This window comes from Eurosta solidaginis, chromosome 4, assembly GCF_040869045.1.
Source record: "Eurosta solidaginis isolate ZX-2024a chromosome 4, ASM4086904v1, whole genome shotgun sequence".
Lineage (NCBI taxonomy): Eukaryota > Metazoa > Arthropoda > Insecta > Diptera > Tephritidae > Eurosta > Eurosta solidaginis.
Window position 1 is genome coordinate 22,159,833 of NC_090322.1, and position 101,750 is coordinate 22,261,582.

The 101,750-nt window shown below is 39.0% G+C and overlaps 1 protein-coding gene across 1 annotated transcript; it reads right to left on the bottom strand.

The window, feature by feature from the left end:
- Positions 1-2,183: 2,183 nt before the first annotated feature.
- On the bottom strand, positions 2,184-89,943 carry LOC137248427 (uncharacterized). Its single transcript, XM_067779365.1, has 19 exons — positions 89,019-89,943; positions 85,128-85,447; positions 84,958-85,060; positions 84,024-84,257; positions 83,594-83,949; positions 83,431-83,530; positions 81,581-81,730; positions 81,210-81,518; positions 79,784-79,921; positions 79,371-79,706; positions 48,486-48,651; positions 47,665-48,400; positions 45,479-47,118; positions 44,834-45,066; positions 29,833-30,426; positions 25,259-25,492; positions 24,874-25,182; positions 2,748-2,888; positions 2,184-2,667 (listed from the first exon to the last, which is right to left on the bottom strand). The coding sequence occupies exons 1-19, from the start codon at positions 89,885-89,887 to the stop codon at positions 2,310-2,312; spliced, it is 7,326 nt and encodes a 2,441-aa protein (XP_067635466.1). The 5' UTR covers positions 89,888-89,943; the 3' UTR covers positions 2,184-2,309.
- Positions 89,944-101,750: the final 11,807 nt, after the last annotated feature.

Here is a 101,750-nt window from a genome sequence, read left to right on the forward strand (position 1 = left end):
GGGACTGCATGTTTCTGTCGGTCATAAAACACTTTGTGATTTTTGTCACTAGGAGAGCTCAAAGAATTTGTATGTATGCCTTCAAGACAATTGGCATTGCTTGCGAGTTGTGGAGCCGTTGCGATGACCGAAAAGTTACATAAATGAATTAAAAACTAAATTTAAGAATAGAACTAAATTGTTTTATATTAAGTTTACTTGCCACTGGCTCAATTTATGTGTAAGTATACCGATAGATATTGAGAGTTTGTGAAGAAATATATCGACGTGCCAAACTAAAAAGTAAAAAAAAAAATTTAAATTAAATTATATGTATAATTCGTACCCCTGGGTGATTAGGGTCTCAAATATATGGGCCGAAACGTCGACCCGGGTACCCCTAGAATGTGTTTATGCAATATGGATATCAAATGAAAGCTGTTGATGAGTGCTTTAGTACAGGGTAGTTTTCATACCTATTGGTGACTAGGGTCTCGAGATATAGGCCAACACGTTGACCCGGATACCCCTACCATGTGTGTGTAATATGGATATCAAATGATAGCTGTTGCTGAGAGATTTAAAGTAATTTTCATTGTGATATTCGATTTAGTCGCATCGCGAAACTGATAAATATGCATGTGACCGAAATAAAGACATTAATTAATAATTTCCACATACCTATTTACATACGACCTATTCGATTTGCCTAAAATTTGGTATATAAATTTGCCTACATAGGTATTTAGAATCCATGTATCCGGGAAGTATACCAGAGACGGACTGTGACTGGGATTAGGACTAGGACTGGGAGTGACACTCGGAGTGGGACTGGGAATCGGAACGGGACTGGAACAAAATAAATACCCTCTGGGACTGGCAATAAGGGATGAAGAAGAGTGAGAAAACTGGAGAAAAGAGAAAGGAGATTGAGAAAGAGATAGAGTGAGACGAAGATAGAGATAGATGAAGCGAAAAAGACGGAGGCAGGAGTGAATTAAGAAAAAGTGAAGAGGGGGTGGGGCAGAGTTAGACGGAAAAGGCTTATTAAAATGTATATAGACAGACCAAATTTAGGACAGAACATTGTCTGCCGGGTATGCTAGTTCAAAATAAATTTGATTTCTGAAGAAGTGTTTTGTGTTAAATAATTCCTCTGTGTTCAAACAGTACCACATTTACGTTACTAACAACACTGTTAACTAATTTCACGAGCCTAATTAAATGTAATCTAGATTCCGTTAATACACAGTTGAAAACTTTAAGACCTTTCATTTTTAACCTGAGGCCTGGACTAGACGCAGTAAGTGATTGTCTTGAAATGTGATATTTTCTTCCATCACATTATATGAAAAAAAGTGAAATTTCAAAACTCACACTTCTGAATATGGGCCTTGGGTATGGAAATTTCAACGTTTATGGGAATAAAGGCAAATTCAAAACGTTACAGTTATCTATCGCCTTAACATCTGTTTGGAGGAAAAAGCTCCATAAAATTATTTGATTGTGAAATAAATTTATTTAGCCTTAGTAACTACAAAACGTATCGAATTTAGCAGGACCCTTTTCAAAAACAAAAACATTTCAACAGCAATATATCGGTTAAGGCGAATCCATATCAGGTGGTGGCAGTTCAACCAATTCTCCGTGCAGAAGAATGTCAAGTCAAAAGGATATCTTAATTGATTTCGATTAACTGACATATTCAAGTACAAGGCGCTGTATGGAAAATAATAAAGAAGCAATCAGCTGTTGGGATAACAACACCTGGTACTGAATTCGCCTTGATATCGGTTGAGAAACATTTTTCAGACTACAAGGAGAAATTGTTAATAGCATATTTTACACAATTTCTAAATGTATCTGTCCATCGGATAGAAAATTGTCGATTTCCTTTGAAATCAGATCATTGACATTTGTATCGTATAAAGGCTGTACCTTACCACGAAAATAGGATTTCCTGTGATTCCAATTAAAACTTACAAAAATAAAAAACAGGGACACCATTCATCGTTTTAATATACATACAAGGAGGATTTCGAGATAGCAGAATTGCTCCCGGTATCGAGATCGGGATTACCGTGCCTTGATGTCGTAGTGAGGAGGAAAGGGTACCGAGTTGCTTGTGCTCCAGCACTTGCTTTATGATGGTTTTCTTTTAGGCTGTCCGGAATATTTCTTTCAATCGAATTTTTCTTTTTTTTTTATTTGTTTCTCTAGTAATTGAATCATGTAATGCACCTTATGTATGTGTGTACATGTATTAAAATAGCAGGATATCTAAAATTTTACATTACAAAGATGATAACTCCGTTGTGATGGCACGTTTCTCACTCTAAAGCTCCCATTCTCAATTGTTGGTGCGACTCTTCTGTGAACGTTTGTTGAGTTACCATTCTAGACAATGCTACTATTTTAGCCTCCTCTTCCCTCAATGCTTTCATATTTCGCTCACGTGTCTCTGGATCATCGTCTTTATGCGTCGCTGAGTGTAAACGCCGTTTCGAAGCTGAAGGGAAAGCTAAAGGGCAAAACTCACATCTGTGTATATTAACACCCAGATGAGTACGCAAATGCGACAGCACTTCACCTTTTGCAGGAAAGGCGGCAGTGCAGTATTTGCAGTTAAATGGTTTCTCACCAGTATGAATGCGCATATGACGCTGTAGGTGCGGGGCTTGTGTAAAACTATTAAATAATACCAGAATGAAAATATCAATAAATTTAGATACGTAAACGCATTAGATGAGATTTTTGTAATAACTTACCGCAATTCACAAAATTTACATTTATGCGGCCTTTCACCACGATGAATAAATTCATGTAGTGTTAAACTCGATGTAACTCTAAAACTTTTCCGACAAACATCACACTCGTATCCTTTGATGCTACCATTATATATTTTGTGCCTGCATTAATTAAAAATTAAATATATTTTATTGATTTTAGAGAGAATGACAAAGTTTACAAAGTATGTACTACTTTTTATATAGGAACGGCCCATGATAAAAATATTACCAGGTAAAAACATTTACTCTTCTTGGCGGCCATAATGGTTTTTTTGATTTTTAAGGAAATTTTAAAATCACTCTTAAACTTTGTGCAAATGCCAAACCAAAGAAAACACAAAAAAAAATTGTTGGTATGACATTCTTAACTTTGTTCATACCAGAAATAAGTGAGAAAATATTTCGAAAAGTTTTGAAATCCGTTTTTATGTATATAGTAAAAAATGAGTTGCCAATATAGTGGATGCCTCAACACGCCTTGCATGAGATATGCCGATATGGGTATCAAACGAAAGGTATTTCACTCCGCATTACAATAGGTACATTTTTGAGTAGGGTTGCCATTTATGGTTGCCACCTACTGGAAATTAAAAAAAAATTGCATATGCCGATATGGATATCCAACGAAAGGTATTTCACTCCGAATTACAATAGGGACATTTTTGAGTGGGGTTGCCATTTAGGGCTGCCACCTATTCGAAATTAAAAAAAAAATTGCATGAGATATGCCGATATGGGTATCGAACGAAAGGTATTTCACTCCGCATTACAATAGGGACATTTTTGAGTAGGGTTACCATTTAGGGTTGGGGTAGTTAGACGAAATAGTACTCTACTTACTCATATTCTATTAAATCTTTAAAGGAGAACATTAAAGTCAAAAATCTTCGCAAAAAAATCTTACACATGATTCGACTTAATTTTCTAAATTTCATACACGCTAATAAAATTGAAATGCAATATCAAGGCACCGTGGCAAATTCTAGCAAAATATATTTAAATGCATATTACTATTAGTAAAAATATATAATATATGTGCATATAAAAAAAGTAGAGTTTGATTAATGATGAAACAAAGTAAGTTATGCGGTATACTCGAAGATTGCCGAGCAAAGCTTGGTCGCCCAGGTACTAAGTATTTAATGCAATTTGAAAACGTTTTTTGCATTTTAAAGTATAGATTGATGTGATGCGTATTTTTAATGTAATGTAGTGAAAAATCATAAACTGGTTGTTTACACAGCTATAAATAAATAAAATAATTTAAAAAAAATTTATGCTAAACGGTTTGATTGAAAACGATACCAACATGAAGTGAAAATAATACTAAAAGCAAGAAACTAATTAGGTAGGTCCTAGGTACTAGTCATCACACTCCCCATCAATCAAGGGCGTTGATCAGACAATTAAATAAAAGCGTTGGACGCGTCAAATTTCTATTGATTGTCATATATAAGACCAACTGAACCTTAATAAGGTTATGCTACGCCTCACATTTTTAGAAATTTTTCTAAGCGGGGTCGACCCTCGGCAGTGTTTGGCAAGCACTCCGAGTGTATTTCTGCCATGAAAAGGTCTCAGTGAAAACTTATCTGCCTTGCAGATGCCGTTCGGAGTCGGCATTAAACAAGTAGGTCCCGTCCCGCCAATTTGTAGCAAAATTAAAAGAGCACGACGCAAATTGGATATGAGCCAAATCGGACCATAAATACGATTTTTTTTTGAATATCACGATCCTTGCCCCACCTATCGGAGTTTTTTTCTTATTATTGCATTGTCATCGGGTTCTGAAATATATTCTTTGAATATAACTTTGAAGCTTGTAGGTTATCAGGAAGTTACTTAAATTTCAATTACAAAATACGTGCCGGCCGGCCTATCAAGTCAAGCTAAATAAAACCGCTTAAAAAAGCGTTGGACGCGTCAAATATTGATAGTCATAAGTAAGACCAACTGAAGCTTAATCAGGTAATGCCACGCCACACATTTTTAGAAATTTCACGCGCCCAACGCTTTTATTTAATTGTCTGATCAACGCCCTGGATTGATGGGGAGTGCGATGACTAGTACCTAAGACCTACCTATATATTTTTAAGCTTTTAGTATTATTATTACTTAATGTAAGTATTGTTTTCAATAAAACCGTTTAACTTAAACATTTTTTTTAATAAATTTTATTTTCAAGTTTTTAGTCTTAATTGCCTATTATTTCTCATTCTTTTAGTTCATTTAGTGACTCATTTTTACAAGGACTTTTTGCTGAAAATTTGTTACAATCTAAGTCGTCGAACTCCAAACTACTTAAACAGTTGCGGAAACAGTGAAAAAATAACCATCAACTACCAAAATGTTCGCGGCCTTAGATCGAAATTAAGTACCTTTTTCTGAATAGTTTTATTTTTACTTCGCACGTTATAGCTTTTACTGAATCCTGGTTAAAAGGGGATAATTTTAACTCTGAACTTTTCTCAAGCAAATATGTTGTTTATCGGCGTGATCGTGAAGCTCGTGCAGGTGGTGTTCTTATTGCCGTTGACTCCACGCTTCCATCTGAGTTGCTGCTGTTGGACATCGCAACTGACATTGAATTCGTAGCAGTGAAGTTTGCTTTACATAATTTCAGTTTGTTTATGTGCTGTACGTATATACCACCACGATCGGATATACACGTTTATACCTGTCATAGCACTGCTTTTGTAGTTTGTACTCGCAATTACGTGACAAAGACCGCCTAGTAGTCTTTGGGGATTTCAATTTATCTTCAGTAAAGTGGATCAATACCATTGACTCAAATTTCATGACGCCTACCACTCAACATGAGTTTTTAATTAGCCTTCTTGATACATCTGTTCTACAGATGAATTATATATTAATTCCAAAAGCAAAATATTAGACCCAGTGTCTGCAGATGACTCTACGGGTATTACACTAAACCGAACTACCCCATTATCACTGCCTAAGACCATCTACATCCTACGCTTGAGATAGTACTGGATGTTGTTCAACCTACATATGTTGTTTGATGTTTCTAAATCGAATTCCCGACCCCGTTCGAGATGTTTTTCTAAGACGAATTTTATTGAGCTGAATAAACCGATTGCTGCCCATGACTGGTCGAATCTTTACGCGTGTAGAGATGTGGAAACAGCGACCTCCTTGTTTTAGAGCTATCTTGATGGTTTCTTTAAAAGCTGGGTTCCCCTTTGTTGTTCTAGTATTAGGGTAAACCACCTTGGTTCTCAAGGCAACTACTTAGACTTGATAATATTAAGTCTAGATTATATAAGCGTTTCAAGAGATCTGTCCAGTCCGATGTTTATCCATATAGCATGGAAAGTTCTAATAGTATTTAAAACCCATTTATTGATAAAGATTTTTGCAATGGGACAAAAGAAAATACCTTACTTCTTAACCTCTTCTAATTAAGAAGCGAATGTTGGAGACCACCCCTATTGATTTTTCATTCATCCTTCTTCATTTGGTTGATACGTCTTTAACCCTTAAATATGCTGAAACTTCACTTTATAAGAGATCAGCAATCTACAGTGTCCACGCTACTGCAGAAAAAAATGATCTTGGGGGTATTCGTTGGCTTGTTTTGGCTCTTTTCCTCGCGGCTGGAAGATAAATTTGTTAATTGGCGCTTAACCATTTAGGAGATGCTGGTCGTTGCATAACAAGTCACTCCAACTAATCCTGTTTCGGGATAACTGACGCCAACAGGGGGCACCAAGAGAGATCAAAGTCTTCCCCCACCTGATTCTCCGAACTCAGTGGAGATTTTCCCATAACTTGCCCACGCCAGCAAAAGCGCTGTAGCTCTTCGCAGCTTAGCTAAACAGCATCGTTCAGTTGGAGTATGATAGTTCGTGGAGGCTGAATTTACCGGCTGAACGGTCAAAGTCTGCCGCCGTGGTGTAGAGCTAGTGTGTTGGCCTATCCATTAAAAATATTTAAGAAAATTTTTATAAATGGTATTGTCCCTCGGCATTACCTTGGCACCAAAAGCTCGTCTTAGCAGATAAAGTTTCGGGTCGGCATAAAACATGTATTGAGGTGGGCCAGTTCGTAGAAAAATGAATACACGATACTTAGCCTTCAAATTGGATGGAAAGCTAGACCTCAATCTCCTCGGATATATATCACACCAAATAGTTATTATTAGTAGGTATGTATCTCTTACGTACACCTTGGCACAACAATTTGTTGAAGAAAATTCCTCAGAAAAGGATCGTGGTCTGATGCTTCTTTTTGCGGCAAACCACAATAAAATTCTGAATTGTAAATTCTGGAATGCGGTTGACCGTTGAGATTTCTTTCCCACCAAAAAAAAAGTTATTTTCAGCAATAAAAAATTCGGGTTTAGATAAAATATCATAATATTAATATTAGAACGCAAAAATATATGGTAATTTTATTCGACAGCATGACACTAGTAATACGCATTCGAACATACCGAGAGAGGTGTCAAAAGACTCATATTGACCTCGACAACAATAATCCGAAGGCGGAAAATAAAAATTTTAGATCATTCAAAAGATATTAACGAAACCCCGAAAAATTACCCCGAGGGTGGAATCCATAGTGTTTTTGCGCACAACACCTTTCTGTATTGGCCGCGCTTATAAGAAATTACCCTAGGTGGTTCCAACACCCGTTTGGAGACCAAAACTATATCCGCGCAAAACACTAATGTTGACAATTTTTTGTTTGTGGGTACCACAAAATCATCAAAATTACAACAATGGAGCCGGTCTCAAGTTATAAAGTAACACCAAAAATGTGCACTTATTTTTATATATATAGAATGGAAGTGTTTTATTCAACAGTTTAGCGATACGAACGTAAGCAGAAGGTTGCAAATAGGCGGAATTTCACTAAATTCGTTACAATATATTTTATTGATTTTAGAGAATAATTACAAAGTATGTACTACTTTTTATGTAGGAATGGCCGGCAATTAAAATTTTTTTTTTCTTTTTTTTAAGTTTGAATACAAAAAAAAACTTATAATCCTATCTGTAAAAACGTGGAGAAGGTGCAGAAAAATGGAAATTGAAAACTCATGAACCAATCACTTTAATTTTTGTTGTTGTTTTTGATGCGGGATCTGTTACTTGGTTCATGATGAAAAGTTATATGAAAGTATCAAAGAGAGTCCCAATTTAAATTTTGTTGAAATTTCTTGATTTAACTTTACGGTCTTCTCAACTATTCTGATCGGTTGTTTAAGAATAATCCCCAGTCAGCTATGTTCTTATGTTCTTGTTGTCGTTGTAGCAATTAAGACAATCGCCAAAGGTTTTAGGGAGTGATGTATATTGGAACGATTTTCCGTCATCCCTTGTCAAATTTGGTTTTGAGACAAACCGGTTTCGGCGTTGTGCCATCATCAGTGTCGATTTTCGTTCTGATCTGTTGTTGTCATTTGTCCTGTATTTATAGTTCGTAGGTATATGAGCAGGTATTGTCAAATTGATGCTTGTGTATATTTAGTTATGTGTATGTGCTGTGTGTTCGTTCAGAACCGAGGGTGGTTTACTAATCGATTTGTGTGGCTGACTGGGGTAGGTAGAAATCTGTGATTTTAGTCGTTTGAATTCTTTGTCGGTTTTTTGTTTTGGTGTGTTAATTGTTTTGTGTTTATTTGTTGTTGTGTGTTTGTCTGTTGTACCTGTGTGATTAAGTTGTTTCCTGTAAACAAGTTTTAAAGGCTCGAATATTGTGTCAGAAATTGTGTTTATCTGTTCGTTTATTATTCTACCGTCGAATGTTTTCTGTTTGTAGATTTCCATGTTTTCGAGTACGTTGAGACGTCGGCCCTTTTCTTGTATGTGAAGAACCTTAACTGTTTTATTGATGTTTGCTGGGGAACATTCATTCTCGACCATGTGATTCGCGAAGTTAGACTCGGGTATAATGTTTAGATTCCGTATTTTTTTGTTGTAATCTCTAATATGTTCTCTGAACCTCGTTCTTATTTGCCGTCCTGTTTGTCCTATGTAACTATGCTGGCATCCGCAGGTAAGCTTGTATATGCCGTGGCTGCTAAACGGATCCTCTGAGTTAATGTTAGTTCTTAGTTTTCGCCCTAGATTGTTCGATGTTTTGAATGCTGTGTTAATGTATTTTTTAAAGAAGTTTGCCAATTTATATGTTGCTTTTCCAGTATATGTCATAGTCGTCCAGCTATTATTTTCCTTTTCATTATTTCTTTTTGGTTCTCCATTTGTCATTCTGAGCTTATCTACTAGTGCTTTTTTATATCCGTTGTTTGCAGCGATATTATATATGACCTCAAGTTCTCTCTTATATGCCTCTTGTGTAAGAGGTGTTCTTTCAAGTCTATGTACCAAGTGCCTTAATGCTGCATTTTTATGATGTTGAGGGTGATTTGAGGTATTGTGTATTATTGTGTCGGTGGCCGTTGACTTTCTATATATGTCATATTTAAATCTTTTGGCTTCTTTATCAATATTTATCGTGAGGTCTAGATAGTTGATTCCTCCGTCTTTTTCGGTTTTCATTGTAAATTTTATATTGCCGTGCTGTTTGTTGAGGTACTCCAGTACGAGCTCTTCGTTATTAGTAGTTAAAACGCATATTATGTCATCCACGTATCTAGCATAAAATGACACGCCTAATTTGGACTTCAGCTCCTGTATGTACTTAAAACATTTACTCTTATTGGCGGCCATAATGGTTTTTTGATTTTTAATAAAATTTTAAAATCACTCTTAAACTTTGTGCAAATGCCAAACCAAAGAAAACAAAAAAAAAAAAAAATTGTTGGTATGACATTCTTAACTTTTTTAATGCCAGAAATAAGTGAGAAAATATTTCGAAAAGTTTTGAAATCCGTTTTTATGTATATGGCAAAAAATGAGTTGCCAATATAGTGGATGCCTCAACACGTCTTGCATGAGATATGCCGATATGGGTATCAAACGAAAGGTATTTCACTCCGCATTACAATAGGGACATTTTTGAGTAGGGTTGCCATTTATGGTTGCCACCTACTGGAAATTAAAAAAAAATTGCATATGCCGATATGGGTATCAAACGAAAGGTATTTCACTCCGCATCACAATAGGGATATTTTTGAGTAGGGTTGCCATTTAGGGTTGCCATCTATTCAAAATTAAAAAAAAATTGGATGAGATATGCCGATATGGGTATCCAATGAAAGGTATTTCACCCCGCATTACAATAGGGTCATTTTTGAGTAGGGTTGCCATTGGTTGCCACCTATTCGAAATTAAAAAAAAATTGCATGAGATATGCCGATATGGGTATCGAACGAAAGGCATTTCACTCCGAATTACAATAGGGACATTTTTGAGTAGGGTTACCATTTAGGGTTGGGGTAGTTAGACGAAATAGTACTCTACTTACTCATATTCTATTAAAGCTTTAAAGGAGAACATTAAAGTCAAAAATCTTCGTAAAAAAATCTTACACATGATTCGACTTAATTTTCTAAATTTCATATACGCTAATAAAATTGAAATGCAATATCAAGGCACCGTGGCAAATTCTAGCAAAATATATTTAAATGCATATGTTTGGCAAATATGAAATGAATAATTGCTATTTCTCACATATTACGGCATACTCGAAGATTGCCGAGCAAAACTCGGTCGCCAAGGTACTAAGTATTTAATGCAATAATTTGTTCAGAACGCTCCGATTTGAAAACGTTTTTGGCATTTTAAAGTATAGATTGATGTGATGCACATTTTTAATGTAATGTAGTGAAAAATCATAAACTGGTTGTTTACACAGCTATAAATAAATAAAATAATTTAAAAAAAATTTATGCTAAACGGTTTTATTTAAAACGATACCTACATGAAGTGAAAATAATATTAAAAGCAAGAAAATAATTAGGTAGGTCCTAGGTACTAGTCATCACACTCCACATCAATCTAGGGCGTTAATCAGACAATTAAATAAAAGCGTTGGGCGCGTCAAATTTCTATTGATTGTCATATATAAGACCAACTGAACCTTAATACGGTTATGCTACGCCTCACATTTTTAGAAATTTTTCTAAGCGGGGTCGACCCTCGGCAGTGTTTGGCAAGCACTCCGAGTGTATTTCTGCCATGAAAAGGTTTCAGTGAAAACTCATCTGCCTTGCAGATGCCGTTCGGAGTCGGCATTAAACAAGTAGGTCCCGTCCCGCCAATTTGTAAGAAAAATTAAAAGAGCACGACGCAAATTGGAAGAGAAGCGCGGCCTTAAATCTCTTCGGAGGTTATCGCGCCTTTCATTTATTTTTTTTTATTTATTTATAAGTATTGTTTTCAATAAAACCGTTTAACTTACAATTTTTTTTTAATTATTTTATTGATTATCATATCCGAAACACAACCAAGAATATGTATTTTGTATGGAAAATTTCGTTCAATAAGGGCTTTAATATTAGAAAACTCGACTAATTAACTCATTAATGCTCTGTGTGAAATTGGTATTCAACTTTTTTTGTCTTTCAGGTAAACCTTCGAACAAGAAACTCAAATCAGTTGTGTACTAACGGCTTAGAGCTTAAACTATTATTAAATGACACCAAAAAGGTAAAAATCTTATTTTATAAGTATTTATGTATATAGATATACAATATTCAAACATTCATAACTCAGTTTCAAGTCCTCGAACTCCAAAGTATTTTGATGTCACTTATACCGGACTGTATGTAATATTTGTTCCAAATATGAGCCAAATCGGACCACAGATACGAGTATTTTTATACTCAGTTGAGCAGAGCTCGCAGAGTATATTAACTTTGATTGGATAACGGTTGGTTGTACAGGTATAAAGGAATCGAGATAGATATAGACTTCCATATATCAAAATCATCAGTATCGAAAAAAAAATTCGATTGAGCCATGTCCGTCCGTCCGTCTGTCCGTTAACACGATAACTTGAGTAAATTTTGAGGTATCTTGATGAAATTTGGTATGTAGGTTCCTGGGCACTCATCTCAGATCGCTATTTAAAATGAACGATATCGGACAATAACCACGCCCACTTTTTCGATATAGAAATATGAATTAAGCGATGAAACTTGGTAGGTGAGTTGAACTTATGATGCAGAATAGAAAACTAGTAAAATTTTGGACGATGGGCGTGGCACCGCCCACTTTTAAAAGAAGGTAATTTAGAAGTTTTGCAAGCCGTAATTTGGCAGTCGTTGAAGATATCATGATGAAATTTGGAAGGAACGTTACTCTTATTACTATATGTCTGCTTAATTAAAATTAGCAAAATCGGAGAACGACCACGCCCACTTTTTAAAAAATTTTTGTTTTAATTTCAAATTTTAAAAGAAAAGTTAATATCTTTACAGTATAGAAGTAAATTATGTTAACATTCAACTCCAGTAATGATATGGTGCAACAAAATACAAAAATAAAAGAAAATTTCAAAATGGGCGTGGCTCCGCCCTTTTTCATTTAATTTGTCTAGGATACTTTTAATGCCATAAGTCCAACAAAAATTTACCAATCCTTGTGAAATTTGGTAGAGGCTTAGGTTCTAGGACGATAACTGTTTTCTGTGAAAAAGGGCGAAATCGGTTGAAGCCACGCCCAGTTTTTATACACAGTCGACCGTCTGTCCTTCCGCTCGGCCGTTAACACGATAACTTGAGCAAAAATCGATATATCTTTACTAAACTCAGTTCACGTACTTACCTGAACTCACTTTGTATTGATGTAAAAATGGCCGAAATCCGACTATGACCACGCCCACTTTTTCGATATCGAAAATTACGAAAAATGAAAAAAATGCCATAATTATATACCAAATACGAAAAAAGGGATGAAACATGGTAATTGTATTGGTCTATTGACGCAAAATATAACTTTAGAAAAAACTTGGTAAAATGGGTGTGACACCTACCATATTAAGTAGAAGAAAATGAAAGTTTTGCAGGGCGAAATCGAAAGCCCTTGGAATCTTGGAAGGAATACTGTTCGTGGTATTACATATATAAATAAATTAGCGGTACCCGACAGATGATGTTCTGGATCACCCTGGTCCACATTTTGGTCGATATCTCGAAAACGCCTTCACATATACAACTCTGGGCCACTCCGTTTTAAAACCCTCATTAATACCTTTAATTTGATACCCATATCGTACAAACACATTCTAGAGTCACCCCTGGTCCACGTTTATGGGGATATCTCGAAAAGGCGTCCACATATAGAACTAAGGCCCACTCCTTTTTAAAATACTCATTAACACCTTTCATTTTTTTTTTTTTTTTCTTTATTGATGGCGTATTTTAAAAAATAATACAATGTTTTCTCGAAAAAAATACATTTTGTATGAGAAGATAGCTTAACATGTATGCATATTTGCTTCCTACGCTGTCAACTGCGTTAAGTACACTAGTTTACATTTAATTTATTTTAGTACTTACTAACAAGTGTGTTGTGCCAACTTAAATATACTGGCGCCGAATTATTTTAACATACTTATTTACTGTGTTTTTTTTTTTTTTATAAAAAACATATAAGAAAAAATTACATATATTTGTATTTTACAGGCTAAAGTTATAATCTAGTAACAAGAGGCTTTTAACTTGCCTCTTGAAATGCAAATAATTGGAACATGTTTTAACGTTGTCGGGCAATTTATTAATTTTTGATACCCATATCGTACAAAAAAATTCTAGAGTTACCCCTGGCCCACCTTTATGGCGATATTTCGAAAAGGCGTCCACCTATAGAACTAAGGCCCACGCCCTTTTAAAATACTCATTAACACCTTTCATCTGATACCCATATCGTACAAACAAATTCTAGAGTCACTCCGGGTCCACCTTTATGGCGTTATTTCGAAAAGGCGTCCACCTATAGAACTAAGGCTCACGCCCTTTTAAAATACTCATTAACACCTTTCATTTGATACCCATATAGTACAAACAAATTCTAGAGTAACCCCTGGTCCACGTTTATGGCGATATCTCGAAAAGGCGTCCACATATAGAACTAAGGCCCACTCCTTTTTAAAATACTCATTAACACTTTTCATTTGATAACCATATCGTACAAACAAATTCTAGAGTCACCCCTGGTCCACGTTTATGGCGATATTCCGAAAAGGCTTCCACCTATAGAACTAAGGCCCACTCCCTTTTAAAACACTTATTAACACCTTTCGTTTGATACCCATATTGTACAAACGCATTCTAGAGTCAACCCTGGTCCACTTTTATAACGATATTCCGAAAAGGCGTTCACCTATAGAACTAAGGCCCACTCCCTTTTAAAATACTCATTAACATGTGATACCCATATAGTACAAACAAATTCTAGAGTCACCCCTGGTCCACGTTTATAGCGATATCTCGAAAAGGCGTCCACACATAGAACTAAGGCCCACTCCTTTTTAAAATACTCATTAACACCTTTCATTTGATACCCATATCGTACAAACAAATTCTAGAGCCGCCCTGGTCCACTATGGCGATATTTCGAAAAGGCGTCCACCTATAGAACTAAGGCCCACGCCCTTTTAAAATACTCATTAAACCTTTCATTTGATACACATATCGTACAAACAAATTCTAGAGTCACCCCTGGTCCACGTTTATGGCGATATCTCGAAAAGGCATCCACCTATAGAACTAAGGCCCACGCCCTTTTAAAATACTCATTAACACCTTTCATTTGATACCCATATAGTACAAACAAATTCTAGAGTCACCCCTGGTCCACGTTTATGGCGATATCTCGAAAAGGCGTCCACATATAGAACTAAGGCCCACTCCTTTTTAAAATACTCATTAACACCTTTCATTTGATACCCACATCGTACAAACAAATTCTAGAGTAATCCCTGGTCCACCTTTATGGCGATATTTCGAAAAGGCGTCCACCTATAGAACTAATGCCCACGCCCTTTTAAAATACTCATTAACACCTTTCATTTGATACCCATATCGTACAAACAAATTCTAGAGTCACCCCTGGTCCACCTTTATGGCGATATCTCGAAAAGGCGTCCACCTATAGAACTAAGGCCCACGCCCTTTTAAAATACGCATTAACACCTTTCATTTGATACCCATATTGTACAAACGCATTCTTGAGTCACCCCTGGTCCACTTTTATAACGATATTCCGAAAAGGCGTCCACCTGTAGAACTAAGGCCTACTACCTTTTAAAACACTTATTAACACCTTTCGTTTGATACCCATATTGTACAAACGCATTCTAGAGTCAACCCTGGTCCACTTTTATAACGATATTCCGAAAAGGCGTCCACCTATAGAACTAAGGCCCACTCCCTTTCAAAATACTCATTAACACCTTTCATTTGATACCCATATAGTACAAACAAATTCTAGAGTCACCCCTGGTCCACCTTTATGGCGATATCTTGAAAAGGCGTCCACATATAGAACTAAGGCCCACGCCCTCTTAAAATACTCATTAACACCTTTCGTTTGATACTCATATCGTACAAACAAATTCTAAAGTCACCCCTGGTCCATCTTTATGGCGATATCTGGAAACTGCGTCCATCTATAGAACTTAGGCCCACGCCTTTTTAAAATACTCATTAATACCTTTCATTTGATACCCATATCGTACAAAATAAATTCTAGAGTCACCCCTGGTCCACCTTTATGACGATATCTCGAAAAGGCGTCCACCTATAGATCTTAGGCCCACTCCCTTTTAAAATTATCATTAACACATTTCATTTGATACCCATATCGTACAAACAAATTCTAGAGTCACCCCTGGTCCATCTTTATGGCGATATCTGGGACCTGCGTCCATCTATAGAACTTAGGCCCACGCCCTTTTAAAATACTCATCAATACCTTTCATTTGATACCCATATCGTACAAAATAAATTCTAGTCACCCCTGGTCCATCTTTATGGCGATATCTCGAAAAGGCGTCCATCTATAGATCTTAGGCCCACTCCCTTTTAAAATTATCATTAACACATTTAATTTGATACCCATATCGTACAAACAAATTCTAGAGTCAGGCCTGGTCCACCTTTATGGCGATATCCTTAAATGGCGTCCATCTATAGAACTATGGCCCACTTCCTCTTAAAATACTCTTTAATAACTTCCATTTGATACACATGTCATACAAACACATTCCAGGGTTACCCTAGGTTCTTTTTACAACATGGCGATTTTCCCTTACTTTGTCTCCACAGCTCTCAACTGAGTATGTAATGTTCGGTTACACCTGAACTTAGCCTTCCTTACTTGTTAATATCTCGATCCTTGCCGCACCTAGCGGGATTTTTTTTTACAAAGCGATTTCTATTTCTGTATGTAATATGTGTTCCAAATATGAGCCAAATCGGACCATAAATACGATTTTTTTTTGAATATCTCGATCCTTGCCCCACCTATCGGAGATTTTTTTCTTATTATTGCATTGTCATCGGGTTCTGAACTATATTCAAAGTTTCAAGCTTGTAGCTAATCGGGAAGTTACTTAAATTTCAATTACAAAATTCGTGCCGGCCAGCCAACCGGCCGGCCTGTCAAGTTAAGCTATATAACACCGCTTGAAAAAAGCGATTTAAACTCCCTTGGTGTGACCAATTGGCGCCGGATGGCGGAGCGAAGGAGCGACTGGCGCGCCTTGTTGGACGGCCATAACCGTTTAGACGGTTAAGCGCCAATTAAGTAAGTAAGTAAAAAAAAGCGTTGAAGCTTAATCAGATAATGCCACGCCACACATTTTTAGAAATTTCACGCGCCCAACGCTTTTATTTAATTATCTGATCAACGCCCTAGATTGATGGGGAGTACGATGACTAGTACCTAGGTTAGGTTCAAGTGGCTGCCGTCCACATTGGAGCGGCACACTTAGGCCTTTATAGGCCCATTGTGAAACCACACAGATTTGTTCCTACTCTCCTAATCAAACCACTCCGTTGAGTTTATGAAGCTAACTAAGCGTCGTGTATTGACCTCGCCTATATCAGTCAGATCTACGAGAAACATCTTGCCCATAAAACGTTGCCTAGCGCTGGACATTCACAGAGTAGATGCCTAACAGTTTCAGGTTCTTCTTCGTTGCCGCAGCTTCTACAATAATCATTAAATGGAGCGCCAATCCTTTCCGCATGCGGTCCAATACAAACATGACCCGTAAGAAGACCTACAACCAAGGAAATATCCCTCTTACCGAGGGTGAGAACTTCTCGCGATCTCTTCTCATTCCATTCCGGCCATGTGAGTTTTGCCGTGTGGCATCTATCATGATGTTTCCACCTGGCTCCCGATTCCATCAGTAGAGCCTCCTTTATCTTGAGCTTGCAGGTGGAGAGCGGCATGCCCAACCTCTTCCAGGATGGCGAAGTTTCTTGCAAGCTCATCCGCCATCTCATTACCTGGTATGCCCTTATGTCCCGGAACCCATACTAGATGCAGAGTAAACTGTTCAGCCATCACGTTAAGTGATCTGCGACAGCCTACTACAGTTTCAGAATTATCTGTGACAGAGTCAAGGGCTTTCAGTGCTGCCTGACTGTCTGAGAAAATATGAATGTGTTTCTGAGAGACTGCTTTCTCCCTAAGGCAGTCCACAGCGTCTTGTATGGGCGCAAGCTCGGCCTGAAATACGCTACAGTGATCCGGAAGGCGAAACGATCTTTGTATCACCAATCGTTCCGAATAGACACCCCCTCCGACCCTGTTATCCAGTTTAGATCCATCTGTGTAGATCTGAACGCTGTTAGTGGGCCAATCAGATTCATTCGCCCACTGTTCCGTCTCAGGGATTAATATCTCGCATCCCTTGTTAAAGTTGGTATGTGGTTTGCAGAAATCTGTCCATTCTGGTATGCAGAATCTGTCGAGAATTTCAGTATGTTTGCAGTGCGACCATGTGGTCAGTTTCCTCAGCCTGATAGCTGCACATGCTGCATATTTAATGCCTACTATATCTATGGGTAGTAGATCTCTCTATGCACGATGTAATTTCGTGCAATGCCGTTTCGGCTGATTTACCCTTCATATAGGCGTGTTGTGCTTCAGAGAGTTGGACATTCACTGCCTCCCTGATATGTGTTTCCATCTCCATCACCTTTAGTTGAAACGAAGATAGACTGATGGGTCTGAAGTCCTTAGGCTTCGCGTGGCATGCCTTGCCTGCCTTGGGAATAAATACCACTTTAGATATTTTCCATATACTTGGGATGTGGTTTAGTGCCACGACACCTCCTATTATAGCATATAGCCAGCGAGTGCTGCATTCCAGTGACTGTTGTGACAGTTGTATAGGTGTAACTCCGTCTGGCCCTGGAGTTCTGAATGGTTCAAAAGATTGGATGACCCAAGATATTGTAACGAATTTGCTTGGAAATCCTCTTATTTGCAATCCTCTGCTAAGTTCGAATCACTAAACTGTTGAATAAATAACTCCAATTTGTAATAATGCAAAATGGCCTTTATTAAAGTACTTCACAATAACAAACTGTGCAACGAATAGCTTGCTTAATAACCACACTGATTGATAGCTCAATGAAACTCTACTATTCAAAATAACACTGCTATTGCTCGCTAGATATCGTCTTAATCAAACTGCTTGACAACTCAAATCAAACTGAATTACTTCTTACTCGCTTGCCCCGCTTTTATAGTTTACGCTGCATACTTCTAGGCTCTTCGATTTCCAGAACTTACTAGTTGTTTCGGCTACAAAATCGCCAGCCACAACTACGTGCACAAATTATTGCTCTCTCTTGTGACAACTCAGATAAGATATATGCATGTGTTTGTGCATTGCCGCTCCGCTGCTCGTATACGTACATATGTGTAGACGCAATTATTTATTCGTTTATGTAGATACATAAAACATTGGCGGCCACCGTGGTGTGATGGTAGCGTGCTCCGCCTATCACACCGTATGCCTCGGGTTCAACTCCCGGGCAAAGCAACATCAAAATTTTAGAAATAAGGTTTTTCAATTAGAAGAAAATTTTTCTAAGCGGGGTCGCCCCTCGGCAGTGTTTGGCAAGCGCTCCGGGTGTATTTCTGCCATGAAAAGCTCTCAGTGAAAACTCATCTGCCTTGCAGATGCTGTTCGGAGTCGGCATAAAACATGTAGGTCCCGTCCGGCCAATTTGTAGGGAAAAACAAGAGGAGCACGACGCAAATTGGAAGAGAAGCTCGGCCTTAGATCTCTTCGGAGGTTATCGCGCCTTACATTTATTTTTTTTTTTTTTAGATACATAAAGATTGAATTATTGATGTGAATGTTTGTAGTTTACAGTCTCTCGCGCGCACATAGGCATATAAGTAAATGCATCTGTGTGTGACATCTCTCTGGGCTGCCTTATATATGTGTATACTTGATTTAATTATTAACGTAAATACTGCTTGGCATGGCCTTATCATCGCCTTAGTGATGGGATAATTTAGTGATGCTAATATCCGTGACAATATCTTCTCTCTTGTAATTAGGTTGTGCAGTATAGGTTGTACTGTTGCTTGTGTCAAGCTTTGTGTATCCCCTGGTTCGTTCCTAGCTGCACCTGGAAAGTGTGTATCCAGCAGTAGATCCAGCGTTTCCTCCCCAGTTTCGGTCCACGAACCATCAGGCCTTTGCAAGCATCCTGGGGCCGTATTAGCCGATCTGGAAAGTACTTTCCTGAGTCTACTCCCTTCAGACACTGTTTCCATGTGGCTACAGAAATCCCGCCAGGAGGATCTTTTGGCTTTCCTTAGCTCAAACTTATAATTTCTAAGATGTTCTTTATATACTCCCAATGCTGCTCATCGCCAGAGGCTTTAGCTGCATTGAAAGAGGTCCTACTTAACCTGCGAAGGTTTTCTATTTGTGAATTCCACCATGGTGGCTTCTTTTTACCCCTTTGATATCTCTTGGGACAGACTTTATCTAGTGCCTTGCGGCATCCCGCCGTGAAGTTATTTACCAGTCTTTCCAGTTCTGGTATGCTACCTGGTGTTTCGGGTACGCTCTCAAGTGGCAATATCTTAACTAGTTCCCTATTGTATTCTTGCCAATTTGTATTTTTAATATTTCTGATGGCAGCGCTCCGCTTTTTCACCAAGCCTAAGTCGAATTGGATGTAACGATGGTCAGAGAATGAGTGGTCCTTAAGGACCCTCCAGTCTCTGACCAACTCTTCCGCATCTTCTGAGACTAAGGTGACATCGAGAACTTCCCTTCTTGTTTTTGTAATAAAGGTTGGTTCAGTTCCCCTATTACTTATGGTTAGTCTAGAGTTTAGGATGAAATCAAGAAGTAACTCACCCCTTTCGTTTTCGTCATTACTCCCCCAGGTGGAGTGGTGCGCGTTTACATCTCCTCAAAGTATTAGAGCACCTGATGTAGCTTCCACCAGCTTCCTGACGGTCGATGTCGGCACCGTCTTCTCATGGGCTAGATAAATTGATGATAGCCTGATTTGACCCATACTCAGGGTCAGGCTGATCGTTGTTGTGCCTTCATCACTAAATTGAGGAAGAAACAAAACATTAAGCTTGGTACTAACAAGTATACACGATCTTGGCTTTCCCGAGGTGCAACAACTTACCAGTGTGTAGCCGGTGGACTTGAGTCCGCAAATGTTTTGTCCTACCACCCATAGCTCCTGGATGAGGTCAATATCAGCTGCTCCTTTAGATGTCAGTCGGAGCAGCAGTGCAGCGGAAGCTGCTTTACTATGGTGCAGGTTTATCTGGAGGACCCGCACCAACATCGCACACTTTCTCTCCCTCCTTGAGCGTAGAGTTAGCCGCATCCTCCATCATCAGCTCCTCCTCCGTATAATGCAGGTGTAACCCGCCTATCCCCATGGGTGAGGTAGACACGAGGCGTAGCCGTCCCGCGTATCCGGCTCTCCCCCATCTGCCTTCGTAACCCCGTCCTCGTCGCTACATTCTTCTTCTTCTGGCTCCAACTCGGCTGCCATGTTCCTAGCGGCGTTGACGTCGTTACTGTAGACCCTTACAGTCACGGTGTCTAAACCATAATTTATCTCGCCTCAAGTTTCCCTCAATACTGTCAGCGATTCTTCATTCAGTAGGAGGACAGCCTGACGTGTGGCTCTGTCCCCCTTTTCCACGTTGACAACTCTCCAGTTGGCGGCTGGCAGCGTCGGGTTGAGGATCCTTATCATACTGAGTATCCTCTCTGGTTCAGCTGGTTTTGCCGGTACCCCCACCCTTGCTCGTGGCCGTGACGGTATGTCTTTGAGACTAGTACCTAAGACCTACCTATATATTTTCAAGCTTTTAGTATTATTAGTACTTAATGTAAGTATTGTTTTCAATAAAACCGTTTAACTTAAACATTTTTTTTTAATAATTTTATTTTCAAGTTTTTAGTCTTAATTGCCTATTATTTCTCATTCTTTTAGTTCATTTAGTGACTCATTTTTACAAGGACTCTTTGCTGACAATTTGTTACAATCTAAGTCCTCGAACTCCAAAGTATTTTGATGTCGCTTATACCGGACTGTATGTAATATTTGTTTCAAATATTAGCCAAATCGGACCACAGATACAATCTTTTTGAATACCTCGATCCTTGCGCCACCTAGCGACGATTTTTTTTCATAGGTCGCTTGCTATTCCCGTATGTATTATGTGTTCCAAATATGAGCCAAATTTGACCACAAATACGATGTATTTTTTGAAAACTTTCGATCCATGTGCCACCTACCGGAGGTTTTTTGTTTATTTTGCATTGCCATCGGGTTCTGAACTATATTCCAAGTTTCAAGCTTGTAGCTTATCGGGAAGTTACTTAAACAGTTGCGGAAACAGTGAAAAAATAACCATCAACTACCAAAATGTTCGCGGCCTTAGATCGAAATTAAGTACCTTTTTTCTGAATAGTTTTGTTTTTACTTCGCAAGTTATAGCTTTTACTGAATCCTGGTTAAAAGGGGATAATTTTAACTCTGAACCTTTCTCAAGCAAATATGTTGTTTATCGGCGTGATCGTGAAGCTCGTGCAGGTGGTGTTCTTATTGCCGTTGACTCGACGCTTCCATCTGAGTAGCTGCTGTTGGACATCGCAACTGACATTGAATTCGTAGAAGTGAAGTTTGCTTTACATAATTTAAGTTTGTTTATGTGCTGTACGTATATACCACCACGATCGGATATACACGTTCATACCTGTCATAGCACTGCTATTTGTAGTTTGTACTCGCAATTGCGTGACAAAGACCGCCTAGTAGTCCTTGGGGATTTCAATTTATCTTCAGTAAATTGGATCAATACCATTGACTCAAATTTCATGACGCCTACCACTCAACATGAGTTTTTAATTAGCCTTCTTGATACATCTCTTCTACAGATGAATTATATATTAAATTCCAAAAGCAAAATATTAGACCTAGTGTCTGCAGATGACTCTACGGGTATTACACTAAACCGACCTACCCCATTGTCACTGCCTGAAGACCCTCTACATCCTACGCTTGAGATAGTACTGGATGTTGTTCAACCTATGTTGCTTGATGTTTCTAAATCGAATTCCCGACCCCGTTCGAGATGTTTTTCTAAGACGAATTTTATTGAGCTGGATAAACTGATTGATGCCCATGAGTGGTCGAATCTTTACGTGTGTAGAGATGTAGCAACAGCGACCTCCTTGTTTTATAGCTTTCTTGATGGTTTTTTTAAAAGCTGGGTTCCCCTTTGTTCTTCTAGTATTAGGGTAAACCACCTTGGTTCTTAAGGCAATTACTTAGACTTGATAATATTAAGTCTAGATTATATAAGCGTTTCAAGAGATCTGTCCAGTCCGATGTTTATCCGTATAGCTTGGAAAGTTCTAATAGTATTTAAAACCCATTTATTGATAAAGATTTTTGCAATGGGACAAAAGAAAAGACCTTACTTCTTAACCTCTTCTAATTAAGAAGCGAATGTTGGAGATCACCCCTATTGATTTTTCATTCATCCTTCTTCATTTGGTTGATATGTCTTTAACCCTTAAATATGCTGAAACTTCACTTTATAAGAGATCAGCAATCTCAAGTGTCCACGCTACTGCAGAAAAAAATGATCTTGAGGGTATTCTTTGGTTTGTTTTGGCTCGGCTGGAAGATAAATTTGTTAATTGGCACTTAACCATTTAGGAGATGCTGGTCGTTGCATAACAAGTCACTCCAGCTAATCCTGTTTCGGGATAACTGACGCCAACAGGGGGCACCAAAAGAGATCAAAGTCTTCCCCCACCTGCTTCTCCGAACTCAGTGGAGATTTTCCCATAACTTGCCCACGCCAGCAAAAGCGCTGTAGCTCTTCGCAGCTTAGCTAAACATCATCGTTCAGTTGGAGTATGATAGTTCGTGGAGGCTGAATTTACCGGCTGAACGGTCAAAGTCTGCCGCCGTGGTGTAGAGCTAGTGTGTTGGCCTATCCATTAAAAATATTTAAGACAATTTTTATAAATGGTATCGATTGTCCCTCGGCATTACCTTGGCACTAAAAGCTCGTCCGTCTTAGCAGATACAGTTTCGGATCGGCATAAAACATGTATTGAGGTGAGCCAGTTCGTAGAAAAATGAATACACGATACGTAGCCTTCAAATTGAATAGAAAGCTAGACCTCAATCTCCTCGGATATACATCACACCAAATTGTTATTATTAGTAGGTATGTATGTATCTCTTACGTACCCCTTGGCACAACAATTTGTTGAAGAAAATTCCTCAGAAAAGGATCGTGGCCTGATGCTTCTTTTTGCGGGAAACCACAATAAAATTCTGAATTGAAAATTCTGAAATGCGGTTGACCATTGAGATTTCTTTCCCACCAAAACAAAGTTATTTTCACCAATAAAAAATTGGTCTTAGATAAAATATCATAATATTAATGTTAGAACGCAAAAATATATGGTTATTTTATTCGAGAGCATGACACTGGTAATACGCATTCAAACATGCCGAGAGAGGTGTCTAAAGACTCATATTGACCTCGACAACAATAATCCGAAGGCGGAAAATAAAAATTTTAGATCGTTCAAAAGATATTAACGAAAAACCGAAAAATGACCCCAGGGTGTTCCATCCGCGCTTTTAAGAAATTACCCTGGGTGGGTCCAACACCCGTTTGGAGACCAAAACTATATCCGCGCAAAACACTAATGTTGACAATTTTTTGTTTGTGGGTACCCAAAATCATCAAAATTACAACAACCACATGAAAATGTTTAATTTCTTTTTTGCAAAAATTGGTTACCTCCACTTTCAGATTCGCGATCCTGGATCAAAAACGCGTCTTTTGATACCCCTCTTGATATTTTTGGACGTGTATTAAGAATGTCATGCTGTCGAATAGAATTACCAAATATATAACAGTTGGTTATATTTTTGTTATGAAAACAAAACGAAAATAAAAATGTGAGAGCAGTGAGAATTTTAAAATTTTTTAAACGTCATTTCGAATCTCACCGGTTTTACCTTGTAATATTTGCATCATGGAACGGCCGGCAATTAAAAATTGTTTTTTTTTTTTTTAAGTTTGAATACAAAAAAAAAACAAACTTAAAATCCTATCCATGGATTTGAACCATGATCCTATCTGTAAAAACGAGATAAAAAAGGTGTAGTAAAAATGGAAATTGAAAACTCATGAACCAATCACTTTAGTTTTTGTTTTTGTCTTTAATGCGGGATCTATAACTTGGTTCATGATGAAAACTTATGTGAAAGTTTTAAAGGGAGTCCCATTTTTAATGGAAAAATTTTAATTTTGTTGAAATTTTTTTGATTTCATTTCACCGTCTTCTCGACTATTTGATAGGTTGTTTAAGAATAATTCCCAGTCAGTTATGTTCTTGTTTTTGTTGTCGTTGTAGCAATTAAGACAATCGCCGAAGGTTTTGGGGAGTGTTATCTGTGTTGATAGTCCTTTGCCGGATAAAGATCCGGTACCTTCCGATAACAAGTACCATTAACGTGCTAGCCCAACCATCCCGGGAACAATTTTATATGACCACATTGAACCTTCTAGGTCTTCCCGCCCCCACCCCCTGTTTCCACGAGGAATTTATTTCACTAATGAGCTCTACTAATAAACATTATGACTACAATACTTATGAATACAATGTTACTTGCTCTGCAGTTTCCATATCCAGTTGTTGCGTTTTTAATTTAGTCTCTTTCTCTATTAAGGCTTTCATGTTTCGCTCACGCGTCTCGGGATCGTCGTCGATATGTGCAGCTGAGTGTAAACGTCGCACTGAAGCTGTAGCAAAAGCTAGGGGACAAAACTCACATATATAAATATTATCACCCATATGAATACGTAAATGGTTCAGCATTCCAGTTCGTGTAGCAAATACGTGCCCGCAGTATTTGCATTTAAATGGTTTCTCGCCGGTATGTGTACGTAAATGAGTTTTAAGATATGACTTGCGATAAAAGCTATTCAAAACAGAAAAAGAAAAAGTTGCAATCAATTTAGATATAACGTTAAGATGAGGTTTTTATAATAACTTACCGCTTTTCACAAATGTCACATTTATGCGGCTTTTCGCCAGAGTGAATTCGTTTATGTTGTCTTAATTCCGCTTTTCTAACAATTTTACCACATATATCGCACGGTTGTCTTTTGATCCCTACATGAATTTGTTGATGTCTAGACATACCATACTTATAAAGAAATCTCAACGGACATTGTGGGCACTTGTAAGGCTTATCTTCGGACAGATTGAGATGCTGCATTTCTAGGTTTCTGTGTATTATTGCAACAAAACAAATGGTTATTTAAAAGAGCATATTTATATACAGCAGAGTTTATATAAATAGCAGTAGACTTCTTGAAGTGGAATAGCTAGGCAAAGGTTAGGTTGAACTCCGGTCCATGAGGAATGAGTCCATAGTGTTACCTGCAGTTTGTTTAATGACCAAACTAAAACAAAAGCCAAGGCCTATGTTATAAAATAACTCCGCCCCCCTTGGCAAATAATATAAGCAGTGCTGCTCAACATTTTTTATATGGAAGTGCGAATCACAATACATGTACAAAATTGTATGTGCACTGAAACTTTTTTTGTATTTAAAAAAATATATTTAAAAAATTTTAATTGTTTGAGGTCGGAAAAAGTTGAATATTTGGTTTCATGTTACAAAATATTTGCTTAAAATATTACATCAATAGTTAAATATATATGTATGTATATCACCAACATACAAGAGCCAATAAATTTAATTCTGAAAGTAGCAAAAAATTACATTGACCTCTAGGCTCAAGTTTTTTGGAAACATATTCTATATACATATATGTGATTGGCCTATAAAAAGGTGGCTTATGACACAAAAAAAATTACTACTACTAAAAAACTGAAGAAATGCATTGTTTATCTTTAACACCTGTTTCTCGCAATTTCTTTTTTGAGTCATAAGCCACCTTTTCATAGGCCGGGTCACATATCGTCGGAATTTGGGTTTCAATAATCATACTAAAAGTGAATGTAGAGATTCCCGCGATTGTTGCATTGGAAATTGAATTTGAAAACTTTTGAAATGCTTACATGTTCAAATTTACATACATATATCAGCAACAGAGATCACTGAGGTGCTGAAATACCATTTGAATTTAATAAAATGTTTAACAAGTAAATGCTAGATATGGTTACTTTACGGTTCCCCCCACTATACCGAATTGAAACAAAGTCACAGAAACTATCCCGTAAGGAGAGTCTCTAGTTCAAAATGAGTGTATTTCAACTGCATTCTGAACCATTAATAGTCCGCCATCTATCTCTTTTACGTGTTTTCACATGGCAAATTTAACATGGCAAGGTCCTAGGCGGTGGAAATTGTCTCCGCTGCTTTAACTTTTCACTAGTTCCTAATTATATGCAAATTTCGTTTTGGTACTTTTTCGATAGTTACGTACTGGTGGAATAGTGTTGAGAAAGAGGCATACTCATATGTAGCCGCAGCTCGTTAAAGCTGGTAGCTGTTTTATTGTCGATTTTATAACTGAAAATCTAGCTATTAACGAACTAATACTTATTTGGCACTCTAGGTCTAGTTCTGAACCAGAATTTTGTATCACTAGTTACTGACTTCCCTTGAGGGCAATTAACTAATATCATATGAAGTTAGAATAGGCTCCTCTTGTTTTGGTACAGTTTTGCTTACATTCTTTGGTCATATGCCCCATATATTTCAGCTCCGCGGTCAATTATCTATTTTAATTTTATTTATGAATCAATTTTGATTACAAATTTTTTTCAGTGCTATAATGTTTTTGAATAATTTTTAGTTGTCAATTTGTTAGTGTAATTTTTTTATCATACACAAGTCTCTGAGTTTCATTCGGGAGTGCTTTTTCTTGGCACTTTCATAAGATATTCAAGCATTTTCATATGATTTGAAATTATATGTGAGAGCATATGGGAGTGCTATGCAATTTTTTTTTTTTTTATTCAAAGTGTGAATTCGAATCTGTGCCTATGACTCAGGGCAAAACAAAAACAAAGTGCTACAAGTGTATAGGGGTTGAGCAGCTCTGAAGATAAGCTTGCTAAGATCTAAGCCACTTGTTGCTTCTGATCTGACAGCCCTACCACTTCCAAAAGCTGAAATCTTAGCCTGGCAAGCGCAGGACACGTGTTCAATCGGTTCTGCCTCCAACCCGCACTTCCTACATCTGCTATCTCCACCAAGCGTAATTTAAAGGCATGTGACGCCGGAAGGTAGTGTCTAGTCAGAATACCCGTCATGAGTCTACAGTCCACTCTTTTTAATGATAGGAGCACCTTTGTTAGTCTAAGGTTGTAAGACCTACACATAATCTTTGACACTTAATGGGCCCACGCCTTTCCCGCTTGGTCGTTCATATGAATCTCTCGCCCAATCTAATTTGGGCGTTTACGAAGCAAGCTTCAAGGGATGCGTCCATTTTAGCTAGTTCATCCGCCTTTTGTTGTTGTTGTTGTTGGAGCGATAAGGTTACTCCGCTTTTTCAATCCCATCTATTCCCATATGCACTGGGACCCAATATGTATGTATTCTTCTCCCTGTCCCGTTTCTTTCCAGGGATTTCTTACCACTCCAAAACACCTTTAGATGCTGTGCCATGCGAGATAATTGATTTTCCAGGATTACAATTACGGGAGTCATAATCATAAGTAATCAACATGTAATCGTAATCTCAACTTCCCCAGCTGTGACAAAAGATTTTTTAGGTATAATGTATCCTTTTGGCTAGTACCAGGAGTTCGTAATCGTATAAATGTGGTATTACAATTACAGTAATCGTAATTGAAATGAAATCGTAATCTCCCCAGCTCTGTTTTTAATATATAACTCGGTTTTTTTTTAGTTAAATTTTGCTAATTTGTTTTTCAAACTCCTTTAAGAATTTAGAATGAAATTTTTGAATAACTCGTTGAATTGATACGTTGTATTTGAAAATTTTTAAAACCAAATGCATTCAGGGTGCAGCAGTTTACATAAAACAATTGATTGACGTTAATTTGTGTCTCACTTATTACGCGAACAAAATCACAGAATTACATTTCGAAGGTTAGAATCAGTAAACATAAATTGGCTTCGCGAAATTATCGAATTTTCGTATTTTGTGTAATTCACAACATTGTCGTATTCATGTACAAATTTAAGATTAGAGTTCTTTCTATGGTTTCCAATATAAAATTTGATTAAAGCATAGCACATACGGCAAATAGACACGTTCAAACTACGAATAAAGCCTGCGAATATGAAATAAGGCAACGAGCATTACTTCCATTTTTCAGGCGTGAATTCGGTGGACATTATTTCTCCTGTGATGAAGTGAATGGCTGGATGTCCACAAGTACGGAAAATGCAAACAGATATGTATTGATGTCAACGAGATGACTAACGGTTTGTAACAATATCATAATAAAAATATAATACAAAAACCGGGATTGACGGCATACGGTCCCAATATCCAGCTTTGAGTAGAAAGAGGTGTATGGTGTAGAAAGAGAGAGAATAAATATAATAAGAGACGTTAGTTCGATTTTTATTTGTAATGTACCTGATTGGCGGGTATTAAAAAATTACCTTCTACACATTTTTAAGAAGTTTATATTAATATATATTGTGAATTTTGGAAAGAGGATGAATTGTTTAGTTAATATGATCCCTTAAACCATCAAAAATACCTCATGAAAATGTGTAGAAGCAATTTAGAATTACCCCTCAAATGGGACATTACAAATAAGTTTCACTAAAAGTATGAATCTGTTATAATATTTATTCTCTCTGGTAGAAATATATAACGGAAGAGGTTTTGCAGGAATAATGCTTACAAAATCAGGCATGATACATTTCCCTAATGATATAAAAAATAAGTATTCGACTTTTTTGGCTTACCCTGGAAACGTGTGGAATAACATGAAATACTTGCAGAATTATAATCAAACCAGGAAAACGTTGTTCTGACTTTCGCTATCTATCCACCTCTTTCTCTGTCTTACACTTTTTTTCCTCTGTTTGTGTTTTTCCAGTTTACCTTAATCGGCCTACTCAATTTGCCTATGGCTTTTATACTTCAATTAATCTTCTCACTTTCCCTACTCTTATCTTAGCCTCACTATTACTCTGAATCGTATCCTAATGTTATTCCTTTCTTACTCTTTCTGTTAACACCTTATTCCTACTTGTTCTCAAACCATTACGTTTTATCTTACTTGCACCTTCACTGTCCTTCCTCTCGTTCCTAATGTGAAGATGTATTGAGTTTGATATTGCTTTACGAATGTAATGGTAAAAAAAAAAGTAGCGCAATCATACAAAACATTTCACACCCTACTACACTAAAATTCATGGCCGGATTATGAGGGTCAATCAAATTTTTATTGTTGTACTATTGACTACACCTGTCGGTTTTTATTGCATCATGGGCGTGTGGAAGTTACCAGGTTTTTACCTTAGTTTCACACACTATTTTGGATTGAAAAGATGTTATGTATTGGTGACAGTTATGGAGGGACCATCTATCCATTAAGGGCGATATATGTACATACATAAACAAATGCATGAATAAGTTGGCGTTATTATACAAATCTTACTTACGCTCTAGGTATTTGCTGTTCATCGAAATCAATAGCCAATTCCTCGTTTTTCGCAGATATTGTTGAATGCAAAGTGCCCACCTCGCTATATTCACTGTTGGTTTCGTCCTCAATGGGCTCGTTTTTGATAAAATAGCCTAGCACGTCTTGAGAATTTTTGCCAGAGATTGTTGAATGCATCGTGGCACCATCACTATCTTCAACGTTGGGATCAAATTCTTCACTGGGGTCGTTTTTGATAAACTCCATTAAATGATCTTCTGAATTTTTACAGATTTTCCTAGAGATTGCTAAATGCATGCTATTTTCAATGTTGGTTTCGGCATCAATGGGCTCGTTTTTGATAAAACAGTCTAGCCCGTCTTGAGAATTTTCGCCAGAGATTGTTGAATGCTCCGTGGCACCATCACCTTCTTCAATGTTGGGTTCAACATCTTCATTGGGGTCGTTTTTGATAAACTCAATTAAATAGTCTTCCGAATTTTTAAAGATGCTATTTTCAATGTTGGGTTTAACATATTCAATGGGTTCGTTCTTCGTTCTTTTAAATCCCTTTGTGAATTTATAAAGTTTCTCCCAGAGATTGTTGAATACACTGTATCACCACCACTATTGTCAATGTTAGGCTCATCTTTAATGAGTTCGTATTTGATAAACTGGCTTAGTAGGCCTTTCGAATAGTCACAATGTTCCAGTATTTGGTAACAGTTTCGGAAATCGTCAACAGCGATGGATTGGGCTGCTTCAGATTTAATTACCTTCTCCGCACTTTCAATAAGTGGTTCTTTTAAAGAAAGATTCAGGTTTTCAATAGTGTTGAGTTGAAAAATGGTAGACGGATATGAATTTTCGTCCCTTGTTCCCATTTCGCCTTCAACTGCTTCCCTTACCGTTGACATATGTCAAATATTATTTGATCCAATCACTTTTCAAGAAAGTAGTCTTTTTTTTGTGGCTTGAATTCTGGATGGCTAGCTCAAAAGATTTAAAACGCCAATTGTCCTTATTTAGTATTTATTGTCTTCTAGTTTATTAATATGTGTGTACCTGTCATCTGCTAGAACTGGATTTTGATTCGATTATTAATCTATTTAATCGATCTTTTTTCGAAGAATTGATTTTTTTTTTCTAGAATTGTCCGATTTTTTTTTAGCCTTCGAAGTTTTGATAACCTTACAGTTATATCAGGTATAATTTAATATTGATTAATCAAAATGGGCAGAAAATATATTTATTGTAAATTTTTATAAAATTTACCTTCACTGGCTCAGATTCTAAGCCAAAATAAAATAGTTTCGACTTTATTTAGAAGCATACACCATGCCTATGCGCCATTGTGTTGGTGACTTCGATTGGCGATCAACCGTCTAAACGGTTTTGGCGTTGCATAACAAATCACGCCAGCATCCCTGTTTCAACATAACTGACACCAAAGGAGATCAAGTCTTCTCACCGGAGGTTGTTGTAGCGATTAGGTTACTCCCCGAAGGCTTTGGGGAGTGTTATCGATGTGATGGTCCTTTGTCGGATACAGATCCGATACGCTCCGGTAACACAGCACCAATAAGGTGCTGGCCCGACCATCTCGGGAACGATTTATATGGCCACATTGAACCTTCAGGCCATCCCTCCCTCCCCACCCACAAATTCCATGAGGAGCTTGGGGTCGCCAGAGCCTCGTCTGTTAGTGAAACGGGATTCACCGCTCGAAGGTGAGGTTGACAATTGGGTTGGAGAAGCTATATGTTGCGCTACACAACCCCTTGAATCCCGGAGGTCTCCCCCTACGTCTGCTTCCAGATACGGGCGCCGATAGGTATACTATCTGTGCCAGAGCGTCTTCGTGGAGTCCCACAACATGACGCAGCGGTTGATATCACGGCGAGGACCACAAATGCGCGAGCGCTTTCTGCCGACAATATATAATGCATTCTACGGTCGACAAAGTTAGACGGAGGGCCAACAGACACGCACATAAACACAAATTCAGCGCGTCACCAATCACCATCACCGCTAAAGAGGTTGAGGACGCCATTGGTCGCGCTAAACCATCCAAAGCAGTGGGCCCAGACGGCATAGCCATGCCGATGCTTAAAAGCCTAGGGAAAGAGGGTTTCAAATATTTAGCGCAGGTCTTCAACCTGTCTCTTTCCACCTTTGTCATACCCGAGAAATGGAGAATGGCCAAGGTGGTACCGCTACTAAAGCCTGGTAAACCAGCTAACATAGGAGAGTCGTATCGTCCGATATCTCTCCTATCGCCAGTAGCAAAGACGCTCGAAGCCATTTTGCTCCCTTATTTCCAAGCAAATTTGCAACTAGCCTCCCATCAGCATGGCTTCAGAAAACTCCATAGCACTACCTCCGCGCTAAATGCCATTAGCACCCAGATAAATTGCGGTTTAAATCAAAACCCCCACCATAGAACAGTACTCGTAGCGCTAGACCTATCAAAAGATTTTGATACGGTCAACCATGGCTCGTTAATGCAAGACCTGGAAGGGTCTACCCTTCCCCCATGTCTTAAAAGGTGGACCGCAAATTATCTGGGTGGTCGGCAGGCATCGGTGCTATTTAGAAACGAAACATCAAAGCCAAGGAGAATTAAACAAGGGGTGCCACAGGGTGGTGTCCTATCCCCACTTCTGTTTAATTTCTACATATCTAAGCTACCTTCACCACCGAAAGGAGTCACAATCGTTTCCTACGCCGATGACTGCACAGTAATGGCCACAGGCCCAGGCCCACAGATCGATGAGCTATGCAATAAAATAAACGGCTACCTCCCTGATCTCTCCAGTTTTTTCGCCTCGCGAAACCTGGCATTATCACCGACTAAATCTTCCGCGACCTTATTTACCACATGGACGTCCCAAATGTCGACCATTTTGAACATCCACGTCGATGGCTATACGCTACCGACTGTCCTACACCCCAAAATCTTGGGTGTGACGTTTGATCAGGATCTACATTTTGGTGAGCACGCAGCCGCAATCGTTCCGAGAATTCAGAGCCGTAACAAAATCCTCAAATCCCTTGCTGGCAGTACCTGGGGAAAAGATAAAGAAACGCTCATGACTACATACAAAGCAATTAGCCAGCCGATTACGTGCTACGCGTCACCCATATGGTCGCCAAGCCTAAAAATTACCCACTGGAAGAAGCTACAGGCCTGCCAAAATACTGCTCTCAGAATTGCCACGGGCTGTCTTCTTATGTCCCCAGAACACCATCTACATAATGAGGCGAGAATACTCCCTATCAGGGAAAGAAACGAGATGCTGACCAAACAGTTCCTGTTGAATACCCAGAAACCTGGGCATCCCAACAGACATCTGATTGACGAGCCAGCACCGCCTAGGGGCTTAAGGAGTCATCTCCGTAAGCATTTTGAGGAAATACGGCATCTGAGAACACAGCCGTATGAAGCGAAAAAACACAAGCAGGTCCTTGGTGAACTCCACAAACAGGCGTTGGACCTTTATGCCGGGAATTGCCCGGTGAACCCAGTACTCAAAGTAAAGTATCCAAAACTTGCGGAAGAGGAACGCATACTCCCCAGGGAAACGCGTGTCACTCTGGCTCAACTTCGTTCTGGATACTGTAACAGGTTAAACTCTTACCTATCCAGAATCAACCCCGACATACAAAATGTATGCCCCGCTTGCAATGTGTCCCCACATGACACCAACCATCTCTATAATTGTAATGTGGAACCAACGCCTCTAACACCCCTTTCCCTATGGTCCACCCCTGTTGAAACAGCAAGTTTCCTTGGACTCCCGTTAGAGGATATTGATGACAGTTTGTGATCGGTCGCGTCTATTAGGTGGGGCGAAGCACTGCTACAACAACAACAACAACAACGGCGAGGACCATAAAAGGTCGCCAACACTTTTTTCGTACACTGGGCCACCCCATTGTATCTCGACACGGTCCATGATTCCGATCCATACAGTAGAAGAGGTGCGATAAGAGATTTATAAAGCGTTAATGACAAGAGTTCATTTGAACTTATTTGCACAAGTAAGACTATTATGTCTTTTAGATAGTACATCAATCAGATCTTAAAACTATAAATTACATATAAAAACGAGTTTCTTGAAGAATAACAGGAATAGAAAATAATAGCATTTAAAAAAGAAAGTATCTTAATTTTATTTGTACATTGTTAGTTGAAAATCAATGATAAAATTATATAATCTAAGGCAAGTTATGAATTAAGGAAGGATATTACTGCTAGTTTGAAACATCTGGCTTTTCTGATTGCTTTCGTCTTGAAGGGTAGCGAGTTCCAAAGACGGATTGTACTGACAAAGCACATTCTGGAGGATGTAACGTATTTAAAGTTCGGGAGCAATAGATTCAGAGTCCGAGTAGTTAGTTTATCAAATAAGTAAGGCGGATGTTGAAAATACAGTAGTTTGTGTAAGAAACATAAATTTCTCATTTTTGGAAAATTACAAACGTCGCTTCCGAGAATTTGGGCAGCGTACGTAGATATATGGCAAATTTTCTCTTAGAAAAAACGAACCGGGCAGTATTGTTTATGGCTAGCTGAAATTTATTTAGCGACATCGAATCAAGGCTAACGTAAATAAGTTCCCCATAAGAAATGTGAGGTATTATAAGAGCTTTGACTAGCTTCATTTTGGCGTCTCGCAGTAATAAATAGGGAGTTCTGTATAAGTTACGAAGGATATTATAGATTTTACCAACCACAAAGTTTATATGGTCAGTGAAGGTCAGATTTGAATTGATTTTGAATCCTAAATTGTAACAGCATCGTGAAAAAATATTTTATTGCCATTAAGCATAGTTTCAGGAAGGCTGCTTAAATCATATGTTACATTCGATATTGCCATCGGCTTAGATTTTGTAGCAGTTTCCGATGCCTCTTAAATCGTCTTTCAGCCTAATAAAAAAATCTTCGGAAAGCCCGATCGGGATAGACATGTAAATCTGGGTATCGTCAGCATAAAGATGAATAGACGCATTTCGGCAGCAAGTGACTATATCGTTAATAAACAGAGTAAACAATATTGGGCCTAGGATGGATCCTTGCGGAACACCAGACATTATGGGCTTCAAATCAGATAACTTATCATCACATTGAACTTGCTGAAAGTGGGCAGTGAGATAGCTTTGCATTAATTTAATTGCAAGAAGTTATAGGCTGTTTCGAGCTGGCGAAGTAATATTTTGTAATCAACCATGTCCAAAGCTCTGGAGAAATCTAGAAGAACTAGAACTGTGAGTTCATTGTGGTCGTAGGTTGGACGTATATCCTCAAGGATCTTTAACATAGATTTAGCCCAACTATGCCCTCTTCTAAATCCAGATTGAACCTCAGATAGTAAATGGTTATTATAAACATAGTCAGTTATCTGCTTTGATAGTAATTTCTCGTATACTTTGGATAGCGCAGGCATCAAGCTTATTGGTCTAAAGTCTGCATGGAACCGGAGTCTTTGATTTAGGAACCGGAATGACATTAGCCCTTTTTCACTGAATAGGAAACCCACAGGATGTGATTGAAAAATTAAATATATGTGTTATCGAGGTTATCTCTGTTTGATTTCTAAGCTAGCATTGCAGAGAAGGCAGAATATACGGAAAAAATTTCTGCGTATAAAATGGAGCATCCTAAACAAAAATTGTGCATGCTCCTTGGTACCCGAGGTTTGTTTTTCTACTAGTGCTATAAATTAATTTGAACAAGTAAGGACGGGACTGTCTTCGGCTGTGCCGAAGACTTCATACCTTTCATGAATAGGGCTGAACAATGATCTTATCCCATTCGTAATATCCAAGTAATCGGATGTATAAGATATGAATTATATAGTGAACAGATGAACATTCCTAAGCGATTTTTAAGATAAATATAAAATAAACTATCACCCCTATTAAGAATTTTCATACGATAAACGATGAACGCTTGCTAGCGTGTCGTAAAAAATCAGCTTTCATATTGCGATTTCCACACTCCCGATATATGTACTATTGTGAATGACAGCAGAGTTTTGTTTACAAATTATTGTGAATCTATACGGAAAAAATAGCAAAACAAAACGCAAATACTAAAAATTAAATTATCTTGCACGTAAAAGTGGCAAAAGTTTTTAAAACCTGTAATAATAACAGGTTTTCTGCAACATATGTTTCCTTTTATGTAAACTCAAATGAACAAATTGAAGAAACTCGAATAAAGGCCATAGAAAGAAGAAAATTGAGAGATGCTTCCAATCTTCTTAAAATGAATTCTACATTGTAAGTACTTGACATACTAGAAGTAAAAAAATTAATTTCAGAGTATGTATTGACAGAAGTAGGAGGCAGTTTGCGCGCCCGTAAAAATAGGTCATCCGTCCCAAATATTTTGAAAGTTTGTGCCACTTTAATGTTTCTTGCCAGGGTGTTGCAACAGAGTGTTGGGAATGAGGCTTTATTTAGATTCTTTTGGATTTATAATTTTATTTAAATAGCTCCCAACGTATCGTGCAAAAATTTATCAACGATAGCTATCGTAGAAAATTTAACAGCTGATACGATAGTTAGCGTATGGCAATACCACGATAAACGATAAACGCCAACGATCGGGTTTCACACGCTAGAATTTATTTCATAAAGCTGGAGTCATTGGTGCCGTATGTCGTATCGCTGTATCCGTATCCCTAACGTAATCAGCTGTTTATCGTTACGACGGTAAACCAAAACCAATTGGTTGGCTACGATACGGTTACGACCTTAGCGGCACCAATAATCGATTGCATTGATTCTCATAAGATTGGTCGAATCAGCTGTTATAAGGTTACCGATACGGTTACCGATAAAGCACCAATGTCTCCAGCTTAATACGGTATAACAGATTGCAAGCGTTTATCGTGTATCGTATGAGTTCATAATAGGGGTGTATATTGCAAAAGGTAGAAAAAAACGTAAAGAATTTAAGAATGATTAAAATTGTATTAACCGATCCCATCCATTTTTTCAGATAATAATATGTGCAATATACGAAAGCATATTGTGAAGTTTGTAGCTTCAATCTGATAAAATGTAGAAGATATGACAAAAATCCTCTTTTCTGAAAAATCGGTTATATGGGGGATATATGCTATTGTGGTCCGATCCGGCCGGTTCCGATAAATATCTAATCGGACACCTAAATATACCCGCTCACCAAATTTTATCATGATATCTCAAAAATTGAGGGACTGATTTGCATACAAACAGACAGACGGACATGGCTAAATCAACTCAGCTCTTCATCCTGATCATTTCGGTATACTTATTGGTGGGTCTATCTCTTCTCCTTTAAAGACATACAATTTTGAGATTCGTGTCAAAGTTAATATACCATTTCATTTTAATGAAAGGTATAAAAAGCACAAAAAATAACGATATTTCAGTATGAAATACGCTAATAATCTCACTCCGATGGGAGGACGAAATAGAGTACCCCTTGATTTGCGAGTTAGCGCCAGTTAACGAAAGAGGAAGAAACTGTCGAACGTGTAAACAATTAAGCAGCAATCAACTTTTTTCGATTCGATTTAATCGATTTTTTTTTTTTGGATTGAATCGAAAAAATTAATTTTTCAAGAAATCGAATCGAATGCAGCTCTATCATCTGCTTCAAACAGCTGACACAGCCATTGTGAATGATGACAAAGTGTGATCTCTTATCTGTCAACTGCCTGACAGGCTGTTCAATATGGCGGCGCCTATCTTCAGCGGGTGATAGAAAGAGATACAGAATGAGACAGCGATAGTCAAATACGAATCAGGTGATCCAATCACTTTGGAATTTTGACGTTTATGCAGAAGTGATCACACTTTGTCATCATTCACAATGGACACAGCTGTTTGGCTGGCGTAGAGACAGGCAGTAACTTTTTGTCGATATTTATGTATAGGGATAATTTCTATCCCGTTTTTAGTGTTGGGAACCGTTATATGTTCCGTTTGTCCTCGGTAGCGTTATGTATTATAATAGCTGTTTTTTTTTTACTTCCATATACGTTTACGCTTAAACTTTATATGGAATGCTAAGCGACAAATATTAAATACACCTCTGAAATTGCTGCGCGTAAAATTTGTCCTACTAAATTTCAATACGCATTATACTCAGATGTAACTGAAATATGTGTCTATGTTTCACCCTCTACACTAATTCTATGTATTCTATGCATGTCCACTATTCATCGCAACTGATTCAGCAATATATTAGCCGTGTTTTTTAACACGCGTATATCCGTTTACGCTTGAACTTTATATGGACTGCTAAGCGACAAACTTTAAATACACCTCTGAAATTGCTGCGCATAAATTTTGTCCTACTAAATTTCAATACGCATTATACTCAGATGTAACTGAAATATGTGTCTATGTTTCACCCTCTACACTAATTCTATGTATTCTATGCATGTCCACTATTCATCGCAACTGATTCAGCAATATATTAGCCGTGTTTTTTAACACGCGTATATCCGTTTACGCTTGAACTTTATATGGACTGCTAAGCGACAAATATTAAATACACCTCTGAAATTGCTGCGCGTAAAATTTGTCCTACTAAATTTCAATACGCATTATACTCAGATGTAACTGAAATATGTGTCTTTGTTTCACCCTCTACACTAATTCTATGTATTCTATGTGTGTCCACAATTCATCGCGATTGATTCAGCTATATGTTATACCCTATGGCCATCAGAGCGTTGTGTCTCCACTTTTCGGTACACCCTGTTGTTGTAGCTAGTTGTTTAACCACAGCCGCTAGATGGGTCTCCTAAGCATTTTCTAAGCGAGGATAGGCGTTTTTTTCACGCGCAAACGAAACGTATACGCGTGTAAAAAAAAAACACGGTTATTATACACTATGACCATCAGAGGGTTGTGTCTCCGCTTTTCGGTTCACCCTGTGCTGTAGCTGTAGTTATTTAACCACTGCCGCTAGATTGATCTCCTAAACATTATCTAAGCGAGGATAAGCGTTTTTTTTACGCACAAACGTAAACGTATACGCGTGTGAAAAAAAACACATCTAATGTTATAATAGCTTCGTTATTCAATTATATTTAAATTGATTCAAGGGGTTTGGTATTTTAGTCGGCTCTTTTGACAGGCATACCTGCCGCGAGTATATTCTAATCCCTTTAACCCTATTATGTCCAGTTTGGCAGTGAATGTTTCAACTGCAATTGAAGTTGACACCAGTTTACTTTGACCGCATCCATTGAATTTTACTGCTCATCAAAGTTGAAGTGGAGAGCTTGAATTTTTTATTTGTGCTAAAAGTAATGTAAACTCGCTCTGGTACTTAGTACCTGTAGGGTTATTTATGTACTTGTAATAAATATACTTTGTTATATTTTAAATATTTTATTATTAACTAAACAATAGGGGGACTCATGTAACCTTATAATGCCTTATAAAGTGTGTAAACGTTGTAACGTACACCTTTCAGAGGTGAATCCGCCCCTTTGCGCAATCAAGGTGGAATGTCCCCCAGCTAGCTCAGGGCGAGAGGTCGGGGCCCTTAACCCTTGTCCACCTTGATGCGTGGCGGATGTCACAATCATCATTCTACTTACATCCGTGCACCTCCCTCGCAGAAAGCCCACCCTACCTTGGACCGCTCGAGTTTCTGCCTGGCAGCGAGTCCCCTTTTCCTCCGCTCCAAATGACTCCTTCTATCTACCCTAATGCCATCTTCACCCCTCCCCAACCAATTAAACTCAGCAAACCATGTTCAATATCTTTTCAATTCAACTTGACATTATTATTTATGTAACTAAATTTATACAGATAAAAAAAATCAGTTATACGTTTTGCGATCTCTACGCCAATAGAATGTTCGTGTAGACAGGGGTTATTACAGGCATAAAAGCTTAATCAATTACCTGACAAAAAGAACAAATCTTAGGCACAATTGAACAAAAAGTAATATATAATTCCATTACCACTAAATTATCTCGTACTAAGATCACCATATTGTTACGAATATTAGCAAAACTAAGGAGTGCTGCCAGCTCTAAGCCGATCTAAGCAGTGACGTGAATGCACATCAATAATTCAATCATTATGTATCTACATAAACGAATCAATAATTGCGTCTACACATATGTACACATTCCGACGAGCAACATTTACATACAAGGCAGCGAGAGATGAGATGTCACACACCGATGAATTTACTTATACGCTTATGTGTGTGCGGGAGACTGTAAACTACAAACACATGCATATACCTTATCTGAGTTATCACAAGAGAGAGCAATAATTTGTGCACGTAGTTGTGGCTGGCGATTTTGTAGCCGAAACAACTAGTAACTTCTGGAAATCGAAGAGCCTAGAAGTATGCAGCGTAAACTATAAAAGCGATGCAGGCGAGTAAGAAGTAATTCAGTTTGATTTGAATTGTCAAGCAGTTACGAGTAAGACGATATCTAGCGAGCAATAGCACTATTATTTTGAAAGTCAGTTTCCTTTAAGATATGAGTTTGGTTATTAAGCTATTCGTTGCACAGTTTGAGTGTTATTGTGAAGTATTTTAATAAAGGCCATTTTTCCGTTATTCAATATTGGAGTTATTTATTCAACAGTTTAGCGATACGATCCTAGCAAAAGGGCAAATAAGAGGATTTGCAAATAAAAATTCGTAACAATATATATATATGCATCTACAAATATCAATCCGTACAAAAAAAACCACAAACGTGTAAGTGCACACACATTAAATAAAAATCAAACAAAACCCAAAAAAAAGGACTCAGAACTTGAATTTCGTTCCGCCATTTTGTCTAATTTAAACCCAAGGGTCGGAAGATAGATATATATATATGTGGATTCACACAAAAATAATGCACCTTATTAAATGGTATTCAAAAAAAAAAGAAAATACATATAATACAATAAAATACAATCGCATTACACACACAGTATCATATTTCATCAATCCCTTTAAAATTAGTTGAATATAGGCAAAACTTGTGAATATTAAAGATTCATGAATTTCAAAAAAAAACTTAATTATTCTTGTGACAAAGATGCATACTACATGAAATATATTTGCGTCACATTAAGATTTTACACATTCTCTACGACCCCTCCTTGGTCATCAAAATTCATCCAAACGTTTATATGCTCAATCGGAGCCGCCTTCAAACTCAGAAAAAAAACAAACACCCTAATGCCTACCTATAAGAGCGCTCTCAAGGATATTCACGGGTTTGTTGCAGGGTTTATTGGCCACTGCACGATACAACAACAAAAACGTATTTTTCCTGCAATTACCCGTTTGGACTAATTTCTGGGTGCCCTTTAGGTGCCGCTTAGATTTGGGACGGCTCACTTGACATAAAAATTTGATTCATACATACATACAAATACATTTACAAATACAAAAGAAATCGCCTATTCTACATAAAATAATGTTTTGCTTTCGCTATCCCCGCTCTCCAAATTAGTCGTGCGCACTGCGGTACCCTTTTTTATGGTGGTTGAGGTCTCTTCTGTTGGACTCGGATCATAGGTTATGACAAAGAAATTATATGAGGTGTCTGCTATGACGTGACTGGTATAATAAAATCGGTATACAAGAGACTTGTATACGAGGCTGGTACAAATTGGTTTCCCTGGCGCTGAAGAAGCTTTCGGTCATCAAAGGTGACCATGTGGCTAGAGAATAAGAATTTAATCAGCGCAACTCGAAGGGTTGGGTTACCTCTTTCGCGCCAATTTGGCGCTCACGCATCTTAGCACATACATATGTCATGGATATGTTGGTCTCCTACGGATTTTAAGGTGTTCATGACACAACAAGAACTAGTTAGATTTAGCACTCGAAAATGTAATTTACATAAACAAATTCTATTCAACACGGAAGAATCACAAAGAAAATGTTTAAATTTGAATGGAGATTTGAATTAAAAAAAAAGAACAGGACCCGCAAACACAATATACCGGGTTCGGGGTTTAGTGAAAATTAGGTGACCGGAGTCGAGATTGGAGTTGCGTGAACCCCAAAATGGCGTCAAAAGGACTAAAAAAATATTTCTACAACAAAAAAAAATTTTTGATTTCTGGCACTTACCAAATAAAAATGTTATTCCACATCCATATGCAGCTTTTTTTTCTTTTTAATTTGACGACCGAATTGTAATTTTTTGTGTGGCCTTTGGCCTTTCAATTATTTTTTTGGTGGCAAAATGTATAACAAAAAAAATCGGCTTTTGCTCACTTTTCGCGCACAGGGACTACGGTTTGACATATAACTTTATATATATATATATATACACAGCGGACCGCGCACTGCAACTTGTCCGCTTTTCAGTAATACATTAGTTTCGCTTGTCCTGTAGTGACCCCCTTTTATGTCGTTGAAATCGATCTCCGGCACCGTTTTCCTATACCGTTTGGTATTGTCTTTCTACCGAATCACCCGCAACCATCACCACTCTATATTTATCTCTCTCCTTATTTTCACCACTCTACCCTCTGGCAACCCTTGGAAAAGAGCTTTTTGCCAATTCCTCTATTGTGAACGTACCCCGTGTTTGACGTTTCTCGTTTGTTTATATTTTATCTGTGTGCAAATTAAATCCGCGACATTAGTGAATCATAAATACTAGCGCACTTCGTTTTCTGACGTCGTCGCGTCAAGTTCGGTTTTCCCCACAACTCAACCGCGTGTTATCAAGGGGCTTTACTCACGCGGTTTGAGAATAAAATGGCGGATAGTGCGGGAGTCGAAATGACAATATTAATTAAAAATACTTACGAATTGTGCGCTGTATCATAAAAATATGCAAATTGTGCAAAAAATAACAATTATTTGCTATCGGTCAAAAATCCTAAAAAACTTTAAAATAAAACATGCAATTTATGCAAAAACATACATATAATTGCTATCGTGCAAAATCAAATTTAACACTAAAGTGTTAATAAATATATCAAACATACAAACAAATTAAAAGAAATTAAAACACAAGTAAAACTTTCGTTTTACACATATACATACATTACTTCATGATACTATCATCAAGTGCAACAAACGGAACATGTAACGGGAATTGATAACCTGGCGTGGGCCAAATAATACCAAATTGAATTACGTATAACTGTCGTAACGGGAAAATTCCCCTCCATTAAACCATATTTCAAAAAAAAAAAAAAAAATAGTTGAAAAACTTAAAATTTATTGTACTTGGAGTAAACCATTAAATCCAATTGAATATAACATGGCGTGGTGCCAAGAAAAACCAACCCTAATTGAAAATACGAACAATTATAATAATACCAAATTGCAAGCTGCTACACATGGTTCTGGCCACCTTGGTACTACCATTGTGTATTAGTGGAGCAAAAATTACATATACAACAATCTGAAAAAAGAACAATCCGACATACAACCTGGCGTTATGGACTAGCGTCCGTGCCATTCAACCAAACCCCAAAAAAAAAAAAAAAAAAGACATTAGTGAATTTTTTTGTATATTTAAATACAGTCAATTCAGTGTGCGAGTATTATTATGAAAAAGGGCAGCGGCTCTTTAGTGCGATTTATAGGCACTCCGTTGTGCTTCTGGGGTGGCTTGAAAGCAGCCACTTCGCCCCGATGGTCAAACGGCCCAGGGATCTGCGACATACCATCTTGGAGTTTTGGAGCAGTAGTCGACTGCTGAAGGCGTCCACACGCATCGCGAAAGGTGTCCAGCGACAACCAAAGGCCTCAGAAAAGGTAATAATTAAGAATAAATACTTTCAGTGAAAGGTGACACTTTACAGATGGTTGTTATAGTTTTGATGATTTGGTTACCCAACACAAAAAAAATGTGCACTTATATAAGTGGCTATGCTTCTCTGGCTAAAATAATTTAAATTTATTTTTTTTCTTTTTCAGTGCGGAGATAGGAGGCTCCGGTTGTGAGGCGTAACGGGCGCGGTATTGGAATCCTGGAGTTTACGGGAAGTATATATGACTTGTACACCTGTGTCTACGAATTATTACTTTTGCCTACTTTTATTTTGTCTTTCTAGGTAACTTTGCCCTTGACTTGGGAGTTCGGCCGTACCACTCGAGCGGGCCAAAGTGCGACCAACGCGGGGAACACCCACACCCTGACAACGTCTCCTGCCTCGAGAGCTTATCCGGGCATATGTTACGGGAAGTATAAGAATTATAATGTATATATAAGAACTATTACTTTTTGTGTTCTTCTTAGATACTTTGGAACGAGCGTTTTATGGAAACGTCCATCCCCCCGACTTGACCCTCATCGAAGGGATGGTATTCACGCAAGTAATGAGATATTTTTATGTCCATTTAATAACATTTTGTATTCTTTTCAGGTTACAACGCGGCATTTTAGTATTAAGTTATATAGTACACAATTACGTAGTTTTAAGTTATTTAACCGTAAGTTATTTAGATCTAGGTAAGCTAATATTAAGTTAATTATCAAGCGTTAGGTTCTGTAGAATTAGGTTCTTTAGGATTCGTTTATTGTTTAAGGTCCTTCGCGTGCCAGGCCCCTAAACTCTTCCCTGCCAACGACTCTAACAAGTACATATTGTTACCTAGCGCCTTAGTAATTCGACACTTAGTGAACTTGCGACAAAATTTAGCGTTTACATTTTGTTTAAAGTCGCTAAGTACAAAGTTACGTTTGTAAATTTCTTGACCGGGCTTAAATTGTACTTCGCGGATCCTTTTGTTGTAACGCGCCGCGTTACTCTCATACGCTTCGTGCAAATTCTCTTTTATTTTCTCGCGCATTAATCTAAGCCTGTCACTATGATCAAGCACAAACATTTCATTGTCATTAAGACAACTCAGTTTCCTTGCGAGTGCATAATCCGCGCCCTTCGTGAACATATTGAATCCGAAAAGTGCAAAGTATGGCGACACTCCGGTCGCAGAGGGCACTGCAGTCCGAAGAGAACACTCGATCTCGGTTAGGTATAAGTCCCAATATCGATGGTCGTTTTCTAAATACGATCTGATAGCGGCTAACACCGATTGATTTGCTCTTTCGGCGGCCTTCGATTGCGGTGAATAAAAAGCTGTTTTTAAGTGTCTAACCCCGTACGTTTCCAATAGTTCCGTGAACTGTTTGGATACAAATTGTTTACCGTTATCGGAATGTACGATTTCCGGTACGCCGAACTTATGGAAAATTTCTTCGGTTAAGAACTTAACCACATTACTCGCGGTAGCTTCGCGCATTGCCTTCAAAAAAATGAACTTTGAAAAATGATCGATAATAATAAAAATAAAACAGTTGCCGCGTTTCGACCTCGGATATTTGCCTAAAAAGTCAATGTATAATTTCTGAAATGGGCGAACTGTTACCACCTCTTCCGATCCCTGGCTTTAAAATTGCATTACAAGGTTTTGTTTCCTTACAGGTCTGGCATTCTCGCACAAAGTTGCGAACCTGTACCACCATGTTAGGCCAATAGTACAACCTCCTAAGTCTATGTAGAGTTTTCGCCATACCCCCGTGCGCAGCTATCTCTGGACAGTGCGCGTTTTCAATGAGAGTTGACGTCAAAGCTTCAGGGACCCACAATCTCCACTCATTTTCCTCTAGTTCTACGTTTTTCGACAAAAACTTTTTAAAAAACATGCCGTCTTCTACCTTTAGATCAGGCAACCTATCTGTATTGTTTTCTATCGTGCTGATTAATTCTTTATATTCCTTCGATTCGAATTCAACGGTATCCATATTTGCTATTGGAGATTCTGTGATCTCTGCTATACAACGTGAGAGCGTATCGGCCATTATATTGTCTGCACCTTTACGGTGTTCTATTTCAAAATTAAAAGCTTGTAATTGTAATGACCACCTAGCTAGTCTTCCATTTAAATCTTTTAAAGACATTAGCCATTTAAGCCGAGCATGATCAGTCACTATCGTGAATGGCATTAGATCGATATATGGTCGAAATCTCTTGACGGCCATCACCGCCGCAAGACATTCCTTCTCCGTTGTACTATATTTTCTTTGACAGTCGTTGAACTTTTGTGAAAAGTATGCGATTGGCTTTTCTGCATCATCACTTTCTTTTTGGTAGAGTACTGCACTCAGACCATAATCAGATGCATCGCATTGTATGAAAAATCTTTTTGAGAAATCAGGGTGTCTGAGAACTGGAGCACTTGTGAGTGCTCTCTTCAAGCTATTGAATGCTTCCACTGCTTCTTCAGACATTTCGAACTTTTTCCCCTTCTTTAACGAATCTGTCAAAGGTGCTGCCATTGTGGCGAAATCTTTTATAAATCTCCTATACCATCCTACAGTTCCGAGGAAACTGCGCACATCTTTTACCGTTTTTGGAACAGGGATTTTCTGTATTGCTTTGATCTTCTCAGCATCTGTCTTTAACATCCCGCCTCCTACTATATAACCTAAATATGGCAATTCCTTGAAACAAAATCTCGATTTTTTCAAACCTATTGTAAGGTTCGCGTCTCTTAAGCAGATGACGACTTCTTGCAAAATCCGAAGATGTGAGTCAAAGTCAGGGGCGATGATTAATAAATCATCCAAGTAAATAAAAACGTTAGATTTCAATCGTTGTGGAATGACCCGATCCATCAGGCGACATAGTCTTTGTGCAGCGTTGCACAGTCCAAACGGCATAGTTACGAATTGATAGAGTGGGCGTCCAGGCACAGTGAAAGCGGTATAGGGTTTGCTCTCGTCGTCTAGTTCGATTTGCCAAAAAGCAAATTTTAAGTCGACGCTACTTATAAAATGTGTGTCGTCGATGCGACTTAATATTCCTTCTATGTTTTGTAGAGGATAAGCGTCTTTTACCGTGACAGCATTTAGCTTACGCGCATCCAAACAGAAGCGATTCTTCCCCGGCTTTCGTACCACTGTCGTCCGGTTGCTCCACGGGCTCTCACTCTTCTCTATCACACCCAACTCCAACATTTTGTCGACTTCCTCATAAACGATCGCTTGCATTGCGGGCGAAAGTGGATAGTGTCGCTCCTTGATGGGCACTGCCTCGTCGACAAGCTTGATCGTATGCTTCTCTAAACTAGTGCGTCCTAAACCGTGTTCTTCGTATGTTCTAAAACTTTTGACTACCTTTTCCAACCGCTCTTTTTGCTCTGGCGTTAGACTATGTAGGACGCTGCGTTCATTCTTGTCTTCTCCAGTCACCATCTCTTTCTCTATTTTCGTCAAATCAATTTCATTAACGGAAATAACTTCCGGTGCCAGCTCAAAAATTCTCCAAAAATCTACCCCAAGATAAATCTTTTGTTCTAAACATAAAAAAATGTAATTTTTTGTTCTACTGTATTGAACTTTACCGGTAAAGTTATTTTGCCTAAGACATTATGTCGGCGGCCACCTTCAGTTTTGACAGAAGACACAAAACGTTCGATAGGAACTCCTAATTCTTCTACAAACTCCCGACAGCCACGGCCTAGAATACTGACGGAGGCGCCAGTATCTAGTAAGCCGCGTGTTTGTATGCCCATTATATCTATATCCGCATACACACGCGGATCTGTGGTACTTATTTTCTTAATAGATGCCACTACCTTCTGTCGGAGTTTTTTTCTCTTTTTAAATCGTTCCCTTGCCTTCTGAATTTTACGCGAAACTGCCCGACGTCCCATAACAATGCTTTCTGCAAAAATTCTTTCCCGAGTTTCGAGGTATTTCCTAAGTCGTTCTTCATAGGATATCGTATTTTCCTTCCTGGTATTTGACGGCTTTATGGTTTTCGTATTTTTATTAAAAATGCAAATTTTAGTTGTAGTTTCGGGTTCCATATACGGTTCCGTATTGGTTGACGCGTCTACTTTGACGAGGTTTGGGTGGAGCGCGATTCCCCGTCACAACCGCGTTCCGTGAAGCGTTTCCCGCTGGGTTACACATTGGGCATTTAGGAGTGATGACATCCTGTTTGCCACATTTGTAACAAAAAATACGTCGCTGAAGCGACATACATTCGGTGAAAAAGTGCCCGTCTGCGCCACAATTCCAGCACGAAACGTTTCTACGAACGCCCGCCTGCTTATTTGAAGACTGATGACGTATTTCCTCCACGGTGACTTGACCCTCATCGCCGGGAGTAAAACGCTCATCATCTTCAGACTGGTAAACTTCATTCACATATTGTGCGCGTGGCGTAAAAGTACTCAATGGCGTGCGGTCCCGGCGCGGAAAGCATCGCTCGACCTCCTTGCATTCCATTCGCAATTGGTCTAGGGAATATGCCGGAATTGGGTAGACCATTTTAGCTAATGATTCGCACAAGTTCCCTTTTACTAATCGTACTATCTCGTATTCTGGTATCGGATTTTTAAGTCGCGAATGTAAAATACCAACCGCGTGGAAATACTCATCTATATTTTCTCCTGGTCTTTGCTTCCTCTCAGTCAGTTCTCTCAAAATTTCGAAGTCTGTACGTTGTGATGAATATTGGCGTAGCAGCGCGAGCTGTAAGCTTGGCCAATCGACTCTAGCGTGCGACTTTATATAAAGCCAGTACCACTCGCGTGCTTCGCCGCTCAGCAATCGTACACCCGTATTGACCTTTTAAGTATTCTAGTCGGAATATAAAATCGTCGACTGGCATGGAGTCGCGGTGCCCTTTAAAGTCTAGTCCCCATTTTTCTACCTTAATGTCTGGCCTGGACAATTCCCTTTCCCTTATCCCTGATGCTTCTTCACGTCCTGCAGGGATAGGTGCTGATTCCCTTTCTTCGACAATAAGAGGTTTACGAGCTGGTGGTGGATTATTGCGCGTGTAGGCTGCTGCACTGAGCATAGGGTGATTGTTGTTTCTATTCACGTTATGATTATTTGTATTAGCGTGTGCACACATTAAATAAAAATCAAACAAAACCCAAAAAAAAGGACTCAGAACTTGAATTTCGTTCCGCCATTTCGTCTAATTTAAACCCAAGGGTCGGAAGATAGATATATATATATGTGGATTCACACAAAAATAATGCACCTTATTAAATGGTATTCAAAAAAAAGAAAATATATATAATACAATAAAATACAATCGCATTACACACACAGTATCATATTTCATAAATCCCTTTAAAATTAGTTGAATATAGGCAAAACTTGTGAATATTAAAGATTCATGAATTTCAAAAAAAAACTTAATTATTCTTGTGACAAAGATGCATACTACATGAAATATATTTGCGTCACATTAAGATTTTACACATTCTCTACGACCTCTCCTTGGTCATCAAAATTCATCCAAACGTTTATATGCTCAATCGGAGCCGCCTTCAAACTCAGAAAAAAAACAAACACCCTAATGCCTACCTATAAGAGCGCTCTCAAGGATATTCACGGGTTTGTTGCAGGGCTTATTGGCCACTGCACGATACAACAACAAAAACGTATTTTTCCTGCAATTACCCGTTTGGACTAATTTCTGGGTGCCCTTTAGGTGCCGCTTAGATTTGGGACGGCTCACTTGACATAAAAATTTGATTCATACATACATACAAATACATATACAAATACAAAAGTAATCGCCTATTCTGCATAAAATAATGTTTTGCTTTCGGTATCCCCGCTCTCCAAATTAGTCGTACGCACTGCGGTACCCTTTTTTTTTTGGTGGTTGAGGTCTCTTCTGTTGGACTCGGATCATAGGTTATGACAGAATAATAAAATTGGTATACAAGAGACTGGTATACGAGGCTGGTACAAATTGGTTTCCCTGGCGCTGAAGAAGCTTTCGGTCATCAAAGGTGACCATGTGGCTAGAGAATAAGAATTTAATCAGCGCAACTCGAAGGGATGGGTTACCTCTTTCACGCCAATTTGCCGCTCACGCGTCTTAGCACATACATATGTCATGGATATGTTGGTCTCCTACGGATTTTAAGGTGTTCATGACACAACAAGAACTAGTTAGATTTAGCACTCGAAAATGTAATTTACATAAACAAAATCTATTCAACACGGAAGAATCACAAAGAAAATGTTTAAATTTGAATGGAGATTTGAATTAAAAAAAAAAAGAACAGGACCCGCATACATAATATACCGGGTTCGGGGTTAGTGAAAATTAGGTGACCGGAGTCGAGATTGGAGTTGCGTGAACCCCAAAATGGCGTCAAAAGGACTAAAAAAAATATTTCTACAACAAAAAAAAATTTTTGATTTCTGGCACTTACCAAATAAAAATGTTATTCCACATCCATATGCAGCTTTTTTTTCTTTTTAATTTGACGACCGAATTGTAATTTTTTGTGTGGCCTTTGGCCTTTCAATTATTTTTTTGGAGGCAAAATGTATAACAAAAAAAATCGGCTTTTGCTCACTTTTCGCGCACAGGGACTACGGTTTGACATATAACTTTATATATATATATATATATATACAGCGGACCGCGCACTGCAACTTGTCCGCTTTTCAGTAATACATTAGTTTCGCTTGTCCTGTAGTGACCCCCTTTTATGTCGTTGAAATCGATCTCCGGCACCGTTTTCCTATACCGTTTGGTATTGTCTTTCTACCGAATCACCCGCAACCATCACCACTCTATATTTATCTCTCTCCTTATTCTCACCACTCTACCCTCTGGCAACCCTTGGAAAAGAGCTTTTTGCCAATTCCTCTATTGTGAACGTACCCCGTGTTTGACGTTTCTCGTTTGTTTATATTTTATCTGTGTGCAAATTAAATCCGCGACATTAGTGAATTTTTTTGTATATTTAAATACAGTCAATTCAGTGTGCGAGTATTATAATGAAAAAGGGCAGCAGCTCTTTAGTGCGATTTATAGGCACTCCGTTGTGCTTCTGGGGTGGCTTGAAAGCAGCCACTTCACCCCGATGGTCAAACGGCCCAGGGATCTGCGACATACCATCTTGGAGTTTTGGAGCAGTAGTCGACTGCTGAAGGCGTCCACACGCATCGCGAAAGGTGTCCAGCGACAACCAAAGGCCTCAGAAAAGGTAATAATTAAAAATAAATACTTTCAGTGAAAGGTGACACTTTACAGGTGGTTGTTATAGTTTTGATGATTTGGTTACCCAACACAAAAAAAATGTGCACTTATATAAGTGGCTATGCTTCTCTGGCTAAAATAATTTAAATTTATTTTTTTTCTTTTTCAGTGCGGAGATAGGAGGCTCCGGTTGTGAGGCGTAACGGGCGCGGTATTGGAATCCTGGAGTTTACGGGAAGTATATATGACTTGTACACCTGTGTCTACGAATTATTACTTTTGCCTACTTTTATTTTGTCTTTCTAGGTAACTTTGCCCTTGACTTGGGAGTTCGGCCGTACCACACGAGCGGGCCAAAGTGCGACCAACGCGGGGAACACCCACACCCTGACAACGTGTAAATTTATCTAGTGCGTAAACGAGCTGTCAAATTTTGTATGAAAAATCATTTACACAATTTGTTTAAATTTACGCGCACATTTCGTTGTGTAAACGTGGTAAACTCAAAGGAATGCAACCTTGCAGACATTACAGCAGGCATTTTCATCAGAAATCTCCAACATCAGCAAGTAAAGACGTTTTAGTTTTGATTTTTCACTTAATCTTAGCATTTTTTAATTTGTATAACAATCATAAAAATTTTGTTTGGCAATAATACAGCTGATAAACAATCTAGTTTATCAAGAATATTACTAGGTGCGTTTATATAACAGTGTGTGTACATGGATATAATTTTACACCTTATAAGTTTACTAGCCTTTACCCGCGGCCCCGTCCGCAAGGAGAAAATAAAATATATGTGCTATTTACGTTAACCTGCTTATCAAGTTATCTGTTTAAAAATTATTTTTGTGTAATGTATTTCATTTTTGTAATTTAGTAAAAAAAGAACTAAATGAGAAGATAAGCTGAAAGGCACGCTTTCATGAATAGTACAATACAGTTTTTTCGAATTAAAAAAATACATTTTGTTTTTAAATTAAATTAACTGATATGAAAGGGGTGAAAGAATTACTACTCATAGAACAAAGGAGTGAAACTACAATTAGCTAAAACCAAAGAGAATTTTTTTAGATGAAAATAGTGTTGCTTTTTCGGGTATTTAGTTAGTTAAAATATTACAAAAAGTGTAATTATAGTTATAACTGTTCCTTGCACGATTATAGAACGAAAAAGCTGTGTTAGATTGAAGATAAAACATACCAAATTTTAATTACGAATAATTAGCAACAAATCCACGGCCATAAAAATTCATAATTTAAAAAGGCATGTGTGCTGAACTACCGGTTGCGAAGAGACCTAAAATGATCCCAGAAGGGTCCCAAGATGATACTAAAATTCCAGGACAGATCCCGAAAATCATCCAGAAATTAACCAGGAGGGGTCCCAAAATGATTCAGAAATAGTCCCGAAAAAGTCCCGAAATTACCCTTATGGGTTCCCGTACAGATCCCGAAAACCATCCAGAAATAAAAGGCTCGCCAAATCATCCCGTATTAGTCCCGAAAAAGTACAGGAGTGGCCCCGACGAGATTCCTGACGGATCCCGAAAACCATCCAGAAATTATGCCGGAAGGGACACCAAATGATCCCGAAATGGCCCCGACGGGATCCCGAAAACCATACTGAAATGATGTCGGAAAATACCCCAAATGATCTCGAAATAGCCCCGAAAAAGTCCCGAAATTATCCCGACGGGATCCCGGACGGATCCCGCAGACTATCCAGAAATGTTCCCCATTTGAGCCCGTATCAGTCGAGCAAAAGTCCCGAAGTGACCCCGACGGGATCCAGAAAACTATCTAGAGATGATGCCGGAAGGTACCCCAAAATGATCCCGAAATAGTACCGAAATGACCCCTACGGGATCCCGAACCGATCGAGAAAACTATCCAGAAACGATGCCGGAAAGGTCCCCAAATGATCCCCTAATAGTCCCGAAATTACCCTGCTGGGATCCCGAACGGATCCCGAAAACCATCCAGAAATGATGCGGAAAGGGTCTCCAAATGATCCCGAATTAGTCGAGAAAAAGTCCCGAAATGACCCCGACGGGATCCCGGACGTATCCCGAAAACCATGTAGAAATTATGCCGAAAAATACCCCAAATGATCCCGAAAAGGTCCCGAAATGACCCTGACGGGATCCCGAAAACCATCTAGAAATGATGCCGGAAGGTACCCCAAATTATCCGGAAAAAGCCCTAAAATGATCCCGACGGGTCCCGGACGAATCTCGAAAACCATCCAGAAATGATGCCGGAAGGGACCCCAAATGATCCCGAAAAAGTCGCGAAATGACCCCGACGGGATCCCGGACGGATACCGAAAACCATCCAGATAGGATGCCGGAAAGGTCCTCAAATGATCCCCTAATAGTCCCGAAATGACCCTGATTATTATTCGAGAAAAAGTCCCGAAATTACCCCGACGGGATAACGGACGGATCCCGAAAACCATGTATAAATGACGCCGGAAGGTGCACCAAATGATCACGAAATAATCCCGAAATTACCCCAACGGGATCCCGGAGGGATCCCCAAAACCATCCAGAAATGATGCCGGAAAGGTCTTCAAATGATCCCCTAATAGTATCGAAATCACCCTGACGGAATCCCGGACGGATCCCGAAAACCATCCAGAAATGATGCCGTAAGGGTCCCCAAATTATCCCGTATTAGTCGAGAAAAAGTCCCGAATTGACCCCTACGGAATCCCGGACGAAACCCTAAAACAATCCAGAAATGATGCCGAAAGGGTTCCCAAATGACCCCGTATTAGTCGAGAAAAAGTCCCGAAATGACCCCGACGGGATCCCGGACGAATCCCGAAAGCCATCCAAAAAGATGCCGGAAGAGACCCCAAAAAATCCCGAAAAAGTCTCGACATGACCCCGACGGGATCCTGGACGGATACCGAAAACCATCTAGAAATGATGCCGGTAGGTACCCCAAAATGATCCCCAAAATAGTCCCAAAATGACACCGTCGGGATCCCGGACGGATCCCTAAAACCATCCAGAAATGATGCCCTGAAATTACCCCGACGGTATACCGAAAACCATCCAGAATGATGCCGGAAGGGACCCTAAAAAATCCCGAAAAAGTTCCAAAATGACCGCGAAGGGATCCCGGACGGATACCGAAAACCATCCAGAAATGATGCCGATAGGTACCCCCAAATGATCCCGAAAAAGTCCCGAAATGACCCCGGCCGGATCTCGGACGGATACCGAAAACCATTCAGAAATGATGCCAGTAGGTACCCAAATGATCCCGAAAAAGTCCCGAAATGATCGTGACGGGATCCCGGACGGATACCAAAAACCATCCAGATGGGATCCCGGTAGGTACCCCAAATGATCCGGAAATAGTCCCGAAATTACCCCGTCGAGAGCCCCGACGGATTCCGGAAACTATGCAGAAATGATGCCGGAGAGGTCCTCATATGATCCCCTAAGAGTTCCGAAATGATCTCGGACGGATCCCGAAAACCATCCAGTAACGATTCCGAAAGGGTCCCCAAATAATCCCGTATTATTTGCGAAAAAGTCCCGAAATGACCAAGACGGGATCCCCGACGGATACCGAAATCCATCCAGAAATGATACTGGAAGGGACCCCAAATAATCCCGTATTAGTCGAGAAAAAGTCCCGAAATGACCCCGAGGGTATCTCGGACGAACCCCGGAAACTATGCAGAAATGATCCCGAAATGACCCCGTCGAGATCCCGACGGATCCCGGAAACTATGCAGAAATGAAGCCGGAAAGGTCTTCAAATGATCCCCTAGTTGTCCCGAAATTACCCTGACGGGATCCCGGACGGATACCGAAATCCATCCAGAAATGATGCCGAAAGGGTTCCTAAATGATCCCGTGTTAGTCGAGAAAAAGTCCCGAAATTACCCCGACGGTATCTCGGAAGAACCCCGGAAACTATGCAGAAATTATTCCGAAATGACCCCGTCGAGATCCCCGACGGATCCCGGAAACTATGCAGAAATGATGCCGGAAAGGTCTTCAAATTATCTCCTAATAGTCCCGAAATGATCCCCGACGAATCCCGGAAGCTATGCAGAAATGATGCCGGAAAGGTCTTCAAATGATCCCCTAATAGTGCCGAAATGATCCCGAACGGATCCCGAAAACCATCCAGAAATGATGCCGGAAGGGACCACAAATGATCCCGAAAAAGTCGCGAAATGACCCCGACGGGATCCCGGACGGATCCCGAAACCATCCAGAAATAATGGCGGAAGGTACATAAAATGGCCCCGAAAAAGTCCCGTAATGATCCCGGAAACCATCAAGAATTTATCTCTCAAAGGTACGCAAATGATCCCGAAAATACCCCGACTGGATGCCGAACGGATCCCGAAACCCATCCAGAAATGTTGCCGGAAAGGTCCCTAAATGTTCGCGAAAAAGTCCCGAAATGATCCCGGAATAGTCCCGAAATGATCCCGGAATAGTCCCGAAAATATCCCAAAATAACCTCGACGGGATCCCGGACGGATCCCGTAAACCATACAGAAATGAACCCGGAAGGGTCCCAAAATGATCCCGAAATAGTCCGGAAATGATCCAAATGGGATCCCGCACAGATCCAGAAATGATCCCGGAAGGGTCCAAAAACTCCCGGAAAAGTAACAAAAAATCCCGAAATGGCTCTTACGTCATCCCGGACGGATCCAGAAATGATCTCGGAAGGGTCCGCAAATGATCCCAAAATGGTCCCGAAATGACCCTGATGGATCCGGCAAACCATCAAGATATTATGCCGAAAGGGTCCCCAAATGATCCCGAAATAATACAGAAAAAGTCACGACACGACCCCAACTGATTCCGTATTAGCCCCGAAAAGTTCCCGAAATAACCCCGACGGGATCCCGGACAAATCTCGAAAACCATCCAGAAATAATGCCGGAAGGGATCCCAAATGATTCCGACAAAGTCCCGCATTGATTCCGACGGGATCCCGAACGGATACCGCAAATCATCCAGAAGTGATGCCGGAAAGGTCCTCAAATGATCACATAATAGTCCCAAAATTACCCTTAAGGGGCCCTGGACGGATCCCGCAAACCATCCAAAAACGATCCCGATATAGTCCCGAAGAAGTCCCGAAATGACCCTGACGGGATCTCGAACGCATCCCTAAATGACGCTGACGGGATCCCGAACAGATCCCGAAATCCATCCAGAAATGATCTTGGGAGGGACCCCAATGAAAACCATCCAGAAGTGATGCCGGAAAGGTCCTCAAATGATCACCTAATAGTCACAAAATGACCCAGACGGCATCCCGGACAGATCCCGAAATCCATCCAGAAATGATCTTGGGAGGGTCCCAAAATGATCCCGAAATAGTCCAGAAATTACCCTGACGGGACCCCGGAAGAATCCTGAAAACCAATCGTAAATGATGCCGAAAAAGTCCCGAAATGACCCTGATGGGACCCCGAAAGGATCCCGAAAACTATCCAGAAATGATGCCGGAAAAGTCCTCAAATGATCTCCTAATAGTTCCGAAAAGACCCTGACGGGATCCCGAACGGATACCGACAACTATCCAGAAATGATGCCGAAAGGGCCCTCAAATGATCCCGTATTAGTCGAGAAAAAGTTCCGAAATGACCCTGACGGGATGCCGGACGAATCCCAAATACCATCCAGAAATGACGCCGGAAGGGACCCCAAATGATACCGAAAAAGTCCCGCAATTATTCCGACGGGATCCTGAACGGATACCGAAAACCATCCAGAAGTGATGCCGGCAAGGTCCTCAAATGATCACCTAATAGTCCCAAAATGACCTTGACGGCATCCCGGACAAATCCCGAAATCCTTCCAAAAATGATCTTGGGAAGGTCCCAAAATGATCCCGAAATAGTCTCGAAAAGTCCAGAAATTATCCTGACGGGTTCCCGGACGAATCCTGAAAGCCATCCTTAAATGATCCCGAAATGACCCTGACGGGATCCCGAAAGGATTCCGAAAACTATCCAGAAATGATGCCGAAAGGGTCCGCAAATGATCCCGTATTAGTCGAGAAAAAGTCCCGAAATGACTCCGACGGGATCCCGGACGAATCCCAAAAACCATCCAGAAATGATGCCGGTAGGTTTCCCAAATGATCCCGAAATAGTCCCGAAATGACCTCGTCGGCATCCCGGACGGATCCCGAAAATTATCCAGAAATGATGCCGGAAAGGTCCCCAAATGATCCCCTAATAGTCCCGAAATTACCCTGATGGGATCCCGGCCGGATCCCGAAAACCATCCAGAAATGATGCCGAAAGGGTTCCCAAATGATCCCGTATTAGTCGCGAAAAAGTCCCGAAATGACCCCGACGGGATCCCGAAAACCATCCAGAAATGATGCCGGAAGAGCCCCCAAATGATTCCGAAAAGGTCCCCAAATGACTCCGACGAGATCCCGGACGGATACCGAAAACCATCCAGAAATGATGCCGATGGGTACCCCAAATGATCCCGAAATAGTCCCGAAATGACCTCGTCCGGATCCCGAAAACTATCCAGAAATGATGTCGAAAGGGTCCCCAAATTATCCCGTATTAGTCGAGAAAAAGTCCCGAAATGACCCCGACGGGATCCCGGACGGATCCCGAAAACCATCCATAAATGATGCCGGCAGAGCCCCCAAATGATCCCGAAAAAGTCCCCAAATGAGCCCGGCATACTCCAGAAAAAGTTCCGAAATGGCTCCGAGGGGATCCACGACGGATCGCGACAACCATACAGAAATGATTCCGGAAGGATCCCAAAATGATCCCGAAATAGTGCGGAATTGACCCAGATGGGATCTCGCACAGATCCAGAAATGATCCCGGAAGGGTCCAAAAACTATCCCGGAAAAGTTACAAAAAATCCCGAAATTGCTCCTACGGCATCCCGGACGGATCCAGAAATTATCTCGGAAGGTTCCCAAATGATCCCAAAATGGGCCTGAAATGACCCTGATGGATCCGGCAAACAATCAAGAAATTATGCCGGAAGGGTCCCCAAATGATCCCGAAATAAAACAGAAAGTCACGAAACGACCCATAGAGGATCCCCAAATGATCCCGTATTAGCCCCGAGAAGGTCCTGAAATAACCCCGACGTGATCCCGGACAATCCCGAAAACCATCCAGAAATGATGCCGGAAGGGATCCCAAATGATTCCGAAAAAGTACCGCAATGATTCCGATGGGACCCCGAACGGATACCGAAAATCATCCAGAAGTGATGCCGGAAAAGTCCTCAAATGATCACCTAATAGTCCCGAAATGACCCTTAAGGGATCCTGGACGGATCCCGTAAACCATCCAGAAATGATCCCGATATAGTCCCGAAGAAGTCCCGAAAGGACCCTGACGGGATCTCGAACGCATCCCTAACTGACCCTGACGGGATCCCGGACAGATCCCGAAATCTATCCAGAAATGATCTTGGGAGGGACCCCAAATGATCCCGAAAAAGTCCCGCAATGAATCCGACGGGATCCTGAACGTATACCGAAAACCATCCAGAAGTGATGCCGGAAAGGTCCTCAAATGATAACCTAATAGTCCCAAAATGACCCTGACGGCATCCCGGACTGATCCCGAAATCCATCCAGAAATGGTCTTGGGAGGTCCCAAAATGATCCCGAAATAGTCTCGGAAAAGTCCAGAAATTACCCTGACGGGTTCCCGGACGAATCCTGAAAGCCATCCTTAAATGATCCCGAAAAAGTCCCGAAATACCCCTGACGGGACGCCGAAAGGATCCCGAAAACTATCCAGAAATGATGTCGGAAAGGTCCTCAAATGATCTAATAGTTCCGAAAAGACACTGACGGGATCCCGAACGGATCCCGACAACTATCTAGAAATGATGCCGAAAGGGCCCGCAAATGATCCCGTATTAGTCGAGAAAAAGTCCCGAAATGACCCCGACGGGATGCCGGATAAATCCCAAAAACCATCCAGAAATGAAATAGACTCGGAAAAGTCCAGAAAATACCCTGACGTGATCCCGGACGAATCCTGAAAACCAATCTTAAATGTTGCCGAAAAAGTCCCGAAATTACCCTGATGGGACCCCGAAAGGATCCCGAAAACTGTCCAGAAATTATGCCGGAAAGGTCCTCAAATGATCTCCTAATAGTTCGGAAAAGACCCTGAAGGGATCCGTTCGGGACAACTATCCAGAAATGATACAGAAAGGGCCCGCAAACTATCCCGTATTAGTCGAGTAAAAGTCCCGAAATTACCCCGACGGGGTGCCGGACGAATCCGAAAAACCATACAGAAATGATGCCGGAAGGGACCCCAAATGATCCCGAAAAAGTCCGCAATTATTCCGACGGGATCCTGAACGGATACCGAAAACCATCCAGAAGTGATGCCGGAAAGGTCCGCAATTGATCACCTAATAGTCCCAAAATGACCATGACGGCATCCCGGACAGATCCCGAAATCCATCCAGAAATGATCTTGGGAAGGTCCCAAAATGATCCCGAAATAGTCCCGAGATGACCGTGACGGGATCCCGAAAGGATTCTGTAATGTAACTGCTTGGTCCGGGGCGAGAAGGGTGGCGGTTAGGCATGGTGGTAGCCCGGCTGAGGCTCGTCGGCGTTGAGGCGCGGTTCTTGCCACCTAACTCGACCCACAGTCACAAAAACAAAATTAGGAGTTCATGCCTAGGTTAGGAAAACACAGAGACTAGAAAAAGTTAGCGGCAAAAGAGAAAAGAAAAGGAAAGCGGGAGAAGACTGTCCGTGTCAGGTGGAGTCATCCCACCCCTCTTGTTCATGAGGCATGAACAACCTTGAACTCCACTTTGACTCTGATAACCGAGTGGAGTTCCCTTATCCTGACATCGTCCGTCCGTGAGTCACAGGTCGGGCCTAATCCATAGTCTGTCAGTCTAGTCGCAACACCTCACTCATTCCTAGTGTGCCGCAAGGGCAACACCCACACTAACACAAAATGGACTTAAAAGGCCTGCATTTTTCCTAAAGTCACTTCACCCTAGAAATCTTAAAGAAAACATGTCCTTCTGTTCTTTTACTCAGAATTTATTTTACAACTTCAGTAATATCTTACGTACTACGAATTCCAATTAGTTAAATTATAGTTTATTAAAACTCTACCCTTAACCAAATAAAAGGAAATGTTGAAATTCAAAATCAAATATATTCAAAATATAGAAATGAAGAATAAAAAAAAATATGACGAAGTTGAACTTAAACTAGACTTATTTTAAGAACCACCCCTTTATCAAACCAAAAGAAGAATCCAAATCAATAAGCGTTTAAACGTAAATAAAAAAGGAAAAAACAAAAAGCCATAAAAAAAAGAAAAGATGAAATAATAATAATATTTCCTAAGGGAACACCCTTTCGACTGAAACCTAGATCTCTACTTAAGCAAAGTAATTTACAAAATAAAAGGCCTCACAGTTATTGAGTTTTACAGAAAATATACGTATAAAAAAAGGAACGAGAGAACATAGAGAAAAAGAAGATATAGTGTGTGTTACCAACCTTATTTCATTCACTACGCTCAACTGCAGTCCAGGTACCAAGGCTGAGGTGACGCGAGCTGAAAATAAGAGAGAGAAGAGAAAATATCCTACTATTCTTTTATGTACTTTCGTACTATTATGAATTGTAAGCACATGGAACCTTTAGTTCCGGTTTCTAAGAATGAAAATGCGCATGCACATTTTCTCGGTTCGTGATAAATAATAGAAATAAAATTATAAAAGCAAACGAAAGTGAAATTGTTGGGACTTTAAAGTGAATTAGGCTAGGTGAATATATTAAAGATAAAAAAAGAACAAGGAATAAATAATTAGTGATGCCAAAAAAAAAGTAATCAAAGCTAAAAGAAGGTATCAGATTCCGCTGGTGTAGTGTGGAATCCCCACGTGCCTCTCCCTCCAAAAACAAAAGGAACTCCAAAAAAGGAGGAAGAACAAACAAAAAAATATTGTAAATAATAAAGAAATGGATGTCGGGAAAACTAAGTCTAATAAACAAAAAAATGGATAAATTTGTGAAAGAAAAAAAAAAAAAAATGCACTCTTTTATATCTTAGGGTGTGCGCGAAATATTATCGGATTATACTGGAAAAGTAAAAAAAATCAACAAGATATAAGTTTGGCAAACCGAAAAAAAAAATTGGCAATTGAGCTAATAAAACCAATTTTTAAATAATCCAGGTGAGGTGAATGGAAAAATAAGAGTGTCGCAAAAAAGGGCTAATTTCAGGAAAATAAGAAGATCAAAATTTAAGGAAAACAAAAGTTTCAGAAAAGAAAGCAAAGAAAAAAAAAATACAAGATTTTTGTGAAGAGAACAATAGAGTGCAATAAAGGGAATTAATAGAAAATATTACAAACTAAAAATTCATGGGTAAGTGGTGACAAAAAGACGTTAAGTATGTAAAAAAACGAATGTAGAAAATTTATAATAACCAACAATTCTGAATAAAAAAAAATTCATAAATTCATAAATTAGGACTTACAAAAAAACAACATCAATATAGTGCTTACTCTAAGAGAAGACGAAAAAAAAAAGAATTTAAGATTTGAAATTTATTTTAATGTTTTTCGGTCTCTGTGGTGCAGTACTTCTTCCTGGTTGTTGGTGTGATGTCAGTGTTGTTGCGGCGAATTCGTAATGGTGATGAGAATTCTCTCTGCCTTGGCGATCTTCTCACCACTTCGCCCGCTGTTTCTTGCCGTTTGAGGCTGCAATCCGCCCCAGTGACCGACTAATTTTACTCACCGTCACGACTTATTAGGTATTATTTGCTGAGATGTGATGTAATGCGATATAATGTGATATGTTCTGGTATGATATGCTTGTGATGAGACGTGATGTGGTTAGGTGTGATGTGACGTGATGGGGTATCAGGTGATTGATGCACAAAGTGATGTGCCGTGTGTTTTACTGAGTACGTGGCACTATGCGTTCGGTGGTAATGAGGGCGGTACTTACAGCGTTTATGATGTTTGGTGCGTAGGATGTTGTGTGGTGTTACCGGTGTTTATGGTGTCGAAGGGTAAATGTTGTTGTGGTTGTTGAGCTTCGCTGGGGTGTTTATGGTGAATTTGGTTTCTTGTATTTCGCTGGTGTGATTGCGAAGGGCTGGTGTGGTTATAATAAACGGTGTAGTTCGTTCTGGATATTTTGCGGTGTTGATGCGTATTTGTCTTTGGATGTTTGGTCGTGAGTGCTGGTGGATGATATTTTGTGCTGCTAATGTGTCTTAGTGTTTAGGTGGCTAGTTGTGAATGCGGGTGAATGTTTTCTGGTGCTGGTGTGTATGTGAGTTTAGGTGGCTGGCCGTGGCTACGTGTGAAGGTGAATGTATGTATGATCTTGGTGTTGTTTGCGTTTCGATGTATCCTTTTATTTGGAGCCTGGTTATGGCGTTTTATACGAGGGAATGTATGTCGACTTGGTATTCGGTGCAGTGTGCTTTAGTTTTGTGTGCTTGCGGCTCTGTGTGTTGATCGTGAGTGTTATGATGTGCTTACCGGTCTGGTGGTTATATTTGGCTACGGTGCCTCACACTGGACGTGCTGGTGAATCTCCAGGCTATTGGTATCGACGTTCCTGCAGCGAAAACCACAAAACAAATATATAAGTCGGGTGTACTTTATTTGGTTGAAAGCAATTTAGTTCCGTTTTCTCACGTAACGTCCAAGGTTTATCAGGCAGACAAAGTTTCCATTTAATGGCAGAAAAAAACCTCTAAAGTTCACCTGAGAAAACGTAACTAAATTTGTTCTCGGATTTAGTCAATTAAGGGAGGATGGTTTCACTTACCTGTGTTATTGGTGGTGACTCCGTTGGTGGTTAACTGTTGCCATCCGCTAGGTTGCGAAACCCCTTTTTTTTTTTTTTATTCACTAAGTATGCCGGTCCTTAAGGGAAACGGTAACTTTGCACTCAAACTTTTAAACTGTTTTTTTTTTTGTCACTGCACTCGCGGCTTAAAGCATACGCACGTCGCTTTCACTTTAGACTTTTGAGAGGGAAAGATGGAATGATGGCCCTTTTATAGGCAATCTTACTTTCCACTGCCACTACCGTTTTGCGTTGACTGTCAAACCATTTTTCTTCTGGTTCAAAGTCACTCAAAGATCCTGGAAGGCTTTGAACATGTCGCGTGGAATGCTAGGTAAGATAACCGCACACACAGACACGTAATACAGAGGCGATTTGCTGTTTGTTGGCATGCTTACTTGCAGAAACAGCTTTGAGTAATCCTGCAAATACAGGGGCGTAGTTTATACAAAGGCTGTCGTTACAGGCTCGCATCCGCCGATGATGTCCGCGTCATGGAGCGTGTGCGTAAGAAAAATTCATAACGCAGCCGCCAATTACTTTTTATTCCAGCCCAACGTGTGGCCTCGACCCACTCCCATGCCGGGCTTCACAGAGTTGTACCCTTTACGCTCATATTAAGACGTATAGACATAGATACAACTATCCTACTATTAAAACCACTGGGTCTTAAAACTACTTATCTAAGGTATCACTGGTTAAGAAAATCTAAGTCTATATTGAAGGTTAGCCTACATCTATATCACAGATTAATGCTGTTAGGCGATGGTGTCCATCCTTGGTGGTAAAAAAAACAAAATTTAAATCTATAAATACTAAAATAATCACACAAATAAATAAATAAATAAATCAATAAATAAACAAAATGGTTAATAAATACATGGTCAAGTCGGATACTTAGTCAGAGTGTGTTATTGGTCTAAAGAATTTCTACCGCCGTTAACAAGAAATAACATAAAACATAATTTGAGAACAAGCTACACTTTACATTGGTTACAAGGGCTACATAGAATATATATCTTAAGCCGCGAAAAGATCCTTTCCGTGGTATACCCCGATTGCTTTGCCGCTAGTATCTCCTAACTCGTACATCGAGTTGCCAATGACCCTAAGTACAATGCACTTAACTTGCTTTGGTGCAAGTTTTGCGTTGTAATTATCTACTTTTGAACTTTGTTTAAAATTGCGGCGGTATAATGTTTGCCCTACTTTAAAAGCTACTTCTCTGCTTCTGAGGTCGTACGTCTTCTTACTCTTCTCGTGTGCCAATTTAAGTTCCTTCATGATCTTTTCCCTGAGTATGTGCATCTTATATTCTGTTGTCTCTACTTCCACGTCAGTATCTTTCAGGGTACTCAATTTCCTGCATAACTCGTATGACGCGCCGTGTCGGGATTCCAAACACAGCTGCATATGGCGACGTACTTATTGCCGCATGTACGACACTGCGAAGGGCAAATGCTGCGTCGCTTACAGCTCTATCCCAATTCTTTTGGTTTTCTTTAATGTATGACCGGATGATTTGCAACACGGAGCGGTTAACCCTCTCTGCGGCATTCCCTTGTGGCGAGTAAAATGCGGTCTTTATGTGCGTCGTACCATACTTCTTCAAGAAGGAGGTAAATATATCTGACGTAAATTGCTTTCCGTTGTCTGAATGCACATACTCAGGTACTCCGAAAATATGGAACACGTCTCTCTCTAGATATTTCACGACTTCGGCAGAGGTGGCTTTTCGCATTGGCTTAAGAAAGACAAATTTTGAAAAATGATCTAAACATACAAATATATAAACGTTACCATCACAAGTACGTGGGTATGGACCCATAAAATCGACGAACAGACGTTGGAAAGGGCGTTCGGTGAGGTGCTGCTTTCCCATTGTTGGTTTATGGAAGGCGTTTTGAGTTTTGTTTCCTTTGCATATTTCACATGCTTTTACATGTGCATGCACATCTCCGCCGGGGTAATTTCGGGACTTTTTCGGGACTATTTCAGGATCATTTTGGGACCCTTCCGGGATCCTTTCTGTATAGTTTTCGGGATCCGTCCGGGATCCCGTCGGGGTTATTTTGGGACATTTTCGGGACTATTCCGGAATCATTTCGGGATTATTTCGCGATCATTTGGGGACCCTTCCGGCATCATTTCTGGATGGTTTTCGGGATCAGTCCGGGAACCCGTCGGGGTACTTTCGGGATCATTTGCGTGCCTTCGAGAGATAAATTCTTGATGGTTTCCGGGATCATTACGGGACTTTTTCGGGGTTATTTTGGGTCCCTTTAGGCATCATTTCTGGATGGTCTTCGAGATTCGTCCGGCATCCCGTCGGGGTCATTTCGGGACTTTTTCGCGACTAATACGGGATCATCTGGGGACCCTTTCGGCATCATTTCTGGATGGTTTTCGGGATCCGTCCGGGATCTCGTCGGAGTAATTTGGGGACTTTTTCGGGATCATTTGGGGGCTCTTCCGGCATCATTTCTGGATGGTTTTCGGGATCCGTCCGAGATCTCGTCGGGGTCATTTGGGGACTTTTTCGGGATCATTTGGGGGCTCTTCCGGCATCATTTCTGGATCGTTTTCGGGATCCGTCCGGGATCCCGTTGGGGTCATTTTGGGACTTTTTCGCGACTAATACGGGTTCATTTGGGAACCCTTTCGGGATCATTTCTGGATGGTTTTCGGGATCCGTCGCGGATCTCGTCGGGGTCATTTGGAGACGTTTTCGGGATCATTGGGGGGCTCTTCCGGCATCATTTCTGGATGGTTTTCGGGATCCGTCCGGGATCTCGTCGGGATCATTTGGGGGCTCTTCCGGCATCATTTCTGGATGGTTTTCCGGATCCGTCCGGGATCCCGTCGGGGTCATTTCGGGACTTTTTCGCGACTAATACGGGATCATTTGGGAACCCTTTCGGCATCATTTCTGGATGGTTTTCGGGATCCGTCCGGGATCCCGTCGGGGTCATTTCGGGACTTTTTCGCGACTAATACGGGATCATTTGGGAACCCTTTCGGCATGGTTTTCGGGATCCGTCCGGGATCCCATCAGGGTAATATCGGGACTATTTGGGGACCTTTCCGGCATCATTTCTGGATAACTTTCGGGATCCGTCCGGGATGCCGACGAGGTCATTTCGGGACTATTTCGGGATCATTTGGGATACCTACCGGCATCATTTCTGAATGGTTTTTGGGATTCGTCCGGGATCCCGTCGAAGTCATTTCGGGACTTTTTCTCGACTAATACGGGATCATTTCTGGATAGTTGTCGGGATCCGTTCGGGATCCCGTCACGGTCATTTCGGGACTATTAGGGGATCATTTGAGGACCTTTCCGGCATCATTTCTGGATAGTTTTCGGAATCCTTTCGGGATCCCGTCACGGTCATTTCGGGACTACTTCGGGATCATTTTGGGACCTTCCCAAGATCATTTCTGGATGGATTTCGGGATCTGTCCGGGATGCCGTCAGGGTCATTTTGGGACTATTAGGTGATCATTTGAGGACCTTTTCGGCATCACTTCTGGATGGTTTTCGGTATCCGTTCAGGATCCCGTCGGAATAATTGCGGGACTTTTTCGGGATCATTGGGGGTCCGGGGGTTTCCGGCATCATTTCTGTATGGTTTTTGGGATTCGTCCGGCATCCCGTCGGGGTCATTTCGGGACTTTTACTCAACGGATCCCGTCGGAATCAATGCGGGACTTTGTCGGAATAATTTGCGATCCCTTCCGCCATTATTTCTGGATGGTTTTCGGGATTTGCTCGGGATCCCGTCGGGGTTATTACGGGACCTTTTCGGGGCTAATACGGGATCATTTGGGGATCCTCTAGGGGTCGTTTCGTGACTTTTTCTGTATTATTTCGGGATCATTTGGGGACCCTTCCGGCATAATTTCTTGATGGTTTGCCGGATCCATCAGGGTCGTTTCGGGACCATTTTGGGATCATTTGGGGACCCTTCCGAGATCATTTCTGGATCCGTCCGCGATGCCGTAGGAGCCATTTCGGGATTTTTTGTTACTTTTCCGGGATAGTTTTTGGACCCTTCCGGGATCATTTCTGGATCTGTGCGGGATCCCATTTGGGTCATTTCCGGACTATTTCGGGATCAATTTGGGACCCTTCCGGGTTCATTTCTGTATGGTTTTCGCGATCCGTCGTGGATCCCCTCGGAGCCATTTCGGAACTTTTTCTGGAGTATGTCGGGATAATTTAGGGACCCTTCCTGGATATTTTCTGGATGGTTTTTGAGATCCGCCCGGGAGCCCGTCATGGTAATTTCGGAACCTTTTCGGGATCATTTTGGAACACCTTCAGGGATCATTTCTGTGTGGTTCTCTGGATACGTCTAGAATCGTGTGGTTGTCATTTCTGGTTTTTTTGGGACTATTCCGGGAACTTTTGGAGACCCTTCCGGGGCATTTCTGGATGGTTTTCGGGATCCGTCCGCGATAGCGTGGGGGTCATTTCGTAGCTTTTTCTGGATAATTTCGGGATCATTTGGGATGCTATCAGGTTATCAACTCATTTAGTTCTTTTTTTACTCAATTACAAAAATAAAATGCATTAGACAAAAAAAAAAAAATTTTTAAACAGATAACTTGATAAGTAGGCTAACGCGAATAGCCCATATATTTAAATTTCTCCTTGCGGACGGGGCCGCGGGTAAAGGCTAGTATATATTATAAATGGCAAAGTTTGGATGTTAAGATGTTTGGATGTTTGTCCAGACGTTTGTCTTTGTGACTCAATAACGCAAGAACGGCTGGACCGATTTGGATGAAATTTTGCACACATATAGCCAATATTCTAGAAGGATCTACTAGCTATATATTTTTCAAAAGGGGCGTGGTCCCCGCCCCTTAGGAACAGTTATAATTTAATTATTATATTTTTTCGTCTTTGCGACTGAATCACGCCAGAATGGCTACACGGATTTTGATGAAATTTGGGACACAGACAATAGTCTACTAGCGAAATTTTTTTCGAACATGGAGAGAGGGGTGGGGGTCCCAAGACCCCTTCGAGCAATTACTTTTTAATAATTTTTACACATTATAACTTTACGTATACTGGCCTTCACCAATATCACAGACTCAAGGGGTCAATTAAGTCGAGGGCTTACAAAGTAAGCAGTAAAACACTCCGCCGCCCCCCTCCCCTTTATCTCCCCCTCTGGTGTAAAATCTATAAATTGTTGTAACTCAATATAAATTTTCTCCTAAATCAATAGTTTTTGGTATCTGGCACATACAGATCGAGATCTAGACAATTTTGGAGGAACGATCAGTAGTCCTCTCCTTCTACACCCGCCATCCGCCCTCCTTCAATTGTTTTTATTAGCACGCTTTTATTAGCTTTACCTGTATGTTTCTATGTAACTTTTCATTCGCTCCAATGCGCCTGCTGCCTTATTAACATGGTTTTATAATTAGCTTCACCTTATTTGTAATCCCGCAAGAGTTATATCGAGGCCCTTCCAGGATCATTTCTGGATGGTTTTCGGGATCGTTCCGGGATCCCGCCGGGGTAATTTCGGGGCTTTTTCGGGACTATTTCGGGATCATTTTGGGACCCTTCCGGGATCATTTCTGTATAGTGTTCGGGATCCATCCGGGATCCCGTCGGGGTTATTTTGAGACATTTTCGGGACTATTCCGGAATCATTTCGGGACTATTTCGCGATCATTTGGGGACCCTTCCGGCATCATTTCTGGATGGTTTTCGGGATCCGTCCGGGATCCCGTCGGGGTACTTTCGGGATCATTTGCGTACCTTCGAGAGATAAATTCTTGATGGTTTCCGGGATCATTACGGGACTTTTTCGGGGTTATTTTGAGTCCCTTTAGGCATCATTTCTGGATGATCTTCGGGATTCGTCCGGCATCCCGTCGGGGTCATTTCGGGACTTTTTCGCGACTAATACGGGATCATTTGGGGACCCTTTCGGCAACATTTCTGGATGGTTTTCGGGATCCGTCCGGGATCTCGTCAAGGTAATTTGGGGACTTTTTCGGGATCATTTGGGGGCTCTTCCGGCATCATTTCTGAATGGTTTTCGGGATCCGTCCGGGATCTCGTCGGGGTCATTTGGGGACTTTTTCGGGATCATTCGGGGGCTCTTCCGGCATCATTTCTGGATGGTTTTCGGGATCCGTCCGGGATCCCGTCGGGGTCATTTCGGGACTTTTTCGAGACTAATACGGGATCATTTGGGAACCCTTTCGGCATCAATTCTCGATGGTTTTCGGGATCCGTCCGGGATCTCGTCGGGGTCATTTGGGGACTTTTTCGGGATCATTTGGGGGCTCTTCCGGCACCATTTCTGGATGGTCTTCGGGATCCGTCCCGGATCTCGTCGGGGTAATTTGGGGACTTTTTCGGGATCATTTGGGGCTCTTCCGGCATCATTTCTGGATGGTTTTCGGGATCCGTCCGCGATCCCGTCGGGTTCATTTCGGGACTTTTTCGCGACTAATACGGGAACATTTGGGAACCCTTTCGGCATCATTTCTGGCTGGTTTTCGGAATCCGTCCGGGATCCCGTCGGGGTCATTTCGGGACTTTTTCGTGACTAATACGGGATCATTTGGGAACCCTTTCGGCATCATTTCTGGATGGTTTTCGGGATCCGTCCGGAATCCCATCAGGGTAATTTCGTGACTATTAGGGGATCATTTGGGGACCTTTCCGGCATCATTTCTGCATAATTTTCGGGATCCGTCCGGGATGCCGACGAGGTCATTTCGGGACTATTTCGGGATCCTTTGGGATGGTTTTTGGGATTCGTCCGGGATCCCGTCGGGGTCATTTCGGGACTTTTTCTCGACTAATACGGGATCATCATTTGGGGGCTCTTCCGGCATAATTTCTGGATGGTTTTCGGGATCCGTCCGGGATCCCGTCGGGGTCATTCCGGAACTTTTTCTCGACTAATACGGGATCATTTGGGGACCCTTTCGGCATCATTTCTGGAGAGTTTTCGGGATCCGTCCGGGATCCGGACGGGGTCATTTCGGGATCATTTGGGGTACCTACCGGCATCATTTCTCGATGGTTTTCGGGATTCGTCCGGGATCCCGTCGGGGTCATTTCAGGACTTTTTCGGGATCATTTAGGGTACCTTCCGGCATAATTTCTAGATGGTTTTCTGGATCAGTCCGGGATCCGGTCGGGGTCATTTCGGGACTTTTTCTCGACTAATACGGGATCATTTGGGGACCCTTCCGGCATCATTTCTGGATGGTTTTCGAGATTCGTCCGGGATCCCGTCGGGGTCATTTCAGGACTTTTTCGCCACTAATACGGGATCGTTTGGGGGCCGTTTCGCCATCATTTCTGGATGGTTTTTTGGATCGGTCCGAGATCCCGTAATGGTCATTTCGGCACTATTTAGGGATCATTTGGAAACCTTTCCGGCATCATTTCTGGATAGTTTCCGGGATCCGTCGGGGATCCCTTCAGGGTCATTTCGGGACTATTAAGGGATCATTTGAAGACCTTTCCGGCATCATTTCTGGATTGTTTTCGGTATACGTTCGGGATCCCGTCGGGGTCCTTTCGGGACATTTTCGGGATCATTTGGGTTCCCTTTCGACATCATTTCTGGATGGTTTTCGAAATTCGTCCGGGATCCCGTCGGGGTCATTTCAGGACTTCTTCGCCACTAATACGGGATCATTTGGGGACCCTTTCGCCTTCATTTCTGGATGGTTTTCGGGATCCGTCCGGGATCCCGTCAGGGTAATTTCGGCACTATTTGGGGATCATTTGGGAAACTTTCCGGCGTCATTTCTGGATAGTTTCCCGGATCCGTCGGGAATCCCTTCAGGGTGATTTCGGGACTATTAAGGGATCATTTGAGGACCTTTCCGGCATCATTTCTGGATAATTTTCGGGATAAGTCCGGGATCCCGTTGGGGTCATTTCGGGATCATTTGGTGTACCTTCGGCTTCATTTCTGGATGGTTTTCGGGATCCGTAAGGGACCCCGTCGGGGTCATTTCGGCACTTTTTCTCGACTAATACGGGATCATTTGAGGACCTTTCCGGCATCAGTTCTGAATAGTTTCCGGGATCCCGACGGGGTCATTTCGGAACTATTTCGGGATCATTTTGGGTACCTACCGACATCATTTCTGGATGGTTTTCGGGATCCGTACGGGATCCCGTCAGGGTCATTTCAGGACTCTTTCGGGATCATTTGGGTCCCTTCCGCCATCATTTCTGCATGGTTTTCGGGATCCGTAAGGGATCCCGTCGGGATCATTTCGGGATCATTTGGTGTACCTTTCGACATCATTTCTGGATGGTTTTCGGGATCCGTCCGGAATCAGGTCGGGGTTATTTCAGGACTTTTTCGGAATCATTTTGGGTACCTTCCATCATCATTACTAGATAGTTTTGGGGATCCGTCCGAGATCCCGTCGGGGTCATTTCGGGACTTTTTCGGGATCATTTAAGCATGGTTTTCAGGATTCGTCCGGGATCCCGTCAGGGTAATTTGTGGACTTTTCCGAAACTATTTCAGAATCATTTTGGGCCCTAATGATTCCTGAATGGATTTCGGGATCTGTCCGGGATCCCGGCGGGGCCTGTTAGGGGGCCGTTTGAGATCCCGTCAGGGACATTTCGGGACTTCTTCGGGACTATTTCGGGATCATTTCTGGATGGTTTTCGGGATCCGTCCGGAATTCCGTCGGGGTTATTTCACGACTTTTTCGGAATCATTTTCCGTAAGGGACCCCGTCGGGGTCATTTCGGCACTTTTTCTCGACTAATACGGGATCATTTGAGGACCTTTCCGGCATCATTTCTGGATAATTTTCGGGATAAGTCCGGGATCCCGTTGGGGTCATTTCGGGATCATTTGGTGTACCTTCGGCTTCATTTCTGGATGGTTTTCGGGATCCGTAAGGGACCCCGTCGGGGTCATTTCGGCACTTTTTCTCGACTAATACGGGATCATTTGAGGACCTTTCCGGCATCAGTTCTGAATAGTTTCCGGGATCCCGACGGGGTCATTTCGGAACTATTTCGGGATCATTTTGGGTACCTACCGACATAATTTCTAGATAGTTTTGGGGATCCGTCCGGGATCCCGTCGAGGTCATTTAGGGGCTTTTTCGGGGACAATACGGGATCATTTTTGGACCCTTCCGGCATCACTTCTGGATGGATTTCGGGATCTGTACGGGAACCCATCAGGGTAATTTCGGGACTTTTTCGGGACTATTTCGGGATCATTTGGGGACCATTTAGGGGTCATTCCATGACTTTATCTGTATTATTTCGGGATCATTTGAGGACCCTGCCGGCATCAATTCTTGATCGTTTGCCGGATCCATCAGGGTCATTTCGGGACCATGTTGGGATCATTCTGGATCCGTCCAGGATGCCGTGAGATTCATTTTGAGATTTTTTTGTTAATTTTTCGGGATAGTTTTGAAACCCTTCCGGGATCACATTTGGATCCGTGCGGGATTCCATCGGGGTCATTTTCGGCCTATTTCGTAATCATTTTGGGACCCTTCCGGAATCATTTCTTTATGGTTTTCGCTATCCGTTGTGGATCCCTCGGGGTCATTTCGGAACTTTTTCGGAGCTTTTTCTGGACTATGTCGGGATAATTTAGGAACCCTTCCAGGATGGTTTTTGAGATCCGTCCGGGAGCCCGTCAGGGTAATTTCGGAACTTTTTCGGGACTATTTCGGGATCAATTTGGTACCCTTCAGGGATCATTTCTGTGTGGTTCTCTGTATACATAAGTCTAGAATCGTGTCGTTGTCATTTCAGGTTTTTTTGGGACTACTTCGGGAACTTTTGGAGACACTTACGGGGCGTTTCTGGATGGTTTTCGGGATCCGTCCGCGATAGCGTCGGGGTCATTTCGTGGCTTTTTCTAGATAATTTCGTTATCATTTTGGGATCCTATCAGGTTATCAGCTCATAAAGTTCTTTTTTTTACTCAATTACAAAAATAAAATGCATTAGACAGAAAAAAAATTTTTAAACATATAACTTTATAAGCCGGCTAACGTGAATAGCCCACATATTTCATTATCTCCTTGCGGACGGGGCCGCGGGTAAAGGCTAGTTTATAATAATGCGATTGAAGAACCTAGGATGAGGTTGAATGATAGTAGATTGCAACTTTGTGTGTATAATCATTAAGAATTTAAAAACTTGTATTATGCAGAATATATGTTCAATATATAATTGTACTCTGCATAATGTATGTCCATGTTGTTGATAAGGAATGAAAAGTTGATTCCTTTATTCGTTTGAGGGTGATATGAAATTGTTATTGATTCGTGTCATGTTAATGATTTTAATATTGAGTTTTAAATATGATTTTAATTTCAATATGAAAGAATTAATATTTGGGAAAATATGTCAATAAAAATTATTGTAAGAAATTTTTTGCGATTTTTAAAATTGATTCTAGTAATTAGTTTAATTTTAAAAATTTTAAGTTATTTCTTTTTTCTGTATTTTTTTGTTGTTGTTTTAGAATTGAAAATGAGGTTATTGTTTGTATTTTGGGTTAGAAGATTTGTTGTTGTGAAAGTTCTTGTATACATAATTGATAAATGTATTTATTTATGTACTGGAGAAGAAGTTTACACAACCAAAAAATACTTAATATTACTGTAACTTGAAAAAAAAAAATTAATAACTTTTAATGCTTTTATTGATGTCATCAATAATACGTATTGAAATAAGATAACTTGATGTCTTCTTTGTATAATGGTTTAACAAAAGATTTAGGAATGGAACTTTTTTTTGATCACAATTAGCAGTATCGTATTAGTTTCTATATATGTACATACATATATAGAATTAGAATTTTCTTTTTTGAAAGTATTCAAAAATTCCATTTTCACAATACAACTATTAAAAATTATTCAAAAATCAAAGAATTAGGTACAAAGTATAATATACTATAGTACCCCCTTTTGCATAAGCGCTATGCGCACTGTTATGCTGAAAAAAAATTCTTTAATGGCTTTCTCTACTCCTACTTTTGCAAAGCTGTTAAACATTGTACCCTCTTCTGACCTTCGAAAATACACCGGTACCGGTTCACATAGCGTACATTTTCTGTATTTTCACCCGGTCATTCCACCATGGCTAGTTATTAAGGTTGTAACTGAAAAAATAAATTTTTTGACAGAAGAGAAATGAACTTAATTTAACTTAAATTAGGTGACCTAATCCTGTGAAAACAACTTCATAGCTTGAGAGGACATTAAAAGCAAATATGCAGATTTACAAGAGTAAAATAATGACGTATCGATTTTTTAAACGGTTTTATTTATTTCTTGTATGGAAACCAACTCGGTCTACTATATAGTCGACCCCTTTCCTTTTTTTGAAGTTTCTGGAAGTGCGGCGCTCAGGCATGATGAATTCGGCTGATGGCGAGCTATGACAATTTCCTACCACACGTGTGTGGGCATCCCCGTTTATTGTGGAGAACGTCGTTATCATCCTTGGGCAGCAATTAACAGGGGATGTAGTTGTTGATTTTTAAATTCGCGTCACATGACCGCCCCTACGGCCGATATCGGGATCAAATAGATGATGTTGCACAGATTTATGAGTTATAAATGCCTAACTTCGTCTCGCACGATGCGAATGGCGGCGAGAAACGGGTAAATGCGCCTTGGTGAAATAATGCTAGTTTCCGTGTGCTTTGGGACTGCGAGTATATTTCCCTGGCTTACTCCTGGGCTGATGCCGGCAAGAAGAGATAATGAGGGACAGGGGCTGCTGATCGGCATTGCTCAAAAATTGGCTACATATGTAGAAAGTAGCTATGGGGGCGTGCGTGTGAGCTGTAGGTTCCGTTTGGCGCGAGCAGCAGCGAGTACTTGTTGTGACTTGCTGAACCGCAGTGCTGCTAGAAGGTAGTTGGGGCACTTATGCGTTAACTACGTGACGGCAAAGTCTTATGCCGGCAAACACCGTTTTTAGTGTCGAGTAGCATAAACTCGCAGTTGAGGAAAGCAGGATACTGTAATAAGTTAAACTCTTACTTATCCAGAATCAACGCCGACAAATTGCCTTTCATCACCAGCAGTGATTGCTTTGTTGTATTTTTAGTTTTTCTCAATAAAGGGAAGTGAACACTTATTTTTTGAAACAGCTCATCATATCTGCTATGTTGTTGTTGTTGTAGCAGTGCTTCGCCCCGCTTAACAGCCGCGACCGATCACAAATTGTCATCAATATCCTCTAACGGGAGTCCAAGGAAACTTGCTGTTTCAACATAATGAAAGGGGTGTTAGAGGCGTTGGTTCCACATTACAATTAAAGAGATGGGTGGTGTCATGTGGGGACACATTGCAAGCGGGGCATACATTTTGTGTGTCGGGGTTGATTCTGGATAGGTAAGAGTTTAACCTGTTACAGTATCCAGAACGAAGTTGAGCAAGAGTGACACGCGTTTCCCTGGGGAGTATGCGTTCCTCTTCCACAAGTTTTGTGTACTTTTCTTTGAGTACTGAATTCACCGGGCAATTCCTGACATAAAGGTCCAACGCCTGTTTGTGGAGTTCACCAAGGACCTGCTTGTGTTTTTTTGCTTCAAACGGCTGGGTTCTCAGGTGCCGTATTTCCTCAAAATACTTACGGAGATGACTCCTTAAACCCCTAGGCGGTGTTGGTTCATCAATCAGATGTTTGTTTGGATGCCCAGGTTTCTGGGTATTCAACAGCAACTGTTTGGTTAGCATCTCATTTCTCTCCCTGGTGGAGAGTATTCTCGCCTCATTATGTAGATGGTGTTCTGGGGACATAAGAAGACAGCCCTTGGCGATTCTGAGAGCAGTATTTTGGCAGGCGTGTAGCTTCTTCCAGTGGGTAATTTTTAGGCTTGGCGACCATATGGGTGACGCGTAGCACGTAAACGGCTGGCCAATTGCTTGTATGTAGTAATGAGCGTTTTTTTATATTTTCCCCAGGTACTACCAGCAAGGGATTTGAGGATTTTATAACGGCTCTGAGTTTTCGGAACAATTGCGGCTGCGTGCTCACCAAAATGTAGATCCTGATCAAACGTCACAAGATTTTTGGGTGTAGGACAGTCGGTAGCGTAGTGCCATCGACGTGGATGTTCAAAATGGTCGACATTTGGGACGTCCATGTTGTAAATAAGGTTGCGGAAGATTTAGTCGGTGATAATGCCAGGTTTCGCGAGGCGAAAAACTGGAGAGATCAGGGGGGTAGCCGTTTATTCTGTTGCAGAGCTCATCGATCTGTGGGCCTGGCCTGTGGCCATTATTGTGCAGTCATCGGCGTATGAAACGATAGTGACTCCTTCTGGTGGTGAAGGTAGCTTAGATATGTAGAAATTAAACAAAAGTGAGGATAGGACACCACCCTGTGGCACCCCTTGTTTAATTCTTCTTGGTTTTGATGTTTCGTTTCTAAATTGCACCGATGCCTGCCGACCACCCAGATAATTTGCGGTCCACCTTTTAAGACATGGGGGAAGGGTAGGCCCTTCCAGGTCTTGCAGTAACGTGCCATGGTTGACCGTATCAAAAGCTTTTGATATGTCTAGCGCTACGAGTACTGTTCTATGGTGGGGGTTTAGATTTAAACCGCAATTTATCTGGGTGCTGATGGCATTTAGCGCGGTGGTGGTGCTATGGAGTTTTCTGAAGCCATGCTGATGACAGGCTAGCTGCAAATTTGCTTGGAAGTAGGGGAGCAAAATGGCTTCAAGCGTCTTTGCTACTGGCGATAGGAGAGATATCGGACGATACGACTCTCCTGTGTTAGCTGGTTTCCCAGGCTTTAGTAGCGGGACCACCTTGGCCATTTTCCATTTTTCGGGTATGACAAAGGTGGAAAGAGACAGGTTGAAGACATGTGCTAAGTATTTGAAACCCTCTTTCCCTAGGCTTTTAAGCATCGGCATGGCTATGCCGTCTGGGCCCACTGCTTTGGATGGTTTAGCGTGACCAATGGCATCTCTCTCTGGCGGTGATGGTAATTGGTGACGCGCTGAATTTATGTTTATGTGCGTGTCTGTTGGCCCTCCATCTATATTTGTCGACCGTAGAATGCATTACATATTGACGGCAGAAAGCGCTCGCGCATTTTTTCGAATCCGACAGCACTTTATCGCCGAAGGCGATGGAAACTTTGTCATTGTGCTTAGACGGATTCGATAGGGACTTTACGGTGGACCAAAGTTTACCCACACCGGTAGAGAGGTTACAACCTCTTAGGTGCTCCTCCCATTTTGCCCGCTTGTGTTCATCCACAAGCAATCTGATACGTTGGTTTATATCCCTTATTTGGGGGTCGCCTGGGTCGAGCTGTCTTATAAGGTCACGTTCTCTCGCTAAATTTGTGCCTCCGCCGGTAAGTGGGGCCGAATTTCGGGAATTCTCCCGGCGGGAATGAAAAGTGCCGAGGCGGATTCAATGACTTTGCGGAATGCTCCCCTTGGCGGGCAACAGTCGGGATAGGGAGGGCAGCAAAGAGGTTGTCTGTAAAAGATTTGTATTCGTCCCACTTTCCTTTTTTAAAGTGCGTTTTTCTGTAACGATGAAGTCGGCGGTACGCTCGAACGAAATAAGTATAGGCAGATGGTCGGATGCCAATGTTACCATCGGCTGCCAGTTGACGCAGTTTACGAGTTCTGCGCTCACGATTCAGATATCCGGCGAACTGTGACAGCTTCCTACCATACGCGTGGGGGCGTCTCCGTTTATTGTGCAGAACGTCGTTTCTTCTATTTGATCCGCCAACATCTCACACCTACTGTCCGCCCGCGAGTTTGAATGCCATAGATCGTGATGGGCATTAAAGTCGCCTAAGATAATGCGATTGTTGCCAGTGAGTAAGGCGCTAACTTTAGGGCGGTATCCACTGGGGCAACAGGTGGCAGGAGGGATGTAGATGTTGATGATTTCTAGGTTTGCATCGCCTGACCGGACAGATAGGCCTTGACGTTGTAAGACATTGTCCCTGCAGTCGATGCCAGGATCAAATATATGATATTGCACTGAGTGGTGTATGATAAACACGAGACCGCCTCCAATTCCGCTCTCGTGATCATTTCTATGGACATTACACCCGGATGATGTCTGCAAAGCAGATCTTGCTGGAGTTGTTGGCGCCGCGGGGCGCGAGCAGCAGCGGGTACTAGTTGTGGCTTGCTGAGCAGCTGGGCTGCTAGAAGGTAGTGGTGGGGCGCTAAGGCGTAGACTACGGGACGCCCTTGGACGTGAACAGCAAGGAGCCATAAAAGATTTATAAAAGTTACGTGGACGTCGGGTTTTGGAATCAAGCCCAGAACAACCTGTCCGATGCAACCATCTCTTACACGAGACACACTTAACAGAGTATGACCGTCCTAAAAAGATTCTTTTCCGGCAGATGCAGCAAAACCATTTCTCAGGTCCGGTGTCAGGAGACGGACCCGGGATGGATTCGATACCTTCCCGGAGCAAGAGAATATGGAGCAGTCCCGCTGCAAGGAGCTGCTGGGAGGATGACAATTTGTGGGAGGGACGCAACAAATTAAATGGGGTTACACTGAAATGACAGTCCTTGGTCGGGAAAAATCCCGAGTCGCTCCGGTACATAGAACCGACTGCCTTGGGAAGCGCCCAAGCTCATATCTGCTATCTTACCCATCTATTTAAATACCTTTTTTTCATTTTAAAGTGCAAATATGTCAACAGGCACGTTTTGTCCCTATCTTACTTACCAAGCCAAATATTGACTCGTTTAACTCTTTCCCACATAGGATGCAAATAAGACTCCCCGGCACAATAAAATAGGGGGACTCATTTAACCTTACAAAGTGTGAAAACTTATAAATTTATCTAGTGCGTAAACGAACTGTCAAATTTTGTAAGAAAAATCATTTACACAATTTGTATAAATTTACGCCCACAAAGAAATGCAACCTTGCAAACCATCATTTCGTCAGAAATCTCCAACATCAGCAAGTCACTTATAAGAATATCTTAGTAAAGTCGTTTTAGTTTTGATTTTTCACTTAAGCTTCGTATTTTTTAATTTGTATAGTAATCAAAAAATTTTGTTTGCCAATAATACAGCTGATCGACAAATAAATTTATCAAGGCTATTACTAGGTGCGTTCATATAACACAGCGTGTGTAAATTGATATAATTTTACACCTTATAAATGTATATGCTTTATGAGCCCCCCCTAATGTCTTGCAAAAGAACAACCGTTATGTTTCGATTTTAGAAGGTGATATAGATGAAATATTTTGAAGGGGGACTGGTATAATTGATTTAGTATTTGACAGTAATATTGTTACCATTATTTTATTCAACACTGTACGATTGTGTGAGTTTATTATGAATAAAAAAATACAAATCAGATGCTGGTCCTTATTCTTAAGTTAAAAAATGAATATAAGGCAATGATCATTTTCAATCAAAACAACACAAATCGAAGATACGAATAAAAATCAGAGGTAATCATTATTCGTGAGTAAAAAAAAATAAAATAAAAAATAAAATTGTATATTAATTAATGATCAGAAAATGAAAAATGGCTTAAATCAATTTCAATAATTACTTTAAATTGAAAAGTAAAACTCAGTAAATAATAGTTATAATTAATCAGAATAATAGAAATCTAATAGTAATGATTTACTGATTTAAATTTTATAACTTATAATGATTACCGTCTTTGCTTATTTTGTTTCTTATGTTTGTTTCGACTTCTCTTTCGACGATTGTTGATTTTTATTCTTAGATATTTCTCGCCTTAATTTAGTCTCTACTTCCCTTAAGGCTTTCATGTTTTGTTTACGTGTCTTCGAATCTTCGTCTTTGTGCGTTGCTAAATGTACACGTCGTTTCGAAGCTGAAGGAAAAGCTTGCGGACAAAACTCACATCTAAAAACATTGGCACCCAGATGAACATGTAAATGTTTGATCAATGCAGTACTATCTTTAAAGGCGCGTTCGCAGTATTTACATTTGTGTGGCTTTTCACCGGTATGGATGTTCAAATGACGCCGCAGATGAGATTTTGCCACAAAGCTATTGAACGTGACAAAATAAAAAACTTTAATAAATTCACAGTATAATGTTCCGATGCGGTTTTTATGGTGACTCACCCCTTATCACAAAACCCGCACTTATGCGGCTTTTTACCACTGTGATATAGTTTATGTCTACTAAACTGTCCTGTGGAGATCATTTTGCCGCAAATATCGCACGCTTTCCGTTTTCCACCTTCTTGAAGTCTTTTTTGTCTAAAAAACAAAAAAAAATTAAATAAAACACATAAACAAAGCACACAAAAAAAAAAACTACCAATTATCCGCTCGCTACCTACATCAGCGACTCGGAATTTCCTTTTTCCGACGAAGGGCTGTAATTTCAGTGTAACCTCATTTAATTTGTTGCATTCCTCCCACAAATTGTCATGCTCGTAGCAGCTCCTTGCTGCTGGACTGCACCATACCCTCCTGCTCCGGGAAGGTATTGAACCCAACCCCGTCGTTGTGGCTCTGCTGCATATGACGGAAAAGAATCTACCTCAGACGGTCATACTCATGCCGGTGTGTGACGTGTGAAACCAAACAGTTCCTGTTGAATACCCAGAAACTTGGGCATTCCAACAGACATCTGATTGACCCAGTCCAGGGGCCTAAGGAGTCATCTCCGTAAGCATTTTGAGGAAATACGGCACCTGAGAACCCAGCCGTATGAAGCAAAAAAACACAAGCAGGTCCTTGGTGAACTCCACAAACAGGCGTTGGACCTTTATTCCGGGAATTGCCCGGTGAATCCAGTACTCAGGGAACAGTACCCAAAACTTGCGGAAGAGGAACGCATACTCCCAAGGGAAACGCGAGTCACTCTAGCTCAACTTCGTTCTGGATACTGTAACAGGCTAAACTCTTACCTATTCAGAATCAACCCCGACCTACAAAATGTATGCCCCGTTTGCAATGTGTCCCCACATGACACCAACCATATCTTCAATTGTAATGTGGAACCAACGCCTCTAACACCCCTCTCATTATGGTCCACCCCTGTTGAAACTGCAAGTTTCCTTGGACTCCCGTTAGAGGATATTGATGACAATTTCTGATCGGTCGCACCTATTGGATGGCGAAGCATTGCTACAACAACAACAAGAACAACGTGTGAAAGATGGTTGCATCATTCGTTTGCTGCTCCCTGTTGCTTTGCTTATATTTTTTTTTTTGCAATTTTAAACAAATTCGCAACAATAACTAAGCTTTTAATTTGTTAACAAAAATAGAAATGCGCAACAAAATTTCAAATGGCAAATAAGCTGACTTCGAAAATTCGAAATTCCTATTCCCCAATTATTGTTCCCCCTATGAAAAAAGAATTGGAGGAATTTTTCCGCGGGAATAAAAAAAAAATCCGCGAGAACAAAATTCCGAGGGAATATTTAGAATTGGGCTGTATATGTATATTTCAATTTTGCGTTAGGGATAGCAGAGCTGTACCATTATACCTATGTTATGATTACATAGTTCTGTGAAGGACATGATATATTCTTACTCTATAGCCTTTTCCTCCAAGTGTTGCTGCTTTAGTTTAGCCTCTTCTTCCTTTAACGCTTTCATATTTCGTTCACGCGTCTCTCGATCATCGTCTTTATGCGTAGGTAAATGTAAACTTAGCTTCAAAGCTGTAGTAAAACCTTGCGGGCAAAATTTACATCTATAAACATTATCGCTCAGATGATTACGTAAATGTGTCATCAGTGCACTATGTACAATGAATGCGTTCTCGCAGTATGTACATTTGAATGGTTTTTCCCCAGTATGAATGCGCATATGAATTTTTAGATCGTTATTAACTCTAAAGCTATCCAATTGTAGAATGAATTAAAATAAGTGCGTTCAGTTGATGTTTTTATAATAACTTACCGCTTTTCACAGATATCGCATTTAAGAAGCTTTGGCTCATTATGAATTAGTTTGTGTTTTTCTAATATGGACTTGATAATACTTTTACCACAAATATCGCATGGTTGTCTATCCCTACTTTCATGAGTTACGCTATGCTGTTTTAGGTTGCTGCATATAATAAATACATAAAAAACAAATTAAAAAAAAAAAATGAATTCAAATGATACCAATTTCACAGAGAAAAATAATGAAATCACGATTTTGTTTAATGAAAAAAAAAATATATATAATAATAATAATAATAAATGAAAGGCGCGATAACCTCCGCAGAGATTTAAGGCCGAGCTTCTCTTCCAATTTGTGTTGTGCTCCTTTTAACTTTTCCTATAAATTGGAGGAGTTTTTCATGGCAGAAATACACTCCGAGAGCTTGCCATGTTTAATGAAATAATTAAATTTTCACACAGGACCATCTGTCAGCAGCCCCAACAAAATATTACTCTTTTACAAAAATAGTTAAAATGGATAGCGGTCGTTTCCACCTTAACTATTAAGGCAATCAAAACTAAAATGCATGCACAATTACTCATAGATGTTGCACCTAACCAAATATGTCCCATACTATCTTTTTTTTTACATTGACAATAAAATCCGAATCATCAAGCAAAACGTACTAGATTTTTGACTCCATTAGGCATTCAATAAAGCAGTAATGATATAAAAAAGGATTTTTTATTTTGTATGGAATATTGAATTCAAAAAGGGCTTTAATGTAGAAACCACGATTATAATTAAATTTCTGTGTGAAATTGGTATAACGATATAGTTAGCTTAATATAACCAATTTTAAATTTTACAGGAGAAGCAAGAAAACATATTATTCACTGTATGCAGATCTGGCTTTTTAAAAGTGATATAGGTTATGATAGAACTTAAAAAAAAAAGTATCGATACCGATACTCATTTACGATACTCGGATCAGAGTATAGATACATACTTCGTAAAAGTAATCGAGTATGTTCTAAGCCCCCTAACCATTGGTCTGAGTTATTTTTTGATAAAACTTACCGTTTACGAAAAAAAACTCAAAAATCTGAAATTTTGACCTTTGACTCGAGTAATTTTTTTTTAGCTCAAATAGGATAGAGGACTTTTAATTTTAATATTTTTATGGTTAACTAGAGGTCCTCACTAAAATTTGGCTTTGTAGTAATTTTTGTTATTTTAATTGTCTAAATTAGCCGTTCTAATATTAAAATAGCCACTCTCAATACAAATCAAAAAACAAGTATGAAAAAGTTGTTAACGTTACAGTGCTTATGGATTCATTTTAAGAGTGCATTAAAAGAAAAAAAGTTTTGTTAAGCACATTTGTAAAAAGGAAAGGAAAGGTCGGTAAAAATGAGACTCACCATATATTCATATCGGCTGCTGAGTGGAATATCACCAAATCTCGGCTGCCGTTTCAAAAACTTCCTTTCCCAGAATTCGTTTGAAGAACGCCCTATCTTAGAATTTGTTTCATAAACACTCCAGCTATTGTCAAAATGTGTTGTATATGAGCTCAGATCGGTCATTTTTGAAACCAAATCTGAGTTAGGGCGTTCTTCAACCGAATTCTGTGATAGGGCATTTCTAATATACGGGGTTATTCAAATTTTTTCTGAGAAAGGTGCTTTTCGAAACGGCACCCGAGACCGGGTGATATTCCACTCAGCAGGCGATATGGATATAAGGTTTCACATCAGGTTTTTGTGTCTTTCGTTTTACGGATATGTTTAGATATGTTTTTTTTTTATTAACTTTTAGAATAAATCCATTTTTAACTGCCGGCCGTTCAAACTCTGAACCCTATTGTATATTCTTACGATTTCAATGAGAATGATTTCCCACACTCTGAGCACGAGTATGGTCGCTCGCCGGTATGCATACGTATATGGCGCTTTAGCTTAGATGAAGTTGTAAAATCTGTGAATTAACGATCAGTAAAATGAATATCATTTACAATTACACTCTCTTATAAACCTTTACCCTTGTTGCAGAAATTGCACGAATATTTTCGTTTGGGTTTTGGCGGCTGCTGAATTTTCTTATTGGCCAAATTTTGCTTTAATTTAGCCTCCTCCTCCTTTAAGGCTGTCATATTTCGCTCCCGCGTTTCTGGATCTTCGTCTTTGTGCGTAGTTAAATGCGTACGTAACTCCGTAAAGTGAGGAAAAGTTGATGGGCAAAACTCACATCTATGAATATTTTTGCCCAGATGTGTACGTAAATGCGACAGCACTGAACCGCTTACAGCAAAGGTGCATTCGCAGTATTCGCATTTGTATGGTTTTTCACCGGTATGAGTACGTATATGACGGCGTAGATTTAGAGCGTAAGTAAAGCTTTTTAACCGAACCAAAATGAAAAGTTGAAATAAATTAGGGTACGTTAAGATGATGTTTGTATTATAACTTACCGCCTTTCACAAAATTTACATTTATGCGGCTTTTCATTACTATGAATTAGTTTGTGTGTTTTTAAATGCGATACCACAATATTTTTACCACAAATATCGCACGGTTGTCGTTTGATCCCTTCATGAGTTTCTTTGTGTTTGACCAGGGCAGGATTGTTAGTATATCTCAGTGGACAGTAGGGACATACGTAAGGCCTATCTTCACAGTTATTGAGACGATGCATTCGAAGGTGCCTGTATATTATATAGATAATAAAGTAAAACAAGTATATAATTTATTATCTCGTGTCAAAATGTATTGAATTTATGCTCAGATATGGCGTTTTGAAATTCTGAAAAATATGGGGAGTGATGTTAAACGACGCGTATTGACCTCGACAAAGAATAACCTGAAGACAGACAATTTTTTATCTCTGTCCGGAGATATTTGCATTTAAAGTTGGCGATTTTCATGTGGTTGTCGTAATGTTGTTGTACAAACGCTCTTCAGTTTCAACATTCCATATCAAAAAGGCAGTAAAATGCACTTACTGCTTTTGAGGAACTTGAATGCCAATAAATTTCTGTGATTACAATTTTTACTCATTAACTAAGTAAATACTCATTTCAAATTCACAATTAAAGATAAAGCAAGTTCTCGAAAGTTTTCTTGAAAAATCTTAAATTTCCCAGATAAAAATTCAATATTCTCCGATTTTACTTATTATACTTTACTGCCTTTTTGCTATGGACGGCAGTACATATGTATTTTGTTTTGATTTCTATGGTTTCTAGACTGTGGGAACACCCCTATTAATATCAGATTTTCCGCGTGAACTTTTTCTTAAAAACCTTAAAAATACCAATTAATAGAAACCTTCTTCAAAGGGCGCGGAAAGCTCTCCTAGCATTAGCGAAATAGGTAGAATGGTTTTGCATGGAAAGAAATACGCACCTTGGCAACAAAAATGATTTCCCACAAGCTGAACACAAGTGTGACCGCTCGCCTGTATGTTTACTTTGCTCATGAATCTTTAGCTCATACGTATTTCTAAAACCTGTTTATTAAAGAAATATAAATTAAATACCGTACGCAATCATATTTTTCTTTTTATAAACCCTTACCCTTGTTGCAAATATTGCAGAAATGTTGTTTTAAATTTCGATTTGGTTTTTCTTTGGTATGTCGTATTCTTATATGTTTCGTTAATAAAAATTGGGTTTTATACTTTTTTTTACACACCTCACAAGTATATACATATTTACTGTTATTGTGTTTTTTATCGTCTTGATTTTGTTGCGAATCCTTTTTTTGAAAACGACTACTGCGCCGTAAATCTTTTGGGTCTTGCTCACTGCGGGTTTTATGACGCTTCAAATGTTTGTTTAAATTGTTAAGCTTCTTAAAAGATTTTTTACATAGATGGCAGTTGTGGAGCGACGAACTATGAAGAGTAATAAATTCATACATGGCTAAGTATATATAGTAGGCTAGCTATACTTGTGTTCGAGTTGTAGATATCGCATCATCATCAATGCTATCAACTCGTTGCGCCATTGCAGCACATCTGCTCTAGCATAAATAATATACCTCGCATTCCAATGAAGAGTGATCCAGATACTGATAAAAATTTAACAAGCAAATCGAACAAATTCATCCATATGGATCACATTGTTGTTGCATTTGCATGTTAAATTTCTATATCCGTATCTGGATCACAACAATACAGTCAAGTAAATTGGGGCACATACGAATTAACAGTTTTATGCAATTTGTTTTTCTTTAAATGGATTGCAAACTGTATGGCGCTGTTTCTTGCAATATTTTGCGCGAGCGTGGCCAAGTTTTCTCCACTACCTTCGGTTGTTGCAATTTTGCCATTTCTGATATGACGATCTTTGATTAGTTTTCGGCGATAAAGAAAGAGCCTTCCCGAATGTTGATGGTCTTTCGCCGGTTGTAGATCCGGCACTTTCCGGTAACAAGCACCATTAAAATATAAGCCCGACCCTAGTTCCATGATTAACTTGGGGTCGCGAGAGCTAAAGAAACAACATTCGCCACGGGTAGGTGGGGTCAATTTGTACAACACAACCTCTTAAGTCATTTGGGTATTTTCGTCGCCTCTTACGGCAGGCAATTAAAATATAAAGGTAATTCTTTACTTTAGCGCCCAATAATGTAAGTAAGTTCGGGTGTAACCGAACATTATATACTCAGCGTGAGCTTCAATTGTACATTTCACTTCAGATAAATTACTTTTCTACATAACACGTGGCACCGCCCGTTTAAAAAAAATGGCTCCCCATTTCCTCTTACAATAAAACTCGATAAGTGAAATATCATTGATTCAAAACTATTTTTTGCTAAGTTATAGCTTATTATTAAGCTTGTTTTATATCTAAGTTGCCGTGGTCTTTAACCGATCCCGTTCATTTTTACTAGAAATATTTTCTGCTGTAAGGAAAATATCTGTACACAATTTCATTACGATATTTTAATTTTTCTTCGAGTTATGGCTCCCGAAACATAAAAAATTGCTTAGTCGTAAAAGGGGCGGTGCCACACCCATTTTCAAAAAATTTAGTGTTTTCCAATTTAATGTTATAATTCAATTCAGAAAGTAAAGTTCTATTGATATAAAGCTCTTTTTCCCTAAGATATACGGTTACTCACAAAAGTAAGTACACACTTTGTTTATGCTGAAAAAACTCAAATGCAGTAGCCCACAGCTTAATTGATAATTTTCATCTTAAATATCGCAAATTCCCTAACAGAAACCACATTCAAAAAAATGTCAGAGGTTATTCAAAGGTAAGGAGAATTAATCAAAATTTCAAAAACGACTATCAAGATTTTCAATTTTTTTCAGAATTTCTAGAAAATTTTTGAGTATGCAGTTTTGTAACCCAATAAATTTTAGTATAATATCGTGCAAGTTAGAAATAGCTCAACATTTTTCCTGAATTTTCTGAATTTTTTTCGGCGAGGGTGTTGAGCAATTTCTTACATACATCACATGAACAAAAATGCATTTTGTATGTGGGAAATTGCTCAACACCCTCGCCGAAAAAAATTCTGAAAATTCAGGAAACATTTTGAGCTATTTATAACTTGAACATTATTACACTAAAATTTATTGGGTTACAAAACTGCATACACAAAAATTTTCTAGAAATTCTGAAAAAAAAAAATTTAAAATTTTGATGGCTATTTTTGAAATTTTGATTAACTCTCCTTACCTTTGAATAACCTCTGACATTTTTTTGAATGTAGTTTCCGTTAGGGAATTTGTGATATTTTAGATAAAAATTATCAATTAAGCTGTGAGGCACTGCATTTGAGTTTTTTTCAGCATAAACCAAGTGTGTACTTACTTTTGTGAGTAACTGTAGCTTATTATTTTCGTCTACGACCCTTTTAAAAATCTTTTATATAAAAGTGGGCGTGTTCTTTAACCAATTTCATCCATTTTTTCTTGAAATATTTCCTGCTATAGGGAAAATTTGTGTACCCAATTTTATTACGATCCGTTAATTTTTCTTCGAGTTATGGCTCCCGAAACGTGGAAAATTGCTTTTTTAAAATTTGAAGTTTTTCCTATTTACTGTTATAAATCCACTTGGGAAATGAAATACCATTGATATAAAGCTCTTTTTTGCAAAGATATAGCTTATTTTATTCGTCCACGATCCTTTAAAAAATCTTTTATATAAAAGTGGGCGTGGTCTTTAACCGATTGCGTTAATTTCTTCCAAGCATTCCATATAGTAAAGGCAACCTCTCTGCCCAATCTTGTTACGATAGGTTTAACGATTTTTGATTTATGATTAATATTTGTAAAATTGATTTTATCACAAGTGGGCGGTGTCAAGCCCATTTTAAATTTTTTTTTTCAAATTTTTACCAAGTCTCAATATCAGTCCACATGTCAAATTTCAACATTCTAGGTGTATTATTTACTAAATAATCAGGTTTTTGTGTTTTCCAAAATGTTATATATTTGTTTTATCAGCCTATTGATAAATGATTCAAGGTTCGATTCGAGCTCAAGGCCAGAACAATATTTTTTTTCTAATTATAATTATTGTTATTTTTTAATTTTTGTAAATTTGAAAAATTGTATTTTGTTTTTGGAATAGTAAGTAGAAAATTTTTTCTTTATACCTGTACAGCCAACCGTTATCCAATGAAAGTTAATATACTCTGTGTGCAAAGCACGCTGAGTATAAAAATATCGGTGGAGATGTCAAGACGTGCTTTAAACTTATGAACACAAATAAAAATTGTATTTCGGTCAATAGATATTTGCAAAAGTGGAACATTTTCATTTGGTTGTAATTTTGTAGAAATGTGTTTTGCTCGGATATAATTTTCATCTACAAACCAGAACTAGACCCACCCATGATAATTTGCTTCTTGATTTACTCACAAGTGCGAATGTACGTCTGATCCCCCCCGGGTTAAGGGGCCTAGAATATACACGCGGTAGGTTTGCCTGCCGTATTGATTCAAGGGGTTACCAGCGCAATATATAGCTTCTCCAACCCAATTGTCAACCTCACCTACCCGTGGCGAATCATATTTCATTAACAGCCTAGGCTCTGGGCACCCCAAGTTCGTCATGGAACTAGGGGTTGGAGAGGGCGGGATGGCCTAGAAGGTTTAATGTGGCCATATAAATCATTCCCGAGATGCTTGGGATAGTACCTTAAAGGTGCTTTGTTAACGTACCGGATCAATATCCGGTAAAGTACCATCAATATCGATAACACTCCCCAAAACCTTCAGGGAGTGTTTTTATCGTTAATACACCAACAAAAACATCCCATTTTCCCGCAATACATATTCATTCACCGAAGAACAGTAGCGAATGAAGACAAAGGGATGAAAAATTGTGCAGCGAAACAGTATAAACATATTGCTTAAACCGGTTTTCTTATCTATGCCCCGTTTAAGTCACATTGAAGCAATACTGCTGTAATTATTTGGCTGCTCGAACACTCCTAACTTACATCATATTTATTTGTATTTCCTCGGGTTCTATGGAAATTTCATCATGCTTCACAAAAATTGTTGAATGTATTGTGTCACCATCGCTATACTCAATGTGTGGATCATCACCTTTAATGTGCTCGTTTTTGACCGATTGGCTTGACTCGCTTTGGGAATCATTACAGTTTTTCCCAGATAGTGTTGAATGTCTAGTATCATCATCGCTATACACAATGTTCGATTCATTATCATGAATGGACTCATTTTTGATAAATTCGCATAACTCGCCTTGTGAATTTCTACAGTGATCCAGTGCCTGATCGATGTTTTCTATATGATCAGAAGTATTTGATTGTACTGCTTCCTTCTTAGTTACCTGCTCTTTTGGTTCAGTAAATTGTGCTTGTGTTAAAAGAACATCATCGCTATACACAACGTTGGATTCATTATCATGAATGGACTCATTTTTGATAAATTCGCATAACTCGCCTTGTGAATTTCTACAGTGATTCAGTGCCTGGTCGATATTTTCTATATGACCAGAAGTATTTGATTGTACTGATTCCGGCTTAGTTACCTGCTCTTTTGGTTCGGTAAATGGTGCTTGTGTTAAAAGAACATCATTGCTATACACAATGTTGGATTGATTATCATGAATAGACTCATTTTTGATAAATTCGCATAACTCGCCTTTTGAATTTCTACAGTGATGCAGTGCCTGGTCGATATTTTCTATATGACCAGAAGTATTTGATTGTATTGTTTCCGGCCTAGTTACCTGCTCTTTTGGTTCTGTAAATGGTGCTTGTGTTGAAAGAACTCTGATATTACTTCGTCTTTCGTCTTGATTTGCTTTATCCATGGTTGATACGTCCGATGAAAGGATCATCTATGCTCTTAGGGATGAAAGGATACATCATTGTTTACTATATAGTTTGGCAGCATAAGTAGAGGTTATGTTGCGAATAGAGTGGAAGGCAGTGGACTAGGCAGTCGAATGTCATATAATGAAGGAATGGTGTTCGGAGATTTTTCAAAGTTGAAAAAAAAAATGATAAAAGCTTTAATATAAATAAAACTATTGTTTTAATAACAACAAAAACGCCATATATATTCTGTATACATAAATTTGTAAGGATTATCTCACCTTAAAATTTGAATTAAGTAATCTAAAGTTTTTTTTTGAAACTGAGTCGAGAACTGTGCGTGTGAATGTGCGAATTTTCACAGATCAGCTGTTAGTTGCGCTACTTGGTAAAATTTACAATGCTAGTATGTATCCCATTGTAAATTTTACCAAGTAGCGCAACTAACAGCTGATCGGTGAAAATTCGCACATTCACACGCACAGTTCTCGACTCAGTTTCAAAAAAAACTTTACATTATTTAACTCAAATTTTAAAGTGAGATAATCCTTACGAATTTATGTATATATATAATATATAAGGCGTTTTTGTTGTTATTAAAACAATAGTTTTATTTATATTAAAGCTTTTATCATTTTTTTTTTAACTTTGAAAAAACTCCGAACACCATTCCTTCATTATATGACATTCGACTGCCTAGTCCACTGCCTTCCACTCTATTCGCAACATAACCTCTATTTAAGCTGCCAAACTATATAGTAAACAATATTTTTATTTTATTTTATTTCACCTGGCGTGGTGCCATGAAAAAACCGAACCAAATTGAAAATAAATTGAAAATAACCTGGCCTGGTGCCATTTTAAATACCAGTTTACAAAGCACGGATAGTTAAATACAAATAGCATGCTCATTAGGGGGACTCATGTAACCGTATAAATGCCTTATAAAGTGTGTAAACGTATAAATTTATCTAGTGCGTAAACAAGCTGTCAAATTTTGTATGAAACATCATTTACACAATTTGTATAAATTTACGCGCTTAGGGGGACTCATGAAAGCATATCAACTTATAAGGTGTAAAATTATATCAATTTACACACGCGGTTATATGAACGCATCTAGTAATACTCTTGATAAACTTGATTGTTTATAAATAAATAAATGTAAGGCGCGATAACCTCCGAAGAGATCTAAGGCCGAGCTTCTCTTCCAATTTGCGTCGTGCTCCTCTTGATTTTCCCTACAAATTGGCCGTACGGGACCTACATGTTTTATGCCGACTCCGAACGGCATCTGCAAAGCAGATGAGTTTTCACTGAGAGCTTTTCATGGCAGAAATACACCCGGAGTGCTTGCCAAACACTGCCGAGGGGCGACCCCGCTTAGAAAAATTTTCTTCTAATTGAAAAATCTTATTTCTAAAATTTTGATGTTGCTTTGCCCGGGAGTTGAACCCAGGGCATACGGTGTGATAGGCGGAGCACGCTACCATCACACCACAGTGGCCGCCAACTTGAACGCGGTAAACTCAAAGGAATGCAACCTTGCAGACATTACAGACGGCATTTTCATCAAAAATCTCCAACATCAGCAAGTAAAGGCGTTTTAGTTTTGATTTTTCACTTAATCTTGGTATTTTTTAATTTGTATAACAATCAAAAAAATTTTTTTGGAAATAATACAGCTGAAAAACAATCAAGTTTATCAAGAGTATTACTAGGTGCGTTCATATAACCGCGTGTTTAAATGGATATAATTTTACACCTTATAAGTTTATATGCTATCATGAGTCCCCCTAATGAAATGTGCGTGTAAATTTATACAAATTGTGTAAATGATGTTTCATACAAAATTTGACAGCTCGTTTACGCACTAGATAAATTTATACGTTTACACACTTTATAAGGCATTTATACGGTTACATGAGTCCCCATAATGAGCTTGCTATTTGTATTTAACTATCCGTGCTTTGTAAACTGGTATTTAAAATGGCACCAGGCCAGGTTATTTTCAATTTATTTTCAATTTGGTTCGGTTTTTTCATGGCACCACGCCAGGTTATATTCAATTGTCTTAAGTTGTTAATTATTCATTAAATTATTGTAATTATTTTCCACATTCACTCTGGTCATGTGTACATGACTGTACATTGAAATATGAGAATATTTTCTATCCCGTTATATGTCCTCGTAGCAGTTATATGTATGTTTGTTATTTATTAAATTTGTATTTATGTCCAATTAATTTGGTAGAAGTCTTTAATTTGTTGATATTTTTTCAAATATTGAAAATCACAATAGTTTCAATTTTTGTTTATTTTCAATTTAAGTTGGTATTTTTGTCCAATTTATTTTGTTTAAATTTTTCCAATCTCCAATATCACTTTATGGTTGTATGATTCAGTATTACATATATGTACATTTATGTATAAGTCCCGTTTTTTGTTCCGTTGATCCACGGTGGCGTTATGTATAATCCGGTAATTTGTCGTATCCAAGAATTGTGGTCAAATTTGGTATATATTATTATTTAAATATGACTATATGCACATGACTGTACATTTATGTATTGAGTTAACATCGTGGACATTATGTATTATGTATTCTATTCCCACAACGGTATGTATGTATATACATAAAACGATAGCTTTATGTATGTTTAATTTTACACATTTTGTAAATTTATTCTTTCTTTTAAACATTATAGTAATGTTTGAAATTCATTTTTTCGGATATTGGCCCGATAGCACTTGTATGTTTTTTGCAACTGAGATGGTATAAAACGAAGGTTTTATACATGTATTATAACACTTCCCGTGAGTGGTTTATTTAATATTTGTTGAAAATGTAGCTTTTTTTTTTTTTGATATATTTGACGCGAAACACGTTTTACTTAAGCGTAAAGCTGTGAAATTCCTTGCGGTCTGGATTTGTGCTCATCCACATGTTATAAAGCCCAATTTTTCATATGGTTGAGCTGCATGGAATTTCAGCGAACCTGTCACGACGAGATTGAAAACGCGAATTCTCTACTCAGTTTCAAAACAAAAAAAAACTTTAGATTATTTAGCTTAAATTTTAAAGTGAGATAAACCTTACCAATTGATGAATAAATAGAATATATAGGCGTCTTTTTTGTTATTAAAAGAAGCTTTTTATTTATATTAAAGTTTTTAAAATTTTTTTTAACTTTAATTTAACAATTTCATGCATTTTATTGCATTTTTGTGCATTGAAATACAACCATGTGCATATACGTTTTGACATTATATTTCATACTAGTTCGTGTTTGCAATTCTCATTGTTTCTAAATTCGTAAACAAGGACTGCATTTATTCGGTGTGATTTTTCGAAAAAATGTATTATTTTTGTGAAATTTTTCACTTAATCTGTGGTATTTTGCTGGTCAAAAAGGTTGTATGCAAAAATACTTTGGCTTACAACGCGACAATGTATTTCGCATTGTTTACCTTATAGTTTGGCAGCTTAAATAGAGGTTATGTTGCGAATAGAGTGGAAGGCAGTGGACTAGGCAGTCGAATGTCATATAATGAAGGAATGGTGTTCGGAGTTTTTTCAAAGTTAAAAAAAAAATGATAAAAGCTTTAATATAAATAAAACTATTGTTTTAATAACAACAAAAACGCCTTATATATTCTATATACATAAATTCGTAAGGATTATCTTACTTTAAAATTTGATTTAAATAATGTAAAGTTTTTTTTGAAACTTGAGTCGAGAACTGTGCGTGTGAATGTGCGAATTTTCACCGCATAGAGTACGTATACCAAGTGTGTCAACTAAGCGATAAACGTCAAAACTACAAACAGCCTCGCTCACCTGATGCAAATCTCAGGTCTAGAGTTGAATTTTTGGTACGTAAGATTACTTCAAGCTGAGTTGCATTTAATAGTTTAATAAAACTTTGTAGTATTTACAGATGTAATAGTTGCATATATTTCCGCGGAAATAAGAATACTAGATTTGTAGCCTGCAACAATGCGGAAACATACGGAAAGCAAAATTTATTTAAATTAGGGTCAAAATATAAATCGCCACACATGTAACATGAAACAATTTCAATTCTAAGGCTGTTTACACAAATGCATAAGGGCAAAATTATATAAAACGCTTTGGTCACTTCAAAAGCATATATGACACTACTTTATTTTTGCTTGGATTTCAAGCTAAAAAAACTAACGAAACTTTATCGGAACTTCAAAACACAAACAAAATTTCTATCATGAAAAAGCGAGGCCACTATTCCCCCATAATTAGCGAGTTTATGTTTTTGTTTATGTTTTAGTTTTTATTTTTACATTAATATTTTTAACAATAAAACAATGCAAATAACACGCGCAAATTATTTCGATCTCTAATGGTTCACTTTTTTCACAAGAAACTTGATTCTAATTGTGTTTTTATGCACCAAATTTTCAAACTAAAAAAAAACTTTCATTTGTCTGAAAAAAATAAAGAAAACACGGCCGAATGTCAAAAAAACCTATCGAAGAACAAACTGTTTTGTAATAAAACGAAATGTGACATTGCTGTAATGAATAAAATGTTAGGAAAATATACATGCAAAACGAAAACTAATAGGTTGCCATTGGCTTTCTTCCACAATATGTTGGATGTGGCTGCACTGGCATCTAACGTTATACAAAATTAAAAAGAGAAATGCAAAGCAACCGATGCACGACGTATTTTTCTAAAAGATTTTGTAAAAGCGATAGTACATCCTCAGGTCGAATAATCCTCAGGTGATGAATCAGGTCACCCTATTGCTTCTAAAGTATCTGCACCAAGTACAAGTGGCACTTCAAGTGGAAACAAATCGTGCAATATATGCTATAATAATGATAAATTGCAAAGAAGAACGCGATTTGTTTATATGAGTTGTTTAGATCCTGTTTGTCTTCAACATTCGGAGCAGCTCCAGAGGGGCCACAAATGCATAAGTGAAGAAAATTAAAAAAAAAACTTATCTATATTCATATTTATGAACATTTGCGAAAAGTTGAATAAAAAAAATTTATAAATATTTAAATTTCTTTGTTTTTATTCATGAATTCGTGAAATTTTTACAATTTTCTTTACAAAATGCATATAGGTCTGCCCAGACCTATGGTGTACGGTATAAGGTATATGAAACTGGTATACCCATAAGGGTTAACTTTCGCTTTAACTTTAACTTTCAATTTAACTGTAACTTTAACTTTCACTTTAACTTTAACATTAACTTTAACTGTAAGTTTAACTTTATTTTTAACTTTAACTTTAACTTTAACTGTAACTTTAACTTTAACTTTAACATTCACTTTAACTTTAACTTTAACCTTAACTTTAACTTTAACCTTAACTTTAACTTTCACTTTCACTTTAACTTTAACTTTATTTTTAACTTTAACTTTCGCTTTAACTTTAACATTCACTTTAACTTTAACTTTATGATCCGGGGTGGGTGTGAGCTTAGCACCTGCTAACAAGCCAACCTAATATAAACGCACGCAAGTCATTTTCTGTCAAAAATGTCTCACGCACATACATGTATGAGAGCAACTCAAATTGAATTTGCTGCGTGAAAACCTAACTCGATTTCCAATTTTTGTTCTGCGTGATATTTAGATTTGACGTTTGCACACATGCTTTACATTGTCGCAACGCATGCTTATTTGGGTTAGGGCAAAAAACGCCGGTTGTTTGCGTGCGCTAAAAAAACGCAGTGCGGTTTTAGTAGGTTGGCTTGTAAGCGACCATATATGTATACGATAAGCGATAGCACAATAGCTACTTGGTGAAAATCAACGACAGCTCTTTTAGTTTGATTTCGATGGTCGTACGGTGAGGAAGTGTCGCACGCGCGCTTAAAACAGAGTACCAAAGAGTGCGTGTGACACGTGTTCACAGTTCAAGCATTGAAATCAAACTAAATAAATAATTGATTTTGCTTTCGTGCTGGCTACGCGTTCGTGTTTACTAACACATTCTCAATTTTGTAACCGTGTAAATGTAGTGGTGCCCACCGCTGTTTATGATAGAGATCCAATTTTATGTATTTGGCCTGTTGCTAACACCGAACCTTTACGAACCTTTTCGAGCCTTTTCGGATCTTTTTTGACAAATATCCGTTACGGGTTTTTTTGATTTAGTCGCCAAGCCCGCGATAAAATCTATGCAATAGCTTAAAACTCTTGTTTTATAATAATATTAATAACGGCTAGATATTTCGATCGGCTATACAACACTATGTAAAATATATGAAAATAAAAATTGCTTTTAGCCTAGCATAGCTTATAGCGAGCACTATGCCGTGAGCCTAACACTTTCAAAACTTATACAAAAAAATTCTATGCATTACTTCTCGTTTGCCACGTTGGTATTTAAATCTTTCTCACCCAGCTCAATGAGTTCAATGAATTCCAGGACTATTGTGGTGTTAAGCCACGCAAGGTAATTGAAAACTAAATATCTTGGCACAAGAAATATTTTAACTCGAAGACAGAAGGAAGCAAATGCAAAAGAGATTTGATTTCGGAAGAAATGTTTTGTATAAAATTATTCCCGTAGGTGCTAGCAGAACCCCTGAGGCCTGGGATCAAAACTCACACTGAAGCTAGGATCTGATATGAAGTTTAAAAGTTAAGGGAAAAAGTAAGCATCTATAAAAATAGCACAACAAAATTGCTTAGTTTCATTTATGATTTACTGAGTTTTCCAAATACATAGTTCGGCAACAACAGAACGCAAATTTGGAACCGTTTCTTACTAAAACCTAATTGCACTATACATTTTATTTCATTGCAATGAACAACATAATGCTAGTACCAAGAACTTTGTGACCAAAACTAGGTTCACAACGTTTGGTTGGTGAAAGACAAAGACTTATCCTATGTCAAAATATAGTAACATTTTTGGTTGCATGCACATATATTTATTTGTTCAGCTTGAATTAAAGGAAAGTCTTCACTATGTTTAGTAAAATTTTATATGGAACTAATAAATTAAAACAAAAATTTGGTCCTTTTTTCGATGAATTTTGGTCTCAAATGAAAACATTGTGTGGTAACCGTGTTCGCTTTACCGAAAATTTCTCACTTGTAGATACGAGGTTAACGAATAAACGGAACGATGTGTATATGCATATTATGCATAATAAGTTTCTACATAGGTATATTGTAATTTATTCTGTGAAAGTACATAATGTAAACAAATATTTATAGCAAGAGGCAAAACTTTTTTACTATTATCTTTACTTATTTGCGCTTACAATTCAAATGCATAAGCAATCTTGAGGTGTAGAGAAATCTTAGCTGCATGCCATATTTTACAGGCGTCTACGAAGCTACGCTTCGTGTGTATCTTGCCTAAGTTCAACTTTTTAGGATAACCAACAGTTTTAATTACTTACTTACAGTTTTAATTAATACTGATAAATAACACGTAAAGCAAATACGCTTAAGGTGATTTTTGCATCGTTTTGGCACTTACGTTGCGTTTACATCTGCCTTTGAACACACGCGCTTTAATTGCTTCAATCCATAAGCAACGCAACGGCAACGCCAAAGCAACACACAAATAACTAAAAACTTACGTGCTTTTTGAAGTTTCTTGCATGTTTGAAAACAAAAAAAAACGGTTTTCTATCGCCGTTCAACCAAATAAAAAACATAATTTTGTATTCATGTCGATTTCGTGATCGATCAGCGGAGATGGTGGAACATATCCTCCTGGAATACGATGCAATCTGATGAGGGCACAACAGGACAGTGCAATTATCAATAAATTTTCGACCTGTTTGTGGCAGGGAAACTTTTAACGTGCTTTATTTCAAAGTAACACTTTATTTGACAAATCACTGAACGATTTCGAATAAATTGCTTATTAGCGTTAAGTGAAGATGGTGACAACGGCCCTGGAATTGTTACCTTATATAGCGAGAAAGTTAAGATATAATGCATAGATATAAAATGCTTGAATGCATAAAATCATTTTTATTATATAAAACTAGTATGACATTGAGATTTTAGCTCCATTATTACTTAAACTGAGTTATTTTTTAACATAACTTAAGATGTAAAAAACATGATGAATGACTACATTTATACGTGTTTCATTTATATTCATTGCGGAATAAATCGTAAAAATAAAAATCATGTTATTATAAAGTAAATGAGTAATAGAACGAACATTGGTTTATATATTACATTTTTAAAATGAAAATCTCCTGCTAAAGAAGTAATAGAATGATCATTGGTTTGGATATTACATTTTTAAATTGAAAATCTCCTGCTAAAAAAGGAGCAAAACCTAACTACATACTTTCATTTTCGTACTTAACTGCACTCCCTTTTGTGATTCAGGATTTTGGACAAACTTTGAAAAAACTCCAACATCATTCCTTCATTATACTTAATTCGAGTGCCTTTTTTGCACGGCCTTCGAGTGCCTTCCACTCTATTCGCAACATAACCTCAATTTAAGCTGCCAAACTATATAGTAAACAATCCTAGTATATACAAGTAGGTATCGATACTTTTGCACCGACTTCTAAGCAGGCATCGGAAAAAAGTTATTGTATCGAATCACGATTTATTGCCGCTCATTTTTTTCCGCGCTCGATTTATATTGGCTCATTCCATTTCAAGACACCCGGTCCGCGCAGGACATGATTTTTGATTTCGATGAAATTTTAATATGTTGCGTTTTGGTCAAAATAATGAAACACGTGTTTTTTTTTGCCTCAAAATTTTTTTTTCGGATTTATCGGCAATTGAATCCCATAAAATGCAATCGGTATTTTATTCACCTATGTCTTCAAATGTCAATAACTTTGTCAAAAATTAACCGATTCTCATGATTATTTCTTTGAAATGTTCGTTATTATATTTACTTTTATATAACTTTATAAACAATAGCCTGTTACAAAATCACTGCAATTCTGAACAATAATAACAAATGAATGTTTTCAATAATAAATGTGATATTTTAATTAATTTTAAGCATTTGGCATTGATCGCCTTGTATGCTGATATGTATTGCATCAATATATGACGAAAAAAAGTTTAATATTCAAAAATTCATATTTCGAAAACAACGAGCTTTGGCTAATGGATATTTACCCAAGATATAGAAAAAGTTTAAACAAAAAAACAATAACAGTTTTTTTGGAAATATTAATTTTTTAAACAAGTCAGACATTTTTACTAAATACTAAACAAATAATTTTTTTAACTATATGCAATTGTTTATAAATTTATATAAAATTAAAAGTAATAACGAACATTTCAAAGAAAAAATCATGAGAATTGGTTAATTTTTGACAAAGTTATTGTATACTGTAATGCATTGCATCAATAAATGGGGGAAAAAAATTTTTAATATCCAAAATACATATCTCGAAAACAACAAGTTTTGGCTAATAGGCATTTAGCCAAGTTGAAATATGAACTGTTCAATCAATATAGAAAAAGTTCAAGCAAAAAAGAGATAACTTTTTTTTTGTTTATTTTTGTTGTTTACGGCCTTTGAATTATAACTTTTTAAATATAAACGAGCTCAAGGCCAAATATTTGTATATTCTTAATAAAACACAATACATAAAGGTATATAAAAGTAAATATAATAACGAACATTTCAAAGAAAAAATCATAAGAATCGGTTAATTTTTGACAAAGTTATTGACAGTTGAAGAAATAGGTGAATAAAATACCGATTGCATTTTATGGAATTCAATTGCCGATAAATCCGAAAAAAAGTTTTTTGAGGCAAAAAAAAAAAAACACGTGTTTCATTATTTTGATCAAAGAACAACATATTATAATTTCATCGAAATCAAAAATCATGTCCTGCGGGGACCGGGTATCTTGAAATGGAATGAGCTTATTGAAAATATTTACAAGATCCTCTTTGATATTTAGATTATATGAGCCGCTAGAAGTCGCTGATACGAGAGACGTAAAAATACGTTAAACGAGACGTTAGAAAATAGTTAAATTGTGATTATTATATCAAAATAAAAATATCTAGCGTCGAAATTGACGAACTTTATGCAAAATTTCCCCAGTTGTGAATTACCTACCCGCGAATTGATGGTTTACCTAAGTATGATAAATACAAATTTAAGTACATATATTTTCCCGGCCAGCATTCTCTATCGCGCAAGCCACTTACCGATACATATTTCTGAAAAAATTATCGCCTTTGTTTCTAATTCTTATCAGCCTTCGGGAAGAACTGCTCCCCGAATCACGGTTGCCACTTTGGCCCATTTGGACCAACCCCATTTGGGTCGCTGGTCGATTTTTTACAATATTGGTCCTTTTTAGGCAGTAGTCACGATTTTGGTACTTTTCTTTGTTATGCACTGATTTAAATGCGCAACACTACCCACAAAATGTGTCATACTTTAATTTACCTAAATATATTAGGGAGACTCATGATAGCATATAAATTTATAAGGTGTAAAATTATATCCATTTACACACGCTGTTATATGAACGCACCTAGTAATACTCTTGATAAACTTGATTGTTTATCAGCTGTATTATTGCCGAACAACATTTTTTGATTGTTATACAAATTAAAAAATGCCAAGACTAAGTGAAAAATCAAAACTAAAACGCCTTTACTTGCTGATGTTGGAGATTTTTGATGAAAATGCCGTCTGTAATGTCTGCAAGGTTGCATTCCTTTGAGTTTACCGCGTTTACACAATGAAATGTGCGCGTAAATTTATACAAATTGTGTAAATGATTTTTCATACAAAATTTGACAGCTCGTGCGTAAACTAGATAAATTTATACGTTTACACACTTTATAAGGCATTTGTACGGTTACATGAGTCCCCCTATTGTCACGGATATTAGCATCACTAAGCTATACCATCACTAAGGTGATGCTAAGGCCATGCCAAGCAGTATTTACGTCAATAATCAAATCATGTATACACATATATAAGGCAGCCGAAAGAGATGTCACACACAGATGCATTTACTTATACGCCTATGCGTGTGCGAGAGACTGTAAACTACAAACATTCACATCAATAATTCAATCATTATGTATCTACATAAACGAATAAATAATTGCGTCTACACATATGTACGTATACGAGCAGCGGAGCGGCAATGCACAAACACAAGCATATATCTTATCTGAGTTGTCACAAGAGAGAGCAATAATTTGGGCACGTAGTTGTGGCTGGCGATTTTGTAGCCGAACCAAACTAGTAAGTTCTGGAAATCGAAGAGCCTAGAAGTATAAAAGCGGGGCAGGCGAGTAAGAAGTAATTCAGTTTGATTTGAGATTTGGATTAAGCGCTATCTAGCGAGCTATAGCAGTATTATTTTGAATAGTAGAGTTTCATTTGAGCTGTCAATCAGTTTGGTTATTAAGTAAGCTATTCGTTGCAAAGTACAAGTGTTATTGTGAAGTACTTGAATAAAGGCCATTTTGCATTATTACATATTGGAGTTATTTATTCAACAGTTTAGCGATACGAACTTAGCAGAGGGTTGTAAATAAGAGAATTTGCAGCAAATTCGTTACAATTGGTGTCAGAAGTGGGAGTTTGCTTCAGATATTGAAAGATTGGCTCATCTTGCAAATGCAGACGCACCCGTGGAATACACGGAAAGAGTGAAGATTCAGAGCTTTATAAATGGCATACGGGACGTCGAAACGAAGCGAGCCACATACGCGAACCCAAAGCAAACATTTTCTGAAACGGTATCCCATGCATTGACTCAAGAAACGGCGTCATTATTGAGTTAACCAGCATACAAAGCTCATCGTGTGGAATAAGAAAGGCCAGAGTGGGTAGATACAATTTTGGAAGCTCTGAAGGGATCACAACAGAAAAATGCCGGAGTTATTAAATGTTTC

Bases quoted from the DNA above. Each gene is read 5' to 3' on its own strand.
- LOC137248427 (XM_067779365.1), bottom strand. From the start codon at position 89,887: ATGATCCTTTCATCGGACGTATCAACCATGGATAAAGCAAATCAAGAC. The intron at 83,950-84,023 runs GTAAGTTATAAT...TCGGTTAAAAAG, and splicing joins TGTAAATTTTGTGAAAGGCG to CTTTACTTACGCTCTAAATC. The intron at 47,119-47,664 runs GTAGACGCGTCA...TTTTATGTTTAG, and splicing joins TCCACCCAAACCTCGTCAAA to AACAAAAGATTTATCTTGGG.